This window comes from Temnothorax longispinosus, chromosome 1 (assembly GCF_030848805.1).
Source record: "Temnothorax longispinosus isolate EJ_2023e chromosome 1, Tlon_JGU_v1, whole genome shotgun sequence".
Taxonomy (NCBI): Eukaryota; Metazoa; Arthropoda; class Insecta; order Hymenoptera; family Formicidae; genus Temnothorax; species Temnothorax longispinosus.
Genome location: NC_092358.1, coordinates 5,001,623 through 5,145,801, shown reverse-complemented (window position 1 = coordinate 5,145,801; position 144,179 = coordinate 5,001,623). Strand labels below are relative to the sequence as shown.

General features: G+C 38.5%; 8 protein-coding genes and 1 long non-coding RNA gene across 13 annotated transcripts; 4 read left to right on the top strand and 5 right to left on the bottom strand.

Moving 5' to 3' along the window:
- Positions 1–62,714: 62,714 nt before the first annotated feature.
- Positions 62,715–105,178, bottom strand: LOC139811270 (uncharacterized). Its single transcript, XR_011731590.1, has 3 exons — positions 105,037–105,178; positions 104,590–104,714; positions 62,715–66,004 (listed from the first exon to the last, which is right to left on the bottom strand). It is a non-coding gene; the product is annotated as an uncharacterized lncRNA (long non-coding RNA).
- On the bottom strand, positions 69,369–74,527 carry LOC139814273 (uncharacterized). Its single transcript, XM_071780420.1, has 2 exons — positions 74,255–74,527; positions 69,369–73,460 (listed from the first exon to the last, which is right to left on the bottom strand). The coding sequence occupies exon 2, from the start codon at positions 73,435–73,437 to the stop codon at positions 72,082–72,084; it is 1,356 nt and encodes a 451-aa protein (XP_071636521.1). The 5' UTR covers positions 73,438–73,460; positions 74,255–74,527; the 3' UTR covers positions 69,369–72,081.
- Positions 104,909–108,428, top strand: LOC139811217 (reticulocalbin-2). Of its 4 annotated transcripts, none has more exons than XM_071775359.1 (5): positions 104,909–105,353; positions 106,119–106,381; positions 106,670–106,817; positions 106,889–107,344; positions 107,436–108,428. In XM_071775359.1, the coding sequence occupies exons 2-5, from the start codon at positions 106,162–106,164 to the stop codon at positions 107,605–107,607; spliced, it is 996 nt and encodes a 331-aa protein (XP_071631460.1). In that variant the 5' UTR covers positions 104,909–105,353; positions 106,119–106,161; the 3' UTR covers positions 107,608–108,428. The 4 variants fall into 4 exon arrangements, with proteins under 4 accessions (XP_071631460.1, XP_071631476.1, XP_071631468.1 ...); XM_071775375.1 differs by lacking the exon at positions 104,909–105,353 and adding an exon at positions 105,854–106,004; XM_071775367.1 differs by lacking the exon at positions 104,909–105,353 and adding an exon at positions 105,858–106,013.
- A 225-nt stretch (positions 108,429–108,653) lies between these two features.
- Rpii33 (RNA polymerase III subunit RpII33) lies at positions 108,654–110,591 on the top strand. The gene is made up of 5 exons (XM_071775391.1): positions 108,654–108,864; positions 108,943–109,087; positions 109,231–109,438; positions 109,526–109,732; positions 109,802–110,591. Exons 1-5 carry the CDS (start codon positions 108,779–108,781, stop codon positions 109,984–109,986), a joined length of 831 nt encoding a protein of 276 aa, XP_071631492.1. The 5' UTR covers positions 108,654–108,778; the 3' UTR covers positions 109,987–110,591.
- A 1,246-nt stretch (positions 110,592–111,837) lies between these two features.
- Positions 111,838–113,769, top strand: Mrgbp (MRG/MORF4L binding protein). Its single transcript, XM_071772147.1, has 4 exons — positions 111,838–112,242; positions 112,576–112,697; positions 112,976–113,330; positions 113,422–113,769. The coding sequence occupies exons 1-4, from the start codon at positions 112,137–112,139 to the stop codon at positions 113,574–113,576; spliced, it is 738 nt and encodes a 245-aa protein (XP_071628248.1). The 5' UTR covers positions 111,838–112,136; the 3' UTR covers positions 113,577–113,769.
- A 446-nt stretch (positions 113,770–114,215) lies between these two features.
- Positions 114,216–114,803, bottom strand: LOC139809332 (small ribosomal subunit protein eS28). The gene has a single exon (XM_071772159.1). It carries the CDS (start codon positions 114,729–114,731, stop codon positions 114,534–114,536), a length of 198 nt encoding a protein of 65 aa, XP_071628260.1. The 5' UTR covers positions 114,732–114,803; the 3' UTR covers positions 114,216–114,533.
- Positions 114,804–115,814: 1,011 nt separating this feature from the next.
- On the bottom strand, positions 115,815–121,712 carry LOC139817154 (stromal membrane-associated protein 1). Its single transcript, XM_071785051.1, has 8 exons — positions 121,244–121,712; positions 120,552–120,685; positions 119,779–119,946; positions 119,384–119,585; positions 118,940–119,209; positions 118,585–118,850; positions 118,351–118,494; positions 115,815–118,160 (listed from the first exon to the last, which is right to left on the bottom strand). The coding sequence occupies exons 1-8, from the start codon at positions 121,593–121,595 to the stop codon at positions 118,044–118,046; spliced, it is 1,653 nt and encodes a 550-aa protein (XP_071641152.1). The 5' UTR covers positions 121,596–121,712; the 3' UTR covers positions 115,815–118,043.
- Positions 121,713–122,774: 1,062 nt separating this feature from the next.
- LOC139817221 (protein FAM76A) lies at positions 122,775–126,620 on the top strand. The gene is made up of 7 exons (XM_071785175.1): positions 122,775–123,188; positions 124,006–124,070; positions 124,158–124,371; positions 125,052–125,188; positions 125,361–125,604; positions 125,680–125,917; positions 126,072–126,620. The coding sequence occupies exons 1-6, from the start codon at positions 123,093–123,095 to the stop codon at positions 125,911–125,913; spliced, it is 990 nt and encodes a 329-aa protein (XP_071641276.1). The 5' UTR covers positions 122,775–123,092; the 3' UTR covers positions 125,914–125,917; positions 126,072–126,620.
- A 389-nt stretch (positions 126,621–127,009) lies between these two features.
- Blimp-1 (PR domain zinc finger protein 1) lies at positions 127,010–143,561 on the bottom strand. 2 transcript variants are annotated; one of them, XM_071784874.1, is made up of 8 exons: positions 142,138–143,561; positions 138,939–139,151; positions 137,281–137,400; positions 136,314–136,439; positions 136,077–136,203; positions 132,932–134,842; positions 132,106–132,447; positions 127,010–131,859 (listed from the first exon to the last, which is right to left on the bottom strand). In XM_071784874.1, exons 2-8 carry the CDS (start codon positions 139,143–139,145, stop codon positions 131,699–131,701), a joined length of 2,994 nt encoding a protein of 997 aa, XP_071640975.1. In that variant the 5' UTR covers positions 139,146–139,151; positions 142,138–143,561; the 3' UTR covers positions 127,010–131,698. The 2 variants fall into 2 exon arrangements, with proteins under 2 accessions (XP_071640975.1, XP_071641027.1); XM_071784926.1 differs by having other exon boundaries at positions 138,981–139,151.
- Positions 143,562–144,179: the final 618 nt, after the last annotated feature.

Here is a 144,179-nt window from a genome sequence, read left to right as displayed (position 1 = left end):
TAAACATAGCCCAAGCTTGTCGCGTTCCATAGTATGCATAATTTAATATTATAACTTACATACACAACCTACATACCGTAATTTTATTTGCAAGGCGCATCGCAAATTCTAGGTAACACATTTTACTGACAGACTCCAAAGAGACCTGAATTACGTTTCCTTGCGAACAAGATTTTACTTCAAACCGCAATTTAGGTCAAAGAGTATCAAAATTTGCAAGTTGAGATGTGTATTTTAATTATTTTTCTCTCTCTCTCTATAATTCTTTGCATAAATAATATAAATTTTACGCAAATTTTGACATTGGTCTTCTTAAAAGCAAACTACAGAGATATGTTTTAATTGTCATTATTTTACAAAGAAGAAATGTGATAATATTAATTGTGCAGATTAGAAATGTGTTGTCAATATGTAAAAATAACATCATATTTTTTAATTATATTGAGACAATACATCGCTAATGCTATAGGCTGTCATGTTTTTAAATCTTTTCTTTTTCGTTATTATTGTTACAATAATTACTTGAAAGACATGCGGCTACTCCAAGACATCCTATATATTAGAATCACAAACTTCACACGTTTATTCAGACATTTCACACGTTTGGCATTTAGGCATCAATCTTACGTCCAAGATCGACATTTTTGACATCGCAGCCGTCACGTTCCGAGCGATCTCGCATCAGTTCGCGACGCCTGAGACATCTTGGGTAATAACTGGCCCATAACACTGGCCATGGCATTCTGAAACCTCGATCAGACGCGGTAGGTTCTCTTGGTTCGCGCCCACCACGATTTGAAACTTGCAGCGCCGAAGCTTGAAGACGCGCCAGGACTGTCGAACGGCGCGAGTCCAGCACCCCTAGGACGAAACTATTTCGAGAATTCGATCATTGTAAACGGAATTTACAAGATGCTGAGATAGCCAGACGTACAAATTTTTAATCTACTATAAAACAAAGTTGTAAAGTTGATGAACTTGTCAAATATATTGCGCTCAATCATGTTGCATCTGATAGAGCGCTCAAGCGCTACGAAATTAAGAAACTATCCAAAGATTGAAAGTTTCAAGTACTAAACAAATTAGAAACAACCTTTTAAAAATTTTAAAGTTCACTATGTCTTCATTAACAGTTTCGCTAACATTGATCAGTTTCCCAGACTAGTTCTTGACTTAGCTAACTTTTTCTCAAATCTTAATTGCCATTTTACGATAATATCGTTTATTTTTACAAATATACTCCTACAATCTTCCTTATCTAAAGTTAATCGGTAGATTACATAAAAAAATATATATACGTCGAGATGTGTAATACTTGGTGAGTAAATTACTTTGTCTTGCGTGGTAAACTTATATGATAAGGGGTCACGCAGCAAAATGCACGCACTTGAAAAGTTTGGACGGCGGATGACGCGTAGCAAAGTTACTATATAGCAAATAAAACTTCGACTCGATCTTCCCAGCCACTTTCTTCCCATATGACTCGCGTCACTCCAGTTCGCCGAGGTAAACTTTGTTAATGTAAGTTTGTTTGTGCTGCAGGGCAATTTGTATGCTTAACCTCTCGCTTCGCGGAGTCTCGTCGGAATTACACCTTACGATTGTTGTACGCAAGTTTGTTATCGAAGTTTGTTAAGTTCCGACGAGCTGGTGTATGCCCGCGATAATAAAAGAAAACATTGTCGTCGCGTTTGCCCAAAATTGATAAATATCTACCATAACAATCGGTTACGAAGCAATTTTTCGTTTGAACAATCGGGAAAAAAAAACACCGAAAAAGTTTAATTTAAAAATATTTCCCGAGCTAATCTAAATCTTGATATGCTGGCATGATATCGCAACTAAAATATATTTCAATCACAAATTCTTTAATTTTGAAATAAACTGATTTGACTATAATAATTCAAAATCGTCGAACACAAAATGTTTTGTAGGAATACATGTTTCGATCAATTGTTCGAAAAATTTTTAAGTCCATTTTTAAGTCCACGTAACAAATAAGTTTTAATTTTAATCGTTAGGCCATAAGAAAATAGACCAATCACAGTCGATTATTCTTCTCGCGGTTAAAGAATAATCGAGTGTGATTGGTCTATTTTCTTACGGCCTTACGATTACAACTAAAACATTGTTACGTGCAATGACCTTTAGAGTCACTTTTTCTTGATAAAAAACAAAAACTTGGTAAACGGCTATCAATTGTTACTCTTCAATTAAATTAAGCCTTGAGTTAAATCTTCGCTAAACTAAGTCCACTTAAAATTAATGAAGACGTTTGTTGTTTATATTATGCAAAGTTTCAGTAGAACCATGCAATTTTCCATATCGAGTATCTCCATAAAATTACATTTATCATTAATCTTTACTGGAAAGATTGACTCAAGATATCAAAAAGTTAGGAAATTATTTTCCAATAAATGCGCGGTGCAATCGTATATATGCTACGTGTACGTTTTGGACGATTAATTAAACATGACAGTTTAATTTCGTCGCGAGTGCACGACGGACACGACGTGCAAGCAGGACTTATGTAATATTACTACATTGACCTATGAAATTAGCCGTTGACACACAGCATGTGCAATGTCGAGTGAAGAAGAAACGCGACGAGAAGGCGCAACTGGCAGAGTAAAGGAAGCCGAGGGAGGTTGTCCTCCGCGTGGACGATAAACTAGAACGCAGCAGGAAGACGAGCTAGCTTTACAGCTCTGACGTACGACCTTCCTGGCTGCTACTTACCACGTACAAAGCCGTCGTCGTCGTCGTCGTCGTCGGCCCAACCTTACCTCCACGGATAAGTTAAGCAATGCTCAACCCCATTTGCGTCTTGCCTTCCCGTATCCTACCATCGGCGGCGGCGCGTCCTTAGAGCCACCGCCGAGGAAGAAGACACTTTTCCGGTGTTTCGCATTGTGTCTCCGCGCGATGCACAGCCATATAAATATCGCGTATAAATTCTGCGCAGGGCAATCCGCTCGAATTTATTATTGATGACAAAAGACGTATCTCTAGTGAGCAATCAACCGGTTCTCATTTTTACATCGTCGACGAGTAATTGTTTTCATTATTATCAGTAAAAAACATTAATATTATTTGTTCTCTCTTCAGGTTCTTGTGGAGAGAACAGCATATACAAGTACACACCGCGATTGCAGATTATTAATTAAACCTCACGTTCAATAACGATAGAACAGAACGAACAATCGGAAGAACGGTATCGCATCTGCGGCGCGCGGCTCGTTCATCAGCCGAGAACATGTCTATTGGTTTCTGCAAGTCGTTGCACATTCGTTAGCCCGGTTATTAAGCCGCAAAAGGACGCATTGCGCGCGCGACAAATCAGCACCCTTCGTCTTTGCGTCCTTTCTCGCTATCTCTCCCAAGCCCCGGTTCCTTCTCGCTCCTTAACATCCTCTTCTTCCATCGCATCCCCACTAGCGCGTCAAGTCTTCTCTCTTCTCGAACAGCTCCGTAGGAAACCATGATTAAAACGGTGTTAAGCCGCAGCGAGGTTGTCGGCTGCAAGCTCACCGAGATAATGACTCGAGGTCGGAGGATGGTTTCCTTCGGATGAGTCGCGAGAGACGAAGAGATAGTAAGACTCTAAGACTAATCGAGACGAGCAACGAATACAAAGAGAATTTCGAAGTAGTTAAAATATTTCTGTATGAAAATACGTGCTTGGGTTGGGCAAACGTGATCTATTCAATTTTTAAAAAATTCATAAATGTACAATAATATATATACCATTCAAACAAAACAAGCTTTTCCTTCGATTTCTTCAATTTCGACCCATTATATATCTATATATATCTAATAATAATAATTTTTTGCTTCACATTTTGTGAACGTGTAAAATAGTATCTGTATTATATTCATAATGTAATGTCATGTAAAAATTTCATTTAGAACGTCCGTATACTGACGTTCTAAATGAGCCGACGCTACGAAAAGGAGAGAGGACGGTGCGCGGGGGTTGTAGTAGATGAATGAGGTAAGAATGACGTGGAGTAACGTACGCGGGGAGAAATTGTTACGCGGCGGTGTCGGTGCATATCGTAGGAACAACCATATTGGCTGTTCGTGCGAGTCGGGACGAACGATTTGAGCGAATTGAATGGATCCTGCGCGAGTTCACAGGCCGCACGCGACGATTAATCTTTGTCCCGGGGCTTCCGGTTGCTTTGAATAAGCCAACCGTGGGACGTCTTGTCAGCTAGCGCGACGTCATCTTTCGACGGAAGTGATGTTCGTAGCGATATATTTGTTAAATATTAATTGCCACTTCTCGTGCAGCTTGTCGCTATTCGAGTGGCACGGGGCGATGGACTGGGTAGGGGCTACCACGGATAATTCCTCGCGCGAACAAATTGCGCATTCCCTGCCAGCGTCTACGTCGAGGAAACGATTCGTCGACGCAACTGGCATGCGACGAATGTCGCTAATCTCGAAAATTAGTTCTGTAGAAATAATCGCGACAACTATTTTATATCGGTCAAAAGTGTCTGACAAAGTAGAAATAAAATACAATCTAAAAAAAATGGAAATCACTAATTCTATTCAAATATTTTATACATATTGTACATTATCAAAATAATCCAAGTCCTAAAGCAATCCTATTTAAAATTTTCGAAAAAATCCCTGAATGAGAAAATAATTATATGAATTGATAAAAAAATCAAGTCGGAAAGGAATTAAAACGGCTAACGATCCGGCTACATTTAAAGGCAAATAACGTTTGTTGATTATCTTCGTGTCATCGGTGTAATTAATACGATTTCTCGCATAATTAGATGGTGTAATAGAAAACGAACTCTCCATGTATTTTCAGTCTTCCCCAGTCCAATACAGGACGAATCGGCCAAGGCAAAGAGAGAAAAATGATCGGCAGGAAAGGGTTATTGACACGCTCATTCTAGAGAGGGACGAGATCGTCGGGACAGTCAACCTGTATAATGCTATTTCCCAACCATGACATTCTCGAAATGTTCCGGCTCCCGAAAGCCCCGCGGCCCACCGAGTACATTGGAACGTCGAAGCCCCTTGTTTCGGGACCCTGTTTCCCGCCCCCCTCCCCCCTACCCCTATCATCCCGACTGGTATTTAATTTAAAACACGGAAGGAGGCGGCGTCACGTTCCCGCCGAGGCATTTTAGTGCGCGCCCCGACGACGTTGCCCGCCGCCAGGTGATCATCCGCAACTGCAATTTAACGCACACCGACGCCGGATGGAGAAGCGGACGGCATATGCATTAACGTTTAAAGTGCAGTCCCGTGCAAATAGCGTTTACCGATGAAAAATGTCGTCTACCAACGTCGCGTCGGCCACCACGCCGCGCCTTAGCGACACGGCGATATCCCTCGGACGTCAGCGCGATGAAAATATTGTATTGAGATAAATGGCGAAAATTCTATCTTCATCATTTTCGTAGCGAGAAGATTAATTCAACGCATAGCCAGAAAACGCCTCTAATCCGCTCGACAGCATTTGGTTCTTTTTCTTCTTCATGCGAACAAAAAAACCATATGTTGGAAAACGGTTGCGATTAGGAAACTATTTTCATTAAACAATGCTTAAATATATTGAATTGATTCAAATTCTTTTGCTTTTTATCTATTGAATTTGACCCGGTTGCAATGCAAACGCGTTTGAGATACTTTATTCGGAAATTGTGCGAAAATAAAAAAAAAACGCTCAAGAATATCTATAACAGTGCAAAGATCATTGACGCGACATCTTAAGCAGGGATTTTATTTTATGCTGCGGATTGGGTTGTAAAAAATTGTAAAATGCGTGAATTTATTTTCTAAAGTATTTTCATAACAAAGTTCAGCCAGAATGTTCAATCGAGCTGAGCTGCGCCGCGTCAAAAAGGTCTAAGCTTCCTACATCCTCGAAAAAACCTTTAATCCTGGCTCTAACTCGCAACCGTTTTTCCCCCTCACGAAGCGAAACTTTCAGCTTTGCTAATAAACTTCAGCCGCCGTGGGTTCTCTTGGCCACGTAATCGCTTAAATGAGCGGCATCCAAACGATCCGATATTTCGACAACGTCTTTCTTGCGACAATCCTTGATAAGCCAAGTTGCTGCATGCGCGGGGAACGTATTAATATTTCATATTAGAACTTGCGTGATCTTCATCGAATACGAATATTCAGATTATAAGGCTGCTTTAGATATATAATTTAATAAATCTGAGACTACTATTTTCATAGAAATTGAGCAGAGTATTTTCGATGAAAAGATACAGACTTTAGACAGAGTGGAGCAGAAAATGTCAGTGGCTTTTAATAGTGCGTCTTTAACGTTAAATGCTAAATATGGCAGAGTTTAATTTTTAATTCTGTTTTGTCTGACGGATGTCATAAAAGTCGACAAAAAATATTAATAAATCGGACTAAATCTGCTATATTTGGTTTTTCAAACATGCAATGGAAATCACAATTTGTTTGAAACGTTAATTGTAAAAATAAGTTTCGTAATTTAAGAGCACGAAACTGAGAGAAGACAGTAACATACTAAATATAAAATAAATCGTACAAAGTGAATAAATGTGTAATAATAGCGTTTGCTTATAATCAAAATTATAACATGTAACATAAAATGTATTTTTTAATAAAACTTACAAATAATGCAATTTACGTGGAAAAACATACGCAAGCAAAAAGAAACTATTTTTGTATAAAATTATTATTTATTTACTTATTTACTTAATTAATTACTTACTTACTTTTTGCAAGATTAATATATTAATCTATAAAGATATGATAATATTTCTCTATTATTGCATAAAAACAAGTAAATAGAAGAGCATATGCTATGCATAATGCAGATAAATAAATTTCAAATAACGTAACTAAAGTTATGGTTTGGGAAATTCGTTATGTTTCGTTGTATAATAAAGATATCTTCCTCTCTCAAATTTCTTTATTCTGTTATGAAGATATTGAGACACAAGTTCCCGAACTTCAGTCCAGTTTTCATTGTTTCTCCAACAATTTTAATTGCGGAAGTTACAGTGTTTTCAAACCGACTGATTCAAACGAAGTAAAGGTAAAGAGGCGAGTTGCATAAGAAAGACCGGGCAAGCGAGTAACCTGCAGGATGTTTTTTTTTTCTCAATGTTGCACAGCTTGTGAATAATGCGATGCTCGCTCGAAATTCAATCAGTAACGTAACAGCCTTGTGAAATTTGCACCGTTCGGCGTTCTCAGATTATCTTGGGAATAGACGCGCTCGCAATTGTAACACTGATTTCGTGTCCTCCAAATATCTTGTGTATCGCACGCGCGCGCGCGCACGGGTTCACATAATACGGTAAGGTGATTCCAGATCGCGGATTATCCTGCAGTACGATGTACTTCCGCGAGGAATCGAATTACCTTCGGTGATATCGACATCGCGGCGACGACTTGACTGCGTAAACGACGCGTTGCGGTACAGGCGACATCTCCGCAGGGTTAAACTTTAATCTAATATCGTGATGTAATTAAAATATCCCTTAAAACCTCATTTTTACGTTAATTTTAATTCAGAACTTAATTATAAGAATATTAAATGCCGAGGATCAAAAACGTGCAACAAAGAACACAAGAACACAATTCTCGCCGAGAGAAAAGTAAAAGATTAAAAAAAGTTGTTTGTTGAAAGTTGAACAACCAAGTTGCTGATATAAGAAAAATATAAAAAATAACTAATATGAAAAAATTACCTTTATGTCATCAAGGTATCGCATAAATTTCTAATTGGTCAAATTACCACGATGTTCGATCAGGGCGCAATTGATGACTTTGCTCATCAAAATATTCTCTTATTTAAAAATATATAATATAATAGTGTGGTACCTATATCGCGGACTTACTTACTGATTCTTCGATCAAAATCGCTGAAGTCACAGACAAGGGCAACTCAGTTGTTCGTGCGAGCGAATAATTCAGGGACCGACCGGCTGACCGACAGTATTATTTCAACGTCACGACCACGTAGCAGCGTTGTTTTCGTAACCGTCAAACGCTCCGCCGCGCTGGACGCGGCGCATGGTAATTGCATGCAAATTACGGGAAACCCATCCGGTAATTGTATGCATGGATATTAAAATTAATATTAAAACACGATGAATTAAATACAATGTTGTGCGCGCGCCGTGCCCGGCCGCGTGCATACAGCCCCGCGAATGCGAGTTCGAATATTAATGACCTTACGATTATGGCTCGAGCTATTGTTATGCCGCCAATTATTGAGCAATTCAAATAGCCGAACGCTACTCGTTACGGCGCAAGACTCGCACTCGTTCCGACGACACGAGAAACAATGCGAAACAGAGCACGCATTAACGCGACGCGACGCGGCACGACGCAACGCGAAGTATTGCGTCGGCTCGCTTTGTCGCATAACACGCCGCGTAATTAGTATATTGATACAGTACATAAAGCCAGAATAAATTGACGGCTTTTTGATACGGAAAATACATTGTTCCCGTCCTATTATAAAGATCACATTGTTGTCAGGCTATTACATTGTAAAAATTCATTGAATAAACTAGATAGACCAATATTGAGAGAACGATATCAGGATGTAGCATGGACGCAAATATAAATCGATAAACATTGTTTCAAAACACATTTTCATCGCAAATGATAAACGTGTAACGAGTTACCAAAACATGTTTCTTTTCTTATCGAAATAATATCAGATAATATTAAATTATGCAAGCTAAATAGCTGACATTTATCCGTTTATCCGTTTCAAGTTGTCAAGAAAGCTTGCTGACAATTTAGATTTACAGAAGACAAATATGGTCGAGCAAGAGACAGCGAACACAAGATAAACTACATCTTACTTTCTTTGTCTTTTAATAAATTACTTTCAAAAACCATTTTTGCTGTATAATAGTGTGTTGCATGTAAAGTCATTATATTACAATTTACCGCTGCTAAGTCTGACGTTACCTGTCGTCTTCAAACAATGAACGTCAATTACTGTCGAGAGTGCATCAGCGGGTCTCGGCATGGATGCACAGCTAACGAGTATCGCGGATATCTCTTTTCGGCTCCATTGCACGTGATTATTTTTACCGGTAAATTTTATTTAAAAAATATTCTCTACGCGCGCACGTAAAATTAATTTTTTATTCCTTTTTCCTAATTATGAAGTTCATACACGTTATTTTATACATTAAATTCGTCCGCGCGCTTTCCGTTCCGGCGAATTTTTCATATCGTACACAATATTAAACGGCAAAATTGAAAATAAGACTTAATGGATGTATGACGGGCGGGATACAGTCGCGGGATACAGTTAATTAAAACCGGAATATGGAAATGGGTTTCGTTATACGCCCAATTCGATTGCGTGAGCTTTCCTTCAGTTTCTTCCATAGGCGACGAATTTTACTCCGCGCAGTTGACTGACATTTAATTTGCGTTATTTTCAGGAACAAAGAGTCAACCAATTAAGAAATCACGCTCATGTAATGTGCACAAACTCTTACACATTCGGCGTTTGTTTGCAAGCGCCGCACCGCGTTGGTGAGCTTTATTATCGTACAATTAGATTACTTTCCGTGGAGGGACGCAAGCCCATTTTGTGAAAGCACATGATCCGCTTATTTCGTGTTATTAGAAAAAAGGAACAAACTTTTTATGGTACGAATAAAAAAATTGCTTGACTTTGTAGGCAAGTTATAAAATTTTTTATGACAGAAAATAAAAATATCTTAGATTTTTCAAGATAAATATTTCAGATTATCCGTGAACGTTTTGTAATATCAACTTGCTTATTTCTCTTTAAGCATTAACAGCTCTTAAGTTATAAACGATTAAAAATCTATAGATTTTTAACGAATTGACTTTTAGTAATACATATAGATAACAAAGTCGTAGTGCCGAATTAATTTCAAATAATCTTTATTTCCACAACACTTTGATTTAAGATTTACTCATAGACATAATTGAAGTTGTAAATAGTTTATCTAAAATTTTGGTAAAAATAGTAAGTGCTAACTTGCCTTGTCATATGTGTTATAAATAATAATTATAAATTTATAACAATCGTAATAAAAATCATTTGGAAGTTAACTAGAAAAATTTGAAAATCAACAAACTGTAATATCTCAATGTAGTTTTATTATAATCCCGATTTCAATTTCTCTGTAACATTCTTCATACTCTATAACAATTCGACATAATACAGGTACGTTATCCTTGCGCAGCGAATTCACTCGCAAGCCCTACTTATCCCTAAATAGACCTCTATTATTGGCCGTGTGTTGCAAACAGCATATCCACTAAGCCATGGAATTAACCGCAATGTGTTCCCTCAATATCGAAAGCACTTGTCGTTCCGATGACACGCAAATTACGGAATTTCATGTCACCTAACGATGACGACGTGCACCGGTGCGCCCGCGCCGCGGCGCCGAGCGGCCCAACTATTTGCACGGCGATTGTTTGTTCGTGCGACGTGGAATATGTCGTGCGGTCGATAAATAAATATCAAACACAAATCTCACGTGCTCAACTGGGATAATTGTGAGTAGCGGACAATCGATACGATGGTCGCGAGCGACAAAGACCGATGAGGGAATCAAGATTACCTCGCAGCCGGAGTCAGACAATCCTCGAGCTCGTGGCTCGAATCACCTACACGTTTGTAATTTTTCGATTTTTTAAATGAACATCCAGCATTTCGAAATAAAAACAGCAAGAATGTTCAGAATGATAAAGAACATATTATGCAATTTTAAGAATATGTAAATGACTATAGATAATAAGCTATAATGGAAGCAATTGTTTCATTAGTTCAACGGAAATGTCGAGTTATAGAATAAAAGGTAAATTTCGGGAGTTCTGTGCGTGATTTTTCAAAAAAAATATTAGCATCGTGTTACTAGATTCCTAATGGTAATACTACGTATTTCGGAACATTGGCGAAGCAGTCTTGTGCGTTGATAAATGCATCTGCGCATCATTACTCTTGAATAATTGCCACCGCGTTTAATTATCCTGGCTGACATAATCATATCTTTACGCTATTTTAACGCACGGCCTCTGAGCGACGAAAATAACCCGTTTCGTCAGCTCTTTTCACTTTACGCGTATGGGTTAAAGTTACATCTTAAACAATCCTAAACGATAACCTAATCCGTGAATAATAAATCTGTCTACTATATATTCCATCATATTTCACAGGAAATGACGGCATAATAAATGGTGTTATATAAGGTTTAAAGTCTGCTAAAATTACCAATATTAAAGTTAAATTGGTATTTACTAGAGTGTAAATTAATATTGCATAAGAACACTAATTTATCCATAATCTAACTTGATTAAAAGTAACAGTATTAATGTTGTATATATTATAAATTAAGAAATTGACAAAAAAGATATTTTAAATTATACTAAAAAAAAAGAAGATTTCAAAAAGTTACAGTTTTAAAAGTAACATTTAATTATTTAGAAAAAGAGATTGTGTGCGCGACAAATATTTCTTATATGTATTTTGTTCTTTAGGATTTTTGCTTCCTTTTTTACCTTTGCTTTCAATACTCATAGATAAAGTTTTCAACAAACAATGCATTATAAATTTCTTTACATCAAATTTTTACATAAAGTGTTTCATAAAAGTCACTCGTATATCGTGAAAATGCAAAATATCTTTTTCGGTCTCTTTAAAGCCAAAAATATAATATAATCTAAAAATTCGTAATATATATCCGTGCAATTATGCTCATTTTAATCAACGCTGACATGCGGAAAAAGTACTGAGCCGCACTTATCCGCAGCAACATTATGTACTATTATTGCGGCAATATGAGATTCACGAAATCTATTTAAATTTTGTGCAACACACGCAGCTTCACCATTAGTATGCCGCTTGCACTACATCGCATGATCATTTCCAGTATTAATTACTTAATTTAATGAACAGCTAGCGCAATCCGCTTACAGTTCAACGATTGGAGAGAGGAAAAAAAAGAGAGAGGAAGGGGAGGAAGGGAGAGAGACGAAAAACTCCAACGTTATACGCCCTAGATACGATAATGCCGCTGCAACCACAATTTTTCCGCTCTTTTATTTTGGAATTAAGTGGTCCACGATATTGTCTTGCCGTTCAATTTATCACACAATGAACATTCATGCTGAATATGGAAAACTTGGGTGTATATGTGACCAGCAAATTTGTAACATTATCGATACAATTGTCATATCATTAATTTTTCTAATTAATATCTCTAATTTCCTAATCGTGATATACCTAATAAGCTTTGTAAAATGAAAATTCAAATTCTTTTCATCTAATATAATCTTTAAGAAAAATTAAATAATTACATAAATTATAAATAATCAGTTTTAATAAAAACAAGACAAATAAAAGTTATTTCTAAGATCATCGTACAATTTTCTTAAGTATTGTTTTCTTTACAAATAAACAACAGACTTTTTCAAAAAAGTATTCTGAGTTGATACTATTAATTACCTGAGATATTCTATCGCAATATCGGTGATTTCTTAGACGCTTTAGACGATCGCGTACGCAAATGTAACGCGATAAGAGCGAAGAGAAAAACAGCACGGCGGATCGTCGTCGTCTTAATTGGTACTCCAATTACTTTGTAATTGTGTATCGATCCGCTTTTAAGTGAACCAATTACAGGACTGTGTTTGAAGCCGCTTCTGCCCACCACCTCTCTAGTCAAGAGGCACTTTCTACCGGAAATAATATAGTTCATCGCCGAGTACGAGAAGATTTCCTCGGTGCATACGCCTTTCCTGCCCATTCCTTCTTTTACTTTCTCTCTCTGTCTCTCTCTCTCTTCGTTTCTCTCTCCATCGTGAATGAGTGGGTCTGTATACTACCGGTTCGTGTGTATGCACACCGAATGCTTTTACGGTTAATCGAAATCGCTCTTAAGAAGAACGGTTCGAGGTGCCTTAAGCCAGGCTCCATTGAACCCCATCGGTTCATTGTTTCCGAAAGTCTTCCAGTTTTCCAAAGAAGGCAATTTCGACGCGCCATTCGGCGCTCGTCGACGACGTGAAAAAGAATATCCGGATAAAACTCAAGAGAATCTTAGAATGAGTCTCGTTCCTCTATTGGCCCAATGCGAAAAGAGGAATAGGAAGCCGTAAGAAAAGCCGTGCACCAAATAGCAGCACCGCGCTTTAGAAAAGTGTTATAGCAAAAATAATTGAGTTGTTAAGAGATACAAAAGTCGGTTTTCGAAGAATTAACATTTGTCTTCTTTCTTTCGAGAAACACAGAAAAATTTACGCAATTTTTTCATTTCAAAGCGACGAAGATAGTACCAACATTTTGATTCAATGCATGAATTGGCTAGTCTTTAGTTTCATAATCGGCATTCTTTATCCCGTTTAACTCTGGAGCGATGTAGCGGTGTGTCAGAAAGAATTGTTAGAAATGCAAGCGCCTCGCTTGCTAGAATTCTGATAAATGGAACTTGAATACCGAGAGCTACTCGTTACTCAAAGGAAAGTTCCATTATTATCCGACGCTTTTACCAAGCAACCATTATTTTCATACATTTAGTATCGTTAGGGGCAAAGAAATTTATTCTTTAGCTTTTCATTTTATTCTCGCTAAACATTTAAACGGTTTTTCATTAGCAAATGGCCAACTAATACGTTAATAATAATTATTGTGCTTCAGGACTCTTCTATATATATATATATATATATATATATATATATATATATATATATGTATATATATAAAATTGTACATATATTTTATATATGTACAAAAGACGAGTATATATATGTATTTACTCGTCTCTCGATTTACGCGATTTATTCGTTTCATGTAGTTTTTTTTGCGGTGGAAAATCGGGTAAATGGAGTCTGCCAGTTACCAGTATAAAAAAATAGATATATATAAGAGAAAAGCCCGTGTATGTTACAAAAATATTTATTTTACATATTTTATTTTTGTTTTGTTTTGGTTCTGATATTTTTGCGATTGTAATTTCGGTTTTGGTTTCTGACCCCTGTGTCTTCTTCAATTACGTATTTTGCTCATACATAACTTTGGGCTAATTAATGGTTAACTAAGCTATATAGTGCCTCTCTACGCGCAGCTGTTCTGCTGTGCTCTTGCACTTGCTTTATTTACACAAAGTGCAGAAAAGTAAATTTGTTATCTTTTGTGCGGATAAGCTTAATGTGCTCTCCACAGGTCAACCAAAAAAGATCAGAATAATATAATAAGTACGAACTTCAAGTAAGAACTTTTGACTCATTGATATATGTATAATAATTTTAATAAATAGAAATAGTCATAGAAAGATATATTTCCTGACCGCGTAAACGCCGTAAACGGAAGAATTATTTACCGCGTAAAAAAACCCGCGTTTTAAAAATAGCGCGTAAATCAAGGGATGAGTATACATATAAATCTTATTATTAAAAATAAAACTGTGATAATGTGAGTTTTTGGAACATACAGACATATATTAGCGCTATACATACAAGAAAGTAAAAGTTCATATTTTTAATACTTTATATTTGTATTTTTCTTATCGTTTCCTATTTTTTTTTAATTCTATTGTTTATTCCCCATAGACAAATTACTTATAAATAATTAATATATTATTGTACAATATATTAATTATTTACTCCATAAAAACAAAAGAAGGACATCACAAAATAAATATAATTTAATTAAATCTCTCTCTCTCTCTCTCTCTCTCTTCTTTCCTTCTAATAAACGTTCAAAAAATCCGACCATCTTGATACAACATATTAAACATTTCCAACTCTAACGAAAAGGCTGCACGAGGCCAATGCGTCGAATTGCATCCATATATATACACAGCCGGCAAATGCAGCCGACTCGCGCAATCGGTACAATCGGCAATCGTAGAACAACCCTTAATTAAGTTAACCCCGGCTCGTGCGGTATCGAGAAACTATCCCTGATTGCCTTGTTAACGGGGTAGGTTACCTGGCCCGTGATATCGATCTACCGACACCGATAAGGGCTACCGCCCCACCTTCCTGCCCTCCCTTCCTCATCGTATCAACCCCGGTAGATTTATGTCCGTTCAACTGTAACCAACATGTTGAGCCTGAACGAAAGCAAATTAATAAGAGCCACTGACGCTCGGGCTCGCAATCAGTCATTGATTCCATCCGCTATGAGAAATGTATGTACATAAAATGTATGCAACACTGTTTTCTATATTCTACCCATTCTAATGCCGGATCAGATTTATATATATTTTATATCCTAGAACAAAAGAGTTGAAGCATTTTTTCCAAAAGTTTAAAAATAAATTATTTTGCTTGTTATTGCTATATTCTACTTTTTAGTTTTTATTATCTATATATTTTTTTTATTCTTTATTGTATTATAGACCTAATTATAAAATTACTTCGCGTATTCAAACAAATCGAGAGAAAAGATAGATAATATTATGCCATCAGTTTTCAAGAAGCCCGATTCGCGCAAATTTCCTCAAAACGTCGACGGCGAGTCGAATATTCGTGTCGAACGACTCGTTGTGATCGATGGCTCTGCGGGAGGCAAATTAATGATGTCGCGAAAACGGAATTCGTCGACGAGCGCCGCGATATATCATCTCCCGGACGAAATCATTTTCGGCCGGATAATATTTCTGCGGGCTGGCGTGCGAATTATGTCACACACCGGGCCTATGACAAATAACGGCTTCAGATACGCGTCGAGATTATTATACGGGTAAACGAGGTGCACGAAAAAGACGGATTGTTTCTGCTCAGATTTATGTATCTATATACATCTCTGTGAAAGAAGGCGATTTTAGGGCGATTAATGGGGCAGGCAAGTCCGAATTGCTTCCGATGTCCTTGAACTGCGCGCACTATTGATCGGACAAATAACGAACATGGCTTAAATCATGTCATTTATAAAATTTTCTAAATTTTTTGTGCGAGGATTAATGCAGATTTAGATAAAGCTTTATCTTTTAATTTCTCAGATTTGTATATATCTTTTTAAATTCTAACAATATATACCATAAGGTGGAAAATAATACTAAGATCTAATTGTATACGTGCTATATTATGCAATTCAACAATCAAAATTAAAACTATTAATATAATAGTATATTAAATTTGAAATATAGATATAAAAATGCATGAAATGCAGCATATTTCACACAAAACAATTTAACTACGATAAAATATTCTTCTGGCCACTTGTTCCAGTGATGCAACGAGTTTTACCGTGGTCTTATACACCGACATTACGCAACGGCGTAGACTTGAAATTCATTGCCAGCCTGGGTGACTTACATTCTTTCCTCCTCGCTTGAAAAGACTTAGTGCCTAAAGTGCTACTGTATATGCGGAATATAGGATCAGTTTCCCGGGCTGCTTTGCATAAACAGGCACGACAACTTTAGCGTAAGTTTTGCGGGTAGAAGAAAACTCGGATGATCAATAAATTACGCCTTTAGAACGAGCCCTCGCGAAATAAGGCAGATATACATGCGCAATCTTTAAAGAAACACCTCTTCGGGCTTGAACTGTTATAAATCCCCTATTAATCTGATACATCTTCCCTCAAAAGAAGCGGAAGAGAGATTTAAAACCGCTATTTATTATTTTATATTTTAATTTAATTTATTTTATTTTATACGCAAATTTTATGTAAGATCGAAAGAATGCTTAGAGCCTAAGATTAACAAGATTCTCAAGAAAAAGTATCAACATAAACATATTTAGACAATATTTTATAGAATATACATATGTGTTTTATTCAGTATAAGTATACGAATATTTTATAGTTACCGTATACAATATCGTAATAGTATATTCCGGAGATTATTAGCCAATTTCAATCACTTGTAATTCGAAACTATATAATAATCTCTACATGTTTATTTTAGATTTTATTTTAAAAGATTTACCCCAATTAATTTTTAAAATTCGTTGTTAAAGTACCGCCTGTGAGACGCATAATGTCCTTTTATAGAATATAAATTGTAAGAATCATAAAACAGCTTTATCTACGAGAAATGATTTTATCGGAATTGTTTTATTGTTAGATTATACGGTGAAAAATAGAAATATAGGTCACTCGAGAGTTTTCGAGGATATATCACTCCGAGACGACGCCCGACGATGTCGCCATCGAAAGGCGCAATTGGTATGGGGAATATCACCGCGAGTGGTGGTGTCGACCCTCCGACACCAAGTTTATTCAGTCTCGTTACGCGATCCAAATATTATGCAAAGTGCCTCGTGCTGGCGGCCAGTTAACCGGCAGTACCGGCGACCGAGGCCCCGCATTCGTTATTTGCAGTAATTTCGCATCGATTTATACTCGAGCAGTCGATATACGCGGCCTGAAAAATAACGCGGTCTGTCTTTTCTACGGCGGTCCGCTCGCGATAAACTGACGCATTGCGCGCGTGTAATACATACTAATAACATGTTACAAGTGATTCTCGAACTGGTTCCATTTGTCGCGGAAGTGACACGAATCGGTTTCGTCGTAACGAAGAATTAAACCTGGCCAGAGAGAAAAGGTGCAAGTTAAAAAACTCATTTCATTTCAGGGGAACACTTTCACCTTTGAAAGCATAAATGTGTGTACTTTCAAGATATAAACGACTTAATAAATATATTTCTAAATTCTAATAAATACTATTTTATCTTGAGAATTGACGATTAATAATAAAGAATTTACGTGATACGAAATTATATCTCAAAATAAAAATTTAAAAATATAATATTGCTATGTATATAATTTGTAGAATGTTAGAATGATTGAGACCCTCTTATATAATAAAAAATCTACAGCGGTAAATTTATTAAAAAATTATTTCAGATATACTCATATCTATTATGCATTCAAAAGCATTCAATTGCAAATGTACGCAGATGTAATTAATAATTTAATATAAATTTACGTAATTTTTTAATTTACCTTCTTCTAATAAGATCATATGGACCATTACACAATAGAAATGATTAAACTTATATCCCTTTTTCTTTTATAAACCGTACTATAGATCTTCATTCGTCCGGATTTCGCTTATCGAAATACTGAGTGAACTTAGTTCTACAAGCGCGAGGTACAGAACGCAATATTTCGCCGAGAAATTCTTAAGAAGAAACGCGAATTTTTAATTAATTCCAGATAAAGTCAGTATCCTTTCAAGCCAAAGGAAATCTTTTAATCACAACTGAACTCTTAATAACAAATTATAACAATGTGTTTAACACCATTACACACGTACACTGTGATTTCCCCGTTTCGTTAATTAAATTCGCCAACCACCCGAAGAAAAGTTTGATCCTTCCGAAAAAATCTACAATCCGGTTTTCACAAAAGAAACCATCAGGAATGTAAGTTTAATCATTTCTATTGTGTAGCGTATATGATCTTTAAAAAAGTTAAATTAAAAAAATACATAAATTTATATTTAAAAATACAGAATAATTTATTAAACTTTATAAGAAAAAATTTGTAAATTAATTATAAAATATTTTTTAGAAGTCATTTCTTCGATTCTTTCAAGATGACGCAAACACATTCCTAATTTCATATATATTATATTTATAAATTTTTGATTCATATTTTATATAAATTTTTGAGTTCATGTTTTATATGCTAGGTATCACTGATCAAGATCACGAACGCAGAATATTTCTTGACGAAGGCTTGCAAACTCGTCGACGAATAGATTCAATCGCGAAAGCAGATGAAGACTTCGCGAAATTTTGCGAAATCGCGTAACTCGTGGTGTGAAAGGCAACGTTCCATAGTCCGGTCACGTTCAGCTTTAACGCCCGAGATAACCTGCGGGCCCCGCAAATAATTAGACCTGGCCGAACGCGAGTCATTAAAAAGCTCTCGGAAACACTTTTCGCCGCGAACGCCACCGGTCTTTTTCGCATTCCCCGCGGCAAACGATTGAATTGCGTCGCGCGAAATGAAAACGATTAAATAGTACACACTTCGGATACTTCCGAAAACTCACGGAAAATTGAAAGCTCCACAAATCACACGAAACAATGTTTAAACCTCTTACCCGCTTTATGCCTCTTTTTCTACAGATATCAGTACATCAAAAACACAATAATTTATATTAAGAAACGAAATATTTTCTTTACTATTAAGTTATTACTCGCTATTTACGTATAACAGTTACATATATTAGCGCTGACTTTATTTATAACTTTAACTATCCTTATTAGGTTAATGGTAACTAAAATTTATTATCAAATTGTCATATGTTTTCGAATTTTACTAAAGAAAGAATTACTACAAATACGTGAAAATTATATAGTGTTCAATCTTCCGCAAAATTTTCCATACAAATAATATGTTTTATTTTCTGCAGTAAGTATCTTTAAGTCTTCATCGGAGACTCCTGAGAAATGTGGACCGGAATCATCCGATTTCTGCGGTGAGTTCTCGAACTCTTCTTATTCCGGGGCACCGTAGATCCCAAGAGCGTCGTTTATTTTAGCCAATTTGAAAGGACTACCGCCGTGCCTTTAGCGCGCGAAACTTCTTCGCGTCGTCGAGCACGATTTTACGTTCGAACTTTGTGAGCGCCTCGGCACGCGCCGTTTATATGTAATCTCGTTTGGGATGCGCTTTACCCTTCGATGTGCTCGTCACGAGTTCGTTTTTGAATCCGACTGTCTCATCTCCAACGACTCTACGCGGGTAAACTGGATTTACGCGTGCAATTTCACGTGTTTTCCGTTTAAACAAATCTTCACCGGGCCGATGATAACCGCGTCTCGCTGCGGACGGAAATTCAGACATCACGTGTGTCGCGGTTTCAATGAATTCTTTCATCATTCCTAATGCTGCTCTTTTATTGAATGGATTCGTTTTGACGCGAAATATCAGAAATAAGGAAATATTTCTGTTATCAAAGTCGCTACTTTTCCCTTTTTCTAAAATTCGCGAAACTTTGCATTACGTGGAGATTTTCACAAAATATTCACAAGTAGATACTTTAATAGGAAATCCTTTTATATGATTCATATCACTTTAGCATACGCATCGAAATGTTTCTTTTAATATTTATTTTTATTTCCGATTAGAATGCTCTTTAACAAATATTTAATATTTAAGCTTAAATATTTAAGCTTCTCGTATACGCCTGCAGTCCGACAAAGATTTACGAGAGCAGCGAGAATTTCAAAATCTCGCGAATATTCTTGCAGCATAATGCATCCCACTTTGCCGAAAGGCGGAAGGGATCTCCCGCGCGCGCCGAGAGTTCTACGCCCTACCGAAGCAGGAATTACGCGTAATCCTCTTTAAAATAGTTCCGCCGTCATCGCCGGAATTAGAGAGAAATTTGAACGTCATATTCCTCCGCACTTTGCGAAGCGAAACCGTTTCGCGAGATAGGTACTCACGACGACCGACCACTCTTCGTCCCTTCACCTTCGTTTTTCTCCCTCAATTCGGAAGATTTAACTGTTGTGCCGCGACTATCGATTCTCTCCCCGCGAGTATTCTCTCTCCGCGTTAATTCGCCGTGGTACACGGAACGCACACAGTGCGTTGAATAATACAAGTACTTCTTTATTGGGCGCGCGTACTTTGATGTTTGGAATCGCACGAATTCCGCGCGTTTCAATAATCACGCGGACTGGAAAATGCGAATATCGGAAACATTTTTCATACTTTCGTACTTTTTAAATCTTCTCTGTAATATGCAAGAAGATTTGATTTTATTTACTGCCGGTATATCTATCGTCTTATACATTAAAGATAAGAATGCTTAATTCAAACAAAAGGACAGTGAGCGTGAATCCAAATAATATAAAAAAAAAGTATAAATTGCAATAAACAATCGTATGAAACTGCAAAAATAATCATTCCTTATATATATGTATCAAGTGTACTTAATTAAGTGTATATTCATCAAAGTGCCTTGTTACGTAAGTGCGCCAGTAAAACACATAGCGCAACATCCTTTTTGTATAATATCGAGATCCTAATTCATCGATTTCACTCCCCCGGTTTCAAGGACATCGCGCGAGAAGAATCTTATGCGTCTGGCGGGTCCATGACGCAAAATAGTACCGGAATAACGCGTCGGGACGTCCCGCGAGACGTCGCGTCGCACAGTCTGGTGCGGTCTGCATAATGCAACCCCTACTTGCAGTACCGAACTGAAAAATAGAGGAAACGACCAGCACCGCCGCGCCGGAGACCGCCCGGGGTCGAAACGTGCCTCTCTACAGACTCCCTCGCTTTACTTATTTAACGTCACTCGACTGCAAGACAACGAAGCTGCAAGACAACGAAGCGCGGGGACATTCACAAATCCCTTATCCCTCCTCTTACCGATGGATTTCCACCGTCGCGTTTTGCCCGTTTCACGCGCCCCTTGCATCCTGTTTCCCCTTGCACCCCCCGCGTATTCTGGTTTATCCTGTTCCTCTCGCCTCTGTTCTCCTCAACTTCCGGTTCAACTTTCTCTCAAGCCGTCTGCGCAGCTCGACGCAAGCGGCTTAGCGCGGCCGGCGCGGGTGCCGCCGACTTGTTGCGAGTTTGCAAACTCGAATTAAAAGAGCTATCGACGTCGGGAAATCCCCGGGAAATTTACCGGCGCGCTCGCGCTTTCATGAATAACATTAGCCGGCTCTGTTCTCTGCACCTGTGATTGATTGAAAGGAACGGCGATTAATCCGTGCTTAAGAGTGTGCTTATTGATAAGTGATAGATAGATGATTGCCTATAAGTTGCAATTGCGCGTTGCACTTTCATCCTGAACAATCTACGTTTCTCTTTTATATAATTTTACAATTAACACAATAAATTTCATGATTTATAATGTTTTGATCAGATTTAGAATTTGCTCGAAGTAAAAATGTCTTTTAGTTTATAAAAGTAAATTTCGCATTCAATTTCTAGAAATAAATACGTTTGCAGTATTGATTAGATGCTTAATGGTTTCGCGTGTAATCACGCGCAAAGGATAAATTTTCTTGCAAATTTTGTTAATTTTTTAATCTGAGCTTGCAATTCACAACAAATCGATGAAGGTTTACCTTCTCTCGTTACTTCGGCATCTTGCGGTTTATGACCAATCGGATGGGCGATTTAAGCGAGAAAAAGAGAGAAAGGTAAAAGAGAAAATAAAAAAAATATCTCAAAAGCAGAAACCAAAGTTCAGATCGATCGCGGAGAGCTACGTATTGCAGGCGAATCAACTTCGATAGACGTTTTATTGTGATATAAATCGACGTCAGAGAAATAAAACGCCCGTCTGTCCAAATATAATATGAGATATATTTCAAAAGATCAAAGAGCGTTCGTAACATTCGTATAGCCAATGAGAAGTTAATCACCGGAAAATTTGAACGCGTAAGATCGAAATCTTACAAGTGAGAATCAATAGATATATATCTTACTTGAACTGAACATTGTTTAATTGGTGTATTAAATCTCCTTTAGATAATATCCGCTAATTTTCCGGCCAATAACTTTATCGATTTTGGCATCGCGATAAACTGAACGCAAGAAGATTTCTTTCAATTACCAAATAAACGCAAGGTATTTTGGAAATGTGGTAAAAACAATATGGCACGAATGTTTAGCTTCATTCTCTGGGAAGGCTATAAATTTCCGCTAGGGTTATTCGTTCCAAGGAAACGAGAAACGTAATACTTACGAAATAACGGAAAGAACCTGTTCAATGATACGTAAAGTTATGATCGAGCGGAAAACTCCGAAACGAAGAAAGTTTTTAAATCGAACGCGGCATGGTCGTCCACGTTGGTTCGTTGCTTCTGCAGTAATAGTTTTCGAAACTAATCGGAAAATACGACTCATATCCAAAGAAAATCGCAGTAAATATCAGAATGCTTTTAACGTTAAGCTTATTAGATTAGATCAATAAGAATATTTCATTAGCTTTTCTAAATATTTGTTTTTATAATTAACATATCGATACAATTAAACTTCTATTTTAATATACATAGTTTAATGTGGTATTAAATATTTCATATCTAATATTATTAAGTATATTTATGTTCATATAACTTGCCACAATCTAAATTAAATATTAAAGTATTATATTCATTTATCTTATGACTTTATACGTCACGCTTAGTGTAAATATTTGCTTTCCCTTTTCGCAGCCTTCGGAGATGTGATAAATCGTTCAACCTCGATAAATCGTTCAACCCCCGAAAACCCTCATACGACCTTTCAAGAAACAGATGCCTATCATGTTACTAATGCGAAATCGCCCCGTCGCCGCGTCGCTCGTATAAACGAACAAGATCCCATTGATGGCGGATCCGAGGCGTCAATTATCGTGGCGGTCGGAGAAATCGTTATCGCGGCAATCAGAGTGTAGCGGCACACCTCGCGATTCATCGTAAATCGCATCCGTCACTGATTAGCTTGCTCGATCAACGGGGAAGAAAAACGTGGTTTCATAATGCGGGCGACGCGACGTGTCGGCGTCGAGGATTGACTATCCCGAATCTATCGACTATGCGGCAGAAACTAATTTCGTCGCTTGAAACCGTGTAAAGACATCTGTTGCACTTATTGTTCTTTCCTTTATTCTTTTTCAATATCGCCGAAAGATCGATAAAAAGTTTATTCAGTATTTCAAGGATTTTTCAGTTTCACGCAAACTTATGCAATTTCTTTAGTAGATAATAGAATCTCCTGTACGAATAAAATTGTAGGAAAAAAGGTACAATGTATAAGAATGCTTATAAATATATTTATGTTCTTTTGTATAATCGTATTCGTTCGGGTAAAATTATTGGAATTGGAAACGACCGGAGTGACATAAAGCACATCGAGCACTCTCTCGCATTCGATTAAGTTTGTGAAAATTGTCAAATCGGATTTCTCGCGTATTAAAACGCATCGATGGAAATTCTTGCAGTTAAACCGAGCGAATATGCCCGATTTCTCTTTGATACGGGGACGCGAAATTTATTTCCCATACACTCTCAATTATGACTGCACAGCGGCTGGTAAATATCGGCCGTTATATTAAGTGAATTCGATAGGCCGGGTTTACCGTACACACGCGCGGCCGTTAATCTTAATTAGCAAATAACACGCGCGATGTAAATAACATAATACACCGGTATGGAACACACCTCGCGTACCTCGGTTGATCAATTAAAATAATGTTACATTATATCTTTCGTTAAAACAGTGATACGACACGATGCGATCAAGGATAATGCGCATTGCGCATCACTGTATCATTCATTGCTGATTAATCGGAGAGAGTGAAACTTTTAATTGCTCTCGAAAATAATAAAATACGTAAGGTAGATATAGATATAAATTATTTCATGTATAACATATATGTTTTAGATCAAATAGAAAATATTTGTTTACATTAACATTATGAGCATATTTTCAAATACATTAAATATATATTATATAAATATATTGAAAACATATTAATATCAAATAATAATTAAATAATTTAAATAAAAATTTAATATTAAATAATAATAATACGAGTACAAAGATAGATTTCAATAATATTAATATTAGACAAATTCCGTGCGGTAATTCTCAGTCTATTACGTCGCGAGAATGTGACGTAATAAAAATCAAAAACTCAATTCTCTTCGTCGACGATAGAGACAAATTTCTGTCGTTTGTATGTTTCCGGTGCAGAACTGACGACGCTAGTCTGGGACGACTTCTATCCCATCCAAGAGTCTACGCCGAAACGAGATAAGGATAACTTACTGTCGCGAGGGGCCGGCTTATGCTTTCACATCGAGAACACTTTTATATATGTCGTTTCTCGTCGCGACGAACTACCGAATATCGCGGGGTACGAGTTTCGCTTTCTCAGCCGACGTAAGCGTCGCCCACAAAGAACGAAATTGTCCCTATAGAGATGAATCTTCGCATAGGCAAGACGAACGTCGTAAAGAAGTCTGGCGCCGTCACGAAATCAGTTAAGGGAAAAGGAGTTATTTACCACTCGTAGAAGAATGAGTAAAGCGAAATTCAAATGTATAATGCGTTCCCGAGAAAAGTGGAGAGAATTAACGGTGAAATCGAGTTCAATAGTTCTGATGACGGACATATCAGGTATACAACTATCGGGATCGCACAACGTATAAAGAATGAAAAATTATAAAATGTAATAAGAAATACTATATATTACATATTATTTAAAAAATATATTATATTACCTAGCAAACAGCGAATTTAATTTAATTGATCTTACTCCATTTAAAGATATAGGACCATGGCAGAAATAACCATTTTTATAAATTAATACTTTAAGTATTTGACTCGTATAGTTTCATTTTTTAATTTTATTTGTAGAGAGTTCTTTTTTAGAAAGTTTACACAAATACCGCAGTTATTTTTAGTATTATATTTCTCTATTTTGCACATTTGTACTGCATAAAATATAAAAACAATACAAGATTTATTACATTTTATTTATTTCATATAAAAACTTTTATATGCATGAACTTATTGTCAGAATTATAGAAATTTACCGAATAGTTTTGATTTCATCATCGCTTTTCCTGTACGAAAAAATTAAACGTCAAATGTCCGCGCTTTCTCTGAGATATGAGCATCAATATTTATGCGCATTATCGATCTCGGAATTGCGATCGGGGAAAATGTTTCTCCGGTGGAACGCGCGCCCGATGTCATCGCACAGTATCAACGATACGATGTGACATACCTATTCTATCGATTCTGGGCTTAGATGTCTCTTAAAAATGCAACGTGTGCGATACCCCGCAACACTCCAGAATTGATGAAAGAAAAATGAATTATTTGCGAACAAAGAAACCCTCGCATGCAATAAGATGTGTTTACATTCTACACAATATTATAAATTATATCCTGTAAGATCGAGATTTTATATATCGAGATTAAATTTGATTGATTAAATTTATGATGATCTGAAATTTTTAGGACAATATATAAGAGATCATTAAATGTCAAAAGAAAGAAATGTGCATTAGTTATCACAATATGCACGTTTTATTTTAATAAATAATAAAATAATAAAATTTTTTTATATCTGTTCATTCTCAATTCTTATAAGACATGTATCATTTTTTGGGCAAATTGAATCATACATGTATATGTTAAGATAATAATTGCTACAAAATTATTAAAATGTAGATGGAAATGTAATATAACTTTTAGCCGATTTTATATTTAAAATAAGTATGTAAAACGTAGGTTTTGAAATTATTTTATTCAGCCGTACATGTGTCAGAAATAAAGGGCAGAACGGTATCATAATACTATCGTGAATGTATTTGAAAATTGAAAAACCACGGAAAGGCGAGACGCGCTTTTATGGAAGCTGCAAGAGAGAATAAATGAAACGAATGAATTGCGATAAAAAGAGAAGAGCGTTTGAAAAAATTCTCTACAGCGTAACATTCGTACGTAACAGTACGGATGACTTCCTACCGCTGCGTTTGAAATAATTATCGCCCTTCTGAAAGACGATATGAGTGTCGATTGTCGAAAGATAAAACGAGACCGACCCGTTGATGGAAAATGAATTCAAGCGCCCGCGCGCGAGATGGTGCTTCGAGTGTCTATTTAATCTTCGCAAAGACGCGCGTTACAAAAGGTGGCGTCCCATCGTCTCGTCATTATTGTACGAAATGACCTTCTCGACGGAAATTAAAATGGCGCTTCTCCCGCGCCCTCCCACATCCATTTTTTTATGCCTCGCAGTTTCGCATGTTGGAGGCTAAATCGCAGCTCCGAGCGCTGATAAAGCTTCCGCTTTATCGGACAGAGTTTTTCGCGAATTTTATACAAAATACACACTGGTGTACGATGATTCTTATTAATTGTGTGATGTTTCTATTTAGCTACCTTTACAAAAAAAATGCAATCAGTTTGCCATCTGATTGATTGTCAGACATATTAATGAATTCAGTTTAGAGAAAGGAAAATTTCTATTACCCGTGAAAAATCAAGCAGATCATATTTCATTCATCATAAATAAAATGTTTGTATGTAAATGTACATCAGAAGTTTTTAAATAATTAAGATAAATATCATTAATGCTATATATAAAATATTGTTGCTGAGATAGATTGTTTGACAAAATTCAAATTTACTCTGAAATTGGATAATTGATGAGAATGATTAGATAATCATACTTTCTCGGATGATGATAACGAAATATGAGAGATGTCTCTTTGTCTTTTATTAGAACAACGTATTTCGTATTTAAGTACGCAGATTATTGGATATATGAATCTTTCTCTCTCTCTCTCTTTCTGTCCGGAACATGAACAGCGGTAAATGGAATGGGAAGACCGTTAATTTCGGCACGGAGATGCTTTTTTAAGGCACATGAACGAACGCCCACTGGAATAAAGTAATTCCGGACGCGCAAGACGGCGGGGCGGGAGTCACGCGAACGCTCTTGCAAGCGGGCGGAGGAGCTCTTAACGGGTGGCACGGAAGAAGAGAGATGGAGTTTTATATCCCGCGGTATTAAAGCACCCCGAAGGCAATCAAAAGCCTTATACACGACTGCGATATTACCGCGTCCGTAATTCCCGCACGCGGATAAAAAGCCCGCGCGGGGACCCTTACGAGCGTCGACTTTATTATTTTAAACGTCTCGCGGCGAACATCTCGATATACCGTTGACGCGCGTCGGGACGCTTACGGACATTCGAATCGTGAACGATTCGACGATCAATGAAGACGTCAACGTGAGCGATAAGCGGCGAACGTTGAAATAACATCCGCGAGACACGCCATAAACATATATGTATATTCACGTGGAAAATTGTCTGAGAAATGGAAAGTATGAGATAAATTTTTCTGAATAAAACATATTCTTAAATCTTTAATTTACGAATTGCCTTTTAATTGATACGAGAAAACGATCACCGATTGGGATATTTACAGTTATTGTCACATTTGTCTTAATCACGATTTATTGCGAGTGAGGTGCAAAGGGTACTCGATTAAGATTAATAAGGAGGTTAGCGGTAATTAATACGTCAAAATAACACTATAATGTTCTTCATGGGGCGTGTTAAAAATCGATCAACGTCGCACGATCGCGGTTGTAATCGCGAGAAAAACAATTTTAATAAAGTGTAATGGATCGAGATTAATAAAGAACATAATTAATATACGAGGCGCAACGCCAGAATAATCTCTGTGTGAAGCATTAAAAAATCATTTATCATTTGATCAAAAGTTTCGCCACGCGACGACTGAAAAGCGTATAAAAATTTACTGCATACATTTATACAATATATAAACATAATACGTATTACATGCATGTAATTTTGCATATTCTAGATACAGCATTGCCATTACGACCCTTGTCACGGAGAAGGTAAGATGCGATCACTGTTACTTGACACGAACGTGACTCGTTATGGTCGAGAAAAAGAATTAATCCTCCGCATTTCATTTATCAGGCAAATTCAAAGCACTCTGCGTACGTTCGAACTCCGCAGAGAATCTAGTATTGCATCGACTATCCCTTACTGTACCATATGTCATAAGTGAATAGACGTTGTGAATGAGTGGTCTAAAAATTTGAGATTCAAAAGAGTAGACTTTTAAAACATTAAAACTCTAAATTTTTTAATACACGGTCCTCTATTACAACTTGTATCATAAAAAATAATATTATGTGTATATGACACATATATATGTGTGTGTGTGTGTGTGTGATATTCATATTGCATATTAATTTAACAAATTAATGATACGAGCTTGTTAAAACTGAAAGGCAACGCGCCGCTATTTTTGCGTATAAAATCATTCGGGAGATGGTATATAATCAATCTAATGTACACAAGCACGCAATTGCAAACGAGGATTCTTCATAAACATCGTAACTACATTTTACCATTTGCTTTCTCTCGTAGCTCTCTCTTTATGAAAATATTTCTCCCTCTGCTTCCTTTTCTTCATTCCTTTCGTTCATCAGGAAATGCCGAGTATCATTCACAAGTGAAGTGAGAGAAATACGCTTTTCCACCGATTTTCTCACATTATTACCATTGGCCGATCCGTTTATTATATTTTCTTCCTCCCTCTCTCTCCTAACAGCTAACTTCAATATTCATGAAAATATAAATATAAATATAAATATAAATATCGATATATATGAATATAAGCACGTCGATGCGTAAATATTCATGGGACCGAATATTACATCCGAATAGAGAGCTCGAGTAAGGCGGAAAGGGGATGGGAGGGAAGGAGCAGAGGGAGCGCACCAGGTTGAAACTACACCCAGGCAGCCTCAAAGGGGCGCCCTTCAATTCGCCGCCGTTATCGACAACGTAGTCACAGCTATAAACGGCGCCGTAAGCTATCTCGCCGGTAGCTACGTAGCTGCATGCAGCTGCAATGCATGCGTCTATGTAGCTATCAACGAAACCGGGAACTCCGCGCACGGCAACCAAAATTGCTCGCTAATGTCATAATTATATATATTGCGGCGGTTGTGCCTGAAGACGAGAAGTACCCCCGATGCCGCCATTGTGCGCCCTCTGAAAGGCCCGGTTAATTTATTCGTAAGTAGCGCAGCACGCGCTAAACGGCCGTATAGGATGTATAACGGAATCGAGGCTTGCTTGTTAATGGCAATATTGTCGGATGTGCGGAAAGCTACACGCTTCCAAAGGGTGATTCGTAAATGTACACGTCGACGCAGACAACACTGCTTTACAATCTGGATTCACCTGTCGAAGCGATGATACGCATTTATGAATAACCCTGTAGCGTGTACACAGCCGCCAACGTAGCGATCGAAGAGCTGGTGTTTCAATCGTTCAGCCCTTCAATTTGCACCTGAGTGTCTGCTGTACCCTTCGTACTTGTCTTTCGTTGGCTAACTTCGGACCCTTGAGACTACTCAGGCCAAGACGCCTTGTGACAGCTCGTAAATGAGGTCAAGCAAGTTGGCGACGAGGGCAAAGGGTAGTTTGAAACACACTCTAACTCATTATAAGAGGGAAGTTAAATTTGTTGAAAAAGTATATAGCTGTTAGATACTTTAGATTCGTTAATAGCTTTTATCTAGATAAAATTGATGTGTTACTTACATAAGTAACACGTCAATGCATAGAAGCTTTTTTAAAACTAAATTATTTTTATAAATTAATTTTGTGAAGACTAAAAGATATTTTAGCGTTGCCAAATGCTTACTTTGAAGAAATAATTGTCACAAATTAACAAAGAAATATAATAAATACTTAATAAATATAATTAATTACAAATTATCAATAAATTGATATCAAAAATCTATGTTAGAAAGAATAAAGTTTTACGGTATTTGTTTAAAAAACCAATTACTGTAACACTTTCTCGCAAAAATATTAGATTATTTTTAGGTCATAACTAAAAAATTCCACGGAAAATCAACTTAACGTGAACTATAAGTAGATTGTACAAGTTTTTATTCCGCCCCGGATTCATTATACTTGTTATTTGTATTAATGTTCACTTTTCTTCCAAGTTGTACGTAAATTTCGCGCAATTACTATGCGCTCTGCTATTATAATGCACGTGCACGCGCGCGCATGCATATGCACATGCTTGAGTAACGTTACCATTATGCAGGTCCAAGTCAGTCACCTCAATCGATGAGACCGCGAGATTTCCAACGGTAAGATTTATGCGCCCGGCTCGCGCACGAGGAAAAGGTGTTTTCATGATTTTCACGCGCACGCAATAGTTTAATTGGCCCTCGCGCGATCTAACACGCTTATCCGAATCCTTTAATTGTACATTCGTTATTCGACTACTCGGCGGTAATAAGAACGTGTCGAAAGTTTTGCACGGCGTGCGCGATAACTTTTACAGGAAGAAATCAAGTGATATCGATACTTTTGGTTATCTCTTCGGAAGTTTTTACATTTCTAGCGAATAAAACTCTCATATTAAAAAGATAAAGTAAAATTATGAAGTATGTATGATATATGAAATAAGAGAACTTTGGATTTTATAATTTCCTATTCGTTTTCTTCATATGTTTTTTGTATTTGTAACAATTGCAGTTCAGAAGCAATTTATTTGATAAATAATAATTACGCGAATAGAAAACTATATTAATTCATTTTAGGTAGATCTACAATAGTATAAGTTTTAATGGCAAAATTTTCGGGAAATTACTGAAATGCGTAAGTAACAACAGCTCGCAAAAATTTAAACTACCTTTCTCTCCCTAAATAAAAGCTTGGTGCTAGAGGGATGAATGAGAAGGAACCCTTTTCACTAAACGTGTGGTTCGCAACTTCACAGAGGCAACGGCGCGCCTTCTTAGAGCGGTGGAATCGGTTAATTACATTTTCTGCGAGGCCACGTCTAGACGGAATGCAATTTCGATTCGCTGGTTCCGGCAACCGCAGCGATCAGCCACCTTAAAACAATGGTTGATTTTCGGGCGGAGCGGAACACCGAAACGCGGAAACCAGCAAGCGTATCTCTCTCGCGCCATTTCAGACGCGTTCAGCAAATTGCGTTAAATACAAAAGAGACAGTAATAGCGGCAGTAATTTTCCGTGAAGCATTAGCACAGGCACCGTTAATTGACGCTTAAATTTCGCCCGTCTTGAGAACTCGAATACTTTTCGAAGTCAGAATGTCAAGATTATTTTCCTTTTAAAATGATCACCTGGTTCTCCAGAATGCGGGAATTAGCGTCCTGGAGTATTACTTCGAAGAGGAACTCTAAAACGATTTTATATTACATATCGGAAAATTAAATAAAATCCCCCAAAAATTCTGTAAAATTCTGAATTTTTTTTCTACTAGTCTATCAATTAACTCAGTCGTAAGATTTATAAAATTTACCACCTGAAACAATACTCGAAATTTTATATATAGATATATTTGATACTTTCGTCATATTCTCGATTGCAAGAAAAATTTTGATTTTGAATTATAATTGTATTTTATATTCACACGTGCTTTGTGGACAAAAATTCATAATTTGTACATTGGATATTTTGCTATTTCCAAATAAAAAGTTTGTTATTATTTCCAAAACGGGACAAGTAATAATTTTCTTTAGAGTCGGTCATGATCGAAATGAATCCAAATGTCCGTATCTGCTTGTTTTAGCTCGTCATTAAAAATCCCTTTTCTTTATCTCGCTTTTTTCTTCACTTTTCGCGATGACATTCGCCTATAACGAGTGCCAAAAATGCGTGCGTCCAGGTCGCGTCAAAGAAATCGTTCGACGATAGCGTTGCTACACGGTGTGTGGGCACACAGCGGCGCGGCAGACCTCCATCGTGGGGCCCAGGGCCCTAAAAGAAAGGGAGAACGAGGGAGCGGCCTCACACGGGGCTTCGACCGGCGTGAGTCTCGACGCGAGGAGGTCTCAATCTCACAGGATATGCCGCGAGGCCCGATGTGTACACATACATACAGACATACAGGGTGGTCCGGTCGATTTTACCATCCGAAATAACTCGCGCATTTAATTCGAAGAGGTAACCGGATAAGGTCCAATAAAATCACGGCCGACGTAACAATCGTAGAATCGCGTGTATGTTTATTCTGTTTGTCGGAAAATTAAAACAATAATTTTTTAAATAAACCATCATACAGGAATTTGGAACAGTCGCAAAGGATTTATTTCTATAAGCGGTATATCGCGTGTATTTTTATTCCATTTGTCGGAAATTCCGAAGAATGATATCTTTTAAGTGAAGGATTATATAGGATATAATCCTAATGTCGAGACAATCGGAAAAGGTTTACCCTATAGATTCACATATTTTATATGGATATATATGTATATATGGATATACGATGTCGGAAAAAGAAAAGAGGTAAAGAGAGAGAAAGGACCTGGTCGAATCGTACCGGACGACTTTACCACCATGATTAATCGGCACCGCCTACTTATCGTGTTAGATTTAGACGGCGGGACCGCAGGGGCGACCGGGCCTTGTATTTCGGACAGCACAAAGGGACCCCGCGCGTTTGATTCATTGGGCAGCGAAGGATACTCGACGTATCGACTTTGAGCTTTCTCGGCCTAGACCTTTCGCCTAATTCTTTTATCCTTTAACTAAGATGGTCTTAATGTTACGACCTAATGTTCAAGATTCTACTCATAAATTCGGAAAATTGTAAATAAAAAAATCGAGAATCTGTAGAACTTTTAATAACGTAAAGAACGCAATTGGCAATATTATGAGTCTTTCAATAATCTAATTTCTAATCTATAAAAACATTGTTGCGAAAATCGCAAAAACGTGACATAATTAACAATAATTATTAATATATTCACGACGTTTAAATATTATTGTAAAAATTAATTCAAAAGATTTGTTTAAAAGTCAATATTTTGATCTTTCTTTTGATTATACAATGTTCGCATTTTCTTTAAAAGTAACTGTAGAGAACTTCGGTTCATAAATGCCAACAAAACCTATTACAGTTCAGAAAACCAAGAATTCCGAAAGTTTCGCATTTTCTCTGTGTAACAACTCTGATGTTCTGCAACAGACTCGTCGAGAATCTTTTGTGATTTTTCCCGCACGAAGGGTTCTACGCTATTCGAAGCATAACGTACGTTCCCGCTTTGCGATTCGTAAAAAGCGACGCGTTCTCTTTTCCGGAATCGGAAGATCTGAAACAGAAGAAGCGGCGTGGGAGATCGTTTACGCGAGAATCGAGAATACGTCGGGAAGTAAAAATGTCGGTAAAATATCGAAGACGCACGCGTCGTCGTCGAAGCCAAAATCCGAATCATTAATCACCGTGTTCTCCCGCTCGTACCGATTCTCCCAGCCTTTCTACTCTCTCTCTTTCTCTCTCACAATATTTTTCTTTTCCTTCCTCTCTGTTTCTTCGCTCTCTTTATTCGACCAACGCGGCTCGCAGAGAAGCGTCTTACAGCCGATAGCTCGGTGAATGATGTAGTCGTCGGATCGTGCCCGGCATTCGTTCTTTTGCTTTGCGCTCCGCGAGAAATCCTGCGAAAGGAACTTCTGTCGAGATTTGCCGCCCGTCTAGTGATGCCAGCTTCTTCCAACGAGTTTCCACCCTTTCTCGGCGCACGTCGCAAAGAGGAAACTCATTACAAAAACTTACCGAGTTACTCGTTCCGGGATCGTGACATGTTCCGCCGAATTTAGTGGCAACGCAATATTGTACGAGATTGCCGATCTAGCACATTAATAGCGTAAAGAGCGATATGATTTTCTAATTTCTACGCTCGTGAATTATTTTTGTGTTAAGCTATCCAGCCTTTTGTAACTTTTGTAACTTTTTAATAGTGTGAGCAACAAAATTATTTTTGCAAGCAAAAAATAGCAAAAAAGTAGCAAATGATTTTGGTATTATTAACTTTTTACTTTGACTTATGTATATGTTTTTTTACAATGGCTGGATAGCTTAATTTTAAGCTATCCAGTCCTTCGTAACTTTTTAATAGCTGCAGCCAAAAAATTACTTTTAAAAGCAAAAATAGCAAATAATTAGCAAATTAATTCCATATAAATTTTTTGTGTTCTGATAATTTGGCTTAGATAGCTTAATATATCTTGTAAACAGAGCGCACTGTATTCCGTAAAAACAAACATTAAGGCTATATACTAACCGTCTTGTTAGACTCGTTATCTCGAAATTTCAATGGTTTATAAAATATATCTTCCCTAAATATTCTGTTTCTTACATTTAATATTAATTAAACCTCACGTTAATATGTCACGCGACTTATTTAAATAATTCGCTCGGCTAATTGACGTATTATTTTACGATCTCAAATCTGAAAGTATGTACAAAGTAAAAGATGGATTTAAATTGGCGAAAAATTCAAAGCGCGATGCTAATCGATTGACACTATAATCGTCGATCAAAGCTATCAAAGTAAAACAAAAATTCATAATCCTGTTTTAAATCGCCTTGATTTCTATTGCAACTAAATAAATCGCGCGAAATATCAGCTTCGATAAAATCGTTACTTTGATTATTGATACGTTATTTTGGTAAATTATGTATCGTCGTTACATATCGTACGAGCTAATGAATCGCTATTCGTAGAAACGATCGCATTTCGAGAGATAATAATGACCCATTGCACGCACGGAGCGACTCGCACCACTGCCTGCCCACTCGAATCTCACTTTGCGAATGATAACGTGGCGCGCGACGCGGCGATGTTTACGCGGTTAACGGTTACGCCGCTACCGAAAAAAAAAACAAGGCCGTTTGCCAGGAAGGTTCGCTTCTACGAAATATACATCGCGTTATAAAATAAATGTATGCCGATTACTATTTCTGTATTTTAAACTATCTTATAACTGTTTCTTGTATTTTAAATTGATTTCGATAAGCTTTTATTTATTAACTTGTGCTTTATTTGATGTAGACTCATTATAGTATTGCCTAAGATTACGAGTAATTCTGTTTGACTGCGAGAACGTCTTAAAATATTGTTACTTGAAATATTGTTACTTCAAATATTGTTACTTGAATCCAAATTGACGAAAGAATTTGAACTTTAATCAGGTTAATATGTACATATAAATGTATATTACTAATAGCAAATTTTAATTGTCACACACGAATTATTTTAATTCTTTTCTTTAATTTATATAGATAATACTAGACTTTGTTTAAAAAGGATTATAAAAACTGTTATTTGAAGAATAAAATTTATCTTTATTTTCGGGAAATTATTTGTGTAAATTAGTTTATTATTATTACTTTCAGATTAAAAATAATAAAGCATATTAATACAAAATAATTCCCATAATTACTTTTCCAATCAAAACGGAGATAAATCTTATTCCTCCAATAAACGTTAAATTTAATACCGCTGATACGTCATACCGATTTTGGGAAAGATAAGAGATAATCCATCTTCGTTATTTTTAATTATCGAAGAATTGTCGAATGCAGAAATCGTTTAATGACAAAACTACTTTGTCTCGCTTCTTTCTCTCTCTCTTTCTTTCACGCGCGCTTCTATCCTAATTCTTTGATATTTAAATTTTAAACAATTGATGGAAATTTAAGAACGTCAAAGGCTCTGATGGTTGAGATAGCGTCAATTCGAAAAGAAATTAATTCGACACTCTAACTTCGTTATTTTCGCGCAAAAATAATAATTCATAGCAACGTGCGCTGATGGCGTATACAGACAGAAACCCACCCTAAAGGCTTGCGCGCGATTAAATAAGCCACCGTATGCAATATCGGGAGCGTAAGCGATATCGGGAACGTGACCCAAGAATTAATTGCGGCAGCAAATGTCGCCATCGCGCTGACCTCCAGAATGATCGGAACTTTTGGAACTTGTGTCGCACCGGGACGGAGGAGGAGGCCATTCGGCCTTCCGCACGATCGCTGTGTGTATTGACAACATTAAACGCGATCCTCACGTACGTAGTTATTGGTAGCCGGTCGTATGGCAAACTGGTCTAGGCATAGCGCATAGCGCGGCTAGGTTATATAGAACCGGGCAACGTGGACAAGAGGTAGAAGCGGTCGTGCCGCCGAATCCAGGTAAAAGAGGACGAAGATAGATCGAAAGGGGAAAAGAGAAAGCGAGGGATGTGAAGGCGTGAGAGCACGATGGGTCCTATAATGCCACGGTGTTCGATGTGGGAACCATAACCACGGTTGACCACGGTCGAACGGCGATTAGTCCTGGGCCACCGCGTTGTTTACTCTGGACAGGTCCTGCCTGCCACCTAGTTTACGTTATTATATATGTCCGTCCGAACGGGCCCGTGCGCGGCCACCGACCGCCGGCGTGGATTTGGCCCACCGCCGTAAGGCTCTTTTAAATCGCGTTCTCGGGGGGTCTAATGATTTCGCGGAGATCTCGTGTAGACCTGGTTTGCTGGGATGTCTGTATGTATATATGTGTGTGTGTTTTTTTATAAGATTCTGTGTCCTATCGCATTTAATGACTCTATTATATATATATATATATATATATATATATATATATATATATATATATATATATATAACCACATTATCATTTCTGTAAGTAAAGATTTGATAATAATTAGTAAAAAAATGTATAGGACTATATATATATATATATATATATATATATATATATATATATATATATATATATATAATTACATATAGTCACGGGAGTAGCTTCAAGAGTAAAGTACATTTAAATGAATGCAGATTTTACTCTTATTTAACGAATAGATATATCAAAAGGTAACTTACTTATCTCTCAACATAATTTTCGAATAAGTCCATTACAAATATTTATGTAAAAAGAAGGAAGTACATCTCTTTAGTGATAACGTAAAGCGTACAGCCGAGCTTGCTAGATTACAGCTTGAATTATCATATTATAAATTATTCTTACGACGTAAGACGTTATCATGTTCCTTTCTGCAGGAGAACTTTAGAAACTCAGTTTCGAATCGTCTAATTTCTTTCACGTAAAAAACGTCAGAATATGTATCTTTCATGCGGAACACAAGACTAAGTTTGTCAAAAAACGCTTGTCATGATATAATTTTCATTAAGAAAGGAATGTTTAAAGAATCGTATATGAATACAAATGAAGAACTTTGAGAAGCGACACACGACGATGTAACCTCTATGCGTGTCTCGGTGCAGCAGAGTAAACGAGCGTTCGTAAAGTCGCGAAATGCAAGGAAAATGTCAGATGAGAAGAAATTTGTTCTTTCAAAGTCGTAAGTGTTCCTGTTAGCAGAGTACGGAAACGCAATTCTCCTCGTACTCCGCCGTCTGATTGGAGTTTGAATAATAAATCGATGAATGAACGCCGACTTTCCTTCTCCGCTAAACTAAAGTACGAGCAATGTGCACCGATAGACGTTTTCACGATGCTCAATCGTCTTTTTGATTTTATCACAAGCCACAGTCGCGTTGAAATTCGTGTCGACTTTCCCCGGTATCGAAAATCAATTGAGAAGCTTGTTTCCAAAAGAGCTTAAGCCAATTTCTCCTCTATCTTGAACAATAGCAAAAATCTCGAATAATATATAACATAGGTCATACAATAGTGTAGAACAGTGGCGACATTTATGATATTAGTTTTTATTAGTGATATTTTAGTCACTGATATTAATCCGCGAAAATGTCCCCACCGATTTACATAACGCATGTGAGCTCGTACGTAACGATGTCTTTTGGTTATCGATGAGATTATCCTGGCTTCTCCTTAAATTCATTATGTCAGGTCTCGTTTTGGCGAAATTCAACTGAAAAATGAGGACCGGCACATATGTATACATGTTGTACATATAGATAGATATATATATACGTGCGCGATCCTTTTTTTTTCTATCTTCTGCGCTTTTCCCATTACGGCTGCGGCACTGTATTACTCTACCTCGTATCCGCTGGCTTACTTTATATGCATTATTCTTTGTAAATACGTATCCCGCCATTGTGCCATGCATTTAAAAAGATTTTCTAGGCGACGAATCTTATCGCCCGACTCTCATCTCTAGATGATAATTTTCTGGATCTCAAACGACACTGTCGGCCGTGCTGGTTGAGTCTAGTAACATTTTATAAAATATAAATTATACGAAATAGCCAATATAATCTTGCATACTGAGTCGATGTTATGAACGCTTGATACGATAAAAAGACGCGGAAGTTTAAGTTTAAAAAAGTGTAGTTAAATTGCATTTTTATATTGCTTCGTATTAGAATAATAATTTTTTTGAAGAAGTTATGGAAATCATCAATGCATAATCTCCATATATCTTCATAACATAAATTAAAAAATTAAAAATTATATTCTCTTCGCTGGTTTTATGATGTAACGTACATCTCATTACGTAGAACATGATTCGTCACAGCGAAGAGCTTTTAGAACCCGCTTATCTAATTAAGAACGGATTAAAGCGCGCGCGAATTTGCGTGATTCATAATATTACCTCAAATTCTTTGAAAAGCCGCGCTCTAACGAGATAGGCAAACGCTCGAAGAGGAGGAGAAGAGAGAAAGAGAGAGGGAGACAGGCAGAGGCGTGTCGTTCAAGAATACGGAATTCGTAAGACGATGGTCCGCGCGACAGTACCTTCCGACCTCCTCCGTAGGTTCGGAAGCTTTAGATCTATGCATACACATGCAAGGCGGCTTCAAGTAGATCTTGAATTTCTCACGTCCCGGCGGGAAGGAGCCGGCAGCATTTGATCGTAGTGTGCGCGAGCGATGTTTGCCCAAATAATTCCCGAATTAGAGGGGATGTTTGAGCAAGAGTGAGAGCCCCGCGAGAGCGTGAACGTCACCGTTAAGCGATTCCGAGCGGAATGCCCATTCTCACAAGAGAAACTTCCAAAGATGTGACGCGTAATGTATGATGCGCATTTTTATTATTAATTTGTATATTGTTAACATTTCGCTAGAAGATAATTTTAAGTTCTCTTATCAAACATTAATCCTTTCCTTAGTAATTTAAATTCCGTATTTTTCGTGTCATATTAATATGCACATCTCTATAACGTTTCTCCAGGAAACCCGAATCTATCTGCTCATGGATTAAAGAATAAGCATAAATACGCGACTGAAAAAAGCATGTTTTGTTAAGTGCTGTTAAAGCAAAAAATACTAATTTTTTAGCATTAGCGCGGTCTATTTCCGTCGTCAGTTTTATTTGTACCATTCATCAGTGCGGTTTAATTAACCAATACAGTCCATCATCCGTCATATTCGCAAATGATTAAGGACCTAAGATTTATGCATCGCGCATAATCGCGTAATTTGTAAAAACCTATTAAAACAAACTCTTTTCACTATTCTAAGTGTTGGGACACCAGTAGAACCCGATTATTTATGCGCACAATAACGCATAATGAAATGATTCACGTGAAATGTTCGAATCGCGACTTTTTCCGAAGAATTCTATTCCGCGAAATAAGGAAAAAAAATTAGTACAACATATGGACGATACTGATGCCGATTTCTTCGGGTGGGGAACTGAAGAATCGAAAACAGGAGGACAGAGACTCGTCCCCTTTCCTCTGGTAATATCGTTAGTGCAGTAAACTCGATAAGAACGCTACGGTAAAAAGTTACGGTAGCTTTATTTTATTACGAAAAGAACCGGTGCAAAATCCGGGCGGATACGTTCGGGGATAGATCGATTTATATAGGGTGATTCGAGAACCGCAATACCTGAAAAGCGTATCTAGGGAATAAAAGTAGAGAAAAGTCTCAATAAATATAGGTTCAAAGTTCAAACCTCCGCTGTGTAAAAGAAGTAGAGCGTGTTAATAGTAAAAGTAGTAGAATTAGTTGTCAGAAAAATAAACCTGACAGAGAGAAAAATATACTTTGAATAGAATTTATTAGAAAATCTAGATTATTTTTAAGACAAACCACATCAATTTAAATATAATTCATTAATGTAAATTGTATGTGTGATCTAAAATTTATTAAAATTTGGTATTTTTGAAAATAACGCTAACTATAAATATCTATCTCAAACATTCATTAAACCCTTAAGATATCTTATCGGAAAAATTAATATTCAATTATATGTGCTATCTCAAAGAATAATAAAGCAGAGCTGTTTATTATTAACTTTTGTTGTCTAAAAAATGTATCTTTTATTTATTTATTTTTTAATCTAGGTGAGGTACGTACGGGTCCTAAATAATCGCGACATTTACCTGGCAATCTCTAGTATTTCGTACTTTATACTTTATAAATAAGAAGACAGTCAACTTATTTAATATAGGGACAATATCTCCTATTTAACTCTGAGACATATTGAGACTTACGATTATGTGAATTTTCTTGCTTACTTTAACCCTCTTCCCCGGGTAACGCACTCTTTAAAATAATTCCCTCCCGTGTCACCCTGTATAAGATTCATTCCCTGTGTTGCGACTCGGCCCACCACTGCCGCCGATCTTGCGACCTCGCACCTTTTGCCGGCGGCTCTTACTGTCTTCAGGAGCATCAATCTTACTGAAGCGAATGCACTGTCTTCGGTCGCGTGAAAAGTGCTCCTCGTCGCCATATCGCGTAGCCCGAAGAAAAAGCTTCGACACTGTGAGAACGGGTTTTGCGCCTTAAAAGCTTCACTCCGACAGAACGAGAACAGTCAGTTTGACAGACGAGAAAATGAGTTCACACCGAATTATTACACAGAAGCTATCTGCGCGTGTGTGCACAAAGCTCTTTTCGACCTTCTAATTTTATATCTAATTTGAAATTAATTAAAAGGGAGATAGCATAGCACAGATACGTCAAATTTCTGTAGATTCTAAAATCCATTTAAATCGAAGCATTTGTCTTTTCTGAGAGATATGCTGTACGTTGCGACAATCGCACGCATAATACGTTGATAAGATAAAGATTTACTTTTCACGGAATCTCATTAATAATAATCCAGAAGATGATTGTCTCGAAATCTATGATTTATATACTCGAGCCATCGCTTCCCTGCCCGCGACTGACCACGTTCTATTCGAGGCTATCGCTATACGTTTCCCGGAAATTTCGTAGAATTCGAAGGATCTCAGACAAAGGTTTACGACGACCTGACGCCTTCTAAGGTGCACCGCGGTATGCATGCGTGCCAGAAACGGAGACACGGAGCCACCTGGATGCTGGCGAGGCCACCACGGGCATCGGCCAGAAAAGAGACTTCTTCTTCTTCTTCTTCCTACCTTTTACGGATTTAAAGATATATGCTCACTATAGCCGCGTCAAATCTCATCGCATAATTTTTTTCCATGTTTTTTGTACAAACTACTTAGATCTTCATCATCAATTATCACTTTCAGCAAAAACTTAATGAAAATATGAGTGGACCAAACAAGCTTCACTAACAATAAGTTTCTCATAGAAAAACGAATTTTATTAGCACAAATCAAATCTAGAAAGTAGTAATAAATTTAGAACTTACGGGATCTTAAGCGGAACAAGTAGGCATTCTATATTACATAATTCAAATTGCTCTTTTCAATTGCGAAAGTTTGTCGCCCTGTTACAAGAAAATAAAAATCTTTCTTTATAATAATACTAAATATGCTACTAAATATAATTAAGATATTCCGTAAAATTTTTATATTTTGACAACTGTGATCATCGAATTTAATTGTAAGATACCTATTTAGGACCTGCTTATCAATGAATCCGAAACAGAAACTTTCGGTTATTGGATTAAGGGTTCGGGACGAAGATTGTGGGACAGGAGAACTGCGTCGTCGAGAAGGAGAAAGAGAGAAAGAGAGAAAGAAAGAAGCGGTTTTTCAAGCAATATACCATAAACAGCCGAAGACAAGGCTGACTCTAAATGGCTGCGGACGGGAATCGCGATGCCACGTGTACGCTCGTGCTCATAAGTCCCGACATAGTCCGCGCCAGGCTATCTTTTCGACGAATCGTCCTTTTTTACGTCTCTACGCCGCTGAAACTAGCTGCACTCTTCGCGGCGAACGAGCAGATGCCACGCGAGAAAGGAGACAGTAAAATGAACATGTACACGCACATCGCGGCCTTCATCGTATGTTAAACGAATGCACGTTTGTGAGAAAAATTCGGGCATGATGCGACAGCGCACGAGGTCACGCAATCCTTTCTGTCATGATCTATTCATTCCTTGACAATGCTCTAACAATCATGGAATTCTAGAGACCCACGAAGAAACGAAATGCAAAAGTGATTTTTAATTGCAATGACGAATCGTTGTAATAATATTGCCACGTTTAATAGTGACATAATGAATTATAGCTTACAAAAAAAAACGTATTAAAGTATTAAATAAAAATTTCAATAATTAATCAAAAATAGTGGTTAAAAAGAAAAAATTATATATACATTGATAGAACATTATATCTCCAATTGGAAGAAGCCTGCAGTTATTAAAAGTTGGTTTCCCTGGAATCGTAATTAATCCTTTGGTTGCACGAGTCTGATAATACAATTGCACTGATTGTGCGCGAGTTTTGATGTGATAGCGTAAATATACACGAGTGATAACTCAATATTCAAATACGGAAATACAGAAACGTAGTAGATACATAACGTAGTAATATTTGTATACTAAAGCGCAAATTTCACGTTTGGAGCAATTAAGCCAATAAAATGTAGCCCACGGCAATAGCGGGTGCAACGTTAGATTTGCGACAATTTATTTCTTTGGTGAATAAAAGTTACAAGATGCGAGCGGTATTATTTTAAATTATGTACACGTATCCACGTTGGAAAAGTATTATTATTTTTAAGCGCTCAAACGTGACGCTATCTTGAAATATTTTTTTTTCAAACAAAGAATTAATGTTTATCACGGTTGAGTAACATCCAATTCAGAAATAGCAATTCCTCAATTTCACTTATTTCCATTGAATGTAATTTTACCGATTTGTTGACCTATGAAAGTATTATCGTGATTCATGAAAATGACAGAAGATTGGAACTATTTTTCTCCATCCATTGATAACATTTCAAGTGATTTTTTTTCATGTAAAAATAACGCTGATTTAAAGCGATCGTAATGTAACATTGGATGGAAGTAGTTAGCTTCATCACTTGTCACATTCGAAAAATAGAATTCGCAATTGGCTTTTTTACATATATAGACACATAAAAGATGTAAGCGGCGATGTGCACGTGCGCGATCGCAATGGCCTTCCTGCATATTTGATCACCCAGAAATGCTTCGTTACGCTAATGCCATCAATATTGGCATTTAGTGCGGAACGTGAAACTGCCATTGCGAACGGAGCTGAAATTGCGCGTCATCGATCACGCGACGCAACTATTGGATAATTATTAAACGCGCCGTATTATTTATTGAAAAACAGTCGCCGGAATACAGATGCGCACGCAATGTCGCTTCGCTCTTGCCGAAACTTAGGAGGCGACAGAGACACGTTTATACATGAAGATGTATACAGGGAGGCTCTATCTGAAGAGGTACCACGTTCCGCTTTGAAGGGATGTAATCAGGTCCGACACGTCCGGAAGTACGTGCCGACGCAAGCTCGTAAGGAACACCTTTGTACCTGAGGTACGCAAACCGGATGCACAACCGCCTCTTCCGTGTTCTTCCCTCCGTTTACCCAGCTGCACTACGCGAGACACGGAAACGGTGTTGGCAACAAACGACTTATTTATATATATGTAATTAATCGCAAAATAAAAGCTGGCAAACTAAAGCACGTTGCTTAATTGACAAAATTTATCTTAGCAATTAATTGCAATATTCACATAAAATTAAAAATTATATTTTTTTAATCGAATTTAATGAGAAACGGTAATAATGGTGGAGCACTTTAAAAAAGTCCCCCCATGTCCGTTTCAATATAATATAAATGTTCTATATGTATACAGAATCGAAATAAAAAAGTTAAATTTTGTGATTGAAGACAGGTTAATGGGGATTGAATGCAGAGCGTAAAATTGTTATCGATGCATATGTATGTACATGTTCACGGAATGTAAACTGTAGCTTTCGAATTCATTTTTAATTATCGTGACAGAAAACATGCGATCAATGAAACTCTATTGATAGCTCTTTTTACGGCGATGCAACACACTTAGACTATCACGTAATTACCAGTAACATGTTAACATGTTAAGTAAAATTAAACTAAATTAATATAATAACATAAACATGATAAAGCTATCAGAAGCAGTGTAATTGCTGCAAAGTAATTATAGTTCTGGAAATGCGAAAATTGCAGGAAACAATTTTCGAGGTGATAGAATTCCATGAAGCACACAGACACATCTGAAGATACAAAGTACACACGAGATAATGAGCAGAATTAAACTAAATTAACATAGTCATGTAAATAGTAAGCCAAAAGTAGCGTAATTAAAGTGCAAACAGATCTTTTCTACTAAATGCTCATTATATTCTCAAAATTTTTTATACAGATGTGTATAAATTTATACATATTAATAATATTTTTTATTTATATGAATTTATTTTCTATTAGTTTAATACCGATTTTATTAGAAAAATTATTAAATTGTATAAAGATATATATAATGAAATAAATTCAAAGAACTGTGATTATATTTCGGAAAAATTGCAAGTGATAATTTTCCAAATGACAAAATATCACGAGAAATATCCTATAGATAGTGGCATCAATCGACACGTATAGGAAAGAAATTGCTTGAACAATGCGATTTCTTTGAACGCGTGAAAACCAGCCGTGCTTGGTACACTTTGAGCCACCTTCGCCTTTAACCCTTTCGATCTTCGATGACCTTCTTGCCACAATATCTCACACGGATATTGAATGGTCTGGTGATTCGTGTTGATAGGCAATTTGCCAATTTCCACTTCATTCCACCCCCAACCTCGTTCCAGAATTCTGTAGCAGCATGTGGTCTCTCCCAATGATTCCTTTTCTCAATTTCTTGAGTCGAGTACACTTTTCACATTTGGACTCGCAAACATTCCATTCATACACATAGACATTTTTGTGATTAGAAACACACACGAGGTATCTATAAGATGTTCCATCATTATCACTGTCCTTTGTTAATTCTTAAGGCCCCTGCACAATAAAAAATATAAGGAACAAGGAACAGATATTAGCGATTAGGACTAAGGAATCAGAAATAAAACTGGATGCACAATAAAAAACAGAGGCAACAGAAACAGGGAATAACACGGGCAATAGATTTTTAACCTATCGGAAGCCGTGTATCGATCAATGCTACACCAGCTTTATTCCTGATTCCTTAGTCCTAATCGCTAATATTTGTTCCTTATATTTTTCATTCAGGGCGAAGGCCCTTATAGTTTTTTTTTTTTTGTAAATGTATGAAATAGAAATTAATTTCTAAAATAAATTAGTCAATTTACAAGTTTTTAATTCTACCAGTGAAAATTAAACATCGACAAATGCTTTAATTTTGCCACCTTTTCTTTTGCGTTCTACGTGAATCGCTTTAATTATGTAAATCATATTTTCCCTGCAGGAAAACGCTTAAATATACCTACGTCCGTTTCGCACAGCATCAAGTAAAATTATTTCACTTTTTAAATCGCGGAGATAAATATTATACACGCATCACTGTAATTTACAATCATTTCATTTGTACAAGTGTTTGTCTTATTTTTTATAATTATCAATATTGAACAACAAATAAAATAAGAAGTAAGCAAAATAAAATATTTATTTGTAACAATGTTTTTATAATTGATAAACGTTTAATCTTTATTATTTTCACCTGAAATCCACTTTGGACGATCTATAATTCGCGTCACGAATTAAACACAGAATTGCATTCATAATTTCATATATACGTGTATATGTATACATATAAAATTTATCTACATGATGGAATAGTTATATCGGCGAATATTTGTAAAATAAACGCAGTGCATGAAAACACCTTTAGTCGAAAATTGTGTCAACCGCGCGATAAGCCATGCTTGTTATCCGTTACTATGCATACGCGTCGATCGCGCGGCTTTTACCCGATCTCCATTTAAAATATTTGATATTCACCGTGTTATCAAATTTTGCATGGTTACTGCGCCGATGTAATTTGTGGATTAAAGTCAGTAGTTTAATTCTAATTATATCGAATTAGCCCGATCACTTGATTAATTCGTTTTAATCATCGATTTATGCCTTTACTTTACATATTATACTGACAAATTAGAGAACACCGATAAATTCATTGAGGTTAATGATATTTCGTTTTTAGCATATCCATTTGATATTGTAATATTTCGAGATCACTTTTTTCCCGGGATTAATTAATCGGCATGTGCAAAGCCCAGTTTATTTTCAGCCTCATCAAACGCGATCATAATTTCACGATGAAAATATTATTGCACGTGTGGTGATGTTTATTTTAAATTCGTGAAAGCTTTCCATTATCAAAACAAATTGATTGTAGAATTTTATAGTAAAATTATTTTTACAATATTTTACCGCAACACATTATAAAATTTACTTTCTGTTAAAAACAAAAACTGACAAGCGTAAGTAATTCATGAATGTGTTATTTTAACGTAAAATATATCAACTATTTTCTTAATTAAAATGTGAATTAATTTTAAATAATTTTATATTAAATACGTAATATTTTAGTAATACATATGTAATAGATATTTTTTAGAAAACAATTTCTTCTTTTTTATTAAACATTTTTTTTAATGTAAAAAAATTAAAATTTAACTCTTGACAAAAGATAACATGTCGACATCTATTGGAATTCTATTAAAAGCAATCAACCCTTCAGCAAAATATTAACTGGAATTAAAGGAAAGAGATTTAGTATGCAACTATGTTTTAATTTCTTCTGTAAAGAATGATTAATTTTTCTCAATTAAATTAATTTCTTTGAACTCTTGAGAAAATAGATTAGATCTTTTGTATTGAACTTCAATTGTGTGCAATCCTTGTTATCAGAGAATCTCTTTTAGGAAGCCACGTGACTAACCGCGGATAAGGTAGAAATTCTGTTCGAGAAATTTCTGCCTCGACATATCCCTTTAGCATTGAGCCAACTGTAGCTCAGTTACTGGCATTCGGTGTGCGTATCCTACGGTCGAATATTTCTCCTAAAAATTCGTATATTCGATGAAAAATAACAAAACTTTCTAGGAGGCTTCGTCACCGACAACTGATGTAAACGCGTACGGATATATTAATGTTTTCCCTCTTTTCCCCACGATAAAATGATAATGATCCTATTCCCTTACCTTCCGTAATCCTCCCTTTCAACAATAATCAATATTATTATTCGCCAAACAATTTCGCGGATTTCCCTCGAAAACAACGAATACCAAAGTCCTCATCAGGCAATCAGGCAGTCATTCCCGCGTGAGAAGGCAGAAATCGAAGACGGGGGTGAAAATACGGCGAGAGTGAAGGGCAGTCTCCACGGCGTGACACATGACTTCGTGCGCCGCGGAAACGCGTTATTCAAATTTTATATTCGATTATGCAAATTAATATGAGACGCATAAAACTGTCTCAGGAATTCGTCGGGGACGGTGAGGGAAGAGGGGGAGAGGAACGGTGAGGGAGAACGATTTTTATGTTTCTTCGGAAACAAAAGTCTGCCGGCGCCAATTTATCTCTTTCTCTCCTTGGTCTCCACCCTTGAATCCGATTCCCTCTCCGTTACCCCTCCGTTCTTTGGCTCACTGATGCCGTAACTTCTGGCGATATGCCCCTGTTTTACAAAGGGGTAGGAGTATGGAAAGGGGGTAACGTCGGTTCTCTTCGACACGTCGTGCATATGTCTTCCGGAAACGAGAAATATTGCATCGGGAATGTCGCGAGGCGCGTATCCAACTTTGCGACTTTCATTGCGCTGCTAAAGCATTCCTATCTATCTCTCTCTCTCTCTCTCTCTCTCTCTCGTTCGGAGTTTCAGAGTGACAACTGGCACATTCACATGCCCATTTCTAATCTGTTATAGGCACGAATCGGGTGGGATCTTCTAAATACAATAATTTTTTAAATATATAATAATTTAACGGAAACCTAAATACCATGTCTTTAATTGCAACACACGACTTTGCAATCTATTTTTATCAAACTAATATTAAAAAAGATTATGATAAATAATAAAACTCACATCTCAACTTATCTTCTCGAAAGAGAAACATATTCTAGTTTCGTTAAAGAATTTGCGGCAACAGCGCGTTATCGCGAAGACATCTTCTGTACCCGATGTCCCGTTGAATTTTCCGACCGAGAGTATTGAGGATATCTTGACGTTTTGCACGTCGGCGATGGATTTCGACGGCGTCAGGATATCCAATTTCAACGCCGGCTAGAATAAAGCGTGATATCGCCCCGCACGAACGTGATGGATGCATTTAGATTGCGCTCGGTAAATCGAGTTCAACGTAGACGCTACCGCGGCGTTCTGTGGAGAGAGGAAGAGAGAGAGAGAGAGAGAGAGAGAATGGAGGGATTTTAACGAAATCGTGGTGATGCCATGCAAATGGCCCGGTAACAGCTTCCGCGCCTGTATTCTCCGCGCGACGGACACGCCAACTGTGTTGTGCGCGGCGCGGCTTAACTCAATTCCATACATATTTTAACACCGGCAAAACCGTAAGAAAATTGCGTGATATGCATAAACGACTTCGCAAACTCGGTTACAAAACGGGGGATTGCGCGCCCGTGTCACGCGCGCGACCCCTCCATGCAAAATCATTTCGAGCGGAGTTGTAACCGGAAGCCTTTTTACCGTGATAGCCGATGGACATCAACGTTTTTTTCTCTTTCAACATCTATTGTCAAAATAAATAGAAATCGACTGTGATAAATAGTATAGACTTCAATCTTGAACGCAGTAGACTTTAATCTTGAAAGTAATTGAAAATTTGACAGATGAAGGAACGTTTATGAAGTGAGTTCTGCCAAATTTTCAAATAATTTAAAATAAAATTATATACAAAAACGCCCTTTATCAATTCAAAATTGTTAGCTAAGCCTTACACTTTCCTTAAAAGCTAGATGTAATAATTTTTTTTTCTTTTATGAGAAGAGACTCACCAATCTATTGTTTCGAATATCTTAAATTATTACGACTGCAGACTGGTAGTTTATTATTATACAAGGTTTTTAATATTTCGCTAGTCGTGCCACTGAGCGCTCTGATAATACGACGAGGCTCGCATTACTAAAATAAATTCCCACTCCTACCATGCTGCTACAATAAAATTTGTATATGCACGCTTTGCATTGTTACATGTCACGCGTGTACATACATGTGCGTACCGAGAATGAAAGAACGTTGAGCTCGATAACGATCCGACCTACGACCGTCCAGCTCCAGTCGCATCCGGAGAATGAATCGGCCTGGCACGGCACAGAAGAGCAACGTGCAGCGGCTACATTAAATTATCTATCGCGCAATTATTCATTTATGCTTATTCGCCTTGATACACCCGCGGATCTTGAATTATTACCGGCTTAACCGGACTTTTAATTCTAACGTATTACCATACTTATCGTAGCGTACGAGCGATTCGCGTCTCGCCGAGCCGCGCCAGGCCGATCCGACCGCCTTTTTGGCGTGTTTCTCGCTAAAATCTCTAAAACGAGGAATAATAAAAATTTTTTAACGCATAATGTTAAAAAGAAATATTGCTTCTTGATGTAAAAAAGCAAAGCCTGTCATTCGTATACGTAACTGGTTTATTTTATTTGCTTCGCATTTAATACCAATCTCTCTAAAAAAAAACTTTATTTTTAGAGCTTTAAGAATTTAATAAATGCTGTTAGTCAGAATTACAGTACGTATAAAACGTACGTATATGTAATATAGTTTGAAAATACATCACAAATGTATAAGGCAATTTGAAAGCGCTTATTTAAAAGAAAAGAATTTTATAAATTTTTTATCGTTACAAAAAATATAAAGATTTCAAAAAATTGCGTGAAACTTAGAAAATGATCTTCCCTTCGAAAATCGTAATTCCAAGAAGGATTCAGTCTGGAAATTCAGCAAGGAGAAGTTGGGTCCCTCTTGTGCACAGCATCTACGGTGGTTGGTTGCAAGGAAGGCATATTTAGTACATAAATCAAAGCCCGAGTGGCCCTTGCTGGAGGCTAGGAGTTTATATGCTAATATAAGGTGGAGCACACTGTACGCCGGTCGCCATCTTGACCGCAATGTAGCGTCTTGGAAATTTACAGCGCAAAATGTTCCGAGATTACCAATATGGCTATATATTTATTTCTCAGAACAGAAAATATTTTTTAAATATTTTGGAACATTACTTTTATTCTTTTAATATCTCTCTATGTGCGATGAACTTTTTAAACAATATTTAAAACGCAATTTATTAAAAGCTTTATATTTTTATAATTACAGAAATAACTTTGCAAGAAGATATATAATTCGTAAAGACAATGAAGAATTGTATACGATACGGAAAGAGTCGCTTAAACAGTCAATCCGCTTGAACGAGAAAAGAATTATGCATGACATTTTTTCCAAATTTTGCGCATTCAAATTACCTTCGCGTCGCAGTCATAAAAATGAAAAACGGTTTCTCGAGTCCGGCGTGTTTTGTATGCTAACACAAAATTGAGCACGCTGTACGGACTCCGCCATCTTGACTGTGATAGCGTCTTGTCGAGTCCGGGGGCAAGAGGTGGCAAAAATATTCTCCGTGCCCGAGATTACCAATATGCCCGCGACACGGCGAGTCCATTCTTTCTCGGTGAACGAATAGAGTTACCGTTTAGATATTTCCGAAACTTGGCACGCTCGCGGTTGAAATATATCGCCTTCGCTTTGTGTACCGAAAAGTTTTGATGTCGAACTTGTCAACGGAGAATTGTAACATAGACTATATGATAAGAGACTTTATTTTTCATAGATTTATATCAGCAAGATCTAAGCAGCAAAAATATTATTCTTTTTATATCGTTTTGTTTGGAAAAATGTACTTTTTAATATGTTGGTATACGTTATAAATCTGTAGTTTGCACGTTGCACTATAAATATCTGTTTTTCTATCACAATTTTGTTGGTTACGTAAGGTAAATGTACCAATGCCTGGACACGTACCTATGTCTGGACATTTTCATCATTTTAGTCGTTAAATAAGTTATAACGCGAATTATAAAATCAAAGAACCAAAGATAAAAATATTTTTCTTGAAATTATATTTCTATCTTTGATTTTAATTCGCGTTATACTTATTTAAAAACTAAAATGATAAAGGTGTCCAGACACAGGTCTTAAGTTTCGCTGCATTGGTACATTTACCTTAACAGAACTTGTAACGTCCTAAAAGGGATCGATCCAAATTATTGCATATATTTATAAAATTGGGCAATTGTTTCGGTCAATTGACGTTGATAACGTCGCAAAGCACGCAAACTCGCGATGTAGAGCGAGCGGGGGGCGGCGCTACATTGGGCTCAACCCTAAAGTTCCGAGATCCAGACGTGCTTTCTTCGGCAACCTTTAATAGCGGCGTTATGGCAAACATTTAATTAAACTTGTAATAACGCACCGCTTCCTCCTCCCCCTCGTCGCACTTTCTCGCGGTTAAGGGATTCTCTCCGTTGTTATGCGCGGGGCGTAGAGAAATCCGACCCCCGTGTCACGGCGTCGTAAAGGCGATTGCCGGTTTGCTGCGCCGTGTTTCGTAATACGGGCATCTTCGTGTTCGTGTTACGACCCGTCGTTTTCTTATCTCGACCCGGACGAACGTGTCATCTGCTCTCCGGCTCTTTCCGCTCCCGCCAATGCCTTCGCCCAGCCGTTGCCTTCCGGTAAGCAACGGAAGACTTGGCTTCTTTGTACCCGTCCCACGAAATTTTCGCAAATATCGAAATTGCAATTAATACATACGGAATAACGTCTTAGTGTTTACTAAGCAGATAACTAAACTCCCATTCACAATCAATTAAAAATTCCGAGCATTATGATATTTGAGCATTTATATGGTACTTATCAGTTTAATTTTTATTCTAGCAATATGAGTTTATTGGGTGCTTTGTAAACTTCAAATTACAATTATTTTCTAAAATTACAATATAGCTTTATTTAATTAATTAATTTACGCAATTGTTAATTATATACAAATATAAATGCATTTGCGCATATGCGCAATACTTTTATGTAATGCAACTGTCGTTAAAAAAAGATAAGATCATATCCATTTAAGAAATATGTTGCCCAGGTAAAAATGAAACAAATTTGTTTTATAACAATAGAATATTTTAAGTGGCGTAACTCAAAAGGTAGTCTTTTCCACGCAGAAGCTTTAATCTCGTAAGGATTTCCGGTTAGGCGGCGACAAGTATATTTAGCTTCCGCTTGTGCAACGGCACCGCCCGAGGAAAAAATTCTTTAGCCGCTTAAATATAAACGACGTCGGCGGGAAGACCGACGGGTTTGCTATTTCCATTTTTCATCAGGATCCTCGTAATGCGGGGGTAGAGAGAGAGGTGCCACGGCGGCCGCAGGGCGGGGAGGCGGAAAGAGGGCGGCTTTGGAAAGGGCGGGAACGGGTGTTGTATAAAACCGCTCGCGACATTACCTCCAATATTCGCAAAACGGATTCTCCGGCAGCCGCCTCATCCAGAGCGCACCCGCCTGTCCCCTCTAACTTCCCCCGATCTACCGCAGCCCTCCACAGTCCGCCGTGGTAATGAGGTGGTTTCAATTCTGGCCTCGGGGCGCACACCCCGGCCGGTGGTGTAGGTGTGCACCAGCTATTGCCATGTAAATGTCCGAGCGAGAGGGAACGATTGCGCGAGATTGATAGGAAAGAGGAGAGGGGGAGCGAGAAAGGGCGGATGAGACTTCCATGATCCATCCACGAGTTGTCGCACCTGCACGAATCTCCCGAGAATCTTTCCGAAGTAGCTGAAGATAACTTCGGAAAGTGATAGCAAATGCGCAACAGTATGATGAACGTGTATAGTTTGTCGCACTAACGTGAGAAGAAATCGACTTGAAAGTGTTATCGCTTTCAGCTGCACTCGTTCTAAAATACCTTAAGATATCTTCTTTCTTGATAACAAACTATGCTACTCAAAAGAAATTACTGCTTCCGATTAGCTATCCGACTAACTTTCATAGAATTTTAATTTGTCGCATTTAATTATCAATTATTTAATAATAAATATATTTAATCAATAATAATTAATATATTTAATATCAAATATTGCGAAACAAATAATGACAAAATATTTCCTATTAAAATTAAGTTCAATTTCAACAAGAAAAGCTACTATAAATATATGTATGTGTAAAATTCGTTTTCTTTTAGTGTGTCTTTTAATAATCGAACATAGAATTGCCGATCATGTAATCGAGAATGATTTACATTTATATTATCTTTATTTATATTGAAAATAAAAATCTAAATATTGATAGTTCATGTCCTATATAATTTATGTCGAGCTAACAATGAGGCTAATGACCTATTACAATAGTCGTTAATCAGGGATCACGGACGACACGCAATGTCCATAATTCCATATAGCGACAACAAATATCAGCAATCTCAATTTTTGAACCAAACTACCCCTCTTCGCGCCCCGATCGTCAAACACCGGCATAAAGCAGCACGTCGAGCGCTTTATTGTCACGGGCCAATAGAAAACCGTATCACATAATCTTCGAACACTTTCAAACTTTTCACCCTGTTATCGTCGCCGTACCGTCGTCTCCTGAAACTTCCACAAAGAAAGTTTGCCGTTAAGCAGTACGTTGTCGTAGCGAAAGGAGAAGGGCGGGAAATAGAAGGATCGGAAAGAGTAAGGTAGTGAAACGGGCGACTCGCGAGAAATAAAGTACTCGATATCACCAGCCGCGCGGAGTTGCGAGTACTCAAGGTTTCGTGCTAACGGGACTAAGGGAAGAGGATGAGAGAAGGATGGATGACGACCATCCCTTAAAAATATATCGCGAAGGCGCCGCGGCTCGTAATTTAAACTAGCGCAGTTTCGGTAACTAGTTTCTCCCCTTTCGGAGAGAACCAGACCAGAAAGAACGACGAAATCGGTCGAGTGAAGGTAGAGGAGGAGGTGGTTGCTACAAGGGGGATAGAAATAGGTGCCGCCATAACTGACGGTTATAAAGCGATCCACGGTAAACCGTCGAATGAGTTTATTGCGCTCATTGACCGCCAACCCCCGGCGTGTCAAGCAGAAGCGTGGGCGAGTTAAAACCGAGCTAGATGCGATTCGCGGTGACTTGGAACCATTTGGTTACACTATTATAACAAATATGGAAATATCATCGACGAGAGCTACCCGATTCGCGAATGCTTCGCCAGAATCTAGGATCTTTAATTCTGAACAGAAAATGTCAAAGCAAATTTGAAAATATTGTAATAGCTTTGTTATTATTAATTTATTAGCTCTTGCATTGTGCATCTATGAAATATTTAAAACTCTGCAATGTAATGTATTAATTAATATAATTCCTAAATCTTGAATAAAAAAAGTTTCTTAAAAATGTGGATTTTAATACATTACATAAAAAATAAAAATACTATTTTTATTTTATGTAAATAGAAAATTGAAGCAAAAATATCGCGATAATGTAATAACTTAATAAGATATATACATGTAACTTTTTTAAATGAGAACTCTTTGGAAAAAAAAGAAGAGAAAAAAAATAATTTATTGATTTATGTTTAAGTTAAAAATATAGCTAAGCTAAACGAGGTAGTTAACTCTAAAGCATCTAGTATAAGAATAATCTATAGCGAGTTATTACGTTATTACATGTTCATAAAGCGACATTGGTCTCGCTAGTCATATAGGTCATCGCATTCTCGCTTGGAGGACACTCGCATCACCGTCGAAGGACCTTTTAGCGATTGAAGCCATGTATCTGCCTGAGTCGTCTGAGTTATCACGCTTTAGTTCTGGAGATGGTTCTCCAAGTAATTGAAACGAAACTTTCTGCCCTCGCAGTGCCGATAGCGCGACTATACGTCGTGAGAAGCAAAGGAAAGGCAACGACGGCAAGTGTGTCCGACGGAAGTCGGCGACGCGACCTGGTCCAGGACACTTTTATTATCCCCTTCCTGGCTCCCGTAATCTTCGATCCCGGATCGGCCGGCCGTTCGCGGCGATCATTCCCCATTACCGCGCGCGAATCGCCCGATAATTGAATAACCCGTTATCACGGCCTTCTACGTGATTGCATCGAGCGCGCGACGGCGAATCGCTCGCATTTATCTGCCTCGGCAAGAACTTCGCGATCGAAGAGCAACGGCGAAGTGCCGTCCAAAAACCGCCGCTTTTTAGCCGATCTCCGGCGTGTAGTTGGAGTATTCGACTTAATCGAGCCTGAGTTACGGCCGATCTCATAGTTGGCATTATACGCCGTGTCGCAGATAAGAGAAACCTACCAAATACTTTGGCAATTCGAGGATTTATTCCTGCTAGTCGAATTAACGCGTTGCGGTGACATGATAGATGCTACGGAAGCTTCGCAATCTTACATTCGATATAAAGACGCGTATCTAGAGCATCAGGGAGGACTAGACAGAAAATTACTTGAAAATTTTCTCTATCCCGGAAATTTTTTCCCCAAGATTTGTTCATACAGAAGATAAATAGATAATCATACAGAAGATGATACTCATATCTCCAATGTGTGAAAGCAGATCATTTTTCCGTAGAGATGACTAATTCCTGTGATACAGTCATTTGGGCTTAGCAAACTCACGGAGCACAATATCGCGGACACTCACATATATTATCATATACACCTATATTTACGTTTTTATAAGTAATAGTATAATAAAGAATTTCATAAAAGTTAGAAACAAATGATTTAGCTTATATGAACAATGAGAATAATGAAAATAATGAGAGTAAGAAAAATATATATAGATATTTAATATAAATAAAGCAGGATATAGTAAAAGCTAAAGTTTGTTTTTTATTTCTTGGTAAAAAAGAGCAAATTATTTTGCTTTTCAAGCAAAAGATATAGACAAATAAGATCTCCATTTATGATTTCGACGTCGAAGTGCGTTTCTTCCGTTGAGTAGCGGCGTGCCATATTTCGCCGCGAACACTACGAGGGACGACGGCGGATCCATAAGTATTTTCTCAGATTGAAAAGCTTTCGGTATGAAATATGGGTCAGAGATATGGGCGCGCAACCCTTCCTCGCTTTAATGGAATTAGTATTTAATACTCGAGGGGCCGGTGGACGCGAGAGGGCATTCTCTAAAAACTAAGTGGATCTGTCCGGGTTGGGTCGTCGGCGACACGATCTCGTTTATCGGTATTGCCTTGCAGAAAATTTACTACTCGCTACAACCTTCGAATTACAAGCCGTGCCGGAAAAATAACAGCCAAAGAAAAAAATTACCGGCTACCGCGGCCACCATCACGGCGACAAATCTTTGCTTCCACCGGCAAGTCGGAAGAGAGAAATCGACGACGGGATATCGAAAACAAACTCTCCGAAGAGTTACGATTTAACTATTTGCTGTTGTGTGTCGTCTGTTTGTATACAATCATGAGTTGAAAGATTTATTGCGATGTTGTGTTAAATTAAATCAAAGTAAGACGATTAATTAGATATATTTTCTAAATACGATAAAGAAAAAATACGATCACTTATTAGTTTCCGTGTAACAAAAATGTAAAATTAATATTTCATATCTCTTTTCTTATACCATTTAATCATTAAAACTCTTTTTAAAATATTTCAGAAATTGTAAAACTCTTAATTATATCGGAATTCTGCAAAATAGAATGCTAATCTCATAGATGCGGATTCTTCACAGTACGACCGCAATGATTCCAAACAATGATGATACCGGACACGCTCGCGTGTCTGAAATATCTGAACCGACCGCTAACGACAGCCCTGAGAATCGAGCACAAAGTCCATCGTGCCCCGTACGCGACGAGTATTGTGCTCACGACCCCCCGAGACAACGGGGTTCGCACCCTATTGCCTCCGACACGGACGTCTCAATTAAATGTATACGAGGCAAGTGGGGTTGATAGAGCGTTCGGTCATAAATATGAATTATCCGCGGTAAACGCTCCCTCGAGGGTGGACGAGGAATGGAAAGAGACCGAGAGACGGCTGCGATTTTATTCTAAGACGTCACCGGCTATCAAGCTATCGACAGATTTCGGCACTTAATAACGCGGAGCTCCAAAACAGTGTAATAAAAATATTAACACATTTAACCTAATTAATACGACGTTAATGAAATGAATTATTAAAATATACGATTATAAAAGTGATATATTTTCCCGTAGAATTACGAAATCTAATAACACAATTTATTATAACGCGACTTATCAAATTAACGCATCGTTACTAAATTTAATAATGCAAGTTATTAAATATATGATCGCGGATTTACTGAATTTAATAAAGCGAGTTGTTATATAACACGGAGTTATTAAATTTATTAATGCAGTATTAACCGCTTTTCAATTGTGATTGCTATTTGATATCATAAAATTTGAGTATTTTATTTCTAATTACATGAAATATGATAAATATTTATTTATGAATATTAGATTGTAAGCACTTCCCCTAAAAAAAGTGTGATGATAGTATTATCTCATATTTTATGAAAAAATATTTTTCTGAACAAGTTTTCTAAACACAGGTTTAAACATATATTACTTCAAATTTTTTTTTAATTAGTAAAATATTTTGCACAAAACTTAGTAATTAAAAACTGTATTAAATAACTGCGAATTTTAATATATTATGTAATTGGTAATGATAGTTATATGTGAATACTAGATTTAAAATAACTGCATTTAACAATTCACTCAAATAGAAGAGCTCGTATCATCACCGCTCATTTAGTTAAATATAACTAAACAGCATATCTTTCTTCAGAATATAGATTTAGCTAATTGCTTTTAGGGACAAATACGTGGTAAATATAAATTAAATAGTTTGCAATGTCAACATGAGCATCGCATGTGGAATAATATCGATTCTACTGCGGTTTGATTCAATCACTCTAATAGAAAAGTAATGTTAACCCTCTTCGTCTCCTGGATAATATGCCTTACGGCTTGTAGGGGTGTTTATGAAGTATGGCGATGCGTTTTAGCAGATTGGTGACGATAGCAACGGCCGATCATAATAATGCGGACCGAGCGGATTTTTCCGGAGAAGAAAAAAGGTCTCATTCCGAGAAAATCTGCGCAATAATTCTCTGTGACTCATCACATGTGAAGATTCATTAGTATAAATATAATAATATATAGAACAATAATCTATAGCTATTGGTGCACTTATGTAATTATGACGATATTAAAAGTTACAATATTTGAAATAGATATAAGGATCGTTTTTATGTATCTGTAGTATCAAAATTATAACAATTTCAATCTCTGATTAATTGTTATAAAAAGACCTTCAAAATTTTTAATTAACTTTTAATCAATTTGGAAGAATAGCTTCATAAGTGACGAAGTGAAGATGAACAAGAACTTAACTCGTGCGTTTGCGAAATCCGTAATTCACCGAATTTTCGACGTCGTGTGGAATCGCCGGTGCGGAGCATTCCGACGTTCCAAAGGAAGGGTAGGAAAGGGGGTGAGACGACGGGAAGCGTCGAGGGGGGCAGAAGGACGCAAGTAAATTCGTAGGTTCGAGGCGGCGGGCTCTCTACCCTTGCGCCGAGATTAGCATAAATATGGCGTCTTAGAACGGGGCAGTTTGTCATCGTTAGCAAAGCACACGCTTCCTGGGACTCGCCCAGTCACACTCCTGTGAATCGTCGAGCTGGTATGTATTCCCCGCGGGACACCGCAGGCGGGAGTCCCGCAGGAAGGAAACCGCCGATGTAGGTTGGTAGATACACGAGAAGCCGAGGGCACCGAGAAAACCATCCCCGGGATCCTCCCTTCCTCGAGTCACGAGACAGGTACTTCGGTACGCAAACTTCTCGAACGCAGATTCCTCCGCTGGGTGTCGCGCTGAATGGATACCGTGATTTAATTGCAATGGGATTTCCGCGATGAAATTAGTTGCTATTTTTATGAATTACTGATCACTGTTTCTTATAATTCCAGTTTTTTATAGTGGCTGGAATTGAAATGAGCATAACGCGATGTATCGTCTAGTTCTTTATGTTGAGCATTACTAATTTCTGATACTGATTAAGAGATAACAAATGAGACAATATAATATAAAATGTTTTGAATGTTAGTTTCTGTTGCATATTAATTATATTATCTTTTATTTCGTGTTGTGAATTTACATATAAACTTTATATAAAATATTGTAAACATAAATGAATATCTATATTCATTTTCGAATCAGATTACTTTATAATTACACATAAAATATACGTATCATACATTATGTATAATCTCTCTAATTAAATTTAATATAATTAAAATAATAATCTGATGGAAAATGAATATGGATATTCATATGTGCTTGCAATATTCCCTATTTTCGACGAAATAGTTTATCTACAAAAAGAAAACTATCTAAAACACTAATAACTAATGCTGTTTTTGTGTGTTCAAGTATTCCTTCAGTTTGTATTATAATTGGCAAAGTTTCTATCGCTATTTCTCACTTAATTCGGACCAAACTGCATTATATAATGGCACTTATCCGGATTATGAGAGATAATAAAACAGACAGTTCTCTCTATTATTATAACATGTAGATTTATGTATTTGCAACCTCGTGCATTAAGAAGGACCAATGCATATAAACGTCTTAGTAGTAAAAACAATAATAATATTCTTCTTTTTATAATTTATAAATTAAAGCACATGTAACGTTGAAAGGATTGTAGTCTACGATAGTACCATCATTCGTAGATTCGTATTTGATAGATATATCTCAACAACGCCCGGTCGTTCGAATCCAACTTTCGTGATCACGTTTTGAGGAAAAAATCATTCTCGCCTTGTAGGAAACAGAGAAACAAGACTGCTTATACCGGCATTTGCGCGACACGATCGAATGCGACAGGAACCGTGCGTCTACCTCAGCGCGCGGCTTCTTGTCGTGCCAGAAGCATGTTTTGCCGCTCGCCCATCCTGCCCCATCCCGGGGCGGGAACCACTTTCGCCCCCTCGACCCCCGACGGCCCTCTCGCCGTCGCGCTTTCGGAGAATATGGATCGGCCCTGACAATATTGCCGTCGGAACCACCCCGCGTCTCCACCGGCATGATATACGCGGCCGCATTTCATATATTCCATTGTTTCCAAGTTTTCGGATCCATTTGTAAGATTAAATTTGTAATGCGGGAACACCCTGCCCTCCCCACGCCCCTCCCCCCGTTTTCTGTTCCGCGCGTCACGCCGCGCCACCCTCGCACCCCGTCGTCGCCACCTTTTGCTGCGCGCACGAGAGTCGACGCATATGGCCGACCGGTCAATTTCCTCGCGTGCTGAAACACCGAAACCGGATGTAGTGAGAAGATTCTCGCCTAGTTCGAAGCTTAGTTTTTTCTCCCAGAAATTGTTAGAATCTTTTCTAAATAAATCGACTTTCGAATCTAGTTAAAAAGAACGAATTAATCTAAAATTCTAAATTGAAAAACCCCTTAATTTTCACTTTTTCAAAAGAGATCATTTCCATTATTGATAATGACAATTTTCGTCACATAAAACAAAATGTATATATTTGTTTCATTAAAAATATTTCCGTTATTCTAAATCGTTTCCAACTGTTTATTCGACATCAAAATCCATAGAAAACACGACAATAAAAAGTGAAGTAAATATCAACTTTTTTAACGAGATCGAAACGTTATCGTTCCCCCAGAAAGAGAAAGAACGTAGAAATTCATGAGCGGTAATACTCATTTCCCTCAGTGGTTTCCATAGCTCGTGATCGAAGACACGATGGTCACGATGGTATGTGCATGTGTAGGTATATGCGCGTGCAACGTATGGCGCATAAGCTGTTTGCGTTAACCGGCCACTTTCAGATTGGATAGCGCGCTTTTCGGCATATGGATTCGTCGCGGATTGACCCGCGGTTTCCATCCCCTAATGGGAAATTCATGTCTATGATTGCTTGCCGCGGAGTAGCCGCCACCGAGATTACTCCACGACTTTCGGTCTCGTATGTAAATAGAGACGAATCGTCGCGTCGTCGTCATAATTACGCGATCTTTATGAAATCGCTCTGATTAAAACTTATATTTCCTATCTTACGCTTGTTATTGATAATCAATTCAACATATGAAATATGAGAATTGTGCAATAATTTGTGAATTCTTTGAAACCAATTGCAAAAATGATTCCAGAACAATATAAAAATTCTAAAAATATATAAATTGTAAATAATATCGTTAATATATTTATTTCGCGAATTTTCAAAGAACATTTCAGAAAGATTCGGATTCCCTGGAGTTATATAAAATGGTTTTCAAAAGATTTATGAGTATGAAGTACATTCTATTGGAGATAAATCTTTAAGAATATAAAAATTAATCTAAAACACGTGCATGATAAAAGATTAATTGCATTTTATTTAATGCAAACTGCCAAAAGGTAATTTATACGAGACAGTTTCTCGCGTCTTAAAATTATTCTTTTAAATCAGATGTCAATATTAATTTCACATGGTATTACATAACAGCATACGTGACTATAAAAACAATCGTATATTTTTTTAGAGAATGCTCTAAAACTGCGAGATAACAGTTAATATCATTAACAATATCAAGAAATAATTGTATTTTCCACGATTATATACTAATTTTGACGTCTATATTTCAGATATTGAAAACATCCCGAATGTCAAAAATTTTCCTTTTGAAAAAACCCGTGAGCAACTCTTCACCCGGATGATCCTCCCTCACTCTGACATAACACTAGTGTAGGAACGAGCGGAACATGTTCCCGGCGACGATGCTCGTATGAACAGACACCTAGCGCACGTTCTACCGTACGCGCGCGACCGACGGGCGCTCTTTCTCTCTCTCTCTCTCTCCCTTTGTCTCTCTTTCTCTGTCTCTCTCACCGACAATTGTCCACCACGAGAGCGCTGGAAACTTTCATAAATTTCGTCACAGAGCGAGCAAATGGCTTCCGGTCCAGCGGTCGGACATTGTCGATAACAGGCACGTCGCCAGGGGGCGAATTCAATATCGCATTCGCACTGTCGAACCCTCCCCCCCGTTTCCTCCACCTCCAGTGGCCCCGTTGGTACCCTCCGCAGCCACCTCTGTGTGCCCGGTGCCCCCTCCTCCCCCGTCACCCCCGCCGACACACACCCCCCTCCGGCATTGTCCCTCGTATTGTCCCGAAAGTTTTCGGCGAGCCGGCATAGCGACTGAGCCGCGTGAATTACCATATGAATTAAAGTAATGTGATATACGATCACGGGGCACGTCCAACGCGGCCGCATTTGAAGAAGACACTTGCGGATCCAAGAAACGCGAAAGGCGGAAAGGGCGCCGGTGAGGCGGAATCGCGAGTCACGAAAGCCTGGATCTTTCAAGAACCGTCGCTGGGAATAAAATCGTACTTCCGGTTACAAAAGAATCACGAATTTCTAGAGATCAGAGATATCTCCTAAAAATAAACATAAAATTTTCGGAGCAAAAGTGAACTGTCGGCCCATTTCTTCACATTTAATTTGCTAATCATCGGAACAAAGTTACACGGTAAATAAATATCTTTCTGAATCGTAGCAGTAACTATAACATCAACAGAAAGCAAAAATTAGTTAGCTACATTGATATATTTAATGCTGAAAAAGTTAATTATTTGTGAAATTCATTTTATATACAAAATCGTTGCTATATATATAAAGTTTAAAATATAACAATTTTATCCTATCTTTTATTGACGGCAAGACATTCTCGTTTTCGATAATACTCCCTTATAAAATTCAACTGATCGTCAATTTTACATTCATTGACTAACTTGAATGAGTCCGGGCAGCGATTCCGACATCCTTTAGACAGTTTTCGGGCTTTTGTATATTGTTTGGGTGTTTGCCAGCGTGCGCGCGGGACGCAAATTTGTCGCGGCAGAAAATCTGCCGAAGACAAATCGCGCGCAACCCCGGGGAGACGCTGCACGTGCCGGGCACTTCGATACCGCGATAGCGTCTCCCCGTTTTAAAAACGGTTGCCCCGTGATCTCCCCTCGATGTCTCCCTGCCTCGCCGCCTGCCCGGGTCTCATTTCGAGCGATTTGGGGTCAGTTTGAAGTCGCTCACAATGGACCGGCCATCGCGAGCATTACCGCGGCCGGCTATCGGCTCGACGGCGCGCGCGTAGCACGCGACTCTGCTTTCTGGCCGGCGCGATATCTCGATCGCAATAAATTCACATTAAACTATCTGCTCCGCTATGGTCCTGGCCGCAGCTTTAATACATCCCGTCCCCGCCCGCGTCCCCACCGTAGTCCGCCTGTGCCCTCCTGTGCAAAACCACCCCCGCCGCGCCGCCCCGAACAACGGATGGTCCAGCCGGCTTCGTTGTCGGCGCCGATTTTAATTTTCTGATTTTACGATCTTCGCCGTGTCACTGTTGCGCTGTTGTTTTCCCTTTTCTAATTACACTTTTTCATCAATTCTCAACTACAAAGAGATGCGACCTACACTGACCTACAAAATATTAAATAACTTTATCTTTAGCTAAATAAATAAGATATAATTTTTATTCATAGATATATGTTATATGTTTTTCTAATCTCATTTTCGATATCTATCGCTGGAAAATCATTATTTATTTCAAATGGGATTACAGTTATTCTATTTAATCACTTTAAAACGTGTCTCATTAAATGTTAATAAACACACGTGTCATTAAACACATGTTTAGATTTCCAAATATATGACAAAAAAGACTTGAACTGCACGGTCCATTCTGTATTATCTTTCTTCCTTTCTTTCTCTATATTTTACCGGCGTGCTCCATCTTCCCGTTGGCGAGCAGAGGTAATTAACATGAGCGAGCCTCGCTAATCTGGTGTTAGAATCGTGGCGATTACCACCCCTAAAGCAGGTAAATACGAGGTCGCGTAAACTCGACCGCCGGTTAAACTCGCACGCCGTTCGCTCACAATGGGCGGTCTGTGTAAGGCTGCCGCATTAATTTCTAGTAATTATCAGAGGTGTATTTCATTCGGGGTGGGTCGCGGGTCGTGTCCGGGGTCGGCCACTGCGTGTTAACGCCGTTGTTATGCCCCATTATATTGTCCTACCAACACACGCCAACACACGGAGGGAAAAGGCAATTGCGTGTAGAGATGGGCGTCACGGCCCGCGAAAAGGCTCGCCGTGCGGTCCGTTTTGAAAAATTAAACGTGTGTTATCCCTGCATTCTCTTTCTCGCACGATGCATTCTTTCCGATTCTACTAAAGATACGGAATGTTGGCTATATTGTACTTTAATTACGTAAACTGTAAGTTATCGTGGCACATTTTCCGTTCTAGATTTGTATTTATTATCCATTACACGTATCGCTCATACACGAAGAAAAAATGCAGTCTTTAAACAGTTCGAAAACGTACCGATATAATATATATTGCAATTTTTTTTATATTTTATAAAATATTACGTCAAAGTAACCAGTGTTCTTATGTTACGCCATTTTTTGCCATCTTTGATCACATTGGTAACAATGCGGTCACCCTAAATATTTTTCAGACAACGTGATTCATCGTTGCGTAACGCGCGAAAACACGCGATCAAAACGAGGTTTTGAATGGAGAGTGGCATCGCGCCGCGTAACGAATCGCAGCGAAAATTGATAAAATACTGTTTAATCCGCCCCTCCTCCCCAGCTCTACGCCTCCGCGGCGCGGGAGATAGCATTACTAATTTATTTAAATGGACTTATCTTGCCGAAGCCCCCCCGATAGGAATGTAAATTGGAACCCTCCGAATCAAGGGGGTAATGGCACGAGTAAGATAAAGATATTTTATTGCTTTGCGGTCGGACATATTTAAGCAGGGTCGAAAGTCTTTTTTTCCATTGTCGAGTGATCCGACGGCAGAGAGACAGGGAGAAAAGATGCGGTTCCCTTTATTAACTTTTCCGCCGTTATTCGCGAAAATGGATCTTCGCAGATTAGAAATTCGTGCCACGCCAGCTGCTGATTGAATACGAATATATACGCTTCGTTATACAAAAGAAAATAACGCGAGAATTAAACTCCAGTCTTCAATATACATTATACAATATTCACATATCTTTCTCAAAATCATACGATTATATGATTGTATAAATATACTTATATGAATAGTTTTTATAATATACCAGTGTACCAATACGCCATTGATTTTTTAAAATCCTTTCTTATCATCTCTATTCACACTTTAGATGAAAGAAGGTTACAACTTGCTTTTCCAAAAATCGCAATTACCACAAAGAAACTACTTAAAATTATGAGATTGACCAAAAAGAGAAGAAGTAAAAATAGAAAAAATCACAATTAATTCGCGGGAAACACATTTAAATGTTCTTTAAAAATAGCAATTAAAATGAATAGAAAGAAATATATTAAATAATGACTCACCAAAAGAAAACTAAAGATTTAAAACGGGCGTTTCTTACAGCAACGGCTTATTCTGGTCTGTCATTTTCTCAAACACACAGAAGCTCAGTTACAGAAGATACTCGTGTACCTGTAACACAAAGAATGACGATTTTGTCATTATTAAAATATATCTTAGAGTTTGAAGATTTATTTTTTCGTCATAGTATCTACACATATGTATACAACGGCGCCTTATTTGCGCACTTATTCTTAGCACTTAGAAGATCGTTCGCGCGGCTATTCCCGGCGTAATTGTGATGATAAATCTGTGCCACGAGAGCCGCGAAATTCGGGCGGATACGCGTCGACGTTCCACGACGGCGCAACAAAGAGCAAGCGGCTGCCGAAAAATAACGCGACAAAAAAAAACGCAAACAGGCAAAACAGAATAAAAATAGAGCAGAATAAAATAGAGCATTGTCGCGCTCGGTGGAGGAGCGGTCGGAGCGGCGAAATAGAAAGGACCGGCCGCGCGAGCGCGGGCAATAATTCGAAACAAAATGTCAAGCGAGCCCGCCATTGTCGGGCGCGGTGGTGCGGTAGGCGCCAACTAGCACCAACGAGAAAATATCGTCGACAGTAAATCAAGGTGCTCCGGCAGAAGAGAGAGCAGGCCCTTTCACCCCTTTCATCCCTCCGCTCGGCCGGACGATCCGCTCCGGGCGGCCGCACGATCGCACCGGAGCTCGCTTCCGTTTTTCATCATACGTACGTCGTAAATAAGCCGAGACAGCTCGCCGCTTCAACGTTTCAAGGTTGCCACCGCGAGCTTCGATCTCCCGTAAGCCCGTTGCGCTTCGGGAGCAGTCAAGTTCTGCGAAAACCCGTGACCGAAAATTCATCCAGCGAGCGAAATAATATTCTCTTGGCCCTAATTAAATATATAAGGAAGATAGCAAAACAAATGTGAGAATATACTCATTTATATTCTTAATGATATCGATGAAAAGCACTTCCAGTTTTTATCAGACATGTAAAAAGTCTATGGAAACACTCTCTCGAAAAGAAATCTTCTTGTCAAATTTCTTGAATCTTTTGTTTTTCAAATTAAGAGAAAATTCTGAAGATAATAACGACAGATGCTTTAAATCAGAAGCGTAATATAAAGATCTCTTAGACACTATTAGCGTACCGAATATACGTGCGAAGCTCCACGAGCAAATCACAACATATGCCCTAGAAAAGTGCTAGCTTGCGCGAACGAAATCGTTTAGCGACGCCTGATTGACACCGAAATGCTGTAACCGGCTGCATCGTGAGAGCGATGTAAGCTGCGTGTTCGCAGTCAAGTTACATAATCGTACCGGAAGACCGTGACCAAACGGGATTCGGGGTGGCCAATGATAAAGGACAGACAAGTACTTAAGGCAAAAAGCGATGCGCGAGACTCGATTAATATCGTTGTGTTTGCATATTAGTTAAAAATCGGGAAGTTACATTGAAAACAACAGTGAATAAAGTTAATCGGTTTTTGCATATTGCAATATTTCGCAATATTACATTTAAATAATGCAATTTAATACAATTAATTTAAAATTTCTTTCTTTTCTATATACATGTATAACTTAATTTTGAAAATTTTGTAAAAATAATTCCAAGTTAGAAAAATCTATAGATCAAATTCTATGGATGCAAGCAATGACTCATGTCTTCCCTTGTGAAGACCCCATGAGATCCCCAAAGAAAATGCGTATCCCGTGATTGAAGGCACAATGGCGGAAGGTGATGTGGACGTCAAGACGCGGCTCGTCTGGCGAGAATCGGTAAACCGAGAACTTAATGTCTCGGAACGGACGCCATATTAGCATATCCGCGTCCAATCGTCGCCCACGTGGCAAGGGTGCCGTGGCGAATCGGGCCCGGGCTATGACATTGTCATTATTTCACTGACAGAACAAGCATGCGCGCGATTCTCCACGGGAAGTATCGCTAACAAGGGTGGGAAGAGCAGCAGACTGATCGCGAGAGAGGAAGACAGATACAGGGTGCTCGATTTAAATGAAAGCGTGGGGCCCCGATCTCGTAACGCTTTTGTTTCATTAATTTATTCTTGCTTTTCAAATAATTTATAATAATTAATTTTTTTATTTTACTAATTATCTTTATTTTTATGAATTTTATCTTCATAGATGTAAAGAAAATAAACAATTGTTATTAAATAAAGTTAAAATTTAGAAAACAAAATTCGCAAATCTACGTTTATTAAGATTGTATAGAGAAATATATTTGCTAATCTAAAAAGAATCAAAGTCAGAAGAAGAATAAGTTAAAATAAAAAGAAAAGATAAAAGTAAGAGAAAAGAATTTTGCCACGATAGAAAGTATGAGAAAGAGAAAGAGGGATGATGAAAAGAACGAAGGGATGATGGGAGTCCTCGGGGTCCCTTCATCGCTCTGTAAGGGATACAACTACGAGGTTCGGGTGCTCCATGTTATTTATCTTTATGGACCTTGGGCAGAGGGTAAGTACACTTACTTCAGGGGTGGTGAAGGGGCGAGCTTAAGCCGGAACGAGGGCGGTAAGAGATTGTTTGTCGTATTGGCCGCGGTTTCGACGAGCTTAACGTTACCCGTTTAGGGGATTTTGCAATGACTTTCTCTCAAGAGAGAGACAAGAGCCAGTTGTCTTTGTGAAAGAGTTTGCGAGGTATCTTTTACTCATAAAAACGACATAATGCGATAAGTGTTAATGTATTAATTCTATACTTTAACGTAACTTACCAATTATATCACAACAACAATTACATCACAATATTCTCCTATATTTAATTTCAAACTGTATTATTGGGATATATAATTGAGATATACATATTATATTTTAACGCAAGTATTTTAATATCAGGTGTGATTAAAAAATTGATGCACAAACCGTTTCTATAATTAAAGATTCTTTGTAACTCTTACAAATATAAATATGTAAGAGAGATTGTTTGATGTTTTATGTACTATTTTACTCGAACGTAGGGTGAAATAACAATCGATCCGGCACCCGCGAATCGGATGTCAGGGAAAGGTCTCTGAGTGGCCAGAAATTAATCTATTGCCGCGTAATCGGCTTTCGGTGATTTAGCACCGAGGAGACAAGAGGAGGATGGACGACGTCCATGAAGTAAAGAGCAAGATCGATTCTATATCTGGAAAGTCATTGTGAACTCGTATTGTGCCCAACAAAATCAATTAAGAATAATTGTTTAAAAAAAATATATATATATATATATATAGGTATATATAAAGATCTTTACGTATATGTTGTGCAAAAAGATTTTTTTATCACAGACAATATAAATAATGATAAAAATATAAAAATATACTCCATAATATATATATATGTAGGTATAAATTCCAATTAATATTTTATTAGTAACTAATATAAATCTATGAACTAATAACCTATCAGCAAATAATAAATCAAGAGGATATGAAATATTATATATGGTTTTAATTATCACGGATATTCTTTTATTAATTAACAACAAGCTAGATTACATACAGTGCTTATGTACAATGTGATATTTACAACAAAGTGATACAACGTGATATCTGGATAAATCAATTCTTATAAAACGAAACAGAACATCGATATCTCTATAATGAAGAAAGATTAATAGTTTACTATACAGACTTATATATCACATTTAATCTTAAAACAACTTCGTACACACACACACACACACACATTGCGATATCTTAGTTAATATTTCTGTCAATATTATTTCTGATAATATTTCTGACAATTGTAGAATATATCGAATCGTTCGTTAAACATCTATACGATATTTCAGTTTGTCCCTTTCTTTCAATATCGATACATCCAACTTACTTATAGTTCCATAATTTATAAACGCATTCTCTTTTGTATTAAAAGTTTTACTACCTGTATTTACACGCTACTGTGATTATTGCTGTACAGAATACTGCATAGGTCGTACTAATGATACGCCTTTCTCCTCGAGATTTCTATGAATAACCCTATTCAAAATTCCACTATATTGAATCGCAATATGAATCAAAACTAAACGATTAATTCAATCAGAAATAATAATTTGTTTTTTTTTTACTCTGTAAATGCAGATTAAAATGTTACTTCTGTATACGGATTCAGTTCTTCCAGTGACATCGGGATGCGCGAGGCGATAATTCACGTAATTTTCGGACAATATTAAGCCACTCGACGACAGCTTAACCCTATGTTAAGCCGCATACCGTCGGTGGGAGTGCGACGGGGGTAGAGAACGATAGTGGGGGCGGCTCTCGACGGTGGTTGGAAACCGGGCTGTATTTAAAACGCGAATGCGCGCAGGCCGATTCGCCGTTTGAAGTTAAATGGAGTGTAAATGGCAGATAACAAACCGGCACTGTTTCCGATTACGGCATTCATTGTTTCCTACCATTATGCGCGCTCCGACGGTTTGTGTGTGACGCGGGTTACGGTTTACGATCTATTTATTACCACGCCGCCCTCACCTCCGTACACACGGCCGAAATGCGCTTTACACGCTTGCACCACCCCTCCGCAACACGCGCAACCCTTCCGCATCCCCGACCGCCCCCTGCGCTGCTACTATCGCCACATTCGCACCCACTACACCCGTTTCACCTGTCTGCCGCTGTAAATACGCGGCAAATATTTTACTTTCTACAATACATCGTGGAAATGGAGTCGTTCGAATGGACCGTATGTAATTTGCGAGTACCTATATCGAAATACGACTGCGATTATTTTATCTCTGACAATTTTAGCACGCTGCTTTTCAAATAACTGCATGATTTTAGGATACTTTATTACTACAGTTGGTTTCGTGTCCAGAGCTACGTGTTTTTAGATTGTTTATTTTATTTATTTTTAAAATAATTAAACGTTTCTGAACAATCTTTAATATATTTTAAAGTTTATAAAATTTTGAGAATTTATATAAAAAAAGAGATAGAAATATCAAATACTCATTGTCTCACTCAAATATAAAAACGGATGTAATATGTGAGGTCTAAAAGTAAGGTTTAAAAGTACTTTAGAATTTTAATGTGTATTTAATCAATTTAATGTATATTTCAATCATATACCCAAATACTAATTATGTAGATTATCATATAGCTTAAATTTTTATATTTTTCTGCGGAAAATCGAAATTACATCTCAGAGTCTGTCTATTCTATTTGATATTTCAACCTTTTTCTTAAAGAAACGTAAGAATTATGATTTAAAATGTTTCAATAATTCCTTTATTTTCTAAAAACTATAAATTTCTATATTTTAAATTGCTCAAATTCAATTACCAAACACACACACACACACACACACACTCTCTCTCTCTCTCTCTCTCTCTCTCTTTCTTTCTTTCTTCACAGATAACTCTTATTTTACTTACTTTAATAAATTAAATTTATTTACAAATTGTTCCTACCTAATATTGACTAGACAGGGAATGTCTTCATCGCAGTGCATGAATTATACTAGGGTATTTTTGTATATGGATCGACATATCCGTAGATATTAATTGTTCTATGTAGACATTATAATTTTCTTATTATACACGTATACAATGTAAATACCGCAATAGTATACATCTATACAGAGTGTGGATTCAAGGAGTAGCCCTTTTTTGAGTTTTTTATTCAATTTCAAATCGATTTGTTCTTAACAAAAATATATGTTTATATCTTTAAATTATAAATGTATCCACTTGAATCTATTCAAATTAAATAAAAAACAATTCATATACTTGCATTCCTGAAATTTAATTCCCGGGAAAGTCTTCGTTTTCAATCGCTCATAGCTTAAAAACTTAATCGATCGATATTTTTGTTAAGAAAAAATCGATTCTAAATTAGCAAACAAATACTTATTAAATAAAAAATGCCTCTGTAAATCTGCACATTACATATATTCACGATGAAAAAGATGTGGAAAATTTGTTTAACCAAAATTACTGAGAATATGATAATATGATAATATTAAATTTATTATATATTTCTGATAGCTCGAACATTTTTTTTTTGCAAGAAGTAATGTCTCAGTTTCTCTCTCAATTTAATAAGATATAAATGGACAACAATTTCACCGTTATCACAAATTCCATAATCTGCTACGTCTCATTGCGCACCAATTCAGTTCTCAAAGGAATAGCCAGCCGTTAGAATGTCGGCTTCGATCGGCATTTTTCGTCGTCACTTACTGTGAACAGTAGTAGTCCTCCTCTTGATTTCGACCTGGTCAACAATGCCGTCGCTCTCCTTATCTTGATGGGCGGTCATATGTCTAGTGAGATGGTGCCTCTCACGGAAGCTCTCATCACAGACGGGACACCTGAGTTTTTCCTCCCTCCTCCTCCTTGCCGCCTCGCCCGCACTCTCACTCTTGTGGTGAGAGCGCATGTGGTAGACCAGGTCGGAAGTCATACGGAACGACAGGTTGCACTTGGCGCAGACGTTCTGCGCCGGTAAAGCCAGAGCGGCGAACGACGGCGGCAAGAGGCCGGCCACCCCGGCGGCCGTAGCCAGGAATCTCGGCCTGGCGAGAGCGTCCGCCATCGGTGGGAATACGGAGATGGGGTTGTAGGGAAGATTGGGATAAACTGGCGGAAGATCCGGTCGAAAAGCGGGCATCTTCGGACTGGGCACCTTAGGCGGCTGAGCAATCTGCGGGATTTTCAAGTTCTCCAACAGCCCCGTCTGACCGGCCTCTGCTCCCATGGTCAGAAAGGGGTACGCCATCTTGGTGGGAAACGGCGCATACTTGTAGCTCGTTGCACCGGGCAACGACACCACCGGCGGACTGACGCTGCTCTGATAACTCGCGCGATCATCCGGCGATATCGATGACCTCGGCGATGCTTGGCCGTCGTCGTTGAAGCCGTTCCGCTGCCCGATCAGATTTACCTTCGTGAAGGCACTGCGGGATTCCCCGTGGCGATCGGTCGCGCAGGAGATACCAGTCTCGTAAACCTTCGGGCAGGCCAAGATCGAAGAATCTGTCGAATCCGGACAGGTAGTCAGCATAGACTGATGATGGCCGATGAAGGTAGGCGGACTCGGGGTCTTCTGAAGCCGACCGCCGGTCGGCGCGTATCTCCTCCCGTCAGAATCTGGCGAAAGCCCTGGCAAGGTTGGCGTTAAGGTTCTGGGTGATACGTATGGTGGACTGAGTGAGTTCTCCGTGCATTGCAGCAATCTTCTTCTGTCTGAACCACCGCCAGACTCGTTGTCGTAGTGTTTGATAGTGAGGTTTTGCGGCAGCCTGTCAGTGTCCAAAACGTTGTCCACGGAGATGTCGTCTCGCGAACGGTCCTTCCGTCCGGTTATCAATCGCAATTTTTCGTGCTGACGACGCGCCAGGTTCTCATCGGGCGCTACGAGGAAAGCGACATCGAAGGAGCGCTTGCTAGCTCGTTGAAGGGGGTACGAAGCGTCGGGCGTGACGTCGCTGATGGACGCGGGGCACGCCGACGTTAATGCCGTCGTGGCCGGCGTCGAGGTCGCGGGGGTGGCGCGGTCGATGCCACCCGTGCGATCTTCCATTGTCATCCTGCTCGCTCCGGATGATCGACCTACGACAATGACGGTGAGTGGACAGTGAGTGCTAACGTTGCAGCGATTCGGAGTGATTGATCGACCAAAATTCGATACACTCGGCCCAGATGTCCTACATTCGAGAAGCATAAATCGGAGCAAGGCAAGTTTGTCGAAATAATTAAGAAAAATTTAAGCACGTTTTCTTCTTATTTACGCGTTTAACATCAAGTTCAAATGTTCTTGTAATTGTCATTATGAAAGTTAAGGTGATACCGGTAATGAAAGTGCAATACTTTATAAACATAAAGCGTTAGGTAAAATATCCTACCATTCCAAATTTCATTTTAGAAAAAAATTGATACACATATTATAAATTAATATACAGTCCATACTATAATCTGTAATTTATATACAATTGTGTTAGCAAAAAGTTTTTAAATTTAGAAATTTCTTTTGTTTATAATAAGACTATTATCCAAAAGATTGATAGTATAATAGTAAAAAATCATACTTAATCACATAATCGTAACATTACTATCAATCTATACTTTTTGCTATTGATATGTGTGATATAATTTATTCCTATATCTCTTTCAATAATTATTTTATACAAGTCCTTTTTTTATATTGCGACTCGTAAAAACTAAATTTTATTAATATAAGTAAGAACTGTAATATGACTATGCATAATGACATTACAAATTAGAGTACCGTTTTAAGTAATAAAAAGAAATAAAAAAGGCTTCTAGAAAAAATGTATGACTTATTTTCGACACTTGTGTATTCCGTTATATATAATCACATAAGTGACAGAATAGTACCTACTTACCAGATTGTGATGGCAAGTGTTTTCTTCTAAACACACGCGGTCTGTAAGCTATACTAATTGGACCACGTTTCCCATACCTCAGGATGGATCTTCTTCGATCTTCTCTAAGGCATCATACTGCACTTTTTCACAAGGCTATCTCGTTGAAACCAATCCTCGCAAGCACGCGAGTCCAAAATAAACCACAAAAAGCAAAATTAACACCCCCTAACGGACCCACCGATCTGGTGTACAGTCCGGGGCGCACTAAAGTGGCGAACACTCGGTGCCGTATCGGCGGTTCGCGTTAAAATGAGGGTGCTGTTCGCGCATCCCCCGTATTTAGGGGTAACCGTCGCGGAGGGTAGCGCGAGCGTGGCAGGTGGAGGCGCGACGAGGGTGGCACTGGCCAATAGCAGTGTCTGCAGCGTTATACGGGGGTGGAGCGTAGCAACGGGGTGAACATATTCGCTCGTCGGGACGCGTCTGCTAACACCGTCCAGACCACGCCTACATATTTCAGGTTCGACACATGTGCCCGGGATCGTCGTCGTCGTCGTCGTCGTCGTCGCCGTCGTCGTCGTTGCCGTCGCCGCCGTCGTCGTCGTGGGCTTTTGCCACCCCCTTCCTCTCCGTCCGACTGCCTTACCATCTCCGCGTTGCGCAACGCGTACCGCAGAATCACGTTCTGCCAGAGTGGCGAACCGGGTGGCAAAGACGACGGCGGGGAGAGGATATGACCGGGGGACTGTAATTCAGCCTGACAAACGATCTTGAATATTTTTAACGCCCGCGCCCCGATCTTCGCTCCTTTTTTATGGCCGTTTCGTGACTATATTGGACGTTCGACAGACGACCCAGGTCTGCTGTTGAGAGAAGGTCCAACAACAGCAAAGAAAGTCGTTTCAAAAACGCGCATACAAAATATGTAAAAATACTACTTAATAAAACAAACGATAGAAACGATAGAAACGTTGAAAATAATTTCATTCAAACAAGCTTTATCAATTACATAAATAAGCTCACCAAGAAGTAACTTTTTACACATTTACATATTATATTATTATTGTTTATAGTATTACTAATAATTTTCTTTCATAATTATATAATTATAATATATTTTCAATTCTGTAAGATTCTCAGCTTATTTATAATTATTTAAAAATGCTTACGTTTGCGCATTTCGAGTGCACAATTATTGAAATATGAACCATTGCGAATTATCTAATCATTTTTGTGAGATTACGTACGTAAACCTCGAAATAAGTCAAGATGGGTGGCATCGTAGTTTCATGCCGGAAAAATAACTTCCGATACAAGTGGGTGCAGCGGGCAAAAACCCGCCGCGAAGCCAATAGGCGATCAATCATACGCCGGTGATCTATTTTACCGGGCATGTGAGAGCCGTCGATTTCTTACGCGATTCCCGAGATCCCGACAAATCCTAAGGGGAACGCCGCGAGGTTAAAGGACATTAACTTCTTGATTGAGTCGGCAAAAAGTTGTAATGACTTTTCGATTGGCGCTATCCCGCGCCCGGCGAAGATTCGCAAACGAGTATTTGTGGAAGAGAACATCTCAGTTTCTTATATCTTATACACAGAGTGTCTCAAAAACAAAGTATCTTTTGTCCACAGATACTGCAAATCGGATTAAGAAAAGCGACAGGTGTCGAGAAATAAATCCGAAGAAGAATTAAGAAGATTTTGACAAATTTACATTCATACCTATATAGATAATATAGATATAAATAAAAAAATATCACTGTCCATTTTGAATGGAATTTTGTTTTATTTTGTTATATTCATGTGACGCTAAATAATAAATTTTTATTTAAAATTATTTAACTACAATTCTTTATCTACATTAAAATTCTTTAAATATTCTAATCTTAAATTCGTCACAGAACGCTAGATATCTCTGGAAAAAAAAATCATTGATGCATTTGCATTATCATAAAAAATTATAATATTGCACCAAAATTCATTTCCACGGCAATGAATAACAGAATGGTGGACTCAATCTCGGTGATTTGATAAGCTTGATTGTATCGGCAATAACTCTCTTCAGCTCGGTTCATGCACGGAATAAATTAAACGACCCGTCTCATGTGCAGCAGATAGTGCAGCATGCGATACAGCCGAGTCTAATCCTAATTCAGAGTCGTAAAGTCGAAAGAGTCATTACGACGACGTTACGTGTGACACGCGTCGCACGGCGGGGCGGCTACGAAACGTCTCTGTATCTTGGCGCAGCCATTCCTGGATTATGAACCATATTTATTGCCGATCATACAGTGCCATTCCCCGCGAACTCGGAGAAACGGCGATATACCGATCTCTAATTCCATTTTACGCCCCTCTGCTTCGCTTCGCGTAAAACAGTATTCTCGCGGAGAAGCTTTACTTCCTCCTTCTTTCCTCTCGTTCACAATGATATGATGTGTAGTGACAAGAAAGTGAAAGAGATATGTACATCATATTTATAATGTTTTTCGTTTATATACTTTAAATTTCAATAGATTACAAATTGCTTCTTTCTTAGAAATAAAAATAATAAACTTCAAATAATATATCTATGCAGGTTTAAAAAAAATATTGAAAAACACGTTAATTAGTTTAGATGATACATTTCAAGTTCTTTCCTCGCGCGTCACGTTTGTTTCCTTCACCAATTTATATCTTTTCTCTCCGACTAGTATTCTCACTAAACTGTAACGCATAAACTGAAAATTCGCCTCGCTTGGTATGCGTTCTAAATCTTCAAGTAGAAAAATACGTCGCGCGTGAGAATCTCACTTTATCACCATCTGCCCATGTTATTTTGCAAATCGGCCAGAAAGGGCAAATTTCGTGTTGCCTAATTCGACCAAGTTAAACGCACGAGCGGGCGAGCCGGCGACGCTCGACACGTGGCGGACACGCGTGAGCTGTTAGCGCCGAGTGTGAGTTCGTCGAAGGGCACTTTAACATCGACACTGTATCTGTTACGTGGGTCCACGAAAGGGACACCTTACATGACGCGTGTACTTCGGCTCGATTGACTCCTACACGGGAATGAATATGTCATCGAGCGAACATGATCTGCGTATGTATCATCTAGATATACATTACAAGAAAATTGGCAATTTGCTCTTTTATTTAAGAAAATAAATCAGAAGAAAATATTCTTAGAACTCTTCGCCAATTAGTTTGTATTAAATGTTTTATACAAATTTCTGTACATCATATTCTCTCTCCACTATATTTATAAAGTAAATAAAATAAATAAAGTAAAAAAAAAAGGTAAATCGTAGGAGAAATTCTGAAATTTTTTTAATTGCATCGTTGGATATAACATTCATATGATATGAGCTCGTTAGCATAGTAAAAGCATACTCCATGATTATTTATTTAAGCTTACTTTTTGATGTTTTTTTTATGCCATGCTTTGCGCTTCGCGAAGGGAGTAATGTCATCCGCTTTTCGCATCGCTGACGCGGCTGCATGGAGCGAGTGCACGCGCGTTTTTGTCGGGGTTGCATAGTGATAAATATGCAGCCGATGCAGTTGATGAGAAAAGGTCGTTTATCAATCACCCATTAACGCAGCCCCACCGAAAACCTGCTCGCTCCTGAGCCATATTTCACAGAATCATCGCGATTCCCTTCCGGCCGCTTTGGCCGCACGTTCGGTTTTCCATTAAAATTCACTATCCATGTTGTTCAAAAGCAAGCAACGTGTAAAAGCAAAAATTTAAATTACTGGAAAGTTATTCAATCAATATAGTAACTAAATATTGATGAATATATCGTAATAACAATTTTCTTTCTTTATATAGCAACCGACACAATTGTACATTAAAAATACAAAAAAGTAGAGCTCTTCGAAAATTTGAATATTTAAAAGCAAAGATTTTGAAACTCAGAAATCTAAGTTGTATTAAAAATGTAAGATTTTATGAAGCATATCTCTCATCTGTATCTGATACTAATTTATCTTGCTCTTTTTTACAGAATTGAGCAACACATACGAGGAATAAGAAAATACGGTGAGAGATGAGAAAAGGTAATACTTCTTCAGGAATTCTTGAAACAGGGTGGTTTTGGCCTGACAAATTGGATGTGCGATAAATTCAGAGGATTGTTGAAATAACTTGGCATGGTGTACATATTCACGGCGAAAGGAGGGAGGTTCGCGAGATGAGAGTGCGGGAGATTTAGATTTTACGGACGTTTAGGCAATTCCTTAACTTATAGTCGGGACCATGCATACGAAATGAATCAACTGCTGTTTAAACGTTCTCGTAATTTCGCTCTGTCGAAACTCTCACGAAACAAAGCTTTCGTAAAAACAAATTATTGATATAGTTTATATATATAGATATCCAAGTCAGCAAAAACATGGCACTTTGTATTTTCTAATGATTTAACAATTTCTCTCAGATGCTTTACTGAACGACAGTTAACCGACTTATAGATAAACTGTATTCGCGATGGTGCTCTTTGGGCAATGACTCTGTAACCCTGCCTGTATATATGCCACATCAGAATTATCAACGTACGCCATTCTCCGCTCACGCCCCCTTATTCCCCCTATCTATCCGTCTATCTGTTCTACGAGAGAAGTTTGTCCCGCATCCGCTCTTGTTGATATCGTCCCGACGATATCGAGTCGCGTTCTCTCTTTCTCTCTTTCCCTCCCACCCGAGTCGGCGATGGCTCCGGGGAATTTAATTCTATTCGGAGCACCGCCTAAGATGCCACCTTCGGCTCTTATCTCTGTGCACACGGTGGGTTGCGCGTGGCGGTTGCTTATGTGTTACGTGAATACCTTACCTAAATGCCGCCGCGGGAGAGACGTCCCTTGCGTACCCATTTCATGAACCAGCCACCCCTCTCGCGATGCGCGGGGGAGCTGACGGTACCGCAGCATCGCGCGAGGGAGTCGACCGAGGAAAATTAATGCGACTTCCAGCCGGGCGCTATCAGACGCCGCTATCTCGCGCCTCGACCGCGCGCCGTAAACGTGAGTCGCCTAGGCGAGAAGTTCCCGAATTTAAGCGACGGAGATGCGCCGAAAGTGCCGTGCGATCGTGGCCTCACGCGAACGGAGAACGCGCGTTTAGGACACCATGATATCTTGGAGCGTCTTTCTCGGCGAACAGTCGCGTCTGTTCTCAGAATAGTTCCATGTTCCATGATATGGTGAATTTAGTCGTTTCATTCGTTTCAACTCAATTATAGATGTTAAGCAGTGATTAGTTTTACAATTAATAAAAATCAGTTTCTTGAATGTCATATAAGTAATTTTATAAATGTGAAAGAAAATTAATTTGAATTAGATTTTATGAACTGTCCCGATGTCTTGGAGAATAATGTGTCCTGCCGACAACTGCATCTGTTGTCAAAGAACTACGTCTATCGCTACTAAGACCGACGGTATATAATGGAACGAAGAAATTAACGGGAAGGTACTAAGCTGCTCGTTTATCATAACGATGACTCGGTAGACGGAAGCGCCATGTGCTCTTAAAAGCATTCTGTTAACGCCGGTTTAATTCGTATTGATGATCCTAGAGAAAAGAAAAAGATGGGCTGACGTGTATCGACGCGTACTTGTTATTTACGAACATTACAATTGCAAATAAAGCTCACGATATTTCTGAGCTAAAGAACGAGAATCGGTTTCTATCTTCCTAATTAATGATCTGCCATGATTAACAAGTAAATACAACGACCCCTTTATTAATCGCGATTATTAATTATGTTTTAATTTAATTGCATGCGTAGTAAAATTTTATTGCTCACATTTTTTATTCTACAATATTTAACTATAGTAATAATTAAAAATTAATATATTTTTATATTACATTAATCATGTAATTGCAATTCGAAAAAACGTAGAATGTACGTAAGAATAAACACGAATAAAGGAAGAATCGTTCATTGGCAACTATGAAGAACTCCCGTTCTCTTCATTAACGTCAGCGCAGCAATTTGTCCACGTAACGTAGGTCAGAGTTCGCAGAACGGAGAGCACGTGGCAACCACTCGTTGACAGTTTTACGAGTATATTTGCCGAAATCTTACCCCGCTATCAGGGCCCGGGGGTCGGTCGGTCGATCAGTCCGTCGGTCGGTTGACTCTTCCCCTCGACAACGGCAGGAGTCGGTTGTGGATACGGTGGATGGCGGAGGGAAGGTGGATGGTAAGAGGAGGGAGTTATTAGAATGGTCCGGAAAAGATGGCGCGGAGTCGCTCCGTATTTTTATACTGTATGGCCGCTGCTTTGCATAATCCCGCACTTAGCTCGCTCGTCCCGAGATGCCGGCTCGCGCTATGCAGATCTCTCCTGCTCGCTGAAAACCCGAACCTACCGAGCGTTTCGCCGTTCCGACGAATGATGGACGACGCCGAGAGATCCGCCGAGGGATCCGCTCCTGCGGCTCCTTTTCTCGGCGGACGACGCGTTCCAGTCGGATCTATGAACGAATCGCGCAGCGATCTTTTTACAATACGAAGAAACGAATGCGGCTAATACACACGTAGGACAATTCGCAATTCAAGTGTTAAGTATTAGAATTTAAAACGTTTATCAAAAATTGCATTAATTTACTATCATTGAACATGCAATTTAGGAAACTTGCTAATTTTATCAAAATCTCAACGTGTTGAACATTAAACAAAAAAATATATATATAGAAAAAAATGTTACACGGAAATAGGAATAGATATCGAAAGAAGTTAGCTAAGAAAATTAATACGATAACTGTATTGTTGAACTATTGATAAGTCAATTCGATCATCTAAATGGTATCAAATTTTCTCAACACCAGACATCAAAGTTTATTCCTTCCTTTCGTTTATAAAATAAACGAAAAAAATTTCCATCAACTCTAAGACATAAGTAGTTTAAGGCACTTATTTATGCCACGCGGAACGGATGGACGGAGATATATCATGAGACTTCTTGAACCAATGTCGCGAAACATTTGTCACGACGTTCCACTTGCTCCAAGGATCAACTGCGAGCTCTCCGGCTGCTTGCACGGGCGGAGATGTCTCATTTGCACCGAGAAATCGCGTCTTTCCCTTACTGTCGCCCAGTCTCCCTATATCGCGTTGCCCCAGCGCGAGAGAGAGAGAAAGAGAGAGAGAGAGAGAGAGAGAGAGAGAGAGAGAGAAACCGACCGAGAAAGAGGAGCAGAGGACATCATCAATCTTAGCGCGAAAAGACTCCAGGACAAGCGGAGTGTCGTTCCGGATCTCACAGATGCGACCTTGATTCTCTTCCAAAATTCCCTAGAGATACCGACGTAGATTAAGTCTGATCTCGCGAGTAATTTGTCCGAGTCTCGGCCGGTCTTCGACATGCTGGATGCCCTGAAAGCAGGCGAACACCTGTGGTCTCCCGTTCAAGAGAAATCATGAACCACGATAGTGTTCCGATTTTCGCTCAGTCATAAGAATCTTTATTACTATATACAGTGATATTTTCGACGGTGACTAATTAAAAAATCCATAATATTCATTTGCTTACTAAGAAATTGAAAAACAAGACAAAAACTCCTAGGTATTTTAAAAATTGTCTACATAATTTAATTTCACGAAATAATAAAGTTTTTAAGATTATAAGCTTTTTCAAGGAAGACTTACCAGGAAATCTTACCACAAAATGTGATACTAATGAAATTAATAAAATTAAAGAATAAGATAGCAATATTAATTAATCAAAATTTTTTTATTAATTAATCACGAAATTTTAGACTTTTGCAATATCAAACGCGGAATGTTGGAATGTCGATACTTTGCTTAAAACTTGGCGTTATCGTGGATTTTCATCTTTCTTAATACGATCATAAACTCTTTTCTCTCGTTACATTCGAGATACATTCTAGTTATAAAATAGCGATACATCGCGAAACTATTCAGTCACGGCGGCGAATAAATCCTGTACTCGAGTGAACGTACGGCAATGGCGAATTTTCAGAGATTGCTCGCGACCGAACGCATGCATGATCGGCTGCCGGCACATATGCTCGTTCGTACATACATATGTATGTATCTCGACGTGATGCGTGAAGAACATCGCATACGTCACTCGGTTTTCCTGCGACGGTCAGGTCATATATATTCCGCGACCGAGAACGGGTTCGAACACTCACACCCTTCTGACCGATTCGATTGACGTCGGATTTTATCGGCGTATACGGCACTCTCTAGAAGTTCATTGTCAAAAGCAATTAAACGATATTACATTTCATTAAACGCCCAATGCACTCTTTATACGTACATGTCTTTCGACATTTATATTGTAAAAAAATGTCTCAAACTTTTTTAAAATATAAAAAAATATTTAATAATTAAATAATAATTTTCTGCAAAGTATTAGTATTCGCTGTATATAATTACTATTAATACAATTATTACTGTTGGTTTTCTATCAAACTTAAAATTTGAAAACCCATGCCAAACATAACTAACAATAAGTATGTATAGTTTTTAAACAGAATTACGCGCATCAAATCATAGTGATGAAACAGCTATCCGTAGATCGTAAATTCGTAGAACATATTTCGCGAATGCATTTACGCCCGAGCATATGTACGAGATATCGGGTTTCACTATCTCTTGATCCACCGATTGTCCATCGCCCCTAACAGCGCTGTCAGAAACGATCACGTTTGATCTTCGGGAGTCACCCTTGTCAACCTGATGGATCCCTTCTCGATTTTATATCGATGTAACAGGTCTAGCTGTTACTTTTACGCGCAAGTACTGAAACGTAAGTTCCACAGTGTCCAAGAAGATACATAAAATTCACTTCTCGAGAAAGGTATCACCTACATTTTCAGTGAAATAAATTCAAATCCCTGAAGACTGATTTCCGATGCTTGCTTCGCAAAGAAGGATTTCGCAAAGTTTAATGAGTAGCCCGCGAATGTTACATTCTATGAAGATTTTTACCGAGAATCCATTTAGCGGTTTATCGTCCGCAAGGACAAAGACGGCCACCAGTTGGTAGCTGCTTAGTTCCCGAAGGTTTACGCGCAGCATCCCGGACGCAGCGAGTGAGACGACGCTCGGTCACGGTGGATGCGCCAGGCTCTCCGGGAGATGCCGGGGTATAAAACCTCTGGCCCGTTGCGACGGTCGCGTTGCGAAAGGTACGGTGATTACGGTGGGCCGGCGGGGCGCGGGCAGGGTTAAAATCCAGAGCATACCTTAGTTGTCCGCTCGTAAAGCAACCCCGTATGCCTGGGAGTGCGTGCCGGAGCTATCTCTTTCTCCGTTACGTTCCGTCTCGGCGATGCCGGATCTCACTCCATCTCCTTCCCTCTCGCTTCACGTCTACGCGAGTGTTTGTTAAACGAGAAGGAATATGCATGAGATAGGAGAAGAGAGCCGGCGGCGGAGTTATGCTACGGTGATCTTAACGGTGGACGCGACCTTAAATATGTATATGCGCCACGCTGCGAAACGCGACAATCAAAGACTGTCCAGAAACAGGAGCCAGTAACGGCTCGTGTGAGTTTGATACCGTTTTAGAGCGATTCTCGTTCAGGACACCGCCGCGAATATATAAATATTCTCGCTACTAGATTTTGTTCCCAGAAAAGAAACATTCGTGAAATAGATATTCTTTGATGACCAGTGAAAACACAATCGCGAATTTTGCGAATTTTAACATGTAAGAAAATAATTATACGAACATGTTTCATAACGGAAATGCTGAATTATTCCGACCCTTAGAACAATCTAGGATTAAATCTATTGGATCATCTCCTAATCCTCTATCTGGCAAATCATTTAACTCATATACGGATTTGTCGTAATCTCGAAACGATTTCTCGATGATATTCGAGATAAAAAGGGGTCGGCACATTCGATTCTACAGGTGAAACGACCGATCGTGGTATCTCGATCGTGGATCGTGCGTTTCTGCCACATGGGGATGCGTGACTAGATACCGCCTGCCGAAGAACTCCGCAGCATATTCTCGTAAACATGCATCACGAGCGTACACGAGTATGCATATACGTAGGACATATGGTGGTTAGCACGGTGCTTGGGCCCCCATGAAGCGAGGAGGGCCTCGCTGAGACTTCGGGGGGGCTTTCACCCCCTCGCAGTACCATCGCGGCCACCCCCTTCCCTCCGCTCGAGAGTCCTCATGAGTTTTCAATGAGATTAGCGGCCCATCTGTGCCGAGACCGACCCCATCGTCATCATCGACCATGGACAAAGCTAGTCAACCTGCTCACTGCCCGTACGTTCTCCACGGGGGTCGCTACCGTTCTCTTCCCCCCGTCACCCAACTATTCGGTGTATACACCGTACATGCACTTGCCGCACAAACTCATCTCCGCGCTTTTGCCGACCGGCTCCACGTTGCGTGACGATTATAGAAAATACCAGGTTTTTAGCCACCCAGCATCATATGGTCGCATTTAAAATCTTCATTGACCACATCCCTCTCCCCAAATGTCTTTTAACTCCAATACATCGGTTAAAAACGTTATAGCATATCGGATATTTAAAAAGCAAATACATTTTGCCGAATTTCATACCAATACACAGTAAAATCGTATTGCAGAAAAGTCCATTTAAAAGCGAATAAATAAATGTATTACTACGTACTTTTTGGAAATATTGTTTAATAATTTTTTTATATTTTTATTCGTGACAAAAATAAATCCAACTAGAATGCATTTCGAATGTATAGTGGCGAGCATTGAATAAAGCCGCAAAGCAGACCGATTAAGGAGCGAAATGGTATCGATCCCGCGTAAGGGGGTACCGGGAGCTTCGGATCTGGGTCCATGGTAGCCCATATGGAGCCTGCCCAGCGCATATGTTACGACAACGCCGCTAACGACCTGCCTTGGGCCTTCGTAATGCTAAACTGCGGTTCGATCCGCACCCCATGAAACTAAGTAACCATTCGATTGTCATTGGTAAATAGGTAATCATGACAGCATCGACTAGAGCCTCCTTAGGACGCGCGGATTTTTGCCTTCTGGACGATCTCGAATCACAGAATATCTCCGATTTAATCGGTAATATTGTATTTCAGTAATACTTTTGTATCTGAGAAGCAGAAAAATATGTTCAGATCTTTGAATTCTGCAAAGTCCTGAATTATGTCCACTTTTAAGATAAATTGAAGAAGCATAAACAAATATCAGAACGTTTCGATTAAATTTACTTTATTTTCTAATTTACAAAGCTTGTTTTCCATTTTTACACAAATTTAAAAGGAACAATTAAATATAAAAACCAATATATTATTCTCTTCTGCTTTTCAGATACGAGAGACTGTCTCTTATACCTATCATATCTATAGATTTTATTTAGTTATATTTTTTCATTTCTTTAGCTTTTAGTATTTTATATTTCTATTATAAAATAATTGCGAAACAAATATGTTAAAACATTCGATGTTTGACATTGCAAGAAAGTAACCGAAGGGAGAGCCTAAACACTTTGGCCAAGCAAAACCCCGTGACAATCCTACCAGCTACCCCCCCGGCTTTTTTGCCAACCTGCAAGGCTAAACGAGTTATGTATTATGCCAAGGGATAGCCGAGTGGGGTGGACTACTCAATACCAGGTTGTATGTCCTGGTCGTGCCATCTGGCGCGCTATTATACGAGTATTTTAATTTAATTAACTCAGCTCGTGCATCGATCGATCGATATTATCGGCGCTCGCGCGCGGATTAAGCTTGTACGTGGACGGTCGACGATTTCGAATCTGCCGTTTAATTAGGATTTCGGGCGTCGGTGCGAGCAACAGATTTTATGGAAACGAACCGCGTTCCTGGTCTGCCGAATCAGGCCGTGCCACAATCGACCGTTTATTTCGATACTTTCCGCTGTTGGGTAAACGTCACCCATTCGGGAAAATCCCTCTTCCATGTGGCAATGATTTAATATCAAATAACAAATTTCAAACCGATTTACGGTGCTTAATAAAACAGACCGACTTAAATATTACAAATTTTCATGAAATTTATATGATATAAAAATATTTGATTTTTCTATTAGAACTTGACGCAGCTAGAAAATTATTTCTTTTTTAATTAATATAATAGGTTTTTAAATTTTACTATAAAATATAGTATAGAGATATTTTCCCACAATATTAATATATCGTAACGCAATGGCATTGTTGAGCAAAATATCGCAAAAGAAAATCGTGCTACGTGTTAACATCAAGTACTCGGCTCATGGTTGGATTTATGGTTGGAAGTATCGAGTCGCTGGACAATCGATACTCCACCTTGGCGTATTTACGGCATATTTGCGGCAGCGCGAACATGGCTCTTTGTCATAGACGAGTGATTTTCGGATCGGCGGCAGCGTGGCCCCGAGAGTTCGAAAGAGCTGGTGCGCCATTGTGCTTCTCTCGCCGGGGTCATTGTAAGCGACTGTACCCTCATCTCCACGTTGCACACAGTGCACTTCCCCTGCTCGTGCATCTGTCCTCAATCAGCGGCCTACGAAAATGGGATATACACGTCTTCGTCGGCGTGAAACTATTGACCTACCCTGTGTGCGAGGGAGCATTCCAGTCGTCGCCGCGAGGGCGATAAATAAAGATCAACGGGTGACAAGGCAACTCTGTGTGATTTACAGCTTTCAATAACTAACAAATATTTTTCGTTTAAAAAAATGTTTACGAACGCGATGAATTTTTTTACAAACAAATTTAATTTTTACATTGCCATATATATTTAAAAACTATCCAAATTGCTTTTATATTTATTTCAATGTAATAATACTGAAAACTGTGGATTGACAATCGGAAATAGATCGCACTAAATTTGCTCAAACGGAAAAACTATCGGAAACATAAAGAAAATGTACGGTGACGTATATAGTGACCCTTGTAGGGTCAAAAACATCCCTGCCAGTAGATATTAAAGACTAGGGGCAAACCAGGACGACATGGTACTCGCGAAAGAATGGAACGCACTTAACTCGGGACTGCTTAAACAGTTGTTTGATCGGCATTATGTATTAGCAGAGAGAAAAGCAAGAGAGAGCATGTGGCTGGTGCCACCGCTTATTAACGACGCAATGTCGGGAGTTAGTGGAGTTACGCGAGAATACACTCACGTTGAATTTTTTCACTTGACCGAAGGAGGAGTGCAACTGAAGTTCAACTAAAAACTTTTCCTAAATCTGAAACTATTAATGTTTATTTAATATAAGAATCGTGTTTATCAAAACTAAGGATCTAAAACATGATAACTAAACACAAAAAGGAAGAAACTTAAACTGCAGGATGCAAAAGCATCTATAGCAATAGATGATGAGTCTGACGAGAAGTGAGCTAAGAAAGCGTCGGCGGATCCATTCCAATGCGATCGCTATTGTCGAGCATCCGCGCGCCGCGCGACAACCAGGTATAATATTCCGGATATTAAATCGCTTTTAAATCGGCTTAGCGTTAACTAGTGGCACTTTAAGCTGCCCGTTGAAATGATTATCAGGGCTTCCCATTCCGTCGAGAGAGAACCGGCTAGCTGTTATCGCCCGTTGATTAATTGTTATGCAATATGACGTCACACACGCCTACCCGACCTACCCGGATTAGAATCCCGCGGTGGAGCATCACACGGTGGTGAACGCCGCGCCGGCCCCGCGGCCCGCCTACGCACGTCTCCCTCGGTACAGCGCGCGTTGCAGCATCCCTCTTCCTCTAAATCTCGCCATATCTGTACGTATGTGTGCGTGTATGTGCGTGTATCATCGCGCAGGCGGTTACAACACGGAGGGAGCGGCGCGAAGTTTCCGCGGCTAATCCTACGAATTTGAGCCAGCCGAACATAGGATGGCTGATGAATATTGATACCGCCGACTCGACGGACCACCTCGCACCTATACACAGATTTCGCGTGCAAGCGAGCGACCTACCCGCCTTGGCTCTTCTCGATTTTCGCTTATACCCGAGGAGGGAGTAAAAATGCAAGACGCTCTCTTTTTCTCTCGCTGATTCCTGCTGCTACATGCGTAAAATGCATAACATCTCGCGGATAAAAGAGAGATTACGAAGATTACTGTTGTTCATCTAAGAAGAACTTCTTTTAAAACACGCAATATCTAATTTTTATGAGATAAATTGCATATATTGGTCAAATGGAATAGTGTCTGATTTGTTAGAAACTCGTAATTTCGTATAATTAATTTAATATAGAAACTATACGAGAAACTACATTTAATTAAAGGAAAATTATATTTATATAAATAAATCGAAAAAGATTAAGTATATAAACGAAATCAAAGACACATTCTCAATAAAGATTAATGGTTTTTTTTCAATCACGAATGGCAAGATTCTGCCCAGTTTTTTTAATGAGCGAACGAGAGAAGTAACTTGCGCTTAAATATCTCCAACATTGCGACACGTTGCAATTCGCTTTGAAAAGCCAAAAGCTGACGGCTCGTGGCTCGATGCTCTCCGGTAACCTTGCACCATTATTTCCCTAAATAAAAGAAACCATAAATCGTGGGTGCACAAGCCCGTGGAGGAACCACGCCACGGCTCCATTATATCTTTCACGATGAACGGTGCCCTTCTTCGTCGGCCATTATGCCACGGAGATAGTAAGGAAGCAGCCACCCCTTTATCTCGGTAGACTCTACGGTGAGAGTAATGCGCGGAAATCAAGGGTTAATTCCTCGGCGTCGTAAAGCATTTTATCTGCCTCCAGTAGTGTCGCCGGAACGAGAAATATTCAAATATGGCGATAGACGATAGAACACATTGATTGAGTGCTAAAGAAATCCGTACCGCAGGTCTCTTTTACGTATTTATGTGTATGGCGATTGTAAAACTTCATCATTTTTTAATGCTTTTAATGCATAAAAAGTTAGTACCTACTACTTTTAAAAATATTATAATATTTAAATAATTATTACTTAAAAAAATATTAAAAAAAGATCATGCATTCTTGTAGTAAATCAGATCGACATGTTGCTACATATGATGGTTATTGTCTACAAAAAAAAATTCAAACGACCCATCCATCGATCGCGAGAAAAAGATTTGCTTACGGGAATAGTACGTTACAATGTGCACGTGTGTGAATGCGGACATATCATGCGAAGACCTTTCGGACCTCTAACACCTGATCCCTACTAAAGATCCTATCGAGAAAATTGGATTCGGTGTCAGGGTGACCGCTGAAACGTATAAGCAGCTCGTAAAATACATTTTAGCGCACGAGCGCCTCCGCGTCGAGGGATTAAGCTTTATGGTTAGATAAGGATCCTGGATTCGCTTCCGTGCTTCTCGCGCCCGCCGGGCTTCTATCCCTCGAAAAATAATAACCGCGACAACGATCTTTCGAGCAGTCCAAACGAATATTTTGCGGATCAGAGTCCGTCCCCGCCCCAACCTTTTTTTCCTGGCATGAGAGCATGAAATGTTCTCCGCAATATTCCGAGCTGTGCTCGATGTGTCTCCCGAAAGTTAATGCGAATTGATCGCACAAAGTTGGAACGCAAGGACGTGAAAAGCACGATTTGGTCGAGCAAGTATCGAATATGACTCTTTGATTTTAATCTCCCGTCTACGTTCAATTTCAATATCGATATAGGATTTAAAAAAATTCGACAAAGAATTTTGCAAAATTTTGTACCCTGTACAAAATCACGAAAGCTAATTATGTAAAAGATATTTTACATATGCAATCTGTGTCTAATAATAAAAATTAATAACTATCTAATTAAAAGCAATATTTAACAAATTTAAATAACAAATTTAATAATTGTTTTTTTAAGATTTTAATTTTATCGATAAATCTATAATAAGTATTTTTTATCCTTGAGAAATCATCATTATATTGTCTCAGTCAGCCAATCGTTTCGATAACGCCACTCGACCTTTTATCGACAGGAGAAAGACTAGATTGTCACATTTAGCACTTCTTTGTAGTGTCGTCGCGAGGGCATCCTCAATATTTTCTTACGAAGTGAAATATCGTCTCGAAAGTCATTCTTCTCCGAGTAATGGAGCCAATTCAGGTCAGCGAATTGCCTTATTGACGGGCAGGCTGGACGGCCGGAGGGACTTTCAGTGTCTCAGATGGAACGCAAAATCGAGTTACGGCCAACGCCATCCTCGTCGTCGTCGTTGCAATAAGCGACGTAGGCGATGTATCGAGGCGATATATGGCTGTTACATCGCCTAAGTAGTTTGCGATCGAGTAGATCGATTGACCGATTGAGCCAATATTATCTATCGTTCTCTTACAATACAATTAAATATAAATTGAAATAGTTGTCCCTAACAAAATAATATCTTATCTTTAAGAACTATTAAAGTCAAAAATAAAATTCCCTCATAAAAAAACAATCAATCCCTTCTAGCATATATAAAGTGTATTCTACGTGTGATATTAAACAATTCCTATCTATTATATATACATGTATGTAATTTACAGAAATTGTTTGTCTTAATCTTAAGATCCATAAAGATTGTTTTGTTTTGTTTTGTTCTTTCAAACTTAAATAGCGGAACTAGCTTCGTGTACACTAGTAGCTACATTAGCAGCTTTGAATCATGTATGCGTTCCGAATTATTCGGTAGCTCGGTTGTATCAAGAAATTGACAATAAGAGGGCGAGAAAAATGAAATTGAGAAGCCGGTCGAGCACGTTGGCCGATAAAATGCTACCGGGACGACACTCGGATCTCTCAATGATATAAAAAAGTGCCCTCGGGGGGTAGCGACAAGGCGAAAAGGGGGTTGGTGCGGAATAAGGCACGGCGACGTTTATTCGGTCGGACAGGAGCCGAGTGACCGAGTCAAGTAGAACGTACAGCTTGGTCACAGTCCGTTTGATCTAATAAAATGGAGCAAGACCCAGCTATCCTTCTCCAATTTTCCCGACACCGTGCGATTTCACAAGAACACCGTCCAATTTCGTCAGAACGCGCGTACTTTTTAACATGTGGGATAATATCTCGATATATATATATATATAATATATATATATAATCAATTCTATAAATATATTGATGACATCTTATTCATTGGCATAAGATGGCACAAAACATAATCACACAGGAATTAATGAAATATAGAGAAAGTGTCTTTTTACCGCATCTCATTTAACGACAGATGTCATCTTTAACCAATGAAAATGTTGAGTCATTTGTCTCTATTTTGCAAAAAATCCTCGATATTATATATCTTTACAATTAGATCTAAATCAAAATTTTGTTAAATAAACTTCTAATTAAAGAATATTATCTGTTTGTGTGCATCTATAAAAATTAGTTTGCAAAAAGTTTCTTATTTAATAAATAAAAATATATATTAAGAGAGGTAATAGCTTTATAACATAAAATCATTGCAGATTGACTCTCGTCAAATAACGACCTAAAAATATAAAATTTAAAAAAAAATTTTAAACTACAACGATTACATAATACCGAAGTCCAATTGACTCAACGTAAGGCGTTCTAATTTCATGAAATAATGCTGTACTTCATTTATAGTTGAAACAGCGCTTTTGCCGGAAGCTCGACACGACGCACAAGATCGTCTCTTGTCGCGCTGCAACGATTTTTTTCTCCTCGTCAGCGTGCTGTCCGATATAATCCGCGCTTGATCAGATTAAACGTTGCACAGGGAGAGGGAGAAAGGGAGTGAGGGAGCGAAAGAGAGAGAGGGAGACAGAGGTAGAGGCGGAGGCAGTCACGAGGGTGTGGCGGTTTGCTAGAAACCACCGCGCCGCAACCATCGCCATCGCCACGACCACCGTGTCGCCGGATGAAAGAGGCTCAAACTCACCACGCCGTAAAATAACATTGTCCCGCGATACGGAGCAACGAGGAGATGAGGGGGGTGAGACGATGGCGGTGGCGAAAGGGATGGACCGGGCGAGAGAGAGCGCGCGGCGAGTAATTTCTTTATTTTCTTCGCCGAAGTCCCGGCGTACTTACGTTAAGTACCGCGGAAGTGTAGCGGTTCGCATCGCAGGCGAGCCGGCTGCGAAACGGCGCGCGCGGTGTAGCGTCTTTACGAAAAACCATAAATGAAAGTAAGAAACAGTTAATTTGTGGATTTTACATTTTTCTAGCTCATTAACGTTCCGCGCGTCTATAAGTCGTCTCGATTGTATTCGCGATTCTGTCAAAATGGATAGGGACTTCTGTCTTAAAACGCTTCCTATTCAATTTCTCTCATATTCGATATTGTCATAATCTCCAAGAAACTATCGATTTAATTTTAATACAATTAAATTTATTCTGCTTCCATAGCCTTTTGATCACGAAAGACTGTAACGCACTGTTCTGACTGCATCGAATTTCTCTACATCTGTATGCACGCGAAAAAATACAAGCCTTCACGCGCGAAGAGGATTACTGGCGAAGGAAAAGTTCGACTACGCTATTGCGACGTGGAGGTAGAGGACAGCGGGACGTAGTGGAGCGAAACGCGGAGAGGGAGGAGGGCAGCAGCGAGGGGGATGGCACGGGGTGTAACAGGGTGTCGGGGCCGGGTTGGAGATTACGGCGGGACAAGCAATATTAAGCGGCCAGGAACAAAAAGACGATCCACCACGCCGGATTACCCGCGATGCACCGCGTTGTCCCGTGAAATTGATACGCGAGATGCTTTTTAACGGGAATAACGGTGAGCGCCGTCGCCGCGGATCTCCCGCGGACCTACCCGCGGAAATATTCGACGCGATTTAGATAACCCGCCGGCGCGACGCGTCGGGAACAAAAGAAACGATTTGTACCGACCGCCGAAGAGGCGGGTAACTAATGAGGAAAGTCTGAAAATAATTAGATCGTTCGTCACCGAAGCGGAGGTTTTTGCGAATTAGCACCGCGATTTCGTTGTATAATCAGCGTCAAAATAGTTGAGACATTTTTTTATTTGATAATATCATTAATATCTGTGCACTTATTCTTATAGTAAATAAAAAATAACACAATAGTAAGTTTATAACATAATAAATGTATTAAATGGCATATTGGTGTATAAAATAGAAAAAGTATTACATTAATATTTCACCAAGTATACCTGCGTGATAAATACGATTATTACTAATTATTAATTAATAAATATTGCTATTTAAAAATATTTCTAATAAATAAGTATAATAAAAAAATATTTTTTTACTATGTATTGTGCGTCCAGTCTTGGCAGACACTCCCATGAGAAAATGGTTGTTTCGAGGCAAAGTTTGTTACGGGCCAATAAAATGAGACCGCTGGGGCGGTAATACATAATGTTTTACAACATATCTCTTCTACCTGCTCTCTAGTCGGCACACGTAGCGAGGTTTATCTAAATATTGCCATAGGAAAAAAGAAGCGACTCTGCCTGGGGAGTCGCCCTATCGGTCGCGTGGGAAACATTATTCTGCAGAAGCGGGCGCGAGGTGCGATCTCTAGCATGGCGCGAACCGATTGGGCCCGAGTAAAATTTTAATCTTTTAAAACGCGCCAAGATTTGCACGCCTGCATAGCACGCTTCGCGTGATTCAATGGCTGCAAAGCCCGATTTACATTCTTAAGCCCTTGCGTTAAAGCTACGACTCACGTACGCCTTTCGCGTAATAGTAATCGCATTGAATAGGAATCTATGAAAATTATATTGCGATCGCAAAAAGAATAAAAATACTATTTTAGAAAAAAAAATGTAAATTTTTTATTTAATTACACAAAACACTTCGATGAAATTGTAATTACATCGAAAATGTTCTATAAAATTAGAAACTTTATATGCATTTCTTTCCAATGCAATACCTTTTCAATTATCTTAATTAGCGAGAAAAAATGTATCCTTGTAGTAACATTATATAGTTATCAATTTAGCTCCAATTTAATAAGCAATAAGCATTAGTATCTAAAAAATTGAAATTTTTAGTTATAATAAATATTTTATAAAAATATTATAAGAGATGTGAAAAATGCGTGCAGTATTTAATTTGAATAAAAGGGTTAATAAGAAACAAAAGCATAGTGAGTAGTGTTGGCAAGGGCACAGGTGTAAGCACTCACGAAAGATGGAAGTGGAGTTCCTTTGTTCCGCCGCGCGAAGGAGGGCGAGGAACGCGTATCCTATTTTTATCGGGAGTCGCATATATTTTCATATCCGAACGAACGGCACGGGAATATTGTAATTTGCATCGGAGACGGCGGAAAGAACTAAGTCGTGGACCGTGTAGAAGAGTCGCGGGGAACGGGAGACACCGGCGGAATCGGCGGGGTATGCAAATGCGAATACACGGTGCGTTCCAAATCTTTAGATCTGGACGAATAACTCGGAAGTGCCGAACCAACCCTCTTTACTTTCCCATATCGTCGCCAAAAATACGCGAAAGATTCAGTCCGGGAAATTTCGTTATGCCCATAACTTGCTTTTCGTAACGAGATGCCTTATTACAAACACTGGCAGCTTCACATGTCCAGACATAACATAATAATTTGAAATATTTATCGATACTCACATAACAAATAATTTGAACTAAATCTTAATCCTTTTTATATTTAGCATTTAGTTTTCTTTTAATCCGCAACAATAAAACCGTGATATTTCTATACATTCATCGATTATTACGCGGAATCTATTTCACACATTTAGTTGACTGTTGTCTCAGTTCGGGAGAATACAAGAACATTGTAAGTACATAAAACGGGGTGGAAATGTCAGGCGACGGGTGCAGAAAACATTTCTCGGGAGCGGACGACTGTCGCGACGCATCAACCGCGGCGCGAGTCTGAAAACCATTATCGGCCTCCTTCCGCCCTGCGCATCGCCACGGAAAGGACCGCGAAGGATTTATGTCCCCAGTGTTTTGTAACGATCGGCTAACGTCGCTACGTTGTTACAGATCGCGGCGCGGTCGTTGCAGTGAAGCGTCACGGTGCATCGCGCGCGCGTTCCGCGTTGTCGCGACTCGCGCGAGAAGAATCGGTAAATCCAATAAAGGGTGAATAATGCCGGGCGTTACCGAAGTGCGAATCCGTAGGTTCGTCCGATGATGTTCTGGCTGGGGATGGCCGATCGCGTATTTATCGAAGCGAGAGAAGAAGAACGGGGTTGAGAGGACATAATGTATAGTGAGGTAGGCTCGAGAGAAAGAGCGAAACAAACGAGAGATGAAGGGAAGGGAAGAAGTAAGAGAGAGAAGAGGAATAATGACGGATTATCCATTAGGCGCGATATATAAGGTCTCACATATAAAAAGGTTTTAAAGTGAATTATTATAATTCAGAGAATTTCTAAATAAATTAATCCATTCCCTATTGTAATATGTGATATTCAGTTCTAATAATAATATTATAATATTAATAAAATAATGTACAATATAATATTTCTCTAACATAAAATTTTTATTTTTTAAAACATAAATAAGATAGGCTTATTATATTACTAACATTATATACGTTACTATTCTTTTAACAATCATATCTAAAATTAATATTAGAAATTAGAATTACAGAATATTTTGATATATCGTTGGAGAGAAGAGCGCGCAGATAATGGACCGTTCTTCGCCATTAGATCCGCAAGAGAGATGAGAGAGATAAAACACGAAATTTGTTAGAGAGAAACGATCGACGGATATATGTGGCTGCCTTCCGTAATGCCGACGGATTTTACTAATAACCGATATAACCCAAACTAGCCGTGGAATATTATAATTGATTTATCGCGCCAACGCGATACACACGTCGGATTTATCAGCCCGTGGTCCCGTCCCGTCGCCGCGCCGTTCCGCCGAGCCGTTCCGCGACGCGCCGCGGAACCGATCGAACGGAACGGCGATCGACGATAGACCGCTTCCGGTCGACTCGGCGTTGCCTGCGGGAGCATTCATTTGACACGGCTCGTTCGGATATGCAACGTGCTCAGCAACCGCGTTAAGTGTCGTTTCATTTAACGTGTTCATTTAGCCGTCGCCTGCGTGTTCGGAATAAATGCACTGGTAAACAATTAGCTTTGAGGGACATCCGCGGATGTTGAAATCAGAGAAAAGAATTATTCCCGAGGTATATTGTTTACCAAGTAAACATTTACTAGGAATTAATTTGTTCGTTAACGGCGTATTTTAGGCGTACAGTTTTTCTTTTTTTATAATACCTCATATTCTTCTACTTTATTTTAAAGACTTTTGAAGATATCTATATGGTTTCAAAGTTCTATAAACTAAAACTGTGTACACGAATATGTAGAGGAACAAACAAAACAAATAAATTTCTCGGGACAAACTCCGCGAAATCGATTAGAGGTACCCGCTGCTGCTTTTGATAAGAAAACGATGATCTCGGCATTTAGAAGCTTAAGCTCTCTGATCTCGACGGAGCAGACGGCTGACGATTGGCAGCGAAAGAAAATTATTCTTTCGGGCGTACGATCGCCATCCGCCACCGCACGGCACTCCGTCGGGCAAGGGTTGATAATAAATTCAAATTTAGGGGTGCGCGCAATCTGTGATTCAGCGCCATTAAGCACAGGATCTCTCTAAAGGACACTACCCCGTATTTCCTCCTAACTTGGCACATCCGTGAGAGTGCCCCGGCTCTTTAAACTCGCTAAGAGGTAAAAAGGTCACTTTGGTAATCAAAGAATCGCTTCACTTTTAAAATCTACAAAGATTCGACGATGGAACTTCTTGCGGCTTCAGCACGCAAAACTGAACGTCGCTGCGATTAGGTTTCGTGAAAATAAAGGTAACACTAACGTCAAAAATGTAATTCCTTCATAATAGCCAACTTACTTAATACATAGAGGTGTTCTTTTCGAATTTTTTTTATCACATTTGAAAATTTTTACATTCCGAATCACATGAAGGAGTGCGACGGGTGGTCGTAAAACACGCGAAATAAAATCTACTTAAGTATCCCAGAAACAGAATGCCGAACGAGGATACTTTATGGGTAATCGAATCAAGTTTTTAACTGTCTAGATGTTTCTCCTTTCCGGGACATAAAATTTCCGTGGATATTCACGTATCGATTGCCTCGAGGACGGAAGCAGAACGCGAGAGCCGCGTTGATGGCCGACGATTAACGTGCTCGTCTATCGCGGTCGGTGATGCGTTTCGCGATCGCAAAATCGCCAGTAACAAGCATTAAAGTCGTTTCTTCGATTGCCCGAGAAATGAACGATTTCGAGGTTCACGTTCGCATTTATTTCGCGAGACGAACCGCGCGACGGTTATCGATCGCCACCGCCAATAACGAATGTGGAATAGGGACGAGAAAAAGAAGGTTTCTAGGAGGCTTTGATTTATATCGCGTCGATATTTTCCGCAGGTCTCAGTGTTTCTTAATTCGAGGTTTCTCCGCGTGCTCGCCGCGGGGGTAATTCGATTTCCTGGCGAATCGGTTGGAAGTAAATCAGGGTACAGTCGTCGGCAAAATTCGCTGCAAGACACCGTCATAATTTCCGCGGAAATGCATAATGCCGATTGTCTCGCGATATTATCGTAAATGTTTCTCGCCTTAAATCCATGTTTATCCCACAATGCTGATATATTCTTAAACATTTTTATCAGAATAATACTTATTTTAATTTGAAGCTCTGCAGATAGCACTAAATATATTTTAAAAAATTATCATTAAATTTTATCACTCATTAATCAATTATCGCTTATCGGTTAATTATTTATGCTATCATATACCTTACTTATTAATTATTTTGTATGATAAGTCATTATTAATTTTTTATAAATTTTTCGACAACATAAAAGTATTCTTCTACTATATTAGAATGAGATATTTGAACAAGAGATATATTTGCAAATTATACTTTATAATATAATAAATCTCAGTGACCTAATTTGAGATTATATGAAATCTTCGGATACGTTGTAACATACAGTTAATGTATTGCTTATATGAAAATATATTATAAATTATATAAGATTTCATATAGATTCTACATATTTATTTGCTGTGTTAAAAGTTATTATTTTCATAGTAATCTTTTTGTGTTTAATAGTTTCCTATTTATCAGAGATTAAATTAAATATTGAAATATATGTTAATTCCTATATATAAGCCCTAATAATATATAATTATAATTTCGCTTTAGATTTAGTAAATTTAAATTTTGATGCCTCAAAAGCACAAAAATAACTTCGTACTTATTTACTCGTGACAATAAAATACGAAATGTAATATAGCAAATATTTTATATAGGTTATGAGAACAATTCTATTGAAAAATTTAACTCATCAAAATAATGCTCTTAAAAATTTATATATTAATTAATATTTTATCTATTCCCTTTCAAAGTAAAAAATGCGTGTATAAGAGTACTAGAATTTATAACAGAATTTATATTATATCAATACCGTTTTACATCCATATAATTTCTAAAACATTAATAACATATTTTACTTAAATAAAAAATAATAAACTCTTTTTGTAGTTAAAGTAAGATAAAACGAAAAAACAAACATTTTGAAGATCGACAAGTATCTATAATTTATGTCTTTGTGCGCATAAAATTTTTAGTGCAATATATTCCGTTTTAATTCCGCATAAAGAGTAATGAATAACACTATATGAATTGCATTTTGCAAATATGCCCAACAATGCGCACGGAGAGAAAGCTTAATTGGGTCGATCATAAATTACACTGGATCCTGTTAGCGATTATTTCTACTTGGCCGAACATACGTGGATTTTTCCACTGCGGCGCGCAATGAGCCCGAATTTACCTGTAACGCAATACCTGTTTCTATTCAAAATTGTTTTGTTTGAAGAACTATGCATATTAAAATATTTCTTATAAGCAGTCAAGTTATATTTCTAACCCAATAGTTTATTCAAGTTATTTTTCTATCATGTTCCTACCTGGACTAAAAATTCTTTTTATTAACGCATAACACATAATAATTTATGTCATACAGAATAATTCCATAATAAATATGTTGCTATATTCACCTATCTATAAATATCGAATGCTTTCATGCTTTTCTTATTGATTTTTCTCTACTTTGCACTCTTTTATTGACACTTTTTTACTTTTGCATTCTTTTTTTTATGAAAAAAATTTTTAAGTCGTACGGATTTGTAATGGAAAAGACCCGTTTTGCTCCGTTTATTTCCGTCTTTTCCGTTGGTATTCCGGCGTTAGGCGGTCGTCGAGAAGCGATTTGAGCAACTTTAACGTCGCTTACTCCGCAGCCCACAACCAGCACGTACGAGCACTCTTGCCCAGTACCCGAGGACTAAGGTGCTCCTTCGCAAATCCGTCTGGCCGTTCAGCAGTGGGCAACGGGCTGAATACCAATTTCCAATTTGTCCGGGCATATCGGCCGGACGCTCAAGAGCGTGACACAAATGCCAGATGCAATCAACGGATTGCGAAGGAAGGCGCACTTCAGCGCAATCCCTGTGTTAATCCACGATCATCGAGTGCAGTTACTCTACCCCCTATTCAACCAACGAGAAGGATGTTTACGCAGCTTATGATATCCTTTCCACATCTCGAAATACTGTGTATAAAGATTTATTCCTATATACCTTCTGTCTCTTTTAGTATTAGTATTATAGCGTTCTTTCTGAATTTTATCGCGAAAGAAAGATAATAAAAGAGTGATCGAATACTCTCTTAAATAAAAAATTTAATAGTTTTGAGACACTCTGCATTTATAAATATGTAAGTGTATAAAAATACGTTCAACTTGTTGTATTACGTAAAAATAATTGCGTCAATAATTACGTGATAGATACAGTATAAATAAATGATTAAATAAAAAAGAAATATTGAGAAAGAACGTCGATCTTGACGTTGCAACGCATGCAAGTTTATAGGGTCAACTCGGTATTTTTTTGGAGCGCTCTCGCGCGCCTCAATATTGTCGCTATCTCTTGTATACAGTTGCCGCCATATTCCGCGAGAAGACGCCATATTACCGGAAACTTCCACCCCCTTTTATGTTGGCTTGTCGCGGACCGTCTCCGCGAAAACTACCCCCATAAAAGTTGACGACTTAAATCGCGGGGCGTATGCCCCGACGGAGAGAAGGAAGAAACCTCGAATACTATGGTAGATACTGTTCGACGTATTTGGGATATATGTTGTTTTATTTTTTAGGAAAAGAGGAATTGAATAATAGTTTGAAAAAATCTCAAAAAAGATACAATTTTCACGTTTTCAAAATCGCAATTTGTAAGTAATCGCTATTACATTATAAAACCAAAAAATGTATAAATTATTTTAAAAAATTAAAATATAACTATTGTGTATTTTATCTTCATATAGTCAATATATTAATATATGGTAGCTTTTTATAAATTATATATTTATCAATTCCTGCGATATTTTCAAAATTATTATCGTATACTTGAAGTTAAATTACTTTTTTCTATTAAAATATCATTAATATCAAATGTAAAAAGATGCTACTTTATTTTCTAATATTATAAATTAATATTTTAGTATAACAGTTATTAAAGTAATTTTAAACATAATATTCTTTAATATACGATTAAAATTATCATTAAGAAACATGTGTGTGTAATGCATAAACTTCAAATAACAAATTTAGATCATCGTCGGTCAAATTAGAAATCAATTTCGCAACTTTCTTTCTGTTTAAGAAAGCAAATCCAACGAGATGAGGAATTTACAGTCGTCGTCACATTGGGGAACTTTCCAGCGGGATCGTCGTGAAAGACATTCGATTATGATTCCATGGGACTTTATCATCGCCGTCCATAAATTCTGGGCTCGCGCAAAAGCAATCTGCGCCGGCGGTGGTGATCCTAATAACCGTGCGGCCATTCGTTCACCCGGGAGAGTGAGTCGTAATCCTAACTGAAAGACACTCGGCGGAAAAGAAGACGGAAGAAGGAACGCCCGAAGTGGCCATAATGAAATAGATCGAGATAAATATGGAAAGGAAAGCTTAAAGTAAATGGTGATCTCGGCCGCGGATTCCGTCTCAATATGCTTGAAAGTGTCTCTCGCTGACGTGGCGCTTCGAAATTAAACGTTCGGACGATTATAGTCCGACGTAAACATCCATGACGATCAATGACGATGCAAAATTGACAGATTTTTGTTACTACTTCGGAGATTAACGATAAAAAGGTTGTTAAGATGCGTTAAGAAAGGGCCAAGTCAGTTTTCGTGGCAATAGAGAACAAAGAGACAAATACAAGAAATATTAAATATAATAAAGAATATAAAGTAATGTTTACTTTATTATAATCTTCGTCGGATATACTAATTTCGAGTTTCAATGAAACACGAGCGCTTTTAAATAAACGAACGCCTCTTGTCGACGTCGAGGCGTTTAGGCTAACCGCAAAAGCGGCTAATATGACCGATGTATGTATGAGGCCGCGGCATGTAAGGGGCAGGGGTGCATAAATATGTGCGTATGCGTCACCGCGCGCATAAGTGCCGATGAGGGGATTTGTAAATGATCTTAGCGCTCCGCGTCAATCACTTACGCCGTTCCGAGCACGCACGAGCACGCTCGCGTACAGAAAACTGGAAGGTTTCGACTTTCAACGAGGTTTTGTTAGCCGATCAGGCGTGTAACTCAATTTTCCTACTTATTCCGCGAATACTTTCGTTTCGAATTGAAAAGCAAACTTATGCGAATATATTTTCTTGAGAAATTTTAGCTGCAGAGAGAAGAATCTCCGTGTGCTGTAAACAAATTTCTCGCAAACGTACAATATTTTAGAAAACCAACAAGAAACGTTTTTGACTAAACAATCTAATTGCAGCACACCATGAAATTAATTCCAGCTTTCTAAAAATCAGGTTGTTGTTATTTTTCACCGATTAATATTTTTTGCAGAGACGTCTGTTATACTCTCTACTTGTTGGTGAGATATTTTGATCGAGAAAAAAAGAGGATCGCTAAACGTGACGCAATGCAGGGATCTAGGAGGATCTCTTACGAGCAAAAGTATATCCTTCCGATGATATATGTATAGCGGGGGCACGTTACGCGGTAAGGTAAAGTTCTCTCAAGACGCCGGAAAGCGCGCGCAAAAAGAATCTTTCGGAAGACGTTGCGGCTGCGGTGAGAAGGGGCGAAATTACGTCAAAAGTCTCGAGAATTTATCGGAGCACTTTTTAAACTCCGCCTTCGTGCGATTAGCATATTATTTCTATGGAAGCCGAGAGCGAACAGAAAGCGCACGAGAGAAAAAGATAGAGAGAGAAAGAGAGAGAGAGTAACGCGCTCGCGACTCTTTGCTATATCGGTCTAGAAAGGGGGTGGGTGTGGGGAGCATATCAAATATGTTGATAAATGATCCCTTTGAGCGATGAATAGGCGGCGTCGGGTTCGTACGTATCCTTTTTCGTCGGCGGCGGCCAACATTTGAATGTCAGAAGGAACGCCGCAACGCGCCCGTTCGCATTGGCGTTTCCTCGATATCTCTCTTACCCCACCGAGAAACTATCCGCATACAAGCACGTCGCCGTAGATCCCCGTCTCATCGCGAGAACGCTCGGGCGAAACGAAACGCGAGAAATTACGCAAATAGAGATATTCGCGATGCGAAACTGGTCGAATTTTATTAGTTATTACGGGTCGAAGAAAAATCGCCCCTCTGTTAACTGCATATTTGTGCATACTTCATGAAATATCATATCTAATGGGCTTCGAAGCGAATAGTAACGCAAGAAAGAATTTTCCGAGATAAAATCTAAAATAGAACCGTATCTCCTCGAGATAAGAGAGACAACACTGAACTCCTTTGATCCTAGATCTTTACGGAACCCCAGAAAAGACCGGAAGCCCGTTTACATTCGACACGTTGATGCAAAACAGCCGTATTTCCGTCTCGCCAATCAGTTCTGACCGCTCGCCCTTTGATAATCTACATACGATTGGCCGATGAACACAAAAGATAGCGACAATTCCGAATTTTTGGCACGGAATATATATTTAAACGTAAAATATCGTGTATCAATGCGTCATGCTCTGCGAAATTAAACGCATATTTCAATAATCATATAGCCGTTAACAGATTTCGCGCTGTATTCGAGTTCTCGCGTGTCGGTAAATACGGGAGAGATTAATACGCTCAGAATTTAATTAACATAATAAAAGGAATATTGCGGAAATGCGATGAAAATAGTGTAAATGCGCAAGCAAGGCTGTGACAAGATTCGACGCGAAATTAATTCAAATTACATTAAAAAGTGGTACGTATTTGCGTTGCACGCGGTTGTGTAATTTTACTAATATTAATTTCTTACCTGCACATATATATTGTGTATAATGTCATATGTCAAAATATATCCAAAATTATATATAATATAGAGAATATATAGCATGTCACTAGAGAATATACAAAATGTCTATACAGAGAATACATAGAATTATATGTATAGAATATATAGAATGTCACATATTCTGTCACCGCATGATATTTTAATAACAGACGTTTTGTATATATAAGTAACCAATTTAGATTCCTTCTTTCTCAGGCCAAAAATGTAAAAAAATGTCATTATTTATCACAATTTTTTTAAGTCAGCATTAATAAATCCGTTAAAATAAAATATTTATCAGAAAATAATATATGGAAGATATAATTTTATTATCTATTTTTCTTCAAAGTTTAATTCTTCAGAAGTTATTTATTTTCGATCGTTAATTACCTAGGAACAATGGATGCCTCGACATTTTCTTTAAAGAAAATGAATTCTAAATTAGCCAAAGACTCTGTCATTAAAAAATAATGCAGTTACGAAGTTTTTACATGTGATACATACACTTAAAAGTTTATATATTTTCTTTCCGTTCTGTTTCTTTGCAGAAACAGATTAATTTTATTACATAATAATAACCCCGATTCATTATAATAATTTAAATATAATGTAAAAGAATATTTCTTCATTATAACGAGTAAATAATTTTCAACGACGGAAGTAATATTTTTTAAATATATACGAGAACGTTTTTCTGTGTTACCAACTAAAAGCATTTTCCAATTTATATATTTATCATAAAAAAATCGTCATATTCAATGATATACCGCATACCGGTGAACTATCGACAGTCGAAAAAAGATACGTTTCTTATCGACCAACACTTACTAAAAATTAAGCTGTCGCCACTTCGTAACATTTACCGACAGTGCTAATCAATAACGATCCCAGAAGCAACTCGCGCGCATTTGAATCAGCGCAGCTTGCAATTCTCACGAATTCAAATTTCTCGCAACCCGCCATTTTGCAAGTAGGAAATTTTATGCTCGAGTCGCCGACAGATTCGAGGTATTACAAATAACATATCCTTTATTTTACAGATATATTGAACATCGCGACATTGCAATATCGCGAGCACAACGTTCAATCCGTTATGCCCAAATTGAGAAAAAACAGAAACGGAAAATTCACTCACCGATAACTCCTACGACGAGCCGGCCGTCATGACGAAACTGGAGGAGACGCAGGGAGAAGATGCCGGGACGAACGCGTCCGCCCACGCCGAGAGAGTTCAACTGGATCGCCCTTATCGATCTGGCACTGTAAATAAAGAAACTTTAGATTTTTACGCGCTCGAGAGGATTGGCCGGTTCGCGCTCGCGCGCGCGTGCACCCTCGCTGGGTTGAAAATAGACGCGACGATACGCGACGTCGATAGCCGATGCCCCGACTATTTTCGAACGGCGCTCGCTCGGCACGAGCCTCATCCCCCGGATGACGCGATCGTGACTTCGCACACGCGTCACGACTAAGGAAGCGACTGCCCGGCGCGAGATCGCTTCCCTTTCGTTGCCGCGGCATACGCGACACCCGACGCCACGAACTCGGTTCACTCAGTACGCGACGAGAGTTAAATACTTACAATTCGAGACGACACGCTCTCGTGCGATCGTCGCGGGTGAAGACTCGGCGCGAAAAACGGCAAACGACACGTTCGGCGGCCTCCGCGTTGGCACTCGGCAAGATTTTCCACCCAGCTCAGCGATTCGGATCAGCACGTAGCGGCGTCGGTCCACACACAACGGAAGCTGCGTCGCGACTCGTAACGTGAAATTCGAAAACCGCGAAAAGTTGACAACATCAGAGCGATCGGCGAGAACGGCTTCGCGCGATAAAGGAACATATTCAGAGCAATCGGAATCGACCGGTCGTTGCGCAAGCGTGGCGCCGCATTCAAAGGTACGGAAGCGCGGTGAACTCGTATATTATATTTCAATCACGACCGTCATTTCAATATTCGATTATTTTTTATTTATTACTTCTTCGTTCTTCGTTGTCGTTGAGGCAACGTTCGGATCCACTGGTTTTCTTTTATAACGTGCTGCCAAGTTAGACTTGGGCTTTAGGTTTTCGTTCATTTGATATGAATTGAAAAGACCCAGATAAGTGTGGTAATTAATTGTTAAATTATTTCGTAGAAACCACAGGTTTTAGACATTAGAACGTTGCGAATAATAAATTGAAACAAGTAAATCTAACGTGACTTTTGTATATTTCATATGTTATTTAAATATATATACATATATATATGAAATATGCAATATAAAAAGTACTGAATATTGTATATATACCTAGTATTTTTTCAATATTTTTTCCATATTTTAACCTGAAAAACATCGCAAACACGCATTTCCCAGACTGTCCAGACAACGTGTACATTTCCCAACGTCGCGTCGCTTCAAAAACGGTCTTCAGGCGTCAGGACACGAAGCACCTACTCGTAAAAATTTTCCTCGTGCGATCGTCGCGTCATGCGTAATGGAAAGTAATCAATAATATCCGCCGTGATGCCGTGATAGCCGCCGAAGTGCCGAACGTCACCATCATAACGTCAGTTCGGTCAGTCGACCGGCAAAGCACGGCAAACGCGCCGCGCGGCGCCTGTTGAAGCTCGCTCCGACGTGACAAGGTTATGCGCTCACGTTGCCCGTATAAACGTTGCAGGCACGTTATTTTCAATCGCCCCGCCGTTCCCAGAAGACGCGCGATGGCTGCCCGACCGTTCACCCGACCTCTGCTCCTCCTTGTCGCTCTCGCCGCATCGCTGCCAGCCTTGGGCGACACCGCCTCCGCGCACATCCACACGCATCAGCACAACAAAGTCGACAGCAATGAGAGGACGGAGGACGGTGCTTTCAGCCCCCGGGATGCCGACCACTACACGGAGGGCGAGCATCACCAGGAGTTCGATCATGAAGCCATCCTAGGTGCGAATGAGATGACTGGATACGTTGCAATTTCCAAGACCAACTTTTAGAGTTCTCTTGACATCCTTGTGAATCTTTCATATTTTGCCTCAGTATTTATGAATAATAATTGAAGATTTGTAACTTGTTCCGTTTATCGCTTTGTCTTCTTGAAGCTTGAAAGCTCCTTTTAAGAATAATTAGTTTCTTTGTCAACAAGAACAAAGATGAGAACTGTTTTACTGTCATCTAATACACTTGCTTTGTTTGAATACTAGTCATCTTGAATATTTTGTCTCTTGTGTGAAGGAAGCGTAAAGGAAGCTGAAGAATTTGACAGACTTCCAATAGAAGAATCAAAGAGGCGACTAGGGATTTTACTAACCAAAATGGATCTGAATAAGGACAAGTATATAGAGAGGAACGAGTTAAAAGCTTGGATCTTGCGTTCATTTAGGTAGTATCGTTGATGTCATTTTTATTTGTTCAATTATTGAAAAACATTGGTTGATTAAATTCTGTAAACAGCATGCTGTCGGCAGAAGAATCTGAGGATCGCTTGGATGATGCTGATACGAATGAAGATGGTAAAGTGAGCTGGGACGAAATTCTGCAAGACACTTACGGCAGCGATCCCGAAGATCTGGCTCTTGACGATAAGTTGATCCAAGATGACAAGCAGACATTCGAGGCTGCCGATTTGAACCAAGACGGTTATTTAGATGCAGAGGAGTTCAAAGCTTATACACATCCTGAGGAGACACCTAGAATGTTTCCACTCTTGTTGAAGCAAGCCTTGGCTGACAAAGATATAGATGGAGACGGATACGTTAGTTTCCAGGAGTTTATTGGTGACAGAGCCAAGTCAAAAGATAAGGAATGGCTGCTGAGTGAAAAGGACAAATTTGACTTTGAACATGACAAGAATAGAGACGGCAGACTCGATGCGGACGAAATTCTTTCTTGGCTCGTCCCAAGTAATGAGTGAGTACACTATAATACGTAAAATGTTATAAAATTTCATGATAATCCAATGTCACTCTTTTTCATAACTTTTTGTCGACATTTATTTCAGAGAAATAGCAAACGACGAAGTGGATCATTTGTTTGCGGGTTCAGATGACGATCACGATAATAGATTATCCTACGACGAGATCTTGGATCATCACGATGCTTTCGTAGGTAGCGAAGCGACGGACTATGGTGATCATTTGCAAGAGATCGAACGTTTTAATGATGAGCTCTGAAAATCAGCGATCAGTTTGATTTGATAATACTGTGTTATCTTTCATAATACTCATTCGAGATATGTATGATTGAAAATATTTTTAATACACTGCTCAAGACAATAACAAGACCATTCTTTTAAAGAATTCTATATAGTATCTATATTTGGATCCAAAACGCTTAAAATACTATGTTTATATAAACGTGTTTATTGGACATAAAAATCATGAAAAATATATTCAAAAACTACTAGATTTGCTAGAACTAGATCATAAATTTATTAGAGGAAATGTTCTACTAATTGTTTTGAGCAGTATATTTATCAATATTTTTTCTTCATCTCTCTTTCAAGCCTTATCTTTAATCTATTATCCAGTCATTAGAATAAATTTTTTTTAAGCGACAAATTGCACATACAGAACTAACGAAATTTACACATCTTGTACATTCACGACGATTCGTAACGTACGAACCATCGTCTTCCACTTTTTATCAAACATGAGTGCCATAATAGAGAATGTGGGAAGAAAAATATATTAAAGCAACACACACAAAAGTAATACTTCTCATTGTAATTACATATAGTGCGTCATTAAGTTTGAATTGCATCAATGTGTTATACTGTATATATATAATGTAATACACACACACACATATATAACATTTTACATATGTATGTAGTATGTATCGTATATAGCACTATTTTTTCTTGATTTCGCGACAAATTAAGATGATTTCAGTGTAGATGATATTAAACGAATGTGTACATTATTCTTATAAAACAAGTCTTCGACAAATAATATACGCATTGATTAATTGTAATAAAATATTTTAACAATTTCATATTCTCTTTATTTAAAGAAAAATTCTCGTGCATAAATATGTCTTCAAGTTTAAAACTGCGTTTCCGAGTTTGTTTTGTAGTTTACACATAAGTATGGGAAAACAATTTATAATTTTATTTTTAAAATTATTTCTTTACAAGCAATTAAACATATGGGCATATATATTTAACATACACACATATATGATGTAATATATATATTCAAAACTGATGCAGATGTCGTTACTATCCATTCTTGCGCTGTGCGCGTATTTGCGTCTATTCGCGAGACGTTTTAAAATTTATTATAACCTTTTTTTCCCGTAAGTAAACAGGAAAAAAGTAACTGTAAAGCTTGGCAAAATAAAATGCCGTACGCTAATCAACCGTCGGTCCATATTTCGGATTTAACCGAGGAAAATGTTAAATTTCAAGTGGAAGATACTGAATTAAGGTGAGGATAGGTTAGGTTAAGCTGTGGTATCGAAACACGCAACTGTAAATAAATTTACAATTAATGTTTCCTCGTCAGCGTTGCGAACAGCATGAGGCGTGTCTTTATCGCCGAAACTCCGACTATGGCCATTGATTGGATACAACTGGAAGCTAATTCTACTGTTTTGAGCGACGAATTCTTGGCACATAGGATTGGAATGATACCATTGATCAGCGATGATGTATGTATCAACATCTCTTTATCAAAAATTGAATATATTTTTCTCAACAAAAATGTGAAAATGCAAATAAATTTCAACAAATTAAAAAGAGACAGCACTGCTAAACCATGACTTGTTTATTAGAGAAAACGTTCCTTATTTAGGTGGTTGACAGGATACAATATACAAGAGATTGCCAGTGCTTGGATTTCTGTCCAGAATGTAGCGTGGAATTCACTCTGGATGTTAAATGCACCGAAGATCAAACCAGGCATGTGACCACCGCGGATTTCAAGTCGAGCGATCCTAGAGTGCTACCTGTGACATCCAGACACAGAGAAGACGATGCGAGCGAATATGGAGAAACAGATGGTTGGTATCTTCTTTTTCATGTGATTAATTATAGTTATCGTAAAAAGAAGTAAAGGAATTACGATGATTGTGTTTGGAACGTTTCAGAGATCTTGATAGTGAAACTAAGAAAAGGACAGGAACTGAAACTTAGGGCGTACGCAAAGAAAGGTTTCGGAAAGGAGCACGCAAAGTGGAATCCAACCGCCGGTGTAAGCTTCGAATATGATCCGGACAATTCTATGAGGCATACTTTGTATCCCAAACCAGACGAGTGGCCCAAGTCGGAGTACAGTGAATTAGAGGAGGATCAATGTGAGCATAAGTTCTAGTAAAAATTCAAAAATTTTTATAGCTATACTTATAGCACATCATATGTTTCAGATGAAGCACCGTTTAACTGGGAAGCCAAACCGAACAAGTATTACTTTAATGTGGAGAGCAGCGGGGCCCTGAAACCTGAAAATATCGTCATGATGGGGATCGCAGCGTTAAAAAACAAATTATCGAATCTACAGACACAATTGAGCCACGAAGTACAAAGCGATGCGTTGAGCATTCATCATTAAAAATAAATTGTAGCTTGTGTTTAAAATCGAATACCTAAAATCGAAAAAATTGAATATTTTATATCTTATAAAATAAAATGTAGAAATCTGTAGTGTGCGCTATAAATGATTCGATATACCAATTTCACAAAGGAACATAATTTAGAGAATCGCAACCGAGTATTTTCGAAAATTCGAGTCTGGGAAGCTAATCAGAGGACGCTATAAACACTGACACGCACGGGAATTCGACCAGTTCGATGGCAGAGAGAAGCCTGAGAGAGACTATCCCGGCCTTTTTCGTGGGACCCATGGGACCGTCGAAAGCTGTATACTACCGCCAGTACATCCATTTACGAAATTGGTACTACGTAGCCACGTTCATTTTCCGATAAAACATCATTTTGGTCCCACGAAAAAGGCCGGAATGGCCTCTCTCAGGCTTTTCTCTGATACAGGCTAAAGACGATACACGCACAGAGAAGCGCAATCACCATCGAGAATTTTACAATGGTGGTCTATTCGTTCTCGAGGATTCTCGATTGTAATTGGTTGAGAATCAGTTTAATATTTATATCTTACATAAGTATGTATGGATAAATAAATAAATGTATTTTATATCTTTATATGTTAGGTATCTAATAGCCATCTCTCCCCCCTCTCTCTCTCTCTCTCTCTCTCTCTCTCTCTCTCTCTCTCTCTCTCTCTCACTCTTCTTTCACTTTCACTTATTTCAAATAACAGATGCATACGTATATCTCCTATCAAACAATTTAAAAATCCGAATAGCAATAGGCTTCGTTTGGAAAATTTTGTCAGCAAAACGAATAATATTTGGGGAACAAGCAACACACAGAGAATGTTTTATCATTTTTAAGTATCTTTTTATTTTAAAATTACCGCGCTGCGAGAACGATCGCAAAGAAATTTTTACGAACAATACAGTTTAACGTTAATTTTCTATAAAGTAGAGGTTAGAAAAAATAAAAAAAAGCACACGTACAAATAAATTTAAAACATTTGTAAACGTAACGATTTACGTGAACGAGCGAATTACGTGTATGTTTTTGAACGAAAAACGGAATTGTATTCGTTGATGCACATTTCAGCTTGTTCGCACTCTCGATATATTGATACGGATTTCGAAGCTCGCTCCCTCGTTTGCGATTGCGGCAAGCAAAGTGAGAACGCCAAACGCGCGATCGTTCTCTTCAATCACTTAATTAATTATTAATTCCCGCACTTATAACGAGAGGTTCAAGTTACTCATTGAAGCGTTTTCCCGCGCGATTCACTCTTTCGAAAAAATCGAAATGGAGACAGGAGACGTGAATTCCGAGGTTATCGTTTCACTGCGACACGCGCCGGAACGATTCCATTTAAGATTTCGGATTTATCGCGCTTCGAATCATTTATTTCTCACATGTGCAACATATAATTCACTCACCATTCAATGACCCGCCAAATCACAGCCGGCAGGGTGATATGTATGTACAGCGTCCAGCACGGCATTCGACGTTCATTTCGTCTAGCGACGGCATCTCACTCGTTTCAGTCGACACACAACGAAGGAACGGAATATTCGGCGTACGTTCATCTTGCAATACCCCGTAATCGAATTTCTTTTCGTTCGCGAGAAAGGAATTAAAAGTACACGACGTGTCGCGATCTGACATTGAACGTGTCACGTATTACTTGCGTTGCGCGCCGTGCTGCCGGCGCACAGTCGGGCGAGAGGTCGAACGCGATTGGCTCGTGAGTCGAGCCCCCGGATCTGGCCAATCACGTTCCGCCGCTCCGAGCCGCCGACGCGGCGGCGCGGCGCAGCGGCATACCAGGCAGAATACTCCAGAATGCTCCAGAACCAGACGCCATCGGCCATACATGGCATGGCCTCACATGGCCTCTCTCAGATTCTCAGCTTCTGTGTTGATGGTAAATGATGGCTTGATTGCTTTCGAAGTGTCAACACGCGATTTACAAGCAGTCGTTACAGTTGTTGCATGCGATGTGTTTTAATAATCGGAGTAACAATTTAAATCGCTGAAAAGATATACGGGAATATATCTCTAACTATATCTAGCGTTTTACATAATTGATTCAGTTTAAACTTAAGAGATATTGGTAAGAGCCCCAATCTCGAGCGCATAACATAAGCGAATTTTATTAAAATGGCTGTCAAGGAGAGACAAAACGAAACCTCGTTCGACGAGGTAGAATGGAACGTGGAGAACGAGATCCAACTTTTCTTCGCTATGAATGGACATAAGCCAGTCGGTAAGACGCGAAAGCCGGCGACGGAAGGTTATGTTTACCCTCGACCTCGCCTCTATGTTCAGGCGATTTCAATCGAACTCCAATTAACTTGATCAGCAATTAATTGATTAAAACAAAATTTCTAATTATATATAACTTGATAGATTTCTGTAGCATCCGTAATTTAATTTTTATTTTTATATATTAAATAACAAAAAATTAATGCTAACGGAATGCTGCAGATATTACTTGAATTAATGGTCAATTAAGTTAATTAGAGTGATTTTAAATTTATTATTAACAAAAGATCACTATACTTTGAAATCATAATTTAATGGATTGTTCAATTGCAAGGTGTCAATAAATATTTCCACATGGTGTGTATATGGGAGAAATTTCGTGCTGCCATCCACAAAGATGTTCCGTTGAAAATAATTTGGGATCACTTGGAGTCCATGTACGACCTTATGGCTTTGGTAAGTGACGATGTAAAGAAATGAAAGAGTTCAGATAAAAGCTTTTCCATGCATAATTATGGAATCTAGAGAAGTTTTTTTTTATTAAATCTATTTTTGAATGATTTCATTTTTTCTATAATAGAATCTGTCTACTTCAAATGAAGTTACATTTGATTCATTTGGTATATCAAGATAAACAAGTTACCAGAAGATTATTTTGAATGCAATATAATACATTGAATACAATATATTTTGTGTGATGTGTGTATATATAAATAAATTAAATTTTTTGATAGGATGACATGGAAGATTTACCTTTTCCCGGCCATGAGATAGATTTTTCCTTACCGGAGACAGATTTTGTGGAAAGGCCTAGGAAAAAGGAAGAATTGGAGACAAAGCTAAAGGAACAGAGGGATAAGTATAAAGAGATTAAGAAAGAAAAGGACATGAAAGAGAGTTTTAAGAAAGATAGCGTCTTGCGTGATTTCAAAGGAACCAAAGACGTGGAAAAGAAAAAAGAAGAGATGAAGAAATATGTGAAGGAGGTAGATATGAAAAAGGATAAGTTTAGGGATGTAAAAGAGGCAAGGAAAGAACATAAATCTTCGAAAGGTCGTTCAAAAGGGAAGGAAGATTCGGAAGAGAGCGGTATTTTAATAAACATATTTTGATCTCAATTATTTAGTAAATTTCTTCAATAGATTAGCTACACGCAAATTGTATTTCCATTCCTTTTAAGCATCGAATGGAAAGAAGGAGCGTAAGGATTCCGAATCTGGTCGCGAACTCATGAAAAGGATCCCGAAGAGACCAACTCGACAAAGCGTGGATAGTTCTTCCAAAGCTTCTTCCAGTCCACGCGATACACCTCCGCCGAAACGAAGAAGAATATAACAGTCATCGTTAATAAGAAAGGCATTCTTGCTTTTGTCATACTAAGAGCCTTAATTGCATAATTTATCATATGAAATTATCACAATATGATACTGTGTTCTATTAATAACATGGATGTATATATAGACTAAAGTTGACTTTATAAAAAATGTATACTGTGCTGTAAATATATCATCTATAATATCTTTTTAAACAGCCTTGTCTTTGTCGATGTATTTAATACTGATAAAATATTTACTTTTGATACATCTACTAAAAAACGTGGAATTTCCATATTCAGAATTGAATCAATACTATTTGAATTTCTGAATAAATTTCTCAATTCAAGATATTAAATTGTGTAGTTACATTTCGTACATTCTTCTATGTTTCTTTTGTTCCACGAACTCCTTAAAAGCAATAATATCTATTTGTTCTATTTTAAAAATGTAAAAATTTAGAACCATGCAATTGAATATATAGGTAATCGTGTTCTCACGCTAAGAGAAAAATGGACAAAAGAACAAATGCAACAGATAGGTAGCAAATACAGATATATTGTATCAATAATCCTTAAGTTATGAGAAGTGTTTACGGTTCTCATCGCAAGTATCTTACAAGCTACGTTCGATGAAGGGGACACAATGACAACGCCGAAACTTGTGGTTACCAGCCGAGATTTATTGCAAAAGTGGAATTCTCATGCGTCAGGAATGTTTCCAAGAAAACGTGATCCCGTCCCGTGATCCTCCAGCATCCTCCAAGAGACTCGGATGTCAGGAATGCCCATTGTCGACGATCGATGATCCATGATCTGCGATGCACGACCCATGATCTGCGATGCACGACCCATGATCCACGATCCATGATCCATGCGTGGGAGGGATCCACGTTCGGGAAATGCGTAGCTGGTGAGGTCCGGTAGCGGTGACGGCGGCTGGCGACCGGTTTTCCTTTCGGCGTTAACGAAGCCCCGCATTATCGCAGCCTTCTCGCCTCGCGCTCGGACTCGAGCAAGGTTAGGAGATCGCCCTCTCGTACCGGTCCCTTCACGTTCCTGATAATCTGCCGATTCTGCTCGCCCAGGAACTCCACCTTCACCTGGGTACACTGCCCCTGCGAGCCGGTGCGGCCCAGGACCTTGATGACGCGCGCCAAAACGACTGGTTTATCCATAGTGATCGCCTCTCTCTCACGTGGATTGCGACTTGGAAAAGGTGTCTGGCGCAAATGGAAGAGCACGCGACGGCAGACGGCACGCGTAGACAAACGCTCGAGTTCTCGAGTCTCGACTCAACTTCCGGTGAGTCGCCACTGTCCATAAACGTAATTCATTTATGCTAGGTCTACAATGCGAGGTCGTAAAGTCGTGAGTCGTAAGAATTGACCAATCACAATCGAATTTGAGGAGAATAATCGACTGTGATTGGTCAATTCTTACGACTCATGACTTTACGACTCGCATTGTAGACCTAGCATTATATGAAATTTTATATTTACTGAGATACTAACTTTTTTTAAACGTTAAACTCGCTTTTACACACGCCTCGCGTGACAGTTGATCAAATAAAATTATTAAACATTAGGAATTAAATAATTCTTATATATTACTGCAAGAAATATTTATTTGACTTTATCGATTGCTGTCCCAAGTAACTAAATACAAATCGAAATTGCAATAACTTATTAATGATTTTCATGATTTTTAATTAATTTTCTTTTTTATAAAAATTATTAGCACATGTCGTTAGATTTCTCATCGTTGATATAAATAAGAGCTTGTATCGCTTGTATCTTTATCAAAGTCGATATATTAATTAATTAATTAGTTATTACGTTATTAGTATCTCAAAATCTATTCGTCGTATTTGTCAAATTATTGTAGTTTTCAAAATTTTAATACAATTGTCAGTTTTGGGTTTTTTTCGAGTTTTATAAACTTTGACATAGTTTATTAAAAAGATATCGTACGATTAAATGTAAAAATAGAAATCCGAAGATACGTAGGGTTTTATGTTGTACAAATAGATCGTAATTTTTCTATTTCGATTAGATTTAAGTTGAATTATAAGGTTATTCTACATAGAAGTCGTAGTCGTGAGTTGTAAGAAATTGACCAATCACATTCGAAGTTGAGGAGAATATTCAATCTGTGATTGGTCAATTTTTCTTACAACTCACGACTACGACTTCTATGTAGAATAACCTAATACTTCAAAATTGTATTAATTGCTAAATGGAATTAACTGCTCGATAAAGTTAATGCTGTTTATATCTTTCATATATTTGTTAAACTTTATCATACAGCTAAATATTATAGAATACACACTATATACTCGCCGCGTTTCTACCTCTCTCTCATCAGGACCGTGCTTCTCAGTCACAATTTAAAACTGTAGAGAAATATGTGTTTCTATATCGTTTTCACACGACATATCTAATATATCTGTACATATTTTTTACAATATACCGAAATTATCTATTTTATGTATAACAAACGGAACACGTCCAAAAAGGTTCACAGAAAGATTAATCTGCTTTTTCAAAAAAATGTTACTTAAAACTTTTTTTTAATTTAACATTTTGCGTTATGTGATGAATGGTATTAGCATAAGTTTAAAATTGTTAAAAATTTAGGATTGTTGAGAGAGATGCGTCAGCAACTTATTGTCAGATTTAACGTGTCTTTTTAAACGCGTCTGTTAATGTCGTAAAGTTTTATTCATCTTGCTCAAGTTTCGCGAGTGATGAATAATACAATAATCAAATTACAATAAAATGTCATTATATTTTGACACAAGTACACTATTTCATAATCACTTATAATAATAATAATTCATATAAATAACAGCTTGATACTGTAGGCAACAATTAAAATGAGCTTCCTTTAAGTCCCTCTTGGTATAGCTTTCATTATCAGGAATCACTTAGAGTGATTTATCTGTTTACATTAACGCAAATACTTGTCAAAAATACTGCGTTTTGCAATATCCTTATGTGCCGCGCTCTTTTTTTCTCGACTACAGGTTCCTTGGAAATTAGATTTGAACTTTTGTGTATTGGCAATCAAGTCGTTGAAAGTAACATAAAATCATGAAGAATAAGATTATTTCATTCACATTTCTGAACTTATTAACTCATTGTAAATTACTGTAACCCTATGTAGAACCTGTAAATGAGAAAATCTGCGCAATGCTTAGATAGTCTGCATAATCATCATTATCGGTACTTTGAAAGACAGGTTGTGATTATACATCTAAGTATAGTAGTGCCTCCCACATACTAAATAAATTTATCTCCGCATATGAATAATGTATTAATAAAAACTGTTGTTGTAATATGTGATCGTTTCATGATAAAATACATAGACAAGCATAATCAATAATTTATGCAATAAATTATACATGTATATATTATCTAATTACGTGCCAAATCGCAAAGTATCTTCTCAAAATTTTCTTTTTAAAAGAACACTTACAGAAGATATGATTTTTATATATTAATTCAACTCAACTAAAATTTGACGTACTCAATCAGGATGCTTCGGAATTCTTAGCACCAGTGTATGACTTACGAATTTTTCTCACGATTCGTAGATATCGCGATTCATAATAAATTGCCGAACTATTTAAATCATTGTCGCAACAGTAATATATTCTATACCTTACTCAAATGTAAAATGCATTATATCTTGCATTTATATTATTTTGTATTTATTTACCAATATAGAATAAATGTAGACACATATTGCACGTGTCGGATATACCTTAAAAATAAGTTGAAGATCCAAGTCTTTTTACGTTTCTAACGAAACTTGTACATATTCGTGTACATCTTGATTTGAATCAGCGTTTGAAATCGGTATAATTCCAGTAAATTCAACTTTCGATGCTGTTCAATACGAGAAAATTTACTTTACGTCAATCGCAGGATTTCCATTTTTACGAACAACTCTCACGAATAACACTCACGAACACATTTTAGCATAACAATCATAGCAACGAAATACTAATTAATCAAAATTATACCGTTTCTCTCTACTGACTCGAATGAATACTTTGTTGTAAGTGGACCCTGGCATATATTATAATCGCAATTACAAGAAGCTCTTATTGTAGCTACATAATTTGCACCATGAGGTACATATTTAGTGTCACACAAAGAACTTCTTACATTCAGTCAAAGACTTGTCTTATTTTTATTTCGGTTTTTTCCCCCAACAGTAACATTGAAAGCTGATGAAGGCTTTCAAACAAAAATATATATCTACTTGAAGCACTATAAACATTGAATTTATGTGTTGAGACAGCATTCGAGTAGATGCTCTTTTTTTTTCATTTTTGTGTCCCCATCGTCAGTTCTATTACTTTCCGAAGCAATGTCCAATCGGTGAACATGGAAACGTTATTACATTGGATAATAAACTGTCAACATTAGTACACAACACTGAATGAGACAATCAACAGGCTAACAATATCCGCAATAATTTTACTGCCATAAGTTGGTGGAAAGCGTCTGCCCGGGTATCGCGGCAGTGGCAGGTTTGCCCGTCGTAGAGGCAAAGTTCATATCGCCCAGGGACATCTGCGACATTTGTTGTGGCAACTGAAACATAGATTATGTCATAAAAATGAGATTAATTTCGTTTAAATTATGTTTTGACGAAAATTTGTTACTTTATTTATACCCATGTCTTGTGGAAACTATGATTACGTAAATTGTGGAAACTATAATTACATAAATTTGGAAAATATGATTACATAAATTGCACAAGAAACCGTTGAAATTTACATACCTGAGCAGCAAATGTAGTGCTTTGTTGTTGCTGTGCTGTTAAATTAAAGAAAGGATTGCTGCCGGGAGCTGGTTGAATATTCTGTGTCAGCATTCCACTCCATCCATTATTACTAGCAACATTACTTTGTCCTAACTGCATCATCTGTGAAATCGGAGAAAAAACGAGGTATAAAAAGAGACTAATTATTAACGCATTTAGCAATATCACGCAAGAAACGTTATGTTCATATACCATTTGAGGTGGCATTGTAATGGCAGCATTAGGTACACCATTTAGTTGATTCATTTGTCCTATATGCAAGCCTAAAGGATTGGCTCCTATAACACCTATCGAATTAGGATTCGCTATAATCTGATTTTGATTGACAGGTATCTGATTTGTAACCGGCATTTGCGTAGGAAGTTGGCCAAGTTGATTCAAAGGGCTTTGTTGTCCAAATGCACCCACATTAGGCATTTGCTGTTTATATGGTAAGGAGTGTTGAGGATACACTCCCCCTGAAATATATCACACGTTAGAAAACATAATGAGATATATTTAATTATATAATCTTATTAATGTTGCACATTTCTATCTTATGCATTACCTGAGACACCATAAATCGCTGGTTGATGACTCGGAGTACCGTATAATGCTAAAATACTGTCTTTTGTCATCTTGCTTTTTTCCTGAGGTAGCGGAGTCGGTTGGTTAAAGAAGCTTTCCTCTTCGCTTTTACTTGCGATAGTGGTTGTTTTACTTCCATTAGAAGCGTCATTTCCAGTTGAAGCTACCGAAGCAGGCGGTGCAGACAAAAAGGAAGAAAATACGTCGTCTCCAGAACCATTTACATTTGTTTGGTTAGTTGCTGGTGCATCTGTTAATGACAATGACGTGAAGAAAGCTCATATTTCATTAATTATAGTGACAGAATTTACACACACAGAATATACAATGCAATTTTCTCTGTACGAGAAGCAACTATACTCTGATACAATCACATTAAAGCAATATTAAATGAGAGCACATTCTAAACATATAAAAAACATACCAAGACCTAAGAGATCGAGGATTGCAGAACTTTCTTTTGTTCTGCCCAATTTAGGACTGACAGAACTTCGAGGTTTTGGCAATTGAGGCACTACTTCCGGCTTTTTTACAGGTGGAAGTACAGTCGATGTAGCTTCCGTACTTTCCTTTTTTCGTCTACGTTGTCTTTCGGCTTCTTCATCAAGTTCTTTGTCCCAATTTACCTATGAAAATTATTTATTAGTTAAAGCAATAAATATAATGTAATCTTCTGCATAAATAGATAAAAATTATATATATACGTATCTATATAACAAAATATCATCAAGTATCGGCATGTTTAACATTTATACATTTTTATATATAATATTATGTACTGAAAGAGATAAGTATTAAAACAGAATGTGATAATCGTACTTTTGGTAAAGGAGGTGGCACCCATTCTCTAGCTATATATTTTTTATGTTCATATTTTGCCCGAATAAAACTTTCCAGGCTGCAATCCGTTTGAGGTCTTCGAAAACTATCTGGAAGATTGGCTTCGTAGACTGCTCTGGCACGAGAATTGCCCATTTGTTGTAAACTCTAGAAAGTTGAAAGTTGAATGGTTAAATTCATTATACATTATAGTTAGGTATGAATTTTTAATGCTTAAAACATTCTTATATTAATTATAGAAGTTATATGATAACAAATAAAAATTTTAAAAAAGCATAGCTTCAAAATATGAAATATTGCTTTTATTTGTAATATTTATAAAATGTTTAAGAAAACATTTAAGAAAACATGTAAAGCTTATTAAAAAATAAGAATTAACCTTAGATATAATACGAAAAATATTATATAAAAACAGAAAAATTGAAATTTTTCCATAGAAAGCAAATATTATAAATTATTTATATCTATTTCTTTACGAAAGATTAATTGGATGCAGTTCTATCAATGCAGAACCAACTCCAAAATTTTACTTTTCCGCTAGAGCAATTTCGCAAAACATTAAAAATAAAATTATGTGCCAACGTTATCTCAAATATAATGATCAAACTATAATCTTCTTCAAATACAATTCCATGTGTTATATGCGTTTTTTAGAAAAACTCCTGTCTTAGATATTTTTAGATATAAAAGTTTAATAAGTAAACAAAATCATCTTCCATTAAAAAACTATGAACCATATGTCTGTTACGTACCACTACTTGTTCTGGTGTCCATGTGTCTAAATTAACAGACTTTACTTTGCTTATGTGTACCCCGAGGTTTCTGTGAATACCAGCACATCGAATACATAAGAAAATCCCCAAATTCCAGCTAGCCCATCTTGGTCCTGCAAAATGTAATTTCATCAAAGACATAAATAATTCCATTATCTCTCATCCGCGCATTTCGTTTGGAGACTCGACGCACATGCAGTGCGATAAACAACTATCAATAAAAGTATCACGCCGACCGAGCTATCTAATATTCATGACTATTAATTATAAGTTCTCAACACTCGATGACATATCAAGTCGCGCAACAACGGATGCGTTTTTTTCCACTGATCCTCGAAAGAGGGAAAGAGAGAGGCGCACAAAAGAACGCGCTCTGATTTTTTTTCGAAGTGATACCCGATTAAATTAATGTGAAATTCTGGAGGACCTTGACGATATTGGCGAGTGACAGCGCGCTGACAGGTATGTCACGCGGAAATTAAAAATCCATAACGTCTCGGCGCGTTATATAGAGCGGGTCGTTCCCGTGATCGATATCGACGAGTCGACCCCTCAGGAAGGAGCGCTCGGACGGCACGTCCAACGCGGAGGAACGACGCTCGAGATTCGAGGACTCCTCGAAGGAGAAGCGGAGATAGGCGCATCCGTGTCGCGGCCGACGGGGAACAAACCTTTCGCGTCGCAGTCGACGCAGTACTTGTTATCCTCGTCGCGTAGCATCTGCGTCAGCAGATTCTGACATTTTTCCTGGATCTGCTTGGCGCGCTCCTTCTCGTGACGGGACGTCATCCTCGCTGGGAGCGTCTTCGCGAAGGGATCGGTGACGGTGAGTTCGGGTTCGGGGACCACGCGCGACCGCGACACCCCGGTGTCGCCTCCCCGCGATAACGCTGGACAAGCAGGACAAGAGCGCGGCGCGACGGTACGACCACGTAACGGATTCCGCACCACGGTGGCGGATGCGGAGAATGCGGAGATCCCATTTGCCCCGGCAGCAGAGTCGCGCGGTCGACGTGGTATCATTCTGGTCGTAGGTAAATTTCACGTCGTTTATCCAGCGAGATTACCGACTGATCCTCCTACCGACAATTAACAATTAGTATTCACGAACACGAGGGATTGTTCATGGTGATTGCTCTTCCACAATCCACCATGAGATTATTTTAAAACTGACTGCGATCGCGGATCGACTGAATTCTATCTTATCTCTGTTATCTCTGTTATCTGGTTATCTCTGTTCTCGTTATCCATGCGATAGCCAATCAGCTTGCGACTTTTCTGTAAGAGCAGAATTTGCATATATTATAATTATTATAATATAATATATATATGTTTCTCTTGGGAATGATTTCAAGGATCAAGCCAAAAGAATAAAAATCGATAAGCCGATTCGAGATTATCTATCGTAAAGCCAGTAAAACTATCAAATCCGCCTACGCATAAACCTGCATGACTAGGCCTCGTATTAGATTAAATTAATTTTAATGTATTTTACGAATTTATTTAAACTATCAATAAAAAAGGATATTTTTTCGGAATGTTTTAAATGTTAAGTGTACGTGTTAAAACGATCAGAACTATTTTTTTATTCAAATTTTTCGCTACACTGACATCACGATCTAACTTGACCGTTCTTTCAAGCCTGGTTCTTTTAGCTGAACTTCTTGCACGATTCATCTTTCCTCTTTTTCTTTTCTCGTTGGAGGGAAAAAGAGAAAAGATGAACTGTGCAAAAAGTTCAGCTAAAAAGAACAGGCCTTGTTTTGTTTCGTCTCCAGTGCAAGAGATTTTATTTTAAAAGAGTATATGTATTGTGACTCATACATCAAGATGCAATATTTTTTTATTTTTCAAAGCTGCGTTACGTTGCACCTTCTCTGCATTCAAAGCTGAGCAGATTAATTTTAATGTCGATTAACTTACTTTTTATCTTTATCTTTTTCTAATTCTTAAAACTTGAAAAAGTAAGTTAAACCGAAATTAAAGTTAATCTGCATTGATAGAAATAGACATAAAGAAAGACGAAAATGCAGCTGCAACGAAAACCAGTTTCAGCTATGCACATGAAGTGCACGGATTATTTGACGGTTTTCGAAGCGCCGCGCGTCGCGCCATTAGTGCCGATCGCATCGGTCTGAACGTGGCCGCGGGCGGCAGTGGCGTCCTCGGACGGCCACCTCCGCCGCCACGGTCGGCGGTCGGCCATGTTGCTCCGTCGCAGCGGTCACAGATGGCTACGTGAAAGTCAACAACCGGTTCCGCCGGAGTAGCAGTAGCAGACGTAGCAGTCGCAATCGAGATTCGTCGGGATAATCGTTCTGCCGCGTTGCCGTCGTCGAGTTTTACGTTTACTCCGCGTCTCCTTGTCCGGTTGTCCGGCGTGGGTGCCACGCGTCGTGACTTTCCCCGATCTTCGATATCGCGTCTCTTGCCGCGGCTACCGCCTCTCCCCGTTGTCCCGTTGTCCGGCAACGTATCGCCGAGTCGTGATCGCCGCCGATCGCGGAGTAGTCGCCGAGGATGAGCACCAACAATGTGCAGGCGCTCTTTGCATGTTCCCGGTGCTTCTCCAGGCATCCCTTCGAGGACCTATCGCCCGGTCAACAATTGTGTAAGGTACGCACGCCGCGGGCTCCGTCCGTTCCTCGTCCGGTCTCAAATCGACGCGACGAATCCGTGGCATCGAGAGGATTCCGGAAGGATTCCTCATGTTGCTCGAATCTTCCGTGGGACGGAATGTGACTTATCACGTGCCGTAGGGATGAAATTCTTTCCCCCGATAAAATTTTCCACGACGCGTCATGGGTCGATGGGTTTTGTGTAAATATGTTGCATATGTAACTGAGAAGAGGAAATTTCAATTCGATTCAATAAATTGCATTTTTTTAGCACTCGGATAATTTTAATTTTTTATTGTGCGGTATAAAGCGTGATTACCTGCGAGAAAATATTGTTTGAATTGAGAAATTCGAAATACGTGATTTAAAAATATTTCTTAGGATATTAACTTTCTTGTAAATTATTATTTAGATTATATTTTTAGAATATTTTACTACGGAGTAAATAAATGAATAACAGCAAATTATAAAAGTTGCAAAAATATTAGAAGAATTTGAAAAATTAAAATAAAAATATTTAATAAATAAACAATATTATTGTATTTGTGATGATTTTAGTTTTCTTTATTGCATCGTAGCGCGGTTGTGAAAAATTGTTTTTTGGATTAAGAAATTTGAAATACATGGCTTAGAAATAAATATTTTTTAAATAGATTATTATCAAGATTATTTTGTTAGAATATTTTACACTATATTGTAAATGTGTAATAGTAAATTGTAAAAGATATTGAGAATATGAAAAGTTAAAGAGATACTGAATAAATTAACAATATTGTTATAGTTTTTATAATTAGGAAAATTTTTTGTTTACATAGGAATGCAGGGGAGCCTTTCCTGTAGTAAAATGTACGTACTGCAGATCAGAATTCCAGCAAACCATGTAAGTGAGAAAACAAATCGCTTCTGTTCTCTCTTATAAAAATTGCCTATAAAATGAAACAAAATTGTATTGCAATTATGTCCACAGAAAAGGTAACACAAGCACCATATGTAAAAAGTGTGAGCAAAATGTCAAGTCTTATGGAAAGCCGTCAGCTTGCGAGTACTGCAATACCATTGCTGCATTTATCGGTAGCAAATGCCAACGGTGTACAAATTCGGAGAAACGCTATGGACCGCCGGTCACGTGCGAGCAATGCAAGCAGAAGTGTGCCTTTGACAGACAGGATGAAGATAAGAAGGTAATGCAAAGGCAGTATTGCGCTTGTAGCTCTCAATATTTGAAGGAGACGATCTCTAGCTGTGCGATATGTATTTGCCGATATAAAAATCAGATTTTATACTGAGAACTATTATCTTTTTTCTCCCTAATGTTTTTTCTTTTTTTTTTTTGTTTATATACACTGACACAACACTTCCGTTTCTCTAAGAATATACATACTTGATATGAATACTTGACTATATTTCCCAAATCTGGCATACTGTGAATTACTACAATGTGATTACTTGATCTCATTCTTTAGAGTTTGATACCTCAAGTATACCTTGAACAATAATAGATAAATACTGTGTTCTAAATTTATGTATGTAATAAATTAATTTTTAGTGAGATTTATATACACATTTCTTAGCAAACTAATAAGATTTTACTTACAACACTTTATTATCCCTCTTATTGTTCTGAATAATTAAGAGTAGCTGTGTATGCTATTTCGCTATAATACTTATATTTTCTGAGTCCATACATTTGACTTCCTGTCACGACTTCTTTTCTTTTTTTAGAGAGCGAATAAGCATCAAGTGTAATTTCTACAGCTAAGACCTCTCTCTCTCTCTCTCTCTCTCTCTTGTTGGTACATGGTAATGAATTTATGCTACCGCAATGCTACTTAATCGGTTACGGTGATGTTTTGGTTTTTAGGTAGACGGCAAGTTATTATGTTGGCTGTGTACACTGTCGTACAAACGAGCGTTGGCAAAGACAAAGCAATCGGACGCAGAAAGAAGAGCGCATATGAAATTGGCGCAACAGCGGGCTGCGAAGCACAAAGAACAAAAGTAATTATTCAAATACATAATATTACAAGGTAACTCTTGATAGCCTTAATATTGCGTGTACATCACAATTTTTTTCCAAACATGTCCCATGCGACATGCATATTCGATAAATACACATTTTAAACTGTACCAATTAAATTCTTAATTATTTATCTTATGCTTTCTGTTGCAGACTGAAGGGTCACAATAAAAGACCGCACAGAGTCGATGTGACAAAGCTGCCGCCGCAATCCGAAGGCGGAGACACAAACGGTCCTACACCCGCGAAAGCGGCACGGATGGCCGGCGTTCACGACCCTCATGATCCGAACAGCTCGGATCACGTGGTAGCGGTCACGCAGCTCAAAGAAAAGATAGCTCATCTTCAAAAGCAAATCAGCCAGAAAGAGGGCCAATTACTAGCAAAAGATAGACAAGTAAGTGAAAGATTTTCTGGATGTTCTCTAGAAACGATTCAAGTGGACAATGCGTAACCAACATTTTGATTATAGATTACTGATCTGAAGGCGAAGAACTTCACGTCCGAAACAGAATTGCGCAATAAGATGAAAGCTTCGGAGAAAGAGTACGAGACAAAAATCTCCAACATGCAGCACAAGATCTCTAGTTTGTTGAAGGAAGTAGCGTCATTATCGAAAACGTCCAAGCGAGGTGATAGAGTGGCCGCCACCAAAACGGAAGCTGGGACCAACAGTGGGAGTGGAACAGACAGTCCCGTACCTTGATAAGGTAGGTATATCTGAATTTCGTCGTCGTGTTCAGAATGTTCGCATTTTAATGGAACAAATTAATATGTATTAAACGAACTCGCAATAGCGACATAAAGTCGCGTCACCCGATATATCTTGCAAATGAAAAGCCCCATTTTTCGTATTGTTTCCAGAGAATTGGTTAGCTGTGACAACATACTCAAATGATCGTACCCATATAAAACATGCATGATTATACATTATGCATATAGTTAATTGTTTCCATTAACAAGGCGAAATTGTATTATTTTTCTAATTACTATAGGAATGTATATTATTCTCTCAATATGCATCAGAGAAAGGTCGTATTCGTATCTCCGTTTAGGGGAGATCGATAATGCAAGTAAAAAATTTATATATGATAATTTAGAAATAGCCTTCTCCCCCCCTTTATTTTTCGGTGACTGCCAGTTTTGTGCGACTTGTTCGCCAGAGGTATTGATTTTTATGGCGAAAGACTAGCGAAATTCCAATAACACAAATCCCGTTTTATGCCACGAAGTTATACGAAACCATTGGTGGGGATTTCGAGGCAAACTCGGATTGGTTATACATGTATGTGGAAACAATAAGTGGCAGCGTAGCTGTTGCATTTTATTATTTATGATAATGATGATGTAAACAACGCTGAATCAGGATATTATGACTTGTAGATCAATTTACAATAAAAGCTGAAAAATTTATTGTCCCATGGTTCCACATATCCAGTTCACGTCCATGTCCACGTCGTTCGTTATTCTTTTTTCCTCGAGTGTGATCGTTATCGTGACTCTTGCATCATTTCAAGCATGAGCGGTATGATATAAGGTAAATGCCTGGACACGTACCTGTATCTGGACATTTTTATCATTTCAGTCCTTAAATAAGTTATAACGCGAATTAAAATCAAGGAATCAAAGATAAAAATATTTTTCTTGTATTTGTATTATATTTTTATCTTCGATTTTAATTCGCGTTATACTTAGGTATTTAAAAACTAAAATGATAAAGGTGTCCAGGCATTGGTACATTTACCTTAAATGATATCGGATTATAACGACATATATGTAGGTGTGGTAGTGATATGTGCATATAAATATCCAACAGCCATATATTTATTCTTTATTTTAAGAAACAAATGCTAATTGAGCATTACCTATTCAATAATTATAATGATAATAAATGCGTAACAATTTCACTATATATATATATATATATATGTATACGAAGTGTAAGGATAATTAACATTTAATTTATAGTCGTTTAAATACGTACGAGCGCGTGCACGCGTGCGCGCGCGTATGCGTGCACGGTACAGTTGGATTGTTATCGTTTAATTATTACGAGATGATAAGAACTAAATATTGCTTGTTTGTTCTTGAGGCGGTTAGTCGCCCTCGCGCTTGTCGCTTCCTCTCGATATTTCTCTACTTTCAGCGTATGTATTTACATGGTCTTCACCGTTTTGCCTCTTTACGCGCTGCGCTGTGTGCTGCTCCCTTCTCCCGTATCGCTATTAGTGTTCAAAGTCCTAAGCACCTAGGTTTCTCCTCTAGTTCCGTTTTAACTTCGTTATTCGTAATAGTGCTCTCAAAATACAGGCAAGGCGGGAAATCGAAGGCAATGTACGGAATGATGCTCGAACACCGGTCGTGAAGAACGTCACTAGGAATCGCGACCGTCACCAAAAGAAATTTTTCCATTATTGCTTGTAATTGCGATATTATTGTGTAACGAGTCCTGAAAAAAATGTTTTCCTAGGTCGTCGCTTCCACTTTGTCTCGCATCTAATGTGCTTTCAGCGTCGTTCTGTAAGGTGGGCACATTATAGAACGATACTGAGAGCACGTGCGCTGCGTGGGCAGATTCCTCATACAACATCCGAAAAGTTCCTGAAGCGTGATCAGGGCAGCGTCATTAGAATACTATCGCTAGTACAGCGTACGCTACATTGTACAGAAACTTTTTCATTGCTCGGCATCCCGTAGAATGCCCGCGAATCGTCCACATTGCCTGGTTATTAAAGGGTATATCAGCAAATCAGTGTAAAGGCCTTGTGAATCTACGATACATCGTCTCGCGTTCGATTTCGCGAGACCCAGTTCGAACGCTCGTTAAACTTATTACGGTATAATTGCCGGGACAGTCGAGGAGGAGACTCTTCGTTCGAGTGTGTTCGACGGTGCCCGGCGGGTAGATGATGAATAGTACGAGGGTAATAGGTAATTCGGGGTATGGAGAAACGAGGATCTCGTCAGTTTCGTAAGAATCTCGCACGCGAGCACCGCGGTTTCGGCATAGGGGAGAGAATAGTGGTCGCGTATTCCCGCTACGTCCCGAAAGATGAAGGATTCAGCTAAAAACGGGATTTCTTTGGATTTAAATTGTTGCGGCGTATAACGTCGCAACGTCTGGACGCGAGGGGGAGATTCTTGCGAAACCGAAGCCTCGGGGGATGATCTTGCGAAGGAAGCCGAAATTTAGAACGATAATGTTAATACACTCCTGCATTCTTGAAAATCGCACATTCTCTCACTCTCTCGCTCTCGTTTTCTCTCTCTCTCTCTCTCTCTCTCTCTCTCTCTTTTTTTCTCTCTCGCTTCGTACGGAATCGTATCGCGATGCACGTGACTCCTTAAAAATCTCACAAACGCTCGATAGCCGTGTGTATATCAGTCTGCGATACGTCCTTTAGATTAATATCTTTACGGAACGACGACTCGAAGATCTCGATATCGTGTTTAAAAATTCTTATCGTTCGTTAAAAAATTCTCTCCGTCCCCGCCCTTCCGCGATGACGAAACCCCAGAGTCGTCCCTCAGTAAGAGTGAGTTGTTTCGTACCACGTACGGTAAGCTGCGCTCAGAATTAACTCGTTCGATCTAGCTTAGCGTTAATGGAAGTACGAATTCGCCGAGTTTGCGTAAAATCAATGGAAGCTGCGGGAAAGAATGACAGCATTTTCGACAATTCTTTAATTCTAGCTTTTAAACTTTTTGTGCTACGTACCGTACAGAGGAAGCACGACGTAATCGAAGAATTGATTCGCGCACGCGAGAGATTTGAGAAATCATTTCCGCGAAGATTTAACTCGATTTCGAAATATACATTTTTCTTAAGAAACGCCGTAATTGCACAATAGTTCTCTCAAGACGTTTTGACTAGATTTCCTATCATAACTTCCGATTTTACGGGCGATTGTCCTCTCCTTCTTTAAATTTTGATAGTTTAAAGCTACGGGTATCTTCAACAAACCGCACGATAATAAGGAGATATTTTTTTGCGATCGAAATCCAACTTATACAAAATACAACCTCCTTTAATTAATGAGCATTAAAGAAAGAAAGATTCAGCATAGCTGAAATAAATAGAAACATGCAGCATGTGGAAGCTAATAGCAATATTACAAATACGTATATGTATTTTTCGAGGATGTATTTATCGAAGGCCGAAAAAAATACGGAGATAATAAACGCGATTAAAAATTGCGGCGCACGATTTTACGTATATGATTATTTATATCACTTCATTCCGTAATTAAACCCCGAAAAGAGCGAAGTCTCGTCATTGCTAGCTATGGACCATTATATACCGACGAGAAAATAAACTCTCGACGTAAAATTTTGATAAATATTAACACGATTAAATCTAAAATCTCTTGCTTAGGGATGCTAAAAGAAAGGGCACTTTCAATGTGCCAACAAATAAGTTATAGTATATAACTTATATAAATGCCGATCGTGTTCACAAAACACGAGTATAACACAAGCGCACGTCGATAGTTTCAACGTTCTTTTTTACACACGCATTAATAAATTAATATCATTAATAAAATCTTTAATATAAAATTTACTTCGCGGAAGTTAACATAAAGCGCAGTCTACCGTCCGCCAACCGACGACGACGGTATGCACGCATGTATGTGCGTATACACACAAGTACACATACGCATATACATGTGCACACACGGATGTATATACACATATATAGGTATATATATTTATATGTATATATGTATAAAGGTATTCATAAATTAGAGCTCCTTATATTACTTCTTTTTAAATTATTGAATAATTAATAGTAATATTAATATATATACAGGTACAGGTCTCGTATAGTTGCAGTCGTGTCGTCACTAGTTGTTCGAGTCTTACTTGTTGTTTCTTGCTGTTGATCGTTCGCATATTACGCGAATATTATGACGGGTGCCGACAAAATCCGCCATTTTACACACCGACCTAAAATCTTAGCACGTCGAAGACTGAAATTTCGTTTTAAGAATTATGCCTGAAATATATTTCAAGTTAGTTTTCGCAATGTATTTAACGCCGTGACAATCATCGCGATCTTCTGATAATATATATATAATACAATCTTGCTAAATTATTTGAAATTAATCTGTCTAACAGAAAAAAAAACTTTGAATCAGACTTGAATCACTTTTGCAAAATTGAAATTAATTTTCTTAATAGCTTGCATTTTTAATATTTACACAATTAAAATTGATTTTTTAATAGCTTCCAATTTTAGATTTCCATTACATAAATACAGCACTGAATGAATTAAGAAATAATAATACATCTTTTTGTGCATCTTTTTACACAGATATTTTTACACGGAGAAAAGTAAAATCGCAATGTAAAAAACAAAAAATTACTGTATAAAATTATTTAACTGGAGGCATTTTAGATTAACATTTATTCGAGTCATTGGGAATTCATTCATCATGATGCGTCTTCGACGTGCAATTCTAAAATGCATCGTGGAAGAGTAATCGAGAGATTCGAGTGACTTTGGTACCATTGCTTATATACGAGCATCCTCCCTATTTCTCCTGAAATGACAGTATTACGATCTTCTCAAGCGATTAAACCTAATTATTTCGAACACCACTCTCCCTTTCGTTGATAACGCTACGATAGAAAAAATATAGAAACGAGTATTTACAAGGATAATTTACAAGGAAGGAACTTTATGCGCGTTTCTAGACAGAACTTCGTCGGTTTTCCTGGGAAAAATCTATCTTCCCTTTTTTTCACATCATCTTAGGTATTAAAACAACAAAGTGTCCGCTAAAAAATTAGGCGGTTGTTGATCAGTCGATTAAACAACTTCTATTATGCAATTAACGATGATCGATCACTCTACGGATTTATTACGATCTTCTTCTACGTTTTCTCGTTATTTTGAGAAATCATTCACAAATTATCTCAAATTTTGATGAAATATGGTCGATTTTATAGGGAGAAAAAAAAACAGATTAAATGAAATAATTAAAATCTAGAGTTTTTTCTTTATTTCTACTAACATTTAAGTTAATTTTTTAAAATTATTCTAACGTAATTTAATATCAAAATTCCAGAATTAAACTAAATTATAAAAATTGAAGATGATGAGAGTAACAAAAAACATTTTTTAAATATATTATTTTATCATAGTAAAAATTATTTTTCGTCTCCAAAATGGAGACAACAAATAGAGTTTAAATTCTCAAAATTTAGAATATTAATAGAAACTTATCAAAATTTTTTTATCGTTTCAAAAATCTACCATAATTTCATCGAAATTAAGAAAGAAAACTTGCGAAGATTTTGCGCGCGACATTATATGCTCTGTTCTTTACTGCCATTTCAGAGAGGGAAAGCTCCTATCTCCGGTCTCTTTTCTGGTCAGTTGCGAGCGACTCTCTTACGTTTCCACGATTGCATTTTGCGCCCGAGCGGAAGGGGGGCTCATACCCCATCATGCGACTTATGTAATTATGTAGCATTATGTGATGTACTTATGTACACTCGATAATGTGTGGTTGGGATGTTTCTATGACGCTCGGTCGGCCCACGGAATTTTCCAGGTTGTGGAGTGACGTCGAGTGCGGGCCATGCGTCGATCCATGCCTGTCGTAATTATCGATGTGCTCCAACTCGCATTCCTTGGGCATATTTCCTGCAAGGATATGCCCGTCCAGTATTAGCCTCATCCCCTTATCTAATACCTAACGTATTTATCATTCTATACTTTTGAATAATTAATCAATTTTTTCCGAGGTCCTAAACTTGTCGATAAGGTTGCCTATTAACATGAATCTTCCTTATGATTGTCTTAGCGACGTGCAACAACGAAAGATAAGTTGTTTCTTCATTCTACTTTGATTGTAGACCTATCTGATGTAGATCTAGAGTTCGTACTTACCAACATTCATGTCAGGACCGTACTCGTAATACGTCGGCGAACCCACGGCCGCGGCAAGTGCGAGCTCGTCCTCGATGTTATTTGGTCTGCAGCTCGTTGTCTTCCAATGGGTTCTGAGGCCGCTCGCGCTAATGTATTTTTTATCGCAACCCTGGCAAGTGTAGGGTCGTTCGTTTGTGTGCAATCTCTTGTGCAGTTTCAAATGAACGAATTGGGTGAACTTGGCGGGGCAAAGGTCGCAGGCGTACGGCTTTTGACCGGAGTGCAGTCTAAGGTGGGTCTTCAGATTCGAAGTCGAACTAAACCTCTTCTTGCATATCTCGCATTGGTGCGGCTTTTCACCTGAGGACGCATTGACAAATAAATGTATAAATATATTATTGTCTAAAATATTTGGCAGGAGATCTGATAATAATATATTTTGTGTCTTGATCGAACTCTTGATAAGCAAATCTTGTTTGTCACAATAACACCTCCTTTGTTTTGTGTGTAGGAAATATACATACAATAATGTGAACGAAAGAATAAAAAATATTGTACATATCAATTAATTACCTGATATTACTAATAATGTTATATAATATTATGATTTGCAACATAATGCCTTTATTAGATTTTTGCAAACTCAATATACTGTACATATACAAAAAGAAAAGTAATTGTTAGATATCAATTAAAAAAAAAAACAATAATTTATAAAGATTCTAAATAAATCTACTAAGCGCTTTACATAGCAAAGATCTTATGAAATACAAAGACGGAGGTACTACTTTGATTGTTATTCCGACAATTACATCAAGACTAATACTCGGATTAGTAAGCTTACCAGTATGCACGAGATGATGTTTCTGGAGGTGCGCGAGTTGTGTGAAGCTTTTGGTGCAAACATTGCACTTGAAGGGTCTCTCGCCGGAGTGCGTCCTCAGGTGTACCTTGAGATTCGAGAGCTGACCGAAGGTTTTGCAGCAGACGTTGCACTCGTAATGCATCTTGCCGTCCTTCTTCTTAAGCGGATAAGGCAGCGACCTATAGCCCCTCGAGCCCTGAGAGTTGGGGCTGAGGGCGCCGCTCTGGGAGCAACCGTGATCGTCCGGCGACAAAGAGCTCGCCGGCGAGTATCTGTTGAGAGATGACGAGGAGTTGGGATGAATGGTGAGACCCGGATGGTGGCCGAGATGAAGATTGTGCGTGCCAGTAATCAACGCTTGGTTACTGTCGATTTGCATCGTCGACGAGGTGGGTAGCTGATGGCCACCGCTGCTGGTGGCCTCCAGTCGCCTGCCGTCCGTGGTCCTCTCGTAGACGACGTTGCCACTTGGCGTGGGCGAATAGGCGCTGCAATTGATAGACAATGACGCGCCCATGTTGTGATGCAGCGAGCCATTTTGGTGACCGTACAGACTACCGTACGGACTGTAGGACGAGGGCGACTGGATCGGCGAAATCGGCGAGATGCTCTGATTGCTGCTGCTGCTACTACTACTGCCGGCAGAGTTGGGGTAAACCGGACTGGCGGACTCGATCTGACAGCCGGCGGCCCCCGAGCTGCCGGAGTAAAGAATCGTCGTCGGGGTGGGTACGCCGTTCTGACTTGACGACGGCGACGGCGATTTGGTCTTCCGCTTGGGCGGGCAACTGTTCGTCGTGGACGCCGAATGCGGGCTGCTGCTGGACGTCAGCATCGTGCTGGACGAGAGCACGCTCGTGCTGGAATGTATGCTGCCGCCGGCGTTGCTGGACGAGTGCAAACTTCCAGGATGCGGCGGCAGGCTGCCGTTGCTTCCGCCGGTGCTCGAATGCAGTCCTCCTCCCGTGCTGGAGTGCAGATTGCCAGTGGGGCTCTGCATGCTGGATAGCACGCCGCCGTTGCCGCTGGTCGAGTTCACGCACGAGTCTGTTTGTATGGGCAAGTTTGAGCTGGAGTCCGGGCTGCAGGGTAGAATGTTTCCGTAACGATGGGACTTCTTGTAAGAATACGCCATCTCGGTGGGGCTGGAGGGTGGCGGCGTCACTGAGTCTACGTGAGTCTGATGATGCAACTGATGATGCTGATGGTGCTGCTGCGAGCCGCCATTGTGATGATGATGGCTGTGGTTATTATTATTGTTGTCCGTGCTGTTACGCAGCAGAATGTTTTCCAGGATAGAACTGCTGGGATTGGCTAGGTAGGCGGGTCTGCCGGACATCGGCAGATTACCACCCTTGGCCTCCGGCTCGTAGAAGGGTTTCATGTTCTTCTCGGATATCTCATCCTCAGGCACGGTCGACAGCACCGTGCTCTTCTGCAGGATGATAGGTGATACCGGCTTCTGGAGTTCCGGGGTGACCGCCCGGCTGGACATCTCCTGGTCTTTGTCCTTCGTCGGGCCATCAGCTATACCTTTCGTCGCCTGGAAGTTACCGTAGGTCTTGGAGATCTTGATCTTGACTTTTCTGTACTCGTTCTTCGCTGCAGTGTTGTCTTGCTTCAGAATCTCATCGTTGCACACTGACGATTTGGCATTCTTACTAAAATCCAGCACGTAGTTATTTTCACTGTCAGACTCACTGCTTTCCTCGGGTGGTGTCAGGATTTCGTCGTGATAGCCATTTGAGTGATAACCCTCGTCTGACCTCACGGATCCATCCGTTGGCGTCATCTGACGCCTCTCGTAGATCGAAGAGTCTTTTAGTGGCGATATCACGTCGACGGCGGGTGAAATTTCCGTGGGTATCGTTGATTGTTGTACTTGTTGTCCTGAAAATAATTGATAATGAATATATAAAAATCCTTTCAATAATAAATATCGTTATACAGTGAAATTACGAAACTGATCAAATTGTACTGTTGTTACGAATATCTTTTGAAAATTCATGAACGAATATATTTGTACCAAAATCATAGATATTTACTTATTGTATATGTCATGTTAATATTAAAAGGTCATTTTCATCGATTGCCATCTTCGAATCAGTTAATTGTAGATCATTGTTACATAGTACGTTTGATCAATTACGCGAGTATATTTAAATAAAATTGGATACAACCCATACAGCATAGAAAGATTACAATTCAGACATATAAACAAAAAAAAATGTCGCCTTTTATTTATTTCTATTTAAATAAATTTTACTATTTTATTCCACTACGGTCGAACGATCGTATTGTGAATTTATTGGAATCAAACAACCTCTTTATTATGAACTTTCCTCTCAATATACATTCTCATTCCGATGACATATGCGCAAAATAAAATTTAACATGATCAGAAACAAATGTAATAAAGGGTGAAAAAGCAGCACAGAAAAGATTCATTTTACGAGCTTTCAGTTCACAACACAAACGAGTTTACAAAATAGCATTTTATTATACGGACATTCGATTGCACTATATAGATTTTGGAACAATTCTCGTACGTATCTATTGTCTTACACTTACCTGCTTGTTCCGTGCTGCTTATAAGTTATGCTAGGATTTTATGTATAAGACTTATTGGAGATATATAGTCGAGTGCACAATTACGAATTTGTCGTAAGTTTACTGTAACTTTGCTATTCTGTATGTCTAACATATTTCTGTAACATATTATACTCTAACTTGCAAAATTGCTTCAATATAGCTGAAAAGTTCTCTGCTGTATGAGTGGACACAGATGATGGCACATATAGCTTCTCTTACAATCTTAATTTGATTAAACTGTATCATGACACCAGTTATTATTTACGTAATTATAATTTCTATTTTATAGAGAAGATTAGAACTAAACACAGATGTGTCATAAAATATTTTGATAGAAATGCATGAATAATCAAGTGAAATATAATACAAGTTATAAACGATAACTCTCGCGATAGCTTCTTTATAACACTAATCGTTTTAATTTGTTACAAATGTCAGCGGTATATTGAGATTTCGGTTTGCGCATTAAATTTCCATGTTATGATTTAATTTCAGCGTTATATTAACTTGAGGTGAATATAAATCTACTTACGTATTCTCTGAAGCATCAGCTCACCGGTGAGCGGATAATTGAGCCTTTCCGCGAATTCCCTGCAGTACCAAACCAACAATTCTTGATGCGGTAATATCGGCTTGATCGTGTAAAAATAAATGTTCATCTGAAACACGGGTATAGCAACAATTGTGAGCTTTTTCCCTGCGCGTATAATCTAGACGTGATTAAAAATATATACTTCTTCGCAAGATACGCTGCACAAAATTGCTTTACCTTATACTGGCATGCTATTAGGTTTTGCGATTCGGACGAGTAGGCGGGATTCACGTAACGCATCCAATTCGATTTCTGGACGTCATAACCGTCGATGTAATAGAACAGCTCGTTGTTCTTGTATACCTGGACAATGCGAAAATCATTTTTATATTCGCGATGATTGAACGGTTCCATGAGAATATCATTACGATTGACGAATTTTTAATTATAGGCATGCATATTCGTTGTTTATAGATATGTTCCAATCTCATGTTCCCCAAAAATATAAACATTTAAAAAATGGCGTAAATTTTTGAATATCTAAAAATGAATATCTAAAAATCGTGTAAATTTTGTATGTATTCTTAGAGTTTGAATAGCATTTTTAGCTGACGCTAAACATTGCCAGCCAATTCTTAATAATGTAACATGTTGTCAGTAATTATTAATGTATTTTGCTAATGACCATGATTATTAAAGGTGCTTGATACTATTTTTTCAATCAGGGTTACAATTCAAAAGTTTACAATCCAAATCTTTATATTCATTCTGTATAATCTTTTTCTATCGCAAGTACGCACAAATTTTCTTATTATGATTATGAAACGCTGAATTATTACTACAAGAAAACCCTAAAAAACTGGTTAACGTTCGCGTTCGTTAGATCTCATCGCGATTTGTATGTATCGTGTGTATGCGAAGATCGTAGAGGAACCAAGTAATCGTCGTAACGAATTGATAAGTTACGAGACATCAACGGCTTCTCGCGGGTTTCGCTTTAAGGCTCGCTAGATCGGTTGAAACCAGTTTCTGGTCTTTGCTGGCTTCTCCTTCCATCTTAGCTTTTTTTCTACGTTTTCTTTCTTTTTTTAATTTTTACCGTCGTTCTGTCGAATCTATCTACGTTAACGGCCTCGGCGAAGAGTTATTCTCCGCGTAATCTGAAAATATCTCGGTTGAATAAGAGATGTAAAATTGGCCTTACCCGCCAGAAGTACTTCCGGTTCGCGTCTGCCGGTACCGAATCCTTCGTGTACACCTGGCCGACCAGAGGGCCGAAACGTGTCCCTTTGGGGATGTAACCGGTGCTCCACACACCCAACACCTGTCACATACGTAATTTCCGATTAATCGAGTCGACTGAAATTGAAGGATGATGCATATTTGAAAGCTTAAATATCAATTTAGCCTCTTATAGTTCTCATCTCGTAATTTATACATCCACACATCAAATTTTATAATTGAAAATTCTCTCCAATAAGATTTAATATTTTATAACTTGATCAATTTTTTATTTTTTGATAAAAGGTACCGTAAAAATTTGCAAAAAATAATTAAAGTAAAAAGGATTAATAAGTAGTTATAAATAGTTATTTGCACTTATTATATTGAATAATTTGGAATCATAAATCAATTCTGTAATTCATATAATGGATTCGCAACTCAAAGTTCGGCAGAGAAATTGCGCTGCCGAAAAATTTTTCTTCATGTCTTTAAGCTTCGTTTTCAGGAAATCGCAAAAACTACCAAAATGTATGAATGATCGGTGATTGGTAAAAGCGCATTGTTTGCTTCTTCCGTTATTCTCATTGCCCGTTCTCATCCTATCGCAGCGTGTTAAAATACGCGGATATCGGCAGAAGATAGAACCTATTTTCATTTCGACTCAGAAATAGAATAGAATTCACCCTATTGCATAGAAACGTCCATTCGGCAAAACTAATTTAACTCTTCGGTGCTTTCAGTCCAGCGCGCTCTTCCGATGCTTTTGTTTCTCTTTTGACAAACGGAAGCTCGACTGACGAACGTCGATTAGCCCATCGTGCGCTTCGCCTCAATGTATTACATCGTTGCGATTCGCGAACGTTTCGGCTTCTATCGCCAGACTCGAAATTTCGTAAGTGGCGTAGAGAAGCTTCGAGCAAAAGTTTCGCGCCGATTACACCGAACGTTCTCGATTCTCGCCGCGCTGAGGAAAGTGTAACGCGATTCGACTTCGCCTCTAGGTCATGCCTCGTAAGTTAATTAGCCTCTCGTCTCTCGGTCAAGTTTGATTTCATGGCGTCGTTCGGCCAACGCCTTTTCATGCTACATATTTGTCACATCTATCTAAAACCTATCTAAAAAACTTATTTTCCTTTGTCAGTCATTGAAATTCATGCATTTATCTTCCATTTATCTCCCTTCACAAGAAAACTTTTGATGAGAAATTGAAAAAATTGAAAAAAATTATTACTTCCTAAAAATTATGATATTTATACTCTGTTGAGTAAAACCAAAGTTACGTTAAATGAATTGTAATTAGTATTGGAAGATTCTGTTTATAAATTACAAACTATAACAGATAGAAAGGGAAAACTCTAATGGATGAGAGACTAAAAGTCTGATTATCTCCAGGTTTCCATTAGTACTTATTGTAGTTTAATATTACACGCGATTAATATTACTCGCGTGTATTAATATTTGTTTAAGTTCTAAAGTTTCTGCAATTTGATAACGCTTAGCGTTTTACTCTAGGACATTGCGTCTTTTTTCTGGAAATTATCAGTTTTCTTGTGTGTTTGCGCGAGTTTAAAGAATTAAACTGACGCAAAGAAATTAATAACTCGATGCGATTCGCGACTAAATATGCGGCTCGCCTACCGAGGTAATTTCGGAATAAGTTTCTTCTGCGAAAGAACATACATCGTTGAGGGCCTGAGAGGGTTTGAGGACCAGGTTCCGTGGCAAGGACGCCTCCGCACGATTGGTATCGCCTGGCGATGCCGACACATCCGGTACCAAATATACGGCATGCTGCTCGAATTCTTCCTCCCTCAAGGTCGCGTGATCCCACTCGCTGGCCTCCATCCTTCGCTGCAAATAGAACCGGAAAATTCTTATTAATTTGATTTGACATCGGGAAAATTTCGCGAAAATATTTGCTACACTGTTAGATGTTAAAGGATAAAATTTAAGCCAATACCTTGAGTTAAATAACATTTTGTTATTTTCAACTACCATATATGTCGAAATTTGTTATTTTAACACAAAACAGTATTAGTATCATTTTAACTCCACTAGTTTAGTTGAGTTAACAGTGTTCTAGTTAAATTAACAACATATTGAGTAGGAACAGTGGCGACTTAGAAGAATAGTTAAAGATGACTCGAGTATAATTTGATACTACGAATTTAACAGTGTAACTTTTTTTTATTTTAACAATGTATTTATTTACTATATTTGGTATATCTGATGCATTTACAATGCACAAGACTATATAAATTAGGTTAACAAAAGTAACAAATATTCCACGGAATGTTTCGTGCCATACATTTATCGCAAGATGCTCTTAAATGTCATCGTTATGAATTATAGCAAAAGTCACGTTTAGAGCTTAGAAACTCTTTCATAATCTTAGTAAATAGTAGAAGCTAATTTATCTCTCTGGCATCCCCGAAAAGCTATGTATAATCGAGTGACGGATTAAATGTCCTTTTAAGCGGGGATTATACATTAAGGAGGTTTCGAATTTTTATGATAGGTTCTGAGATTATTAATTCTATCGTATATATCGCTGTCACACGCGTGTTATCTACCACTAGTTATTCAATCCTACTGGCTAATGGTCTCTAGGAAGCAAACTCGTATATTCCATTCTTGTGCGTTCAATAACACCTCGAATGAATAATCGAAGCTTCGCCATTGATACCCACTATTTTTTACCCATGTTGTTTTTTTTATAGATTTACGTTTTTTTTATTTTTATCGTCGAGCAAACACTCGATTAAGCTCAAGCGTCATCATTAAGTCTCGCAAAAGTTAACCGGCGCGATCGTTATCGAAGGAATAATTAAAAGTCCTGGCGGTGCGCAGTTCTATTTCTTGCTTCATGCATTCGCGCAACTCCGGGAAATTATAAATTTGCAATAAACTCAAATCGAAACACGAACTATTTGGGACCGGCCAAATTGATGTAGAAATAAGTAACAAATGAAATGAAGTTAACGATCAGTAATCAAATTGTTTCTCGATGCTTTGGTTTAGACAGTCACTCGAAATAACGTATAATCAATGATAAATTCGAATAATACCATCCGTTCACGTGCAGCTAAAGATTGTTAAAACATCGAATTAATATTCCAAAGGATTTTTCATCCGTTCACGTGCAGCTAAAGATTGTTAAAACATCAAATTAATATAACGAATTGTCCGAATATCAAATAATTGCTGGTATGGAAAATGTCATTGAACGAATCGCGATTCGCGATCCAGTTTTCCTCGACAGTGCCGACTCTTCAATTTGCGGTGGTGCAACACTTTAACACCGCGAAAGTGAAACCCGTCCACGCATTGATCGACTGCAGGGGTGGGAGGGAGGGAGAAAGGAAGGAGTAGCAGGGGGCGGTAGGGCGGACGGGGGCATAAACTCCGAAGTCCTCCCCGTCCGCTACCACCCGCTGAGGGTTTTCGCTACCCGGTGGATTTCGATTTCCATGAAAATCGCGCACCCCCGATATCGCAAACCGCTCGCTCGCGTATGCTTTCGACTCGATTTTCCGACCAAAAGCGTTTTATCACGTTCCCGAATTCTCGGGAAAATAGATTTCTTACAAAATAGATATTACATTTTCGAGATTAATTCTTCCGCTGAACCGTAATAAATGTAAATTTACATCCCGGAAGCTTCGTGATTTTTAGGCAGTGTGTTTCACGATTCTTTTTAAATCAACATTGTACAATTTCATTTTTTACAGATGCTTTTTTGAAGCTTAGGTTTTCGATTCGTATTCCACGACAAACAATCGGTTATTTTTACCTTCTTGTCATAACTTTTTCGGAAATTGATTTTTGTATCCAAAGTCCTAAGTTTTCTTTATTTCTTCTTGTCTCGTAAAATATTGAAAGCACGAATATAATAATAATGCGGTTTTCCGACGCAGACATTTCTTTCCCGGTTATTCCATATTCCGTGTGATATTTATTTTTCATCAACTCTCAGTTATATTTATGTATCTATTTTACTCTGGTTTAAACGGGAGAATTAATTTCTCATGTCATAGAGAATTAACCGATTGTTTCTCAATAGTATAATTAACTTAAATTATTTCTATATTAATATTTTTGTCGACACACCGGTATTTTATTTCAACACAAATTATAACAAAGCTCTCTTCCTTCCGAATCTTTCATCTTGCACTTCCCAAACAGAAAATGTGAAAACTGCAAAAAATTGTTCAAATAACACGCAATGCATCACATTTTACACAAAAGATCGCTGCACTCGCAACATCGCAGAAATTGCAGCCGCGACAGGATCGATCCCTAGCGAAAGGATATATATGGTGTTTTGGTCGGTCGCGGTACGCGTTGCGTTACGAATTTTTCTGTTTCTCTTATGTTACTTATAATTATTAATCTTTTTGTAATGAAAATAATACCTGTTATCACAATTTCTTATTATCCTTTCGCAATACTCCATTAAATCTATTCGAATCCATCTATCTACTGCTCTCTCTCTCTCGTGTAGTTTTTATTAAAACAATTATCTGCACATGAAAAGAAGACGTATTATGTATATCGGGAAACTTATTTTTTTCACCATTGTCAAGTTTGGAATAGCGAAGAGCTCTACACAGAACTCCATTTTTTCACCACCGTTAGTTCCGAGGCGGCAATGTCGGCTGCCTGCATCCCTGTATCTTTCACTTTAGATTCCAGAACATAGCAAAGGACTACTCGAAAGTCCGTATTTTTATTTTGGACTTACATTGACTCTTATAGCATTCTAATTTGAACATAATATATTCCCTTCCTCATGCTTTGCAATCTTAACGTCGCGAGCCGGGTTTATGGTACTCACGGCTTTTGATGCATCGGACGCGACCAGACAAACTCCACAACGACAGCGTTGTTCTTCGAGGTGGAGACGTAGGTAGGTTCACCACCCTGGATCACCCGGAGAACACCCTTTTCCGTCGCGATCCCTTCGCCGTTGCGCGACCGTGCGTGCGCGGTACGAAGGGCTCTATAAACCGGCGGCCGCCTTTTACGTGATCCTATGGTTCCTCAGGGAGACCGGCATCGCGCCGGCCCCGGTTGCACTTAGGGCCCGTTCCTCCTGGCCTCGCGCTAGCGGGCGACGCAGGGCGCCGTTTACCCTCAACATTTATCTAGCTCGATCTGATATCGCGCCGAGGGTTGCACGGAGGACGAGGGTGAGAAATTACGTCGGTAAGGCCGATCGCTGCCCCGGCTCTCTCGCTGCCTAGGCGGTCCCTACGCGGCCACCTACGCGTCGACGACGCTTATCGATTATCAGGACATCGGAAAAAGGGAATTGCAATCGATTCCCACCGATCGGCCGACATTTCTCTGGTCCGTGTCGCCGTCGCGCTCGTTGTTTGTCAACAATGCCAATTCTCGCCGCCGCCGCCACCGAGCGAATCGCCGATCGGAATCTCCTCCTCGGAAAGTCGTTTCTCACTTTTCTTTTACTTCCTCCACCTTCCTCGAGAACGGGTCGAGAGCAAATCGATTCTGGCTTAAGGCTTAACACACGCGCGTCAACACTAGCGATTATTCACCACCGATCGGAGTATCTCTCTCGCGTTACCCTTCTCGAAGCGTCATTCGACGACGCGCACTATCACCGGCTTTCACACACCTCGGCACCGATCTCTCGCTGTCAAGACCGTGTAGCTGGCAAACGCGACGCGCGAATTCTTTCTTCTTTTTTTTCTTTTTGAAAAATCTAGAGCGCTTACGGAGAACTCACTCGCGAAAAACTGGGAATCCGCGACGGTCCTCTCTTTCGCGAAGGGGTTGCGTCTCCGCCTTCGTGTGGTTCTCCTCGACGGGATGGCACACGCAAGAGAGCGCGGTGTGTGTGGAACTCGGGTAGACCTGACCTAGCCCAACGCGACTCGGCTTGGCTCTCCTCTCGTCCTCCTCCCCCTGCGTCGGTATTGGTCGGCGGATATACGTCGATCTCCCTTCCGCTTCCGTCAGTTCCTTTCTCTCTCCCTCTTCCTCCGTCTCTCCCCCTCTCGCGCCGTCGTTCTCTTTCTCTCTTTCTGACGCACGCGGACGCGGTGGTGCGCCCGCAAAGCTGCCAGACCAGAGCAGAGGTGGTGCATTTCTCTGCGCTGCGCTTTCGATCGACCCGTTGCCAGAGGTTTCCCCTCTCTCTCTCTCTTTCCCTCTGTTTCCCGTTTCTCTCTCCCGCTCTCTCTCTGCCTCGGTCCTCGCCACCCCGAATCCTCCCGTTCTTCCCTCTATGCGTCTCGCTTCACCGTACGCCACTTTCCAACCTCGTCTACCACCCCGATCCACTCCCCGCTCATTGCTCTTCGTTCGCCCCTACCATCATTCTCCTCCTCCCCCCTCCCGTCTCTTTTTCTTTCGTGCATTTCCCTCTTGCATCCTTGTCTCGTCATCGCTATACCTTCCTCGTCTCCCTCTCTGTCTCTCTTCGGTCTTCCATTACCCCTTTCAACCCACCGCCCGCTTCGACGCGCGTGCAACCAAACCCTTTGGCGCACTACCCCTATTCCATACGTCGCTTTCTCCCTTTCTCTCGCCGTCATCGCGGCGCTTGTTTGTTCATCCCTCGTCGTTGTCGACGACAGCAGAAGACATGCGCCGGTCGGTTTCAAAGTTTAATTCTTCAGATAACTTTTTACGATTATAAGAAGCAGAAAGAAGATCGAGAAGGAACTCGGTTAACAGTCGGATGAAAAGTGTCCTTGGAAATTTTAATATTCGAAATTCGATATTCGAAAATATTGGCACGTCAATATAAAAGCTCAATATTATCTTAAACGTTATGCTAATATAAAAAATAATTTTAACCACTTTTAAGTTTAAGAAATTCAGAAAAGGATTTGTGATCGACGTATTGGT

Excerpts from the sequence above, each read along its gene's own strand:
- Rpii33 (XM_071775391.1), top strand. The coding sequence starts at position 108,779 with ATGCCGTACGCTAATCAACCGTCGGTCCATATTTCGGATTTAACCGAG. Across the intron at positions 108,865-108,942 it reads GTGGAAGATACTGAATTAAG|CGTTGCGAACAGCATGAGGC; the intron begins GTGAGGATAGGT and ends TTTCCTCGTCAG. Across the intron at positions 109,733-109,801 it reads TGAATTAGAGGAGGATCAAT|ATGAAGCACCGTTTAACTGG; the intron begins GTGAGCATAAGT and ends CATATGTTTCAG.
- LOC139814273 (XM_071780420.1), bottom strand. The coding sequence starts at position 73,437 with ATGACAATGGAAGATCGCACGGGTGGCATCGACCGCGCCACCCCCGCG.
- LOC139817221 (XM_071785175.1), top strand. The coding sequence starts at position 123,093 with ATGAGCACCAACAATGTGCAGGCGCTCTTTGCATGTTCCCGGTGCTTC. Across the intron at positions 123,189-124,005 it reads CCGGTCAACAATTGTGTAAG|GAATGCAGGGGAGCCTTTCC; the intron begins GTACGCACGCCG and ends TTGTTTACATAG. Across the intron at positions 124,372-125,051 it reads GACAGGATGAAGATAAGAAG|GTAGACGGCAAGTTATTATG; the intron begins GTAATGCAAAGG and ends TTTGGTTTTTAG.
- LOC139817154 (XM_071785051.1), bottom strand. The coding sequence starts at position 121,595 with ATGATACCACGTCGACCGCGCGACTCTGCTGCCGGGGCAAATGGGATC. Across the intron at positions 120,686-121,243 it reads CGTCGACTGCGACGCGAAAG|GACCAAGATGGGCTAGCTGG; the intron begins GTTTGTTCCCCG and ends TACATTTTGCAG. Across the intron at positions 119,210-119,383 it reads CCTCGATCTCTTAGGTCTTG|ATGCACCAGCAACTAACCAA; the intron begins GTATGTTTTTTA and ends TGTCATTAACAG.
- Mrgbp (XM_071772147.1), top strand. The coding sequence starts at position 112,137 with ATGGCTGTCAAGGAGAGACAAAACGAAACCTCGTTCGACGAGGTAGAA. Across the intron at positions 112,698-112,975 it reads TGTACGACCTTATGGCTTTG|GATGACATGGAAGATTTACC; the intron begins GTAAGTGACGAT and ends ATTTTTTGATAG. Across the intron at positions 113,331-113,421 it reads GGAAGATTCGGAAGAGAGCG|CATCGAATGGAAAGAAGGAG; the intron begins GTATTTTAATAA and ends ATTCCTTTTAAG.
- LOC139809332 (XM_071772159.1), bottom strand. The coding sequence starts at position 114,731 with ATGGATAAACCAGTCGTTTTGGCGCGCGTCATCAAGGTCCTGGGCCGC.
- Blimp-1 (XM_071784874.1), bottom strand. The coding sequence starts at position 139,145 with ATGGAGGCCAGCGAGTGGGATCACGCGACCTTGAGGGAGGAAGAATTC. Across the intron at positions 134,843-136,076 it reads GCTGATGCTTCAGAGAATAC|GACAACAAGTACAACAATCA; the intron begins GTAAGTAGATTT and ends AATTATTTTCAG. Across the intron at positions 132,448-132,931 it reads ACATCATCTCGTGCATACTG|GTGAAAAGCCGCACCAATGC; the intron begins GTAAGCTTACTA and ends ATGCGTCCTCAG.
- LOC139811217 (XM_071775350.1), top strand. The coding sequence starts at position 106,087 with ATGCGCTCACGTTGCCCGTATAAACGTTGCAGGCACGTTATTTTCAAT. Across the intron at positions 106,382-106,669 it reads CGATCATGAAGCCATCCTAG|GAAGCGTAAAGGAAGCTGAA; the intron begins GTGCGAATGAGA and ends TCTTGTGTGAAG. Across the intron at positions 107,345-107,435 it reads TGGCTCGTCCCAAGTAATGA|AGAAATAGCAAACGACGAAG; the intron begins GTGAGTACACTA and ends CATTTATTTCAG.